Here is a 144179-nt window from a genome sequence, read left to right as displayed (position 1 = left end):
GTTATACATTTTATGCAGCACAACATGTCCCTATATCTCAGCTTTGGGATGTGGAAGGGCAAAAGTTACCGCACCACTCTCTTCGTCAGGACCTCCCTGACACACGGTGTGGGTTTGAAGAAGATCTGAGGAGGTCACATTTTTCACCCAAAAAAACACTGAGGGGTACCCCTTTGTGTTTTTTTCGACTAAATTTTTGACCGTCTCAGATTTCTTCCAAACTCACGATGTTGATTAAGCAGGTCCTGACTTACACAGGGGTGTGATTACTTTCAGCCTATCTCATCCCAAAGCTGATATATGAGGACTAACGTAACTGGGATTTTCTCGCAATAGGTTTATTGGTGTTGAATATTATGGAATTAAATTCATGAGCTTGTTATACATCCAATAAAGCAAAATACAGATGCAATGTAGGATATATTGGACTGACTAGGCTTTTCTGATTGCACCCTTCTACTCATGTGTTTACCTAGCTTTACTGGAAGTAGGAATCCCATCATGAAATTTACTGTTATACATTTTATGCAGCACAACATGTCCCTATATCTCAGCTTTGGGATGTGGAAGGGCAAAAGTTACCGCACCACTGTCTTCGTCAGGACCTCCCTGACACACGGTGTGGGTTTGAAGAAGATCTGAGGAGGTCACATTTTTCACCCAAAAAAACACTGAGGGGTACCCCTTTGTGTTCTTTTAGACAAAATTTTTGATCGTCTCAGATTTCTTCCAAACTCACTATGTTGATTAAGCAGGTCCTAACTTACACAGGGGTGTGATTACTTTCAGCCTATCTCATCCCAAAGCTGAGATATGAGGACTAACGTAACTGGGATTTTCTCTCAATAGGTTTATTGGTGTTGAATATTATGGAATTAAATTCATGAGCTTGTTATATGTTCAATAAAGCAAAATACAGATGCAATGTAGGATATATTGGACTGAATAGGCTTTTCTGATTGCACCCTTCTACTCATGTGTTTACCTAGCTTCACTGGAAGTAGGAATCCCATCATGAAATTTACAGTTATACATTTTATGCGTCACAACATGTCCGTATATCTCAGCTTTGGGATGTGGAAGGGCAAACATTACCACATCATTGTCTTCGTCAGGACCTCCCTGACACACGGTGTGGGTTTGAAGAAGATCTGAGGAGGTCACATTTTTCACCCAAAAAAACACTGAGGGGTACCCCTTTGTGTTTTTTTCGACTAAATTTTTGACCATCTCAGATTTCTTCCAAACTCACGATGTTGATTAAGCAGGTCCTGACTTACACAGGGGTGTGATTACTTTCAGCCTATCTCATCCCAAAGCTGATATATGAGGACTAACGTAACTGGGATTTTCTCGCAATAGGTTTATTGGTGTTGAATATTATGGAATTAAATTCATGAGCTTGTTATACATCCAATAAAGCAAAATACAGATGCAATGTAGGATATATTGGACTGACTAGGCTTTTCTGATTGCACCCTTCTACTCATGTGTTTACCTAGCTTTACTGGAAGTAGGAATCCCATCATGAAATTTACCGTTATACATTTTATGCAGCACAACATGTCCCTATATCTCAGCTTTGGGATGTGGAAGGGCAAAAGTTATCGCACCACTGTCTTCGTCAGGACCTCCCTGACACACGGTGTGGGTTTGAAGAAGATCTGAGGAGGTCACATTTTTCACCCAAAAAAACACTGAGGGGTACCCCTTTGTGTTTTTTTAGACAAAATTTTTGATCGTCTCAGATTTCTTCCAAACTCACGATGTTGATTAAGCAGGTCCTAACTTACACAGGGGTGTGATTACTTTCAGCCTATCTCATCCCAAAGCTGAGATATGAGGACTAACGTAACTGGGATTTTCTCTCAATAGGTTTATTGGTGTTGAATATTATGGAATTAAATTCATGAGCTTGTTATATGTCCAATAAAGCAAAATACAGATGCAATGTAGGATATATTGGACTGAATAGGCTTTTCTGATTGCACCCTTCTACTCATGTGTTTACCTAGCTTCACTGGAAGTAGGAATCCCATCATGAAATTTACAGTTATACATTTTATGCAGCACAACATGTCCCTATATCTCAGCTTTGGGATGTGGAAGGGCAAACATTACCACACCACTGTCTTCGTCAGGACCTCCCTGACACACGTTGTGGGTTTGAAGATCTGAGGAGGTCACATTTTTCACCCAAAAAAAACACTGAGGGGTACCCCTTTGTGTTTTTTTCGACTAAATTTTTGACCGTCTCAGATTTCTTCCAAACTCACGATGTTGATTAAGCAGGTCCTGACTTACACAGGGGTGTGATTATTTTCAGCCTATCTCATCCCAAAGCTGATATATGAGGACTAACGTAACTGGGATTTTCTCGCAATAGGTTTATTGGTGTTGAATATTATGGAATTAAACTCATGAGCTTGTTATACATCCAATAAAGCAAAATACAGATGCAATGTAGGATATATTGGACTGACTAGGCTTTTCTGATTGCACCCTTCTACTCATGTGTTTACCTAGCTTCACTGGAAGTAGGAATCCCATCATGAAATTTACCGTTATACATTTTATGCAGCACAACATGTCCCTATATCTCAGCTTTGGGATGTGGAAGGGCAAACATTACCACACCACTGTCTTCGTCAGGACCTCCCTGACACACGGTGTGGGTTTGAAGAAGATCTGAGGAGGTCACATTTTTCACCAAAAAAAACACTGAGGGGTACCCCTTTGTGTTTTTTTAGACTAAATTTTTGACCGTCTCAGATTTCTTCCAAACTCACGATGTTGATTAAGCAGGTCCTGACTTACACAGGGGTGTGATTATTTTCAGCCTATCTCATCCCAAAGCTGATATATGAGGACTAACGTAACTGGGATTTTCTCGCAATAGGTTTATTGGTGTTGAATATTATGGAATTAAATTGATGAGCTTGTTATACGTCCAATAAAGCAAAATACAGATGCAATGTAGGATATATTGGACTGACTAGGCTTTTCTGATTGCACCCTTCTACTCATGTGTTTACCTAGCTTCACTGGAAGTAGGAATCCCATCATGAAATTTACCGTTATACATTTTATGCAGCATAACATGTCCCTATATCTCAGCTTTGGGATGTGGAAGGGCAAAAGTTACCGCACCACTGTCTTCATCAGGACCTCCCTGACACACGGTGTGGGTTTTAAGAAGATCTGAGGAGGTCACATTTTTCACCCAAAAAAACACTGAGGGGTACCCCTTTGTGTTTTTTTAGACTAAATTTTTGACCGTCTCAGATTTCTTCCAAACTCACGATGTTGATTAAGCAGGTCCTGACTTACACAGGGGTGTGATTATTTTCAGCCTATCTCATCCCAAAGCTGATATATGAGGACTAACGTAACTGGGATTTTCTCGCAATAGGTTTATTGGTGTTGAATATTATGGAAATAAATTGATGAGCTTGTTATACGTCCAATAAAGCAAAATACAGATGCAATGTAGGATATATTGGACTGACTAGGCTTTTCTGATTGCACCCTTCTACTCATGTGTTTACCTAGCTTCACTGGAAGTAGGAATCCCATCATGAAATTTACCGTTATACATTTTATGCAGCACAACATGTCCCTATATCTCAGCTTTGGGATGTGGAAGGGCAAACATTACCACACCACTGTCTTCGTCAGGACCTCCCTGACACACGGTGTGGGTTTGAAGATCTGAGGAGGTCACATTTTTCACCCAAAAAAACACTGAGGGGTACCCCTTTGTGTTTTTTTAGACTAAATTTTTGACCGTCTCAGATTTCTTCCAAACTCACGATGTTGATTAAGCAGGTCCTGACTTACACAGGGGTGTGATTATTTCCAGCCTATCTCATCCCAAAGCTGAGATATGAGGACTAACGTAACTGGGATTTTCTCTCAATAGGTTTATTGGTGTTGAATATTATGGAATTAAATTCATGAGCTTGTTATATGTCCAATAAAGCAAAATACAGATGCAATGTAGGATATATTGGACTGAATAGGCTTTTCTGATTGCACCCTTCTACTCATGTGTTTACCTAGCTTCACTGGAAGTAGGAATCCCATCATGAATCTTACAGTTATACATTTTATGCAGCACAACATGTCCCTATATCTCAGCTTTGGGATGTGGAAGGGCAAACATTACCACACCACTTTCTTCGTCAGGACCTCCCTGACACACGTTGTGGGTTTGAAGATCTGAGGAGGTCACATTTTTCACCCAAAAAAAACACTGAGGGGTACCCCTTTGTGTTTTTTTAGACTAAATTTTTGACCGTCTCAGATTTCTTCCAAACTCACGATGTTGATTAAGCAGGTCCTGACTTACACAGGGGTGTGATTATTTTCAGCCTATCTCATCCCAAAGCTGATATATGAGGACTAACGTAACTGGGATTTTCTCGCAATAGGTTTATTGGTGTTGAATATTATGGAATTAAATTCATGAGCTTGTTATATGTTCAATAAAGCAAAATACAGATGCAATGTAGGATATATTGGACTGAATAGGCTTTTCTGATTGCACCCTTCTACTCATGTGTTTACCTAGCTTCACTGGAAGTAGGAATCCCATCATGAAATTTACAGTTATACATTTTATGCGGCACAACATGTCCGTATATCTCAGCTTTGGGATGTGGAAGGGCAAACATTACCACACCATTGTCTTCGTCAGGACCTCCCTGACACACGGTGTGGGTTTGAAGAAGATCTGAGGAGGTCACATTTTTCACCCAAAAAAACACTGAGGGGTACCCCTTTGTGTTTTTTTCGACTAAATTTTTGACCATCTCAGATTTCTTCCAAACTCACGATGTTGATTAAGCAGGTCCTGACTTACACAGGGGTGTGATTACTTTCAGCCTATCTCATCCCAAAGCTGATATATGAGGACTAACGTAACTGGGATTTTCTCGCAATAGGTTTATTGGTGTTGAATATTATGGAATTAAATTCATGAGCTTGTTATACATCCAATAAAGCAAAATACAGATGCAATGTAGGATATATTGGACTGACTAGGCTTTTCTGATTGCACCCTTCTACTCATGTGTTTACCTAGCTTTACTGGAAGTAGGAATCCCATCATGAAATTTACCGTTATACATTTTATGCAGCACAACATGTCCCTATATCTCAGCTTTGGGATGTGGAAGGGCAAAAGTTATCGCACCACTGTCTTCGTCAGGACCTCCCTGACACACGGTGTGGGTTTGAAGAAGATCTGAGGAGGTCACATTTCTCACCCAAAAAAACACTGAGGGGTACCCCTTTGTGTTTTTTTAGACAAAATTTTTGATCGTCTCAGATTTCTTCCAAACTCACTATGTTGATTAAGCAGGTCCTAACTTACACAGGGGTGTGATTACTTTCAGCCTATCTCATCCCAAAGCTGAGATATGAGGACTAACGTAACTGGGATTTTCTCTCAATAGGTTTATTGGTGTTGAATATTATGGAATTAAATTCATGAGCTTGTTATACATCCAATAAAGCAAAATACAGATGCAATGTAGGATATATTGGACTGAATAGGCTTTTCTGATTGCACCCTTCTACTCATGTGTTTACCTAGCTTCACTGGAAGTAGGAATCCCATCATGAAATTTACAGTTATACATTTTATGCAGCACAACATGTCCCTATATCTCAGCTTTGGGATGTGGAAGGGCAAGCATTACCACACCACTGTCTTCGTCAGGACCTCCCTGACACACGGTGTGGGTTTGAAGAAGATCTGAGGAGGTCACATTTTTCACCAAAAAAAACACTGAGGGGTACCCCTTTGTGTTTTTTTAGACTAAATTTTTGACTGTCTCAGATTTCTTCCAAACTCACGATGTTGATTAAGCAGGTCCTGACTTACACAGGGGTGTGATTATTTTCAGCCTATCTCATCCCAAAGCTGATATATGAGGACTAACGTAACTGGGATTTTCTCGCAATAGGTTTATTGGTGTTGAATATTATGGAATTAAATTCATGAGCTTGTTATATGTCCAATAAAGCAAAATACAGATGCAATGTAGGATATATTGGACTGACTAGGCTTTTCTGATTGCACCCTTCTACTCATGTGTTTACCTAGCTTCACTGGAAGTAGGAATCCCATCATGAAATTTACCGTTATACATTTTATGCAGCATAACATGTCCCTATATCTCAGCTTTGGGATGTGGAAGGGCAAAAGTTACCGCACCACTGTCTTCATCAGGACCTCCCTGACACACGGTGTGGGTTTGAAGAAGATCTGAGGAGGTCACATTTTTCACCCAAAAAAACACTGAGGGGTACCCCTTTGTGTTTTTTTAGACTAAATTTTTGACCGTCTCAGATTTCTTCCAAACTCACGATGTTGATTAAGCAGGTCCTGACTTACACAGGGGTGTGATTATTTTCAGCCTATCTCATCCCAAAGCTGATATATGAGGACTAACGTAACTGGGATTTTCTCGCAATAGGTTTATTGGTGTTGAATATTATGGAATTAAATTCATGAGCTTGTTATACGTCCAATAAAGCAAAATACAGATGCAATGTAGGATATATTGGACTGAACAGGCTTTTCTGATTGCACCCTTCTACTCATGTGTTTACCTAGCTTCACTGGAAGTAGGAATCCCATCATGAAATTTACAGTTATACATTTTATGCAGCACAACATGTCCCTATATCTCAGCTTTGGGATGAGGAAGGGCAAAAATTACCGCACCACTGTCTTCGTCAGGACCTCCCTGACACACGGTGTGGGTTTGAAGAAGATCTGAGGAGGTCACATTTTTCACCCAAAAAAAACACTAAGAAGGGGTACGCCTTTGTGTTTTTTTAGACTAAATTTTTGACAGTCTCAGATTTCTTCCAAACTCACAATGTTGATTAAGCAGGTCCTGACTTACACAGGGGTGTGATTATTTTCAGCCTATCTCATCCCAAAGCTGAGATATGAGGACTAACATAACTGGGATTTTCTCGCAATAGGTTTATTGGTGTTGAATATTATGGAATTAAATTCATGAGCTTGTTATATGTCCAATAAAGCAAAATACAGATGCAATGTAGGATATATTGGACTGACTAGGCTTTTCTGATTGCACCCTTCTACTCATGTGTTTACCTAGCTTCACTGGAAGTAGGAATCCCATCATGAAATTTACCGTTATACATTTTATGCAGCATAACATGTCCCTATATCTCAGCTTTGGGATGTGGAAGGGCAAAAGTTACCGCACCACTGTCTTCATCAGGACCTCCCTGACACACGGTGTGGGTTTGAAGAAGATCTGAGGAGGTCACATTTTTCACCCAAAAAAACACTGAGGGGTACCCCTTTGTGTTTTTTTAGACTAAATTTTTGACCGTCTCAGATTTCTTCCAAACTCACGATGTTGATTAAGCAGGTCCTGACTTACACAGGGGTGTGATTATTTTCAGCCTATCTCATCCCAAAGCTGATATATGAGGACTAACGTAACTGGGATTTTCTCGCAATAGGTTTATTGGTGTTGAATATTATGGAATTAAATTGATGAGCTTGTTTTACGTCCAATAAAGCAAAATACAGATGCAATGTAGGATATATTGGACTGACTAGGCTTTTCTGATTGCACCCTTCTACTCATGTGTTTACCTAGCTTCACTGGAAGTAGGAATCCCATCATGAAATTTACCGTTATACATTTTATGCAGCATAACATGTCCCTATATCTCAGCTTTGGGATGTGGAAGGGCAAAAGTTACCGCACCACTGTCTTCATCAGGACCTCCCTGACACACGGTGTGGGTTTGAAGAAGATCTGAGGAGGTCACATTTTTCACCCAAAAAAACACTGAGGGGTACCCCTTTGTGTTTTTTTAGACTAAATTTTTGACCGTCTCAGATTTCTTCCAAACTCACGATGTTGATTAAGCAGGTCCTGACTTACACAGGGGTGTGATTATTTTCAGCCTATCTCATCCCAAAGCTGATATATGAGGACTAACGTAACTGGGATTTTCTCGCAATAGGTTTATTGGTGTTGAATATTATGGAATTAAATTGATGAGCTTGTTATACGTCCAATAAAGCAAAATACAGATGCAATGTAGGATATATTGGACTGACTAGGCTTTTCTGATTGCACCCTTCTACTCATGTGTTTACCTAGCTTCACTGGAAGTAGGAATCCCATCATGAAATTTACCGTTATACATTTTATGCAGCATAACATGTCCCTATATCTCAGCTTTGGGATGTGGAAGGGCAAAAGTTACCGCACCACTGTCTTCATCAGGACCTCCCTGACACACGGTGTGGGTTTGAAGAAGATCTGAGGAGGTCACATTTTTCACCCAAAAAAACACTGAGGGGTTCCCCTTTGTGTTTTTTTAGACTAAATTTTTGACCGTCTCAGATTTCTTCCAAACTCACCATGTTGATTAAGCAGGTCCTGACTTACACAGTGGTGTGATTACTTTCAGCCTATCTCATCCCAAAGCTGAGATATGAGGACTAACGTAACTGGGATTTTCTCGCAATAGGTTTATTGGTGTTGAATATTATGAAATTAAATTCATGAGCTTGTTATACATCCAATAAAGCAAAATACAGATGCAATGTAGGATATATTGGACTGACTAGGCTTTTCTGATTGCACCCTTCTACTCATGTGTTTACCTAGCTTCACTGGAAGTAGGAATCCCATCATGAAATTTACAGTTATACATTTTATGCAGCACAACATGTCCCTATATCTCAGCTTTGGGATGTGGAAGGGCAAACATTACTACACCACTGTCTTCGTCACGACCTCCTTGACACACGGTGTGGGTTTGAAGAAGATCTGAGGAGGTCACATTTTTCACCCAAAAAAACACTAAGGGGTACCCCTTTGTGTTTTTTTAGACTAAATTTTTGACCGTCTCAGATTTCTTCCAAACTCACGATGTTGATTAAGCAGGTCCTGACTTACACATGGGTGTGATTATTTTCAGCCGATCTCATCCCAAAGCTGAGATATGAGGACTAAAGTAACTGGGATTTTCTCTCAATAGGTTTATTGGTGTTGAATATTATGGAATTAAATTCATGAGCTTGTTATACATCCAATAAAGCAAAATACAGATGCAATGTAGGATATATTGGACTGACTAGGCTTTTCTGATTGCACCCTTCTACTCATGTGTTTACCTAGCTTCACTGGAAGTAGGAATCCCATCATGAAATTTACAGTTATACATTTTATGCAGCACAACATGTCCCTATATCTCAGCTTTGGGATGTGGAAGGGCAAACATTACCACACCACTGTCTTCGTCAGGACCTCCCTGACACACGGTGTGGGTTTGAAGAAGATCTGAGGAGGTCACATTTTTCACCCAAAAAAACACTGAGGGGTACCCCTTTGTGTTTTTTTAGACTAAATTTTTGACCGTCTCAGATTTCTTCCAAACTCACGATGTTGATTAAGCAGGTCCTGACTTGCACATGGGTGTGATTATTTTCAGCCGATCTCATCCCAAAGCTGAGATATGAGGACTAAAGTAACTGGGATTTTCTCTCAATAGGTTTATTGGTGTTGAATATTATGGAATTAAATTCATGAGCTTGTTATACATCCAATAAAGCAAAATACAGATGCAATGTAGGATATATTGGACTGACTAGGCTTTTCTGATTGCACCCTTCTACTCATGTGTTTACCTAGCTTCACTGGAAGTAGGAATCCCATCATGAAATTTACAGTTATACATTTTGTGCAGCACAACATGTCCCTATATCTCAGCTTTGGGATGTGGAAGGGCAAACATTACCACACCACTGTCTTCGTCAGGACCTCCCTGACACACGGTGTGGGTTTGAAGAAGATCTGAGGAGGTCACATTTTTCACCCAAAAAAACACTGAGGGGTACCCCTTTGTGTTTTTTTAGACTAAATTTTTGACCGTCTCAGATTTCTTCCAAACTCACGATGTTGATTAATCAGGTCCTGACTTACACAGGGGTGTGATTATTTTCAGCCTATCTCATCCCAAAGCTGATATATGAGGACTAACGTAACTGGGATTTTCTCGCAAGAGATTTATTGGTGTTGAATATTATGGAATTAAATTTATGAGTTTGTTATACGTCCAATAAAGCAAAATACAGATGCAATGTAGGATATATTGGACTGAATAGGCTTTTCTGATTGCACCCTTCTACTCATGTGTTTACCTAGCTTCACTGGAAGTAGGAATCCCATCATGAAATTTACAGTTATACATTTTATGCAGCACAACATGTCCCTATATCTCAGCTTTGGGATGTGGAAGGGCAAACATTACTACATCACTGTCTTCGTCACGACCTCCTTGACACACGGTGTGGGTTTGAAGAAGATCTGAGGAGGTCACATTTTTCACCCAAAAAAACACGAAGGGGTACCCCTTTGTGTTTTTTTAGACTAAATTTTTGACCGTCTCAGATTTCTTCCAAACTTACGATGTTGATTAAGCAGGTCTTGACTTACACAGGGGTGTGATTATTTTCAGCCGATCTCATCCCAAAGCTGAGATATGAGGACTAATGTAACTGGGATTTTCTCTCAATAGGTTTATTGGTGTTGAATATTATGGAATTAAAATCATGAGTTTGTTATACGTCCAATAAAGCAAAATACAGATGCAATGTAGGATATATTGGACTGAATAGGCTTTTCTGATTGCACCCTTCTACTCATGTGTTTACCTAGCTTCACTGGAAGTAGGAATCCCATCATGAAATTTACAGTTATACATTTTATGCAGCACAACATGTCCCTATATCTCAGCTTTGGGATGTGGAAGGGCAAACATTACCACACCACTGTCTTCGTCAGGACCTCCCTGACACACGGTGTGGGTTTGAAGAAGATCTGAGGAGGTCACATTTTTCACCCAAAAAAACACTGAGGGGTACCCCTTTGTGTTTTTTTAGACTAAATTTTTGACCGTCTCAGATTTCTTCCAAACTCACGATGTTGATTAATCAGGTCCTGACTTACACAGGGGTGTGATTATTTTCAGCCTATCTCATCCCAAAGCTGATATATGAGGACTAACGTAACTGGGATTTTCTCGCAAGAGATTTATTGGTGTTGAATATTATGGAATTAAATTTATGAGTTTGTTATACGTCCAATAAAGCAAAATACAGATGCAATGTAGGATATATTGGACTGAATAGGCTTTTCTGATTGCACCCTTCTACTCATGTGTTTACCTAGCTTCACTGGAAGTAGGAATCCCATCATGAAATTTACAGTTATACATTTTATGCAGCACAACATGTCCCTATATCTCAGCTTTGGGATGTGGAAGGGCAAACATTACTACATCACTGTCTTCGTCACGACCTCCTTGACACACGGTGTGGGTTTGAAGAAGATCTGAGGAGGTCACATTTTTCACCCAAAAAAACACGAAGGGGTACCCCTTTGTGTTTTTTTAGACTAAATTTTTGACCGTCTCAGATTTCTTCCAAACTTACGATGTTGATTAAGCAGGTCTTGACTTACACAGGGGTGTGATTATTTTCAGCCGATCTCATCCCAAAGCTGAGATATGAGGACTAATGTAACTGGGATTTTCTCTCAATAGGTTTATTGGTGTTGAATATTATGGAATTAAAATCATGAGTTTGTTATACGTCCAATAAAGCAAAATACAGATGCAATGTAGGATATATTGGACTGAATAGGCTTTTCTGATTGCACCCTTCTACTCATGTGTTTACCTAGCTTCACTGGAAGTAGGAATCCCATCATGAAATTTACAGTTATACATTTTATGCAGCACAACATGTCCCTATATCTCAGCTTTGGGATGTGGAAGGGCAAACATTACCACACCACTGTCTTCGTCAGGACCTCCCTGACACACGGTGTGGGTTTGAAGAAGATCTGAGGAGGTCACATTTTTCACCCAAAAAAACACTGAGGGGTACCCCTTTGTGTTTTTTTAGACTAAATTTTTGACCGTCTCAGATTTCTTCCAAACTCACGATGTTGATTAATCAGGTCCTGACTTACACAGGGGTGTGATTATTTTCAGCCTATCTCATCCCAAAGCTGATATATGAGGACTAACGTAACTGGGATTTTCTCGCAAGAGATTTATTGGTGTTGAATATTATGGAATTAAATTTATGAGTTTGTTATACGTCCAATAAAGCAAAATACAGATGCAATGTAGGATATATTGGACTGAATAGGCTTTTCTGATTGCACCCTTCTACTCATGTGTTTACCTAGCTTCACTGGAAGTAGGAATCCCATCATGAAATTTACAGTTATACATTTTATGCAGCACAACATGTCCCTATATCTCAGCTTTGGGATGTGGAAGGGCAAACATTACTACACCAATGTCTTCGTCACGACCTCCTTGACACACGGTGTGGGTTTGAAGAAGATCTGAGGAGGTCACATTTTTCACCCAAAAAAACACGAAGGGGTACCCCTTTGTGTTTTTTTAGACTAAATTTTTGACCGTCTCAGATTTCTTCCAAACTTACGATGTTGATTAAGCAGGTCTTGACTTACACAGGGGTGTGATTATTTTCAGCCGATCTCATCCCAAAGCTGAGATATGAGGACTAATGTAACTGGGATTTTCTCTCAATAGGTTTATTGGTGTTGAATATTATGGAATTAAAATCATGAGTTTGTTATACGTCCAATAAAGCAAAATACAGATGCAATGTAGGATATATTGGACTGAATAGGCTTTTCTGATTGCACCCTTCTACTCATGTGTTTACCTAGCTTCACTGGAAGTAGGAATCCCATCATGAAATTTACCGTTATACATTTTATGCAGCACAACATGTCCCTATATCTCAGCTTTGGGATGTGGAAGGGCAAACATTACTACACCACTGTCTTCGTCACGACCTCCTTGACACACGGTGTGGGTTTGAAGAAGATCTGAGGAGGTCACATTTTTCACCCAAAAAAACACTAAGGGGTACCCCTTTGTGTTTTTTTAGACTAAATTTTTGACCGTCTCAGATTTCTTCCAAACTCACGATGTTGATTAAGCAGGTCCTGACTTACACATGGGTGTGATTATTTTCAGCCGATCTCATCCCAAAGCTGAGATATGAGGACTAACGTAACAGGGATTTTCTCTCAATAGGTTTATTGGTGTTGAATATTATGGAATTAAATTGATGAGCTTGTTATACGTCCAATAAAGCAAAATACAGATGCAATGTAGGATATATTGGACTGAATAGGCTTTTCTGATTGCACCCTTCTACTCATGTGTTTACCTAGCTTCACTGGAAGTAGGAATCCCATCATGAAATTTACAGTTATACATTTTATGCAGCACAACATGTCCCTATATCTCAGCTTTGGGATGTGGAAGGGCAAACATTACCACACCACTGTCTTCGTCAGGACCTCCCTGACACACGGTGTGGGTTTGAAGAAGATCTGAGGAGGTCACATTTTTCACCCAAAAAAACACGAAGGGGTACCCCTTTGTGTTTTTTTAGACAAAATTTTTGACCGTCTCAGATTTCTTCCAAACTCACGATGTTGATTAAGCAGGTCCTGACTTACACAGGGGTGTGATTATTTTCAACCTATCTCATCCTAAATCTGATATATGAGGACTAACGTAACTGGGATTTTCTCGCAATTGGTTTATTGGTGTTGAATATATTGGAATTAAATCTATGAGCTTGTTATTCGTCCAACAAAGCAAAATACAGGTGCAATGTAGGATATATTGGACTGAATAGGCTTTTCTGATTGCACCCTTCTACTCATGTGTTTACCTAGCTTCACTGGAAGTAGGAATCCCATCATGAAATTTACAGATATACATTTTATGCAGTACAACATGTCCCTATATCTCAGCTTTGGGATGTGGAAGGGCAAAAATTACCGCACCACTGTCTCGTCACGACCTCCTTGACACACGGTGTGGGTTTGAAGAAGATCTGAGGAGGTCACATTTTTCACGCAAAAAAACACAAAAGGTACCCCTTTGTGTTTTTTTAGACTAAATTTTTGACCGTCTCAGATTTCTTCCAAACTCACGATGTTGATTAATCAGGTCCTGACTTACACAGGGGTGTGATTATTTTCAGCCTATCTCATCCCAAAGCTGATATATGAGGACTAACGTAACTGGGATTTTCTCGCAAGAGATTTATTGGTGTTGAATATTATGGAATTAAATTTATGAGTTTGTTATACGTCCAATAAAGCAAAATACAGATGCAATGTAGGATATATTGGACTGAATAGGCTTTTCTGATTGCACCCTTCTACTCATGTGTTTACCTAGCTTCACTGGAAGTAGGAATCCCATCATGAAATTTACAGTTATACATTTTATGCAGCACAACATGTCCCTATATCTCAGCTTTGGGATGTGGAAGGGCAAACATTACTACACCACTGTCTTCGTCACGACCTCCTTGACACACGGTGTGGGTTTGAAGAAGATCTGAGGAGGTCACATTTTTCACCCAAAAAAACACGAAGGGGTACGTACCCCTTTGTGTTTTTTTAGACTAAATTTTTGACCGTCTCAGATTTCTTCCAAACTTACGATGTTGATTAAGCAGGTCTTGACTTACACAGGGGTGTGATTATTTTCAGCCGATCTCATCCCAAAGCTGAGATATGAGGACTAATGTAACTGGGATTTTCTCTCAATAGGTTTATTGGTGTTGAATATTATGGAATTAAAATCATGAGTTTGTTATACGTCCAATAAAGCAAAATACAGATGCAATGTAGGATATATTGGACTGAATAGGCTTTTCTGATTGCACCCTTCTACTCATGTGTTTACCTAGCTTCACTGGAAGTAGGAATCCCATCATGAAATTTACCGTTATACATTTTATGCAGCACAACATGTCCCTATATCTCAGCTTTGGGATGTGGAAGGGCAAACATTACTACACCACTGTCTTCGTCACGACCTCCTTGACACACGGTGTGGGTTTGAAGAAGATCTGAGGAGGTCACATTTTTCACCCAAAAAAACACTAAGGGGTACCCCTTTGTGTTTTTTTAGACTAAATTTTTGACCGTCTCAGATTTCTTCCAAACTCACGATGTTGATTAAGCAGGTCCTGACTTACACATGGGTGTGATTATTTTCAGCCGATCTCATCCCAAAGCTGAGATATGAGGACTAACGTAACAGGGATTTTCTCTCAATAGGTTTATTGGTGTTGAATATTATGGAATTAAATTGATGAGCTTGTTATACGTCCAATAAAGCAAAATACAGATGCAATGTAGGATATATTGGACTGAATAGGCTTTTCTGATTGCACCCTTCTACTCATGTGTTTACCTAGCTTCACTGGAAGTAGGAATCCCATCATGAAATTTACAGTTATACATTTTATGCAGCACAACATGTCCCTATATCTCAGCTTTGGGATGTGGAAGGGCAAACATTACCACACCACTGTCTTCGTCAGGACCTCCCTGACACACGGTGTGGGTTTGAAGAAGATCTGAGGAGGTCACATTTTTCACCCAAAAAAACACGAAGGGGTACCCCTTTGTGTTTTTTTAGACTAAATTTTTGACCGTCTCAGATTTCTTCCAAACTTACGATGTTGATTAAGCAGGTCCTGACTTACACAGGGGTGTGATTATTTTCAGCCGATCTCATCCCAAAGCTGAGATATGAGGACTAACGTAACTGGGTTTTCTCTCAATAGGTTTATTGGTGTTGAATATTATGGAATTAAATTCATGAGCTTGTTATACGTCCAATAAAGCAAAATACAGATGCAATGTAGGATATATTGGACTGAATAGGCTTTTCTGATTGCACCCTTCTACTCATGTGTTTACCTAGCTTCACTGGAAGTAGGAATCCCATCATGAAATTTACCGTTATACATTTTATGCAGCACAACATGTCCCTATATCTCAGCTTTGGGATGTGGAAGGGCAAACATTACCACACCACTGTCTTCGTCAGGACCTCCCTGACACACGGTGTGGGTTTGAAGAAGATCTGAGGAGGTCACATTTTTCACCCAAAAAAACACGAAGGGGTACCCCTTTGTGTTTTTTTAGACTAAATTTTTGACCGTCTCAGATTTCTTCCAAACTTACGATGTTGATTAAGCAGGTCCTGACTTACACAGGGGTGTGATTATTTTCAGCCGATCTCATCCCAAAGCTGAGATATGAGGACTAACGTAACTGGGTTTTCTCTCAATAGGTTTATTGGTGTTGAATATTATGGAATTAAATTCATGAGCTTGTTATACGTCCAATAAAGCAAAATACAGATGCAATGTAGGATATATTGGACTGAATAGGCTTTTCTGATTGCACCCTTCTACTCATGTGTTTACCTAGCTTCACTGGAAGTAGGAATCCCATCATGAAATTTACCGTTATACATTTTATGCAGCACAACATGTCCCTATATCTCAGCTTTGGGATGTGGAAGGGCAAGCAATACCACACTACTGTCCTGTCAGGACCTCCCTGACACACGGTGTGGGTTTGAAGAAGATCTGAGGAGGTCACATTTTTCACCAAAAAAATCACAGAGGGGTACCCCTTTGTGTTTTTTTAGACTAAATTTTTGACCATCTCAGATTTCTTCCAAACTCACGATGTTGATTAAGCAGGTCCTGACTTACACAGGGGTGTGATTACTTTCAGCCTATCTCATCCCAAAGCTGATATATGAGGACTAACGTAACTGGGATTTTCTCTCAATAGGTTTATTGGTGTTGAATATTATGGAATTAAATTCATGAGCTTGTTATACATCCAATAAAGCAAAATACAGATGCAATGTAGGATATATTGGTCTGAATAGGCTTTTCTGAATGTACCCTTCTACTCATGTGTTTACCTAGCTTCACTGGAAGTAGGAATCCCATCATGAAATTTTCCGTTATACATTTTATGCAGCACAACATGTCCCTATATCTCAGCTTTGGGATGTGGAAGGGCAAAAAGTACCGCACCACTGTCTTCGTCAGGACCTCTGTGACACACGGTGTGGGTTTAAAGAAGATTTGAGGAGGTCACATTTTTCACCCAAAAAAACACTAAGGGGTACCCCCTTTGTGTTTTTTTTTAGACAAAATTTTTGACCGTCTCAGATTTCTTCCAAACTCACGATGTTGATTAAGCAGGTCCTGACTTACACAGGGGTGTGATTATTTTCAACCTATCTCATCCTAAATCTTATATATGAGGACTAACGTAACTGGGATTTTCTCGCAATTGGTTTATTGGTGTTGAATATATTGGAATTAAATCTATGAGCTTGTTATTCGTCCAACAAAGCAAAATACAGGTGCAATGTAGGATATATTGGACTGAATAGGCTTTTCTGATTGCACCCTTCTACTCATGTGTTTACCTAGCTTCACTGGAAGTAGGAATCCCATCATGAAATTTACAGATATACATTTTATGCAGTACAACATGTCCCTATATCTCAGCTTTGGGATGTGGAAGGGCAAAAATTACCGCACCACTGTCTCGTCACGACCTCCTTGACACACGGTGTGGGTTTGAAGAAGATCTGAGGAGGTCACATTTTTCACGCAAAAAAACACAAAAGGTACCCCTTTGTGTTTTTTTAGACTAAATTTTTGACCGTCTCAGATTTCTTCCAAACTCACGATGTTGATTAAGCAGGTCCTGACTTACACAGGGGTGTGATTATTTTCAGCCTATCTCATCCCAAAGCTGATATATGAAGACTAACGTAACTGGGATTTTCTCGCAATAGGTTTATTGGTGTTGAATATTATGGAATTAAATTCATGAGCTTGTTATACGTCCAATAAAGCAAAATACAGATGCAATGTAGGATATATTGGACTGAATAGGCTTTTCTGATTGCAACCTTCTACTCATGTGTTTACCTAGCTTCACTGGAAGTAGGAATCCCATCATGAAATTTACAGTTATACATTTTATGCAGCACAACATGTCCCTATATCTCAGCTTTGGGATGTGGAAAGGCAAACATTACCACACCACTGTCTTCGTCAGGACCTCCCTGACACATGGTGTGGGTTTGAAGAAGATCTGAGGAGGTCACATTTTTCACCAAAAAAAACACTGAGGGGTACCCCTTTGTGTTTTTTTAGACTAAATTTTTGACCATCTCAGATTTCTTCCAAACTCACGATGTTGATTAAGCAGGTCCTGACTTACACAGGGGTGTGATTACTTTCAGCCTATCTCATCCCAAAGCTGATATATGAGGACTAACGTAACTGGGATTTTCTCTCAATAGGTTTATTGGTGTTGAATATTATGGAATTAAATTCATGAGCTTGTTATACATCCAATAAAGCAAAATACAGATGCAATGTAGGATATATTGGACTGACTAGGCTTTTCTGATTGCACCCTTCTACTCATGTGTTTACCTAGCTTCACTGGAAGTAGGAATCCCATCATGAAATTTACCGTTATACATTTTATGCAGCACAACATGTCCCTATATCTCAGCTTTGGGATGTGGAAGGGCAAACATTACCACACCACTGTCTTCGTCAGGACCTCCCTGACACACGGTGTGGGTTTGAAGAAGATCTGAGGAGGTCACAGTTTTCACCAAAAAAAACACTGAGGAGTACCCCTTTGTGTTTTTTTAGACTAAATTTTTGACCGTCTCAGATTTCTTCCAAACTCACGATGTTGATTAAGCAGGTCCTGACTTACACATGGGTGTGATTATTTTCAGCCGATCTCATCCCAAAGCTGAGATATGAGGACTAACGTAACAGGGATTTTCTCTCAATAGGTTTATTGGTGTTGAATATTATGGAATTAAATTGATGAGCTTGTTATACGTCCAATAAAGCAAAATACAGATGCAATGTAGGATATATTGGACTGAATAGGCTTTTCTGATTGCACCCTTCTACTCATGTGTTTACCTAGCTTCACTGGAAGTAGGAATCCCATCATGAAATTTACAGTTATACATTTTATGCAGCACAACATGTCCCTATATCTCAGCTTTGGGATGTGGAAGGGCAAACATTACCACACCACTGTCTTCGTCAGGACCTCCCTGACACACGGTGTGGGTTTGAAGAAGATCTGAGGAGGTCACATTTTTCACCCAAAAAAACACGAAGGGGTACCCCTTTGTGTTTTTTTAGACTAAATTTTTGACCGTCTCAGATTTCTTCCAAACTTACGATGTTGATTAAGCAGGTCCTGACTTACACAGGGGTGTGATTATTTTCAGCCGATCTCATCCCAAAGCTGAGATATGAGGACTAACGTAACTGGGTTTTCTCTCAATAGGTTTATTGGTGTTGAATATTATGGAATTAAATTCATGAGCTTGTTATACGTCCAATAAAGCAAAATACAGATGCAATGTAGGATATATTGGACTGAATAGGCTTTTCTGATTGCACCCTTCTACTCATGTGTTTACCTAGCTTCACTGGAAGTAGGAATCCCATCATGAAATTTACCGTTATACATTTTATGCAGCACAACATGTCCCTATATCTCAGCTTTGGGATGTGGAAGGGCAAGCAATACCACACTACTGTCCTGTCAGGACCTCCCTGACACACGGTGTGGGTTTGAAGAAGATCTGAGGAGGTCACATTTTTCACCAAAAAAATCACAGAGGGGTACCCCTTTGTGTTTTTTTAGACTAAATTTTTGACCATCTCAGATTTCTTCCAAACTCACGATGTTGATTAAGCAGGTCCTGACTTACACAGGGGTGTGATTACTTTCAGCCTATCTCATCCCAAAGCTGATATATGAGGACTAACGTAACTGGGATTTTCTCTCAATAGGTTTATTGGTGTTGAATATTATGGAATTAAATTCATGAGCTTGTTATACATCCAATAAAGCAAAATACAGATGCAATGTAGGATATATTGGTCTGAATAGGCTTTTCTGATTGTACCCTTCTACTCATGTGTTTACCTAGCTTCACTGGAAGTAGGAATCCCATCATGAAATTTTCCGTTATACATTTTATGCAGCACAACATGTCCCTATATCTCAGCTTTGGGATGTGGAAGGGCAAAAAGTACCGCACCACTGTCTTCGTCAGGACCTCTGTGACACAAGGTGTGGGTTTAAAGAAGATTTGAGGAGGTCACATTTTTCACCCAAAAAAACACTAAGGGGTACCCCCTTTGTGTTTTTTTTTAGACAAAATTTTTGACCGTCTCAGATTTCTTCCAAACTCACGATGTTGATTAAGCAGGTCCTGACTTACACAGGGGTGTGATTATTTTCAACCTATCTCATCCTAAATCTGATATATGAGGACTAACGTAACTGGGATTTTCTCGCAATTGGTTTATTGGTGTTGAATATATTGGAATTAAATCTATGAGCTTGTTATTCGTCCAACAAAGCAAAATACAGGTGCAATGTAGGATATATTGGACTGAATAGGCTTTTCTGATTGCACCCTTCTACTCATGTGTTTACCTAGCTTCACTGGAAGTAGGAATCCCATCATGAAATTTACAGATATACATTTTATGCAGTACAACATGTCCCTATATCTCAGCTTTGGGATGTGGAAGGGCAAACATTACCACACCACTGTCTTCGTCAGGACCTCCCTGACACACGGTATGGGTTTGAAGAAGATCTGAGGAGGTCACATTTTTCACCAAAAAAAACACTGAGGAGTACCCCTTTGTGTTTTTTTAGACTAAATTTTTGACCGTCTCAGATTTCTTCCAAACTCACGATGTTGATTAAGCAGGTCCTGACTTACACAGGGGTGTGATTATTTTCAGCCTATCTCATCCCAAAGCTGATATATGAGGACTAACGTAACTGGGATTTTCTCGCAATAGGTTTATTGGTGTTGAATATTATGGAATTAAATTCATGAGCTTGTTATACATCCAATAAAGCAAAATACAGATGCAATGTAGGATATATTGGACTGAATAGGCTTTTCTGATTGCAACCTTCTACTCATGTGTTTACCTAGCTTCACTGGAAGTAGGAATCCCATCATGAAATTTACAGTTATACATTTTATGCAGCACAACATGTCCCTATATCTCAGCTTTGGGATGTGGAAAGGCAAAAATTACCGCACCACTGTCTTCGTCAGGACCTCCCTGACACACGGTGTGGGTTTGAAGAAGATCTGAGGAGGTCACATTTTGCACCCAAAAAAAACACTGAGGGGTACCCCTTTGTGTTTTTTTAGACTACATTTTTGACCGTCTCAGATTTCTTCCAAACTCACGATGTTGATTAAGCAGGTCCTGACCTACACAGGGGTGTGATTATTTTCAGCCTATCCCATCCCAAAGCTGATATATGAGGACTAACGTAACTGGGATTTTCTCGCAATAGGTTTATTGGTGTTGAATATTATGGAATTAAATTCATGAGCTTGTTATACATCCAATGAAGCAAAATACAGATGCAATGTAGGATATATTGGACTGACTAGGCTTTTTTGATTGCAACCTTCTACTCATGTGTTTACCTAGCTTCACTGGAAGTAGGAATCCCATCATGAAATTTACCGTTATACATTTTATGCAGCACAACATGTCCCTATATCTCAGCTTTGGGATGTGGAAGGGCAAAAAGTACCGCACCACTGTCTTCGTCAGGACCTCCGTGACACACGGTGTGGGTTTAAAGAAGATTTGAGGAGGTCACATTTTTCACCCAAAAAAACACTAAGGGGTACCCCCTTTGTGTTTTTTTTTAGACAAAATTTTTGACCGTCTCAGATTTCTTCCAAACTCACGATGTTGATTAAGCAGGTCCTGACTTACACAGGGGTGTGATTATTTTCAACCTATCTCATCCTAAATCTGATATATGAGGACTAACGTAACTGGGATTTTCTCGCAATTGGTTTATTGGTGTTGAATATATTGGAATTAAATCTATGAGCTTGTTATTCGTCCAACAAAGCAAAATACAGGTGCAATGTAGGATATATTGGACTGAATAGGCTTTTCTGATTGCACCCTTCTACTCATGTGTTTACCTAGCTTCACTGGAAGTAGGAATCCCATCATGAAATTTACAGTTATACATTTTATGCAGCACAACATGTCCCTATATCTCAGCTTTGGGATGTGGAAGGGCAAACATTACCACACCACTGTCTTCGTCAGGACCTCCCTGACACACGGTGTGGGTTTGAAGAAGATCTGAGGAGGTCACAGTTTTCACCAAAAAAAACACTGAGGAGTACCCCTTTGTGCTTTTTTAGACTAAATTTTTGACCGTCTCAGATTTCTTCCAAACTCACGATGTTGATTAAGCAGGTCCTGACTTACACAGGGGTGTGATTATTTTCAACCTATCTCATCCTAAATCTGATATATGAGGACTAACGTAACTGGGATTTTCTCGCAATTGGTTTATTGGTGTTGAATATATTGGAATTAAATCTATGAGCTTGTTATTCGTCCAACAAAGCAAAATACAGGTGCAATGTAGGATATATTGGACTGAATAGGCTTTTCTGATTGCACCCTTCTACTCATGTGTTTACCTAGCTTCACTGGAAGTAGGAATCCCATCATGAAATTTACACATATACATTTTATGCAGTACAACATGTCCCTATATCTCAGCTTTGGGATGTGGAAGGGCAAAAATTACCGCACCACTGTCTCGTCACGACCTCCTTGACACACGGTGTGGGTTTGAAGAAGATCTGAGGAGGTCACAGTTTTCACCAAAAAAAACACTGAGGAGTACCCCTTTGTGCTTTTTTAGACTAAATTTTTGACCGTCTCAGATTTCTTCCAAACTCACGATGTTGATTAAGCAGGTCCTGACTTACACAGGGGTGTGATTATTTTCAGCCTATCTCATCCCAAAGCTGAGATATGAGGACTAACGTAACTGGGATTTTCTCGCAATAGGTTTATTGGTGTTGAATATTATGGAATTAAATTCATGAGCTTGTTATACATCCAATAAAGCAAAATACAGATGCAATGTAGGATATATTGGACTGACTAGGCTTTTCTGATTGCACCCTTCTACTCATGTGTTTACCTAGCTTCACTGGAAGTAGGAATCCCATCATGAAATTTACCGTTATACATTTTATGCAGCACAACATGTCCCTATATCTCAGCTTTGGGATGTGGAAGGGCAAACATTACCACACCACTGTCTTCGTCAGGACCTCCCTGACACACGGTGTGGGTTTGAAGAAGATCTGAGGAGGTCACATTTTTCACCAAAAAAAACACTGAGGAGTACCCCTTTGTGTTTTTTTAGACTAAATTTTTGACCGTCTCAGATTTCTTCCAAACTCACGATGTTGATTAAGCAGGTCCTGACTTACACAGGGGTGTGATTATTTTCAGCCTATCTCATCCCAAAGCTGATATATGAGGACTAACGTAACTGGGATTTTCTCGCAATAGGTTTATTGGTGTTGAATATTATGGAATTAAATTCATGAGCTTGTTATACATCCAATAAAGCAAAATACAGATGCAATGTAGGATATATTGGACTGAATAGGCTTTTCTGATTGCAACCTTCTACTCATGTGTTTACCTAGCTTCACTGGAAGTAGGAATCCCATCATGAAATTTACAGTTATACATTTTATGCAGCACAACATGTCCCTATATCTCAGCTTTGGGATGTGGAAAGGCAAAAATTACCGCACCACTGTCTTCGTCAGGACCTCCCTGACACACGGTGTGGGTTTGAAGAAGATCTGAGGAGGTCACATTTTGCACCCAAAAAAAACACTGAGGGGTACCCCTTTGTGTTTTTTTAGACTACATTTTTGACCGTCTCAGATTTCTTCCAAACTCACGATGTTGATTAAGCAGGTCCTGACCTACACAGGGGTGTGATTATTTTCAGCCTATCCCATCCCAAAGCTGATATATGAGGACTAACGTAACTGGGATTTTCTCGCAATAGGTTTATTGGTGTTGAATATTATGGAATTAAATTCATGAGCTTGTTATTCGTCCAACAAAGCAAAATACAGGTGCAATGTAGGATATATTGGACTGACTAGGCTTTTCTGATTGCACCCTTCTACTCATGTGTTTACCTAGCTTCACTGGAAGTAGGAATCCCATCATGAAATTTACCGTTATACATTTTATGCAGCACAACATGTCCCTATATCTCAGCTTTGGGATGTGGAAGGGCAAACATTACCACACCACTGTCTTCGTCAGGACCTCCCTGACACACGGTGTGGGTTTGAAGAAGATCTGAGGAGGTCACAGTTTTCACCAAAAAAAACACTGAGGAGTACCCCTTTGTGCTTTTTTAGACTAAATTTTTGACCGTCTCAGATTTCTTCCAAACTCACGATGTTGATTAAGCAGGTCCTGACTTACACAGGGGTGTGATTATTTTCAACCTATCTCATCCTAAATCTGATATATGAGGACTAACGTAACTGGGATTTTCTCGCAATTGGTTTATTGGTGTTGAATATATTGGAATTAAATCTATGAGCTTGTTATTCGTCCAACAAAGCAAAATACAGGTGCAATGTAGGATATATTGGACTGAATAGGCTTTTCTGATTGCACCCTTCTACTCATGTGTTTACCTAGCTTCACTGGAAGTAGGAATCCCATCATGAAATTTACACATATACATTTTATGCAGTACAACATGTCCCTATATCTCAGCTTTGGGATGTGGAAGGGCAAAAATTACCGCACCACTGTCTCGTCACGACCTCCTTGACACACGGTGTGGGTTTGAAGAAGATCTGAGGAGGTCACAGTTTTCACCAAAAAAAACACTGAGGAGTACCCCTTTGTGCTTTTTTAGACTAAATTTTTGACCGTCTCAGATTTCTTCCAAACTCACGATGTTGATTAAGCAGGTCCTGACTTACACAGGGGTGTGATTATTTTCAGCCTATCTCATCCCAAAGCTGAGATATGAGGACTAACGTAACTGGGATTTTCTCGCAATAGGTTTATTGGTGTTGAATATTATGGAATTAAATTCATGAGCTTGTTATACATCCAATAAAGCAAAATACAGATGCAATGTAGGATATATTGGACTGACTAGGCTTTTCTGATTGCACCCTTCTACTCATGTGTTTACCTAGCTTCACTGGAAGTAGGAATCCCATCATGAAATTTACCGTTATACATTTTATGCAGCACAACATGTCCCTATATCTCAGCTTTGGGATGTGGAAGGGCAAACATTACCACACCACTGTCTTCGTCAGGACCTCCCTGACACACGGTGTGGGTTTGAAGAAGATCTGAGGAGGTCACATTTTTCACCAAAAAAAACACTGAGGAGTACCCCTTTGTGTTTTTTTAGACTAAATTTTTGACCGTCTCAGATTTCTTCCAAACTCACGATGTTGATTAAGCAGGTCCTGACTTACACAGGGGTGTGATTATTTTCAGCCTATCTCATCCCAAAGCTGATATATGAGGACTAACGTAACTGGGATTTTCTCGCAATAGGTTTATTGGTGTTGAATATTATGGAATTAAATTCATGAGCTTGTTATACATCCAATAAAGCAAAATACAGATGCAATGTAGGATATATTGGACTGAATAGGCTTTTCTGATTGCAACCTTCTACTCATGTGTTTACCTAGCTTCACTGGAAGTAGGAATCCCATCATGAAATTTACAGTTATACATTTTATGCAGCACAACATGTCCCTATATCTCAGCTTTGGGATGTGGAAAGGCAAAAATTACCGCACCACTGTCTTCGTCAGGACCTCCCTGACACACGGTGTGGGTTTGAAGAAGATCTGAGGAGGTCACATTTTGCACCCAAAAAAAACACTGAGGGGTACCCCTTTGTGTTTTTTTAGACTACATTTTTGACCGTCTCAGATTTCTTCCAAACTCACGATGTTGATTAAGCAGGTCCTGACCTACACAGGGGTGTGATTATTTTCAGCCTATCCCATCCCAAAGCTGATATATGAGGACTAACGTAACTGGGATTTTCTCGCAATAGGTTTATTGGTGTTGAATATTATGGAATTAAATTCATGAGCTTGTTATACATCCAATGAAGCAAAATACAGATGCAATGTAGGATATATTGGACTGACTAGGCTTTTTTGATTGAAACCTTCTACTCATGTGTTTACCTAGCTTCACTGGAAGTAGGAATCCCATCATGAAATTTACCGTTATACATTTTATGCAGCACAACATGTCCCTATATCTCAGCTTTGGGATGTGGAAGGGCAAAAAGTACCGCACCACTGTCTTCGTCAGGACCTCTGTGACACACGGTGTGGGTTTAAAGAAGATTTGAGGAGGTCACATTTTTCACCCAAAAAAACACTAAGGGGTACCCCCTTTGTGTTTTTTTTTAGACAAAATTTTTGACCGTCTCAGATTTCTTCCAAACTCACGATGTTGATTAAGCAGGTCCTGACTTACACAGGGGTGTGATTATTTTCAACCTATCTCATCCTAAATCTGATATATGAGGACTAACGTAACTGGGATTTTCTCGCAATTGGTTTATTGGTGTTGAATATATTGGAATTAAATCTATGAGCTTGTTATTCGTCCAACAAAGCAAAATACAGGTGCAATGTAGGATATATTGGACTGAATAGGCTTTTCTGATTGCACCCTTCTACTCATGTGTTTGCCTAGCTTCACTGGAAGTAGGAATCCCATCATGAAATTTACAGTTATACATTTTATGCAGCACAACATGTCCCTATATCTCAGCTTTGGGATGTGGAAAGGCAAAAATTACCGCACCACTGTCTTCGTCAGGACCTCCCTGACACACGGTGTGGGTTTGAAGAAGATCTGAGGAGGTCACATTTTGCACCCAAAAAAAACACTGAGGGGTACCCCTTTGTGTTTTTTTAGACTAAATTTTTGACCGTCTCAGATTTCTTCCAAACTCACGATGTTGATTAAGCAGGTCCTGACTTACACAGGGGTGTGATTATTTTCAGCCTATCTCATCCCAAAGCTGAGATATGAGGACTAACGTAACTGGGATTTTCTCGCAATAGGTTTATTGGTGTTGAATATTATGGAATTAAATTCATGAGCTTGTTATACATCCAATAAAGCAAAATACAGATGCAATGTAGGATATATTGGACTGACTAGGCTTTTCTGATTGCACCCTTCTACTCATGTGTTTACCTAGCTTCACTGGAAGTAGGAATCCCATCATGAAATTTACCGTTATACATTTTATGCAGCACAACATGTCCCTATATCTCAGCTTTGGGATGTGGAAGGGCAAACATTACCACACCACTGTCTTCGTCAGGACCTCCCTGACACACGGTGTGGGTTTGAAGAAGATCTGAGGAGGTCACAGTTTTCACCAAAAAAAACACTGAGGAGTACCCCTTTGTGCTTTTTTAGACTAAATTTTTGACCGTCTCAGATTTCTTCCAAACTCACGATGTTGATTAAGCAGGTCCTGACTTACACAGGGGTGTGATTATTTTCAGCCTATCTCATCCCAAAGCTGAGATATGAGGACTAACGTAACTGGGATTTTCTCGCAATAGGTTTATTGGTGTTGAATATTATGGAATTAAATTCATGAGCTTGTTATACATCCAATAAAGCAAAATACAGATGCAATGTAGGATATATTGGACTGACTAGGCTTTTCTGATTGCACCCTTCTACTCATGTGTTTACCTAGCTTCACTGGAAGTAGGAATCCCATCATGAAATTTACCGTTATACATTTTATGCAGCACAACATGTCCCTATATCTCAGCTTTGGGATGTGGAAGGGCAAACATTACCACACCACTGTCTTCGTCAGGACCTCCCTGACACACGGTGTGGGTTTGAAGAAGATCTGAGGAGGTCACATTTTTCACCAAAAAAAACACTGAGGAGTACCCCTTTGTGCTTTTTTAGACTAAATTTTTGACCGTCTCAGATTTCTTCCAAACTCACGATGTTGATTAAGCAGGTCCTGACTTACACAGGGGTGTGATTATTTTCAGCCTATCTCATCCCAAAGCTGATATATGAAGACTAACGTAACTGGGATTTTCTCGCAATAGGTTTATTGGTGTTGAATATTATGGAATTAAATTCATGAGCTTGTTATACGTCCAATAAAGCAAAATACAGATGCAATGTAGGATATATTGGACTGAATAGGCTTTTCTGATTGCAACCTTCTACTCATGTGTTTACCTAGCTTCACTGGAAGTAGGAATCCCATCATGAAATTTACAGTTATACATTTTATGCAGCACAACATGTCCCTATATCTCAGCTTTGGGATGTGGAAAGGCAAAAATTACCGCACCACTGTCTTCGTCAGGACCTCCCTGACACACGGTGTGGGTTTGAAGAAGATCTGAGGAGGTCACATTTTGCACCCAAAAAAAACACTGAGGGGTACCCCTTTGTGTTTTTTTAGACTAAATTTTTGACCGTCTCAGATTTCTTCCAAACTCACGATGTTGATTAAGCAGGTCCTGACTTACACAGGGGTGTGATTATTTTCAGCCTATCTCATCCCAAAGCTGATATATGAGGACTAACGTAACTGGGATTTTCTCGCAATAGGTTTATTGGTGTTGAATATTATGGAATTAAATTCATGAGTTTGTTATACGTCCAATAAAGCAAAATACAGATGCAATGTAGGATATATTAGACTGACTAGGCTTTTCTGATTGCACCCTTCTACTCATGTGTTTACCTAGCTTCACTGGAAGTAGGAATCCCATCATGAAATTTACCGTTATACATTTTATGCAGCACAACATGTCCCTATATCTCAGCTTTGGGATGTGGAAGGGCAAAAATTACCGCAACACTGTCTTCGTCAGGACCTCCCTGACACACGGTGTGGGTTTGAAGAAGATCTGAGGAGGTCACATTTTTCACCCAAAAAAACACTGAGGGGTTCCCCTTTGTGTTTTTTTAGACTAAATTTTTGACCGTCTCAGATTTCTTCCAAACTCACGATGTTGATTAAGCAGGTCCTGACTTACACAGGGGTGTGATTATTTTCAGCCTATCTCATCCCAAAGCTGATATATGAGGACTAACGTAACTGGGATTTTCTCGCAATAGGTTTATTGGTGTTGAATATTATGGAATTAAATTCATGAGTTTGTTATACGTCCAATAAAGCAAAATACAGATGCAATGTAGGATATATTGGACTGAATAGGCTTTTCTGATTGCACCCTTCTACTCATGTGTTTACCTAGCTTCACTGGAAGTAGGAATCCCATCATGAAATTTACCGTTATACATTTTATGCAGCACAACATGTCCCTATATCTCAGCTTTGGGATGTGGAAGGGCAAAAATTACCGCAACACTGTCTTCGTCAGGACCTCCCTGACACACGGTGTGGGTTTGAAGAAGATCTGAGGAGGTCACATTTTTCACCCAAAAAAACACTGAGGGGTACCCCTTTGTGTTTTTTTAGACAAAATTTTTGATTGTCTCAGATTTCTTCCAAACTCACGATGTTGATTAAGCAGGTCCTGACTTACACAGGGGTGTGATTATTTTCAGCCTATCCCATCCCAAAGCTGATATATGAGGACTAACGTAACTGGGATTGTCTCGCAATAGGTTTATTGGTGTTGAATATTATGGAATTAAATTCATGAGCTTGTTATACATCCAATAAAGCAAAATACAGATGCAATGTAGGATATATTGGACTGACTAGGCTTTTTTGATTGCACCCTTCTACTCATTTGTTTATCTAGCTTCACTGGAAGTACGAATCCCATCATGAAATTTACAGTTATACATTTTATGCAGCACAACATGTCCCTATATCTCAGCTTTGGGGTGTGGTAGGGCAAAAATTTCCGCACCACTGTCTTCGTCAGGAATTCCCTGACACACGGTGTGGGTTTGAAGAAGATCTGAGTAGGTATGTAACAAGGGGGTTGGGTTGTAAACTTGGGTGGGGGTCCTATGCTAGCTTGTGCATAATCGTTTTTTGAAGGGAAAGAAAATGATTGTTTTTAAACCAGAAACAATTTTATCACTAAAACACTATTAATCATTTTGAATTCGGACTCATAATATATATACATATACACACACATATATATAAAATAATTTTATACTTTTATGTTTGTGTAGCAAGGGATGGTGGAGGGGTGTGTGTGTGTCACACCTCAGTGATAAGAACCCACTTCAAAAAACATTGAGTCCTATCCCGTTTTTGAAGGGAGAAGTGTTGTAGAAAACAATTTTATTACTTTGTGTTTGTTGACAAATATCCTTAAATGATGATTAGTTAAATTAGCATACTCATTGTGTGAAATCCTGTACCCTATATGCATTTATATGAATGACTAACCAGCATTTACATTATGAATTACTTACACATGTAGTTAAACATTTTTGCTTGATTCTGCACTACTAACTCATATGATAATTACTCCTAAAGACGTATTATAAGCTAACTTCACTATATGGCATGATAACTTGATATTTCCACACAGTTTTAATTCTTAACGTCTATCCTTGAACAGATGTGCACTCCAGAATTGTAACACACTGACATCATAGTGTTGGGCATGGAGGCGCTGATCTGTAGCTTCTGTTTGTGGCCTTGAAATGTATTTCTAACTCCCTAAATTTTAGTCTCTAGGGAAAAAGTGCTGAGAAGAGAGAAAGAATGTCTTCAGGGTCACAACAGGCACCTGACTATTGCACGTGAAGAGCTGAGTACTAACACGTGAAATTATGCATATTAATATACGCTAATCAGCCAGAAACGCCTCACCACAGGCTATACGTCATCATGGGTATAACTTTTTGAGTCAGATGATGGGAGGTCAGAATTTTCACTTGGGAGGGGTATCACACTTTTCTCAATGTGTTAGTTCTCCTGGATCCAGTATTATTGTAATAAATACTTTGATTTGCTTTGAACTTCACTCGACTGGTCTTTGTAAAACTTCCGGAACGAGCACGCCTCCCTCAGGAGAGAGGGTGTATTTTGGATCTTTTGGAGATCTTCTAAATTTTAATTACTTTGGGAACGGTCCAAAAAGAACATAAATTCTTCAGAAGATAATAAACTAATGAATGTTTTTAAAACAATTTTTGTTCACTAAAACATTATTTATCATTTGTGGTTGGACTCAGATAATTATATATAAATTAATGATTGTATTTGGGTAAATCATTTAATATTATTGTTTAGAACAGCTTGTGAGTCTTGAAATCTAACCTCCCCCTGAACACATTCACAGATCGTAAACCCTATACATTTTTACTACATATCAATGAAAAAAAAATTAATAGTAAATTAAAATATAAGATTTAAAACAAAATTATACAAGTCTTTTCCTTTTAACAGGTATGGTATCTATTCAACACAAATGCTTGTGTTTGTCTGTGCGTGTATAAGTAATTGTATGGACTGATGTCATTGTTATCATTATCTTCTGTGTTTCTGGGCGTGTGTCTGTTTATGTGACAAATGTTTGTTATCTATATATAAGTTTATATAAGTATGTGTGTATGCGTGCGAGTGATCAATGAATGCTTTTTATTGATTAAGGAGAAAGGGCGGGAATTCCAGTTAAAATACACGTTTATGTTTGGTTGAGGGGAGGGCGGGATTTCAGGGTAAAATTCACGCTTATGATTGGACAAAGGGAAGGTGGGACTTCCGGTCAAATAGACACTTCTGAGTGGCTGAGAGGGCGGGACCTATCCCTCTTGACTTGTTCCCTAGCCAATCTTGCCTCAATGATGGAGTCACTCAAAACTAGGGAATGAATAAGACAATCTACTATCTCAATTTTTTTCAACTCTGAATCCACCTCATAATAATAATATCTCATAATATTCAGCAAGCTGGAGGCGTCTTTAATTTTAACCAGTCCGATCTCTGCAGATTGGCTTGGATAAATCTTTCCTGATCACACTAAGACGGGAAAAAAGATGAGGACAGAGCTGAAATGAGGACAGACCAGAGACCTCTAACTCTAAGGCTACTCAAATTCAACACCAAGAGGTAACCTATATTCCCCTATTGGCTTAAAATCCCTAAGTACCACCAAAGTATGACTACAAAACTAAAAGTACTTGACAATTTTGGCCACCTTCAAGTCCTCTCATAGGACTTCTGAAAGAACACATACAACTCAGCCCCAAGTAGGCCACAATTTCCAACAGGTATTTTTGAGCCAAATCAACACCACCAAATCAGATTTCCTGAGAACTCAACCAAACATACCCAATTACCAAAGGTCTAGACTGTATACAATCAAGCAACTCTGCAATCCAATACCCACCTTAGCAATCAATCCCAGTATGAGCCCCCACTTGCTACGAACCACTAGCCAACCCCTTTTCACCATGAAATTGTCTAGAGGAAAGAAAGGTAACTAGTGTCCCTAGCCTAAAGGCTATGTTTTGCAAGTACCTCGATATGAAAATGAGGTGTTGAAAGCTATTGTGATGAAATGAGAACTGGGGGAGGGTTCACTCTTCTTACCTAAAGATACTCGAAGAACACAAGCGCTGACTCCATGGTCGACCAGCCCAAGCATGTAGAGATTATTCAAAAGGGTAGGTAGTAATCCGCAGGTGCAACAGTTCCCAGAGCGCTAGAGAAAAAAACGGTCCCAAAACTTCCACCATCTTATATATAGCCAAAACCAAGCTCAGGTATCCGGCCTCCAATACCAGAGGCCCTCCCCTTTAAAGGCTCCACTTCAGGATCTCAATAAAAGTGAGACCCCCCCCCCAGTGGCTGGAGTGTGTATTGTGGGAGTCAAGTGTCTATCTCAGTGCACCTAATTTATAAGCATCTAGGCTTCTCCTAACACAAGCCCATATGTTTTATTTCAATATATTCAACACTATTAACTTTATTGAGAGAAAATCCCTGTTACGTTAGCGCAGCTCAACGAAAAAACACAGAGAGAGCGCGCAACACGCACAAAACACTCAGAGAAAGCACGCAGCACACACAAAACACTCAGAGGGATCCCGCAGCACACACAAAACACTCAGAGGGATCCCGCAGCACGCACAAAACACTCGGAGAGAGCGCGCAGCACTCACAAAAACACTCAAAGAGAGCGTGCAGCACGCACAAACACTCAGAGAGCGGGCGCAGCTCGCCGAAAAAACTCAGAGAAAGCGCACGCAGCTCGCGGAAAAATCTCAGAGAGCGCAGCTCAACGAAAAAACACAGAGAAAGCGCACGCAACACGCACAAAACACTCAGAGAGAGCGCACAGCGCGCACAAAACACTCAGAGAGCGCGCAGCGCGCACAAAACACTCAGAGAGAGCGCACAGCGCGCACAAAACACTCAGAGAGAGCGCACAGCGCGCACAAAACACTCAGAGAGAGAGCACAGCACGCACAAAACACTCAGAGAGAGCGCGCAGCACGCACAAAACACTCAGAGGGTTCACGCAGCACACAAAACACTCAGAGAGAGCGCGCAGCACTCAGAAAACACTCAGAGAGAGCACGCTGCGCACACAAAACACTCAGAGAGAGCGCGCAGCACACAAAACACTCTGAGAGAGCGCGCAGCACTCAGAAAACACTCAGAGAGAGCACGCTGCGCGCACAAAACACTCAGAGGGATCACACAGCATGCACAAAACACTCTGAGAGAGCGCGCAGCACACAAAACACTCAGAGAGAGCGCGCAGCACACAAAACACTCTGAAAGAGCGCGCAGCACTCAGATAACACTCAGAGAGAGCGCGCAGCACACAAAACACTCAGAGGGAGCGCGCAGCGCGCACAAAACACTCAGAGAGATCGCGAAGCTCGCAAACAACAGTCAGAGATCGCGCAGCACGCACAAAACACTCAGAGAGAGCGCGCAGCACACACAACACACTCAGAAAGAGCGTGCAGAACGCACAAAACACTCAGAGGGAGCGCGCAGCACGCACAAAACTCTCAGAGAGAGCACGCAGCACACAAAACACTCAGAGAGAGCGTGCAGCACACAAAACACTCAGAGGGAACGTGCAGCACGCGCAAAACACTCAGAGAGAGCGCGCAGCGCGCACAAAACACTCAGAGAGAGCGCGCAGCATGCACAAAACACTCAGAGAGATTGCGCAGCACTCACAAAACATTCAGAGAGCGGGCGCAACTCGCCGAAAAAACTCAGGGAGCGTGAGCGGCTCGACGAAAAAACACAGAGAGAGCGCGCAGCTCGTAGAAAAAACTCAGGGAGCGTGAGCGGCTCGCGGAAAAAGCTCAGAGAGAGCGCAGCTCAATGAAAAAACACAAGAGAGAGCACGCAACACGCACAAAACACTCAGAGAGAGCGCGCAGCGCGCACAAAACACTCAAAGAGAGCGCGCAGCACTCAGAAAACACTCAGAGGGAGCACGCTGCGTGCACAAAACACTCAGAGAGAGAACGCAGCACACACAAAACACTCATAGAGAGAGCGCAGCACGCACAAAACACTCAGAGAGAGCGCGCAGCACGCACAAAACACTCAGAGGGATCACGCAGCACTCACAAAACACTCAGAGAGAGCGCGCAGCAGGCACAAAACACTCAGAGAGAGCCCGCAGCGAGCTAAAACAGCACATGGCCGGAAAAGACGAGGGCGTGACACCACTCTTGAAAAAGAGAGAGATGGCAGGACTTTGATTTGTGACGTACTGATAAAAGCCATGTTGATTTGGTTTAAATAGAAATCTGAAAGACAATACACATTGAGTCCAAGGAAAGGGAAGACACTTGAAAAGATGTGTCCAGTGATCGTCCGTGGACAGAATTTGGAATACACGCCTTGGGAAAATACAGATATGTCAGATATCATGGAAAAGTTGCCTATTTTGCAAGAGGGAGCACATCCTTGGATTTCAAAATTGGAAGAGCTTCTGGTGGGAACAGAGCCTGCAATAGGTGACATAAAGAGACTTTTAGCAAATCTCCTGGGAGTTCCAGCCATGGAAGAAATTCTACAGAAAGCGGGCCTAGATCGATATGTAAGGACTGCTGTCCAGAGCTGTTTTCTGCAATCAGAGGTCGAATGTGGAGAGCATAGAAAAATACATTTCCAACCAATGTTCATCCTGACAATATCCTGATTGAGCCTTTGGGAGAAGAAGAAAACCCGAGAGCCTATGTGTCAAGAGTCCATCAGGTATGGAGAAATGTCACAGGAAATGACCCTGACTTAAATCAGATGGAGCAGTCAATTTTGTGAGCCAAATTACAGAAGGGACTACCCTTACCAGTGAGGAGTAAACTGGCAGAAGTAGTGGGTCTCGGAAGCATGGCAAAGAGTGTCTATACAGATCATATAGCCCATTAAGTGGAGCTATATAGAAAGAAGGAACATGATCAGAAAATACAGGATGAAGAGACCCTCAGAAAGCTGAACCAAATACAACTGGTGGACAACAAGAAAAAAGAAAAGAAGCAAGCTGTAGTCATACAAAGTCAGCCTCCTAAATAGCCAGGACCACATCTGGATCAGACTCAACCTCAAGTGAGCCAGTCAACATCGGATATTCCAGTGACTCCCTGGCCACAGCCAGTGTTTGGTCAGGTGCAGACTTGGAGAGGAAGAGATCAAGGAAATGTAGGAAGAGGAAGACCAGGAAGATTCAGTCTGAACTTTCAGCAGCCCCCTGAAGTGTGTTACAATTGTGGACAGTTTGGTCATTTTGCTCATGAGTGCAACAGGCCAGTAGGAAACTTCAGGGGATACTTCAGAGGAGGATTCAGAGGAGGATTCAGGGGTCAACCAAGGTCAATCAAGGGACCTGTGAACCCTTATAGGGGCCCGGAACCAGGATTCTAGGGATGCCTGGAGAACTCGTGTGGGAGGTGTCAGCTGGTAGCAATAGGGCCGGAGAGAGATCCAACAATAGAGGTGAAAATAAATAATTGACCATTGACAATGATGGCCGATAGTGGAGCTGCTTTCACCTGTATTCGGCCTGAAGATGCTATACACCTCCCCAGGTCTGGTCAGATGATTCGGACAATCGGGTTTGAGGGAGTAAAACAGCTGATTCCTCTCACAGAACCAATTGAGCTCTGCTAAAAACATCTGAAGACTACAATACCCATACTGGTGTCATGTATTGCACTTTTGAACATTCATGTATTGCACTTTTGGGAAGAGATGCTTTGTGCAGACTGAACTGTACAATAAAATGCACACCAGACGGCTGCCTGGTGGAGGTGCAGAGTTAAATGATTGATGATGAAAACGGAGACTGAAGTTTCTTCAGTATTTTGGATTGGAATTCTTAGTGAAGAATTCTTGGAACCAGCCAAGATGTGGGAGAAGTTAATCGTAGCAAACATGCCTGATGCGAAGGCTCCAGAGTATCAATTTCATTGTACACTGAAATACTTTAAGGATGACGAACAATCAGATGCAGAACAATGGTTGAGTCATCAACCAAAGCAAGTTGAATTACGCTCATGTTGCATAATTTTGGGACCACAAGGAGCTGCTATGAAGATAGACAAAAATGATTACTTACATAAAGAATTTGATATGGGAAAAAGCATACCACATGTGACTTTGCTGGTGTCTGAGGATTGTGAGCAGAAACAAATAGGTGAAATGATTGCAGAAGCAAAAGAATTTGTCTTTAAACCGCTAAAAGAGAATCTTTCCAACTGGAGGAGTGAAGATCAGCAATTTATTAAGATTATGATTAGTGCTCAAGGACAAGGACAGCCACAAGTCGTCAGGATGACACATGAATCACTTTACAATGAGAAGATGGATTCAAACTCTTTGAAAGAGGAAATGCTGCGATATGTTCCAAAATGTTTATGGTCACAACATAGCACTGACATTGAATTTGTGAAGTCAGCTCAACCAGTGAAAGTTGAACTCCGACCAGGAACAAAACCTCCATGGAAGCCTCAGTATCCTTTGAATGAAGAAGCAATCAAAGGGATCGAACCACAAATTGAAGGTCTTGTGAAAGCAGATGTTCTGAAGATAACACAGAACCCGCAGGGTAATACACCTGTGTTGCCTGTGAAGAAGCCAGATAACTCTTATCGTTTAGTAAATGATTTGAGAGCAGTAAATTAGCCCAAATTCCTCCGGATGCAAAGTATTTCACAGTATTAGATTAGATATGTGGAGCATTTTTTAGTGTTCCACTAAGTATAGAAAGTCAGGGTTTACAAGGGGCAATTCTATGAATATATATACACATCTCAAACACTTTGTAACAATAACAGTGACGACTATCGCAATGCTTATCCCAGAAACTGGGATTCAAACCCATGTGTGCAGAGCACAGCAGACAAACTTGTCAAACTCTCAAACTCTTTGTAACAATAACAGCGATGGGGATCCAACATAAGAGGAGGGAGCTCTAAGTATAGTGGCTGTGCGCTATGCTTATCAAATAGATTTTTCCAAGTAAACATGTCTGGAACTTCGCCTTGAATTCCAATTCCTAAACAAAGACTTCCTAATGAAGGTGGGATTCGAACCCAGGCAGGGTTCTCAACAGAATTATCAAATCACTTCTGCTTATCTTGCCCTCTACCTACCAAAATCTTGATAAAAACCAATCTGTACGGAATCAAAACCAAAACTGCAGGTAACCGTACAACATATGACCAACACGTCAACCTCTTTAGCACTTTGTAACAGTAAAAAAAATCGATGGGTATCCAACATAACAGAACGGAGCTCACAGTATAATAGCTGTGAGCAATGGTTATGAAACAGATTTTTTCCAAGTAAACATGTCTAGTACATCTCCTTGAATGTTGACTACTAAACAAAGACTTGTCAAAGAAGGTGGGATTCGAACCCACGCGTGCAGAACACAATTGATTAGCAGTCCATGGCCTTAACCTCTCGGGCACCTTGTCAGGCGTACTTTTTTTTGCCACCAGCTCATTTATGAACACAGATGTATTATTGACAAAGCTGTTGACAGTGTTGCTGAAAAAGAATTCTCACATCACTTCGGTTATCTTGTCATCTACCTTCCAAAATCTTGATAAAAAACAATCTACATGGAATCAAAACAACAATTGCAGAGAACCGTAGAACATATGAGCAACATGTCAATCTCTTTGTAACAGTGATAGGGAACCAACATAAGAGGACGGAGCCCTCAGTATAGTAGCTGCGTGCTAATCTCAACAAAGAATATTTTTCCAAGTAATCAAGCACTTTAAAACCATCTCAAGGAGGGTGAGATTTGAACCCACGTGTGCAGAGCATGATTGATTAGCTGTCCATCTCCTTAACTTCTCGGCCATCTTGTCAGGCATACTTTTTTTTTTCCACAGCACACTTATGAAAACAGATGTATTATTGATATAGCTGTTCACAGTGTTGCTGAAACAGAATCCTCAGATCACTTCTGCTTATCTTGTCATCTACCTTCCAAAATCTTGATGCAAAACCAATCTATAGGCAATTAAAACAAGAATTGCAAAGAACATTTGACCAACACATCAATGTCTTTGTAACAGAGTGATGGGGATCCAATATAAGACAATGGAGCCCTCGGTATTGTAGCTGTGCGCTAATCTCATCAAACCAAGTAAGCAAACCCTTGAACGCCAAATCGATGAGGGTGGGATTCAAATGCAAGCGTGCAGAGCACAATGGATTAGCAGTCCATCGCCTTAACCTCTCGGCCACCTCGTCAGGCATGTTGTTCTTCCACCAGCTCATTCATAAAAACAGATGTATTACTGATATAACTGTTCACAATGTTGCTGAAACAGAATTCTCAAATCACTTCTGCTTATCTTGCCTTCTACCTTCCAAAATCTTGATAAAAAACAATCTATACGGAATCAAAACCAAAATTGCAGGTAACCGTACAACATGTGACCAACACGTCAACTTCTTAAGCATTTTGTAACAGTAAAAAATTGAAGGGTATCCAACATAACAGAAGTGAGCTCACAGTATAATAGCTGTGAGCAATGGTTATGAAACAGATTTTTTCAAATTAAACATGTCTAATACATTTCCTTGAATGTTGACTACTAAACAGAGACTTGTCAAAGAAGGTGGAGTTTGAACCCACACATGCAGAGCACAGTGGATTAGCAGTCCATGGCATTAACCTCTTGGGCACCTCGTCGGGCATGTTGTTTTTCCACCAGCTCATTTATGAAAACAGATGTATTATTGACATAGCTGTTGGCAGTGTTGCTGAAACAGAATTCTCAGATCACTTCTGCTTATCTTGTCATTTACCTTCCAAAATCTTGATACAAAACCAATCTATAAGCAATTAAAACAAGAATTGCAAAGAACATTTAACCAATGTCTTTGAAACAGAGTGATGGGGATCCAACATAAGAGGACGGAGCCCTCAGTAGCTGTGCGCTAATCTCATCAAACAGTATTTTGCCAAGTAAGCAAACCCTTGAACGCCAACTTGACGAGGGTGGGACTCGAACCCACATGTGCAGAGCACAATGGACTAGCAGTCCATCACCTTAATCAGTGGGAGGGGGGCTTAAGAGTGGGTTTACGGGCCCAACCAGAGAACAAGGTTTTCAATAGGCTCCAATAGGCAACCGTTAAGGTGGATCTACCCTGTTTAACCTTAAATTTCTGCGGGACTTACACCTTAGGCATGTAATGAGCCACCACAGTCCCCGGAAGTAAGCCCAGGAGGGTGGTACGCTGTCTGGGGGTGCGATGGTTGGTCAGAGCCCTAACCTCCAGAGCTCAGTCGGATCCCTTGGGTGGTTAAGGTGGATCTACCCAATTCCAACTTAAGTGGTTAGAGGTTAGTGGAAAACATCACCATTGGGCCCCCAGATCCACAAAGGTGATATATAGTTCAATACATAGTTTAACCTATAGAGGGAGTCATGGGGGTCGGCTGGACACTCGGACTGACCGCTGCCATTTTGGTTAGGGGTTAGGGGAAAAAATGACCTTTGAGACAGATCCCAGTGTTGCCATAGACCAGAACATAGCCCTTCAGAATCCAATAACATTGGATTCATGTGTGTGTCTGTGTGTTTATGGGATTAGGATGGGGATTGGGAACAACACGCCAGTACACCATGAGTAAACAACTCTTAATGTTATCGCCACCATTGTTGTGGTTTCCAAATGCCATTGTTTTGATTCCAGATAAATTTCTTGGGGTGAGGTTGTGGTAGTGAAAATCCAACCAGGGACCAAACAGTCCAGTAGTGTAGGTCCCATGAATTGCACAAGCACAATGTATGTGTTGCTCTGGTATGAGTGGATCAGACATGGCATGGCACCTACATGGTAAGAGCAACTAATATAACGGACAGCGAGTGTAAGTACAGTGTTCGTAATGGAGTTCTTTGTTAATATATATCATAGATGGACTGTCTCATGTCAATTATTCTGAGTGTATATTGTGTGTGTTCATATTGATTTTTGATTTTCTTTATCCTAGCTAAGCTTATCACAGTTCAAGGTATTATTTATTTATATTGTGTTTTATTCTCACAGTTTTTGGCTAACGTCATTGCTTCTACAGTATGTACAAATCTGTGCCTATCCCCAGTCTTTTTCAGTGGTTAATAAAATAACTAATTAGTTAACATAATGTTAAAGGTTAGTAAATTAATCAGCCTGGATTAGTTGTTTTTCTGCATTAATTATAGATTACACAGTTCTATCTCAAAATGAAATTGGTCCCCACAAAGAATGAGAACAGGTGATTTGTGTAATATTCGGTCCCCAAATATACTCCGAACCTGAAATGTCCCCACAAGTCACGACGAGATTAGGTCAGAATCAATTTTGGTGAGATATTTGTAATTTGAAGTGATATTAAGATTCATAAGTGCATTTTGACAAAGCATGATTTTTTTCATGTCAAGTGTGTGTGTGTGTGTGTGCATTGCGAATAATTTTTATATTCATCTCACAGGAGCAGTTAATGAAAGGATAAAACACGCAACAATGAAAACTGCCAATTCACTTTCCTCCAGCAGGCGGCGCAAATACTTCATTAAACCGTGTTTTGCGAGCCCTGCAGAAGCTGTTGTGAGAGGAGCTCACTGTGGATCAGTGTTGTCCCAAACTTTCCTGTTTCCACTCCTGTTGGTAATGACGTGTTATTGTCCTGTCCTCGTAAATGTCCAGACATTTATCTCTCTTCGTTTAGCCTTTCTTCTCTCTCTGTTATGTCTTTAATTCTCTGGTTCAACGTCTCTTACCAGTAAATAACCTTCTACAAAATTTAGGGACAGCTTTTCTGTCTCTGCCTTTTTAGGGGTTAGTTGTGATAATCAAACCGACACACTGTTGTAATCTAGTTTGGTTCTGCGCAGTGTGAACCCCACGCTGTTGTTCTCTAAGTCAGACCTGATTTCTCTTTTTTAACCCCAGATTTACTGAACGACGTCATGAGATCCAGTGGTAACAGAGACTCAAAGAGTGATCACTGACGCCCAAACTGTTAACTGAATACTCGAGTACCCATACACATCCCGTGTGTGTGTGTGTTAGGGACTGGGTGAGAGTGAGAAAATTAAATTATTCTTCTGTGGATTTATGGCTATAAATTTAAATAACTTAAAATAAATAAAAAGCAGTTGTTTTTAAGTTAAGACACTAAAAAAACAGTATTTTATGGGAAGATTGTAATACTGTTCATTCTTTTGTAGAATATGTAGAAATGAATAGGGTTTATATTTTTTCAGTTAATTCAGTTTACTATTGATTTTATTAATTTCAAGGAAATTATAATTTTGGGAAGTAATTCATTAAGGATCCAGTGTTTCTCAGGTTTATATCTGTCCACGAATGATGAATTATAACTAAATAGCTTCTAAATTTAAAGTCCACAGAAAAATCATTATCAACACTCTCCAAAATATTTCATTTTAAAGTTATTTTGGAGCATTTCTATTGGTCCATGTCTTGTTTTTACATTAACATCACTTTGAAAATATGAAAAGGCAAAAATGAAGATAGTAGACTGTGTTCTGACTGTAACTCTGTAGTAAAAGAACCCAACTACTAACTAAATTTATACATTTGGGGCAGTTACTCATCATCGTAGAATGAAAGTCCTCAGATCTTAGTTTTAATAGTGATACATGAGTTTAGCGGCTATTTTTACCCAATTATCTCGGTACGAATACAGTTCTGAGCTCATTGGGCATTCCTGTTGTTTCTGGGTGGGGATCTGGTTTGTGTTTATTTGGACAGATGTTTCTTGACTTTGTAACCACTGGCTCTGGTTCGGATGCAGTTAAACTCTTAGAAAAATCTGAGTTCTCTGTGTAACTGAGTTTGTGCAAAAGCAATATTTTCAAATGATCTTTTATTTTGAGCAGCTAAAGCTCCAAGGCCCTGGGGTTGTGGGTTCGAACCCTGTCTCAAGTCACTGTCTGTGAAGAGTGAGTTGTGTTCTTCCTGTGTCTGTGTGGGTTTCCTCTGGGTGACTGTCTGTGAGGAGTATGGTGTGTTCTCCCTGTGTCTGTGTGGGTTTCCTCCGGGTGACTGTCTGTGAGGAGTGTGGTGTGTTCACCCTGTGTCTGCGTGGGTTTCCTCCGGGTGACTGTCTGTGAGGAGTGTGGTGTGTTCTCACCTGTGTCTGCGTGGGTTTTCATCCGGGTGACTGTCTGTGAGGAGTGTGGTGTGTTCTCTCTGTGTCTGCGTGGGTTTTGTTACATTTGTGGCCCGTATTACCTACTCAATAACAGACTACGCCACTGCCTAATTTTAAAGGGTGGGAGAACCCTACTTATCGATACTTTTCCCAGCCCATGTTCCCTTAAATACACACGGATCACACAGCTGTTGATAAAAAAACAACTTATTAGAAACCGGTCACCAAAGGGCAGATCACTTGTACAATACCCTATGTGTACCCTTTTAAAATACCATTTGAGACAATAAAGGAATATTAAAAGATATTATCCCTGTGGGAAGCCTATGAATGGGTACAGATAAGTCACACTGCCCAATATACTGTCACAGCACTTAGTGAATTTGTGAGTATTATTATACAAACTCAAAATCTTTTTGACCCTTTTTTGACTCCATATTCTTTCACCCGTCGATAATGCACCAGTTCAAATACAAAGCTGCTCCAATCATCAGCTTCACTGGCCTCTGATTTACCGTCAGAGTCTGGTTTACAAAGTTAGTTTTTACCAGCTCTGGGCTTGAGGTCAGTAACGAGAGCACAACAGATAACAATGACGGTTAAATACATACTTGTATATAACTGTTAGGGAAACAGAGGAGGATCTGAGAGTTAGTGAACGTTAATATTAGCTGTGTTCAGGTTGTGAGAAAGCACTCTAAAAACACAGCAATTTATAGCAGTCTTTCTGCAGTGTACTATGTAAAATTCAATAGTGTGTTGTTTGGGACATAGCCTTACTCTCTAACATCAATGTTAATCAAATGCTGTTTCACATCATTATAAATGCAATATTTTACTGCCTTATCTTCATAGGAATCAGCTTATAGCTATCTAATATTTTGACTCAGCATATATGTTCCCCCACCAATATCAAACTCACGCCTACAGTACATGAGGAGGTACATGAGTTATTGGAAATGAATATTTAGTTAAAAGTCTAGGTAATTATTAGGTTTAATTAGTAGGTTTCAGTGCATTTCATAAAGTCATTGTGAGTGAAACTCTTCTTGTTTGTGGGTTTTATTAGTGTGGGTATACATTTAAACTGAAAAAGGCTGCCTAATAAACAAAGCTTCAGAAGAGCGTCACATTGTGTTTTTGCAACCAGATCTCAATCAGTTTTCTTATATGTACCAACTTTACAAAGCATATAATTTTTCTTCATATTCCTCTCTGACAAAATAGGAGTTTTATAACTCCTTTTTTAATAACTCCAAAATTTAATAGGAGTGGATGTGGTTCTACAGCTGTCTGAAAGCAGAAGTGAATGTGAAGAGTGGCAAATTTTTGTCGTTGTGTCAATCACTGTGATACAAGCTCATTAACAGAGTTGTCATATGTGTGACAGTGATACACTGCAGAGTCTCCCACCTCCACTTTATCAATAATCAAAGTGTAATCAGACTGAGATGAGTGTGTTGATGTGACTTTAGGAGACGAGAAGCCAGATCTCTATGAGGGTGCACTATCGCTGTGCATAAAATACAAAACATTCTGTGGAACTCCTCCTGGAACCTGTTTATACCAACGTACTCCACTGTTAGTAACAGACCCCAGATTACAGTGCAGAGTGATCTTCTCTCCTTTAGTGGCTGTGAGAACAGGGGGCTTCTGGGTCACCACAGTCACACCACTGACACCTGCAATAAAAGCAGCATCCATGTTACATTAGTTGATGCTCACATTAGATGGAGGTAAATGCTGAGGAGCTCCAGTGTTGTGAAATCTTACATGAGAGAACAGTGAAGAGAGTGCAGAGTGCTGGCAGCATCTTGTCAGTGTGTGATGACTCTCTGTGCTGAGGGAAGAGATGAGCAGCTGGAGGAGCAGATAGAGGAGAGAGAGCAGGGGTGTGCTATATGAGAGTCAGGAAGAGAGAGGGAGGGGTCACTCATATACAAACACCATAAAGACCACTCTTATGTACTTCATAATTTTACTTAATTTTATTTTCAACTATTAAGTTAATTTCTTTTACCAATAATAAAAAAAAACACAATAACACATCATTGCATTTGTTACCAGCATGGGTTTCTACGCTTGAAAGTAGAAATGGAAACTTGTCTTGATTTGCATAGATTAAAAATAACAGCACAGAATTGAGCAGGTGTATCCTGTGTCTTAATGTGTGGCGTGTCTCAATTCTGCAGACAGATGGCGGTCTTCACTAATAGTCTATAGGTCACGGTCAACGGTTCACAACGCGGTCACTGAGCACATCCCCTTTTCGACATTTTGTTTATTCCAAATTACATAAAAAGGACTTACACGGTTTTTTAACGGTTTAATTTCTATATTTGTTGTTTAAGCAGCAGTAAAACTTAAATATAAAGATATGAACTTAAGTCTTTTAGCTATTTTTGAGTGGATCTGAATCTCTCACTGGAGCCTGACATTTGAATTCACTCTGTACTGCACTTGTCTGGACAGTGATCACTGACTCTGATCTGCTTTAGATCATTATTTTTCATTTCCAGTGACATTATCAGTGACCACAGGTTTCACAACATCTCAGTGTAGCTGAATGTCCATATCTCTCTTCACTCTAAATTCAGTTTATTATCTTATCATTTTATAATCCTGTAGAAACACGTTTCACTCCTTTAGTCATTCTCACTCTTATTCTCTACATGTGTTTCATTGAGCTGCTGAGGTCTCTGATTAATATCTAGAACATTATACTGGACTCTCCATCACCATGAAAAATGAACAACAGTTTCTTTAGTAATGCATTTTATTAAACTTCAGCAAACAAACATGTTATAAAACAGAAAAGATAAATGACTACGTCAGCAGGAGATGATACAGTGTTTGTTAATGACGTCAGCGTTCTGTCACTACACGTTAAACTACTGTTTCTATGAAGCTCTGTTACTGTGAAGAATAAAAGAATGAAGATGTATCAGATGTGATCAGGTTCAGACGATACATTCAGACTTCTTCAACTTTTTACTGGCGGTTTTTGAGGCAGAAGACACTTGACACGTTATGTCTTTATCTTTCTCCCACTCTGACCTCTCAATGGTCAAAAAGCTGCTCAGTCTGAATTTCTTATTGGTTTGCTGCTCTGCAGAGCCAGTGCTCACTCCACTGCTGACCGCTTTACTGTCCACCAGCCAGCTCACATCAGCAAACCCAGTGGGCATATCACTGACCACACACACTAGAGTGGCTTTGTTAGACTTCAGCTCTTCACTGGACGGAGGGAAGAGGGTCAGAACAGGAGCCGGGGCAGAAGCGTCTGATCAGAGAAACAGATAAAGACATGATTTAATACACTACAAACAATGAGAATTAAAGACTGTTTGATTGACTGTTGGCTGTTATGGACCTATGTATAGGTAAACACCTATACATTTAATAAAACTATCTATGATGTTACAGTGAGGAGGATTACAGGGAGACACCATGAAAAAGCATTTTTGTTTTCTGACTTTAAGCATGTTTTGCTTCATTTTGTAACAGTTTTTCTCAGAAGTTTAAAATGCTCAGCTGATGTTATTTTTCATTCTCTAAGTAAAAATAAGCAGGAATATTTTATAAGACACACACTCAATTATGGCCCAGTCTTCAGTATGAAAGGCACAACATTAAATTATTTTACATTTATTTTGTAGACAATAAGATACTGCCCAAATTCTACTCAGACCTCATTTATGTCCTTTTCCTTGTAATATGTGTTAAATCCAGCAGATAATTAGTGACTTTAAAATCTGAGATGTGTGTTCTCTGTAGAGAACTGGAACTTATTTTCAGTTAGAAAATCAACAGAACGTAGCACCCAAACATTTGCAGCAGACGTTATAGAGAACAATGTAACTCCAGCAACACCTGATTTAAAGCATAGTTTTGAAATAAGAAAACTGTTTACATATTTATCAGCAACCAAAACACAACAGAGCAAAACAGGTTTAGATTCTGAAATTATAGACTGTTTATCATCCTTTATTTCATGTCTGTCTCCAAGTTTAAATCTCTATCAATCATTTTTATCAAACAATAAACAACAAGACAAATAAAATCCTTATTCTGTGTTATAAAGTGCTCTCAGAAAAACGGTCACATATTCAGTACGTCATTTAGGGACCATAACTGTACCATATTCTCTATTAACTGTAGATTTTTAAGCTGTGTTCATTTCATCTGCACACATTCTTTTCACAATTCTGTAATAAAAGTTCACAAATATTCACCTCTCCTTCTGGAGAAGAGAATGTAATGTAACTTTAAGGAACACAACTAGAATTAAAAGCACTGTTGTAACGTTAAATGTTTTACACTCTGTGTTCCATTAGTCACAATGATGTATAGTACATTGTTTCTGACGCTGCAGCAGTTTGTATTAAAGCTGAGTCTGAAACATTAAAGTAGTGAAGTGTTGATAAAAGAAGAGTTTCTTACCAGTGACGAACAGCTTTGTTCCTTGTCCGAATACCACAGTGCTTCATTTCATATCGTCACCCGTACAATAACCTCCTCAGTTTCAGAAGTGAAAGTAGCGCAACTGAAACCTCCTCTAGACTTCAGCTCTCTCTTCTACTGTCTGTGATCAGCACTGAGTCCTTCCACATCCCATTTCAGTTTCTGGGAAATCCATAGCTCTGTTCTCCTGGGATTTCTTCCCACTTCCTGCTCAGTAGACCACTTTTCCACTCCATCTTTCTGCTGAATCTGAGAGATGTGCTCACTCAGATGGAGATGTCAGTGTGAACAGTGAGGAGGTAACACACCAAACTACTCACAGACAGTTACCTGGAACGGGACTCAAACCCACAACCTCCAGGTTCCTGGAGCTGTGTGACACAGACACTACCTGCTGCTCCACTGTGCTGCCCAGTGGCAGATCAGTGTATGTGGATCATGTTACGCTGATGTAAGACGTTGTATTTTTAGGAGTCCTGCCCTATGACTGTTATTGGTGTAGACTGTTGTTCTTCCCCAAGAAAGGAATCAAACCCTACTCTTCTGGGTAGAAAGAAGTGGAGTTTTCCACACTGGACTTGAATTATTGCAAAAACAATACATGAGGTAAGAATTGTTTAAGCTTATCTTCAGCCTGACAGAGCAGCCAAAGAGCAGCCCTTTATGCTCATTGTTAGTCGTATTGATATATGATATCCGATGACTTTCATTTAGTGATAAAATTTTGATTTGTTTAAAGAGCATTATAGACGCATTATAGAAGCATTTTCATTTTAATTTAACAAATAAGAAGTCGTGTATTTTATCAACATTTTTTTTTCAAAATGTTACTTTTATTGCCTGAACTTTAATGCGGAAATATTTATTTCAATTAATTTAGACAAATTTCAAATGTTAAACATTCTTCCGCCATTTCAGTAGAGTAGGGTCATATCAATGATACTCTACTTTTACAGCTGTGTGAAAGCAGAAGTGAATGTGAACAGTGAGGAGGTTTTTGTCATGGTGTGAATCACTGTCATACGTACTCACTGACAGAGCTGTGATATGTCTGACAGTAATACACTGCAGCGTCTCCTACCTCCACTTTACTGATTATTAGCTGGTAGTCGATGCTTGTGGAGGCTTTAGATGTGAAGCGTGTGGATGAAAAATCATCTCCATAATTTTCAGGAGCGCTGTGAGAATAATAAAATCTCAACACAAACTGAGGAGCTGCTTGTGGAATCTGTTTATACCAGTGGATATAGTAGCCTTCATACTTTGCGATGTTACAGTCCAGACTGACAGTGCTGCCCTGCTCTGTTTGCACTGAAGGGGGTTGTGTCAGAACTTTTTGTGAACTGACCCCTGAAACATAAAGCAACATTGAAGTGTATGAGCAACAATCACATTTCACACACACTCCTAGTCACACACACACCTCATCAGTGTAGAGAGAAAAGCAGGAGGAGAGATCTTACATGCCAGAGCAGGGAGTAGAACACAGAGAGTTGGCAGCATGTTGTCTGTGTGATCAGCAGAGGGATGAACAGAGTGGAGGATGAAGAGAGGAGAGAGTGGAGGGAGCTTTCATAGAGAACTGAGGGAGGGACCTGAATCTCTAATCAGCTGAGACTTTCTTCACTGACACGACTATAGTGCACTGTGTCTGCAGTGGGGAATGGTCTCAAACGTAGTTTAAATGTTTCATGTTCATGTGCATTATTTAAATACAATTTGTTCCTTGTCTCGTGTGTGTGTGTGTGTGTGTGTGCACAGGAAAATGGAGAAAGAGAGTGGGGACAATGAATGAAATTATGCATGTAATTGTCACTTCATGCAGTTATTTTGCTCTAAACTTGAGCATATCCGTTTTAGGTTAAAACACTGGTGTCTGGGTGAGCTGGAGATGAAGATATGGATGAGTGTTTTTTTCTAGTCCCAGCACAAGACAGTGGATTTGAAATTCTGTAATATCATTCAATTAAAAGTGCAGTAATGAGAGTAAACAGCACTTGAAGGTAACACTGGTAATCAGGGATATACTGTAGTCTGGTGACACTTTGCTGATTGTTTGTTCAAGAGAACTTTTAGGAAATGGAATGTGTTTTCTCAGGTTATTTTCATTGTGGGAGATCATTCATTCATTCATTGTCTGAAACCACTTATCCAGTTCAGGGTCGCAGTGGGTCCGGAGCCTATCCTGAATCACTGGGCACAAGGCGGGAACACACCCTGGAGGGGGCACCAGTCCTTCGCAGGGTGACACACACTTCACGTACCAACAAGTGTTTTTGGACCGTGGGAGGAACCTGGAGCACCCAGAGGAAACCCATGCAGACAGGGGGGGAACACACCAAACTACTCACAGACAGTTACCTGGAACGGGACTCAAACCCACAACCTCCAGGTTCCTGGAGTTGTGTGACACAGACACTACCTGCTGCACCAATGTGCTGCCCAGTGGCAGATCAGTGTATGTTGATCATGTTACGCTGATGTAAGGTGTTGTATTTTTAGGAGTCCTGCCCTATGACTCTTATTGGTGTAGACTGCTGTTCTTCCCCAAGAAAGGAAACAAACCCTACTCTTCTGTGTAGAAAGAAGTGGAATTTTCCACACTGGACTTTATTCTTGAATTATTGCAAAAACAAATACATGAAGTAAGAATGGTTTAAGCTTATCTTCAGCCTGACAGAGCAGCCAGAGAGCAGCCAGAGAGCAGCCCTTTATGCTCATTGTTAGTCGTATTGATAGATGATATCCGATGATGTTTTTTTATTGCCTGCATCTTAATGCGGAAATATTATTTCAATTAATTTAGACAAATTTCAAATGTTAAACATTCTTCTGCCATTTCAGTAGAGTAGGGTCATATCGAGGATACTCTACTTTTACAGCTGTGTGAAAGCAGAAGTGAATGTGAGCAATGAGGAGGTTTTTGTCATGGTGTGAATCACTGTGATACCCATTCACTGATGGAGCTGTCATATGTTTTACAATAATACACTGCAGAGTCTCCTATCTCAACTTTACTGATTATTAGCTGGTAGTCGATGCTTGTGGAGGCTTTAGATGTGAAGCGTGCAGATGAAAAATTATCTCCATATTTATCAGGAGAGCTGTGAGAATGATAAAATCTCAACACAAACTGAGGAGCTGCTTGTGGAATCTGTTTATACCAGGAGACATAGTTGCCTTCATCCTTTGCGATGTTACAGTCCAGACTGACAGTGCGGCCCGGCTCTGTTTGCACTGAAGGGGGTTGTGTCAGAACTTTTTGTGAACTGACCCCTGAAACATAAAGCAACATTGAAGTGTATGAGCAACAATCACATTTCACACACACTCCTAGTCACACACACCTCATCAGTGTAGAGAGAAAAGCAGGAGGAGAGATCTTACATGCCAGAGCAGGGAGTAGAACACAGAGGGTTGGCAGCATGTTGTCTGTGTGATCAGCAGAGGGATGAACAGAGTGGAGGATGAAGAGAGGAGAGAGTGGAGGGAGCTTTCATAGAGAACTGAGGGAGGGACCTGAATCTCTAATCAGCCAATCAGCTGAGACTTTCTTCACTGACACCACTATAGTGCACTGTGTCTGCAGTGGGGAATGGTCTCAAACGTAATTCAAATGTTTCATGTTCATTATTGAAATACAATGTGTTCTTTGTCTGAAAATGGAGAAAGAGAGAGAGGACAATGAATGAAATTATGCATTGTTCCCATAGTGCATTAGGTGCTCTCTTCTTTATAAAGTGGATTTTGTGTATTTACAGTTGTTGTTTGTGGTTAATATGTAATATGGTATATTTATGTGTTGTTGATTTATGTTTAATGCTCCCTCTTATGCTGGGTTACATCACTGCTGTGATTTGTGTGTACCCTCTGGTCTCCCCCTCAGTGAGGAGCTGAGTGTTATCTGTGAAGTCAGTGTCCACACAGTGACTGAGAGTGTTGTGTAATGTTGTATCAGTACAGAACCAGTGCACTGGAAGACCTGCTGTCTGAGTTACTGTCTTAGTCCCAGCACAAGACAGTGGATTTGAAATTTTGTAATATCATTAAATTAAAAGTGCAGTAATGAGAGTAAACAGCACTTAAAGGTAACACTGGTAATCAGGGATATACTGTAGTCTGGTGACACTTTGCTGATTGTTTGTTCAAGAGAACTTTTAGGAAATGGAATGTGTTTTCTCAGGTTATTTTCATTGTGGGAGATCATTCATTCATTCATTGTCTGAAACCACTTATCCAGTTCAGGGTTGCAGTGGGTCCGGAGCCTATCCTGAATCACTGGGCACAAGGCGGGAACACACCCTGGAGGGGGCACCAGTCCTTCGCAGGGTGACACACACTTCACGTACCAACAAGTGTTTTTGGACCGTGGGAGGAACCTGGAGCACCCAGAGGAAACCCATGCAGACAGGGGGGGAACACACCAAACTACTCACAGACAGTTACCTGGAACGGGACTCAAACCCACAACCTCCAGGTTCCTGGAGTTGTGTGACACAGACACTACCTGCTGCACCACTGTGCTGCCCAGTGGCAGATCAGTGTATGTTGATCATGTTACGCTGATGTAAGGCGTTGTACTTTTAGGAGTCCTGCCCTATGACTCTTTTTGGTGTAGACTGCTGTTCTTCCCCAAGAAAGGAATCAAACCCTACTCTTCTGTGTAGAAAGAAGTGGAGTTTTCCACACTGGACTTTATTCTTGAATTATTGCAAAAACAATACATGAAGTAAGAATTGTTTGAGCTTATCTTCAGCCTGACAGAGCAGTCAGACAGCAGCCCTTTATGCTCATTGTTAGTCGTGTTGATAGATGATATCCGATGATTTTCATTTAGTGATAACATTTTGATTTGTTTAAAGAGCATTATAGACGCATTATAGAAGCATTTTCATTTTTAATTTAACAACTAAGAAGTCGTGTATTTTATCAACATTTTTTTTTCAAAATGTTACTTTTATTGCCTGAACTTTAAGGCGGAAATATTTATTTCAATTAATTTAGACAAATTTCAAATGTTAAACATTCTTCTGTCATTTCAGTAGAGTAGGGTCATATCAATGATACTCTACTTTTACAGCTGTGTGAAAGCAGAAGTGAATGTGAGCAGTGAGGAGGTTTTTGTCATGGTGTGAATCACTGTGATACGTGCTCTCTGACGGAGCTGTCATATGTCTGACAGTAATACACTGCAGCGTCTCCTACCTCCACTTTACTGATTATTAGCTGGTAGTCGATGCTTGTGGAGGCTTTAGATGTGAAGCGTGCAGATGAAAAATCATCTCCATATTTATCAGGAGCGCTGTAAGAATGATAAAATCTCAACACAAACTGAGGAGCTGCTTGTGGAATCTGTTTATACCAGGAGACAGTGTAGGCTTCATCCTTTGCGATGTTACAGTCCAGACTGACAGTGCTGCCCTGCTCTGTTTGCACTGAAGGGGGTTGTGTCAGAACTTTTTGTGAACTGACCCCTGAAACATAAAGCAACATTGAAGTGTATGAGCAACAATCACATTTCACACACACTCCTAGTCACACACACCTCATCAGTGTAGAGAGAAAAGCAGGAGGAGAGATCTTACATGCCAGAGCAGGGAGTAGAACACAGAGGGTTGGCAGCATGTTGTCTGTGTGATCAGCAGAGGGATGAACAGAGTGGAGGATGAAGAGAGGAGAGAGTGGAGGGAGCTTTCATAGAGAACTGAGGGAGGGACCTGAATCTCTAATCAGCCAATCAGCTGAGACTTTCTTCACTGACACGACTATAGTGCACTGTGTCTGCAGTGGGGAATGGTCTCAAACGTAGTTCAAATGTTTCATGTTCATGTGCATTATTGAAATACAATGTGTTCCTTGTCTCACGTGTGTGTGTGTGTGTGTGTGTGTGTGTGTGTGTGTGTGCAGAAAAATGGAGAAAGAGAGAGGGGACAATGAATGAAATTATGTATTGTTCCCATAGTGCATTAGGTGCTCTCTTCTTTATAAAGTGGATTTTGTGTATTTACAGTTGTTGTTTGTGGTTAATATGTAATCTGGTATATTTATGTGTTTTTTAATTATGTTTAAGGCTCCCTCTTATGCTGGGTTACATCACTGCTGTGATTTGTGTGTACCCTCTGGTCTGCCCCTCAGTGAGGAGCTGAGTGTCATCTGTGAAGTCAGTGTCCACACAGTGACTGAGAGTGTTGTGTAATGTTGCATCAGTACAGAACCAGTGCACTGGAAGACCTGCTGTCTGAGTTATTGTCTTAGTCCCAGCACAGGACAGTGGATTTGAAATTCTGTAATATCATTCAATTAAAAGTGCAGTAATGAGAGTAAACAGGACTTAAAGGTAACACTGGTAATCAGGGATATACTGTAGTCTGGTGACACTTTGCTGATTGTTTGTTCAAGAGGACTTTTAGGAAATGGAATGTGTTTTCTCAGGTTATTTTCATTGTGGGAGATCATTCATTCATTCATTGTCTGAAACCACTTATCCAGTTCAGGGTCGCAGTGGGTCCGGAGCCTATCCTGAATCACTGGGCACAAGGCGGGAACACACCCTGGAGGGGGCACCAGTCCTTCGCAGGGTGACACACACTTCACGTACCAACAAGTGTTTTTGGACCGTGGGAGGAAACTGGATCACCCAGAGGAAATACCAAACTACTCACAGACTGTTACCTGGAATGGGACTCAAACCAACGACCTCCAGGTTCCTGGAGCTGTGTGACACAGACACTACCTGCTGCACCACTGTGCTGCCCAGTGGCAGATCAGTGCATGTTGATCATGTTACGCTGATGTAAGGCGTTGTATTTTTAGGAGTCCTGCCCTATGACTGTTATTGGTGTAGACTGCTGTTCTTCCCCAAGAAAGGAATCAAACCCTACACTTCTGTGTAGAAAGAAGTGGAATTTTCCACACTGGGCTTTATTCTTGAATTATTGCAAAAACAATACATGAAGTAAGAATTGTTTAAGCTTATCTTCAGCCTGACAGAGCAGCCAGAGAGCAGCCAGAGAGCAGCCCTTTATGCTCATTGTTAGTCGTATTGATAGATGATATCCGATGATGTTTTTTTTATTGCCTGCATTTTAATGCGGAAATATTATTTCAATTAATTTAGACAAATTTCAAATGTTAAACATTCTTCCGCCATTTCAGTAGAGTAGGGTCATATCGCTGATACTCTACTTTTACAGCTGTGTGAAAGCAGAAGTGAATGTGAGCAATGAGGAGGTTTTTGTCATGGTGTGAATCACTGTGATACCCATTCACTGATGGAGCTGTCATATGTTTTACAATAATACACTGCAGAGTCTCCTATCTCAACTTTACTGATTATTAGCTGGTAGTCGATGCTTGTGGAGGCTTTAGATGTGAAGCGTGCAGATGAATAATTATCTCCATATTTATCAGGAGAGCTGTGAGAATGATAAAATCTCAACACAAACTGAGGAGCTGCTTGTGGAATCTGTTTATACCAATAGACATAGTAGCCTTCTTTCTTTGCGATGTTACAGTCCTGACTGACAGTGCTGCCCGGCTCTGTTTGCACTGAAGGGGGTTGTGTCAGAACTTTTTGTGAACTGACCCCTGAAACATAAAGCAACATTGAAGTGTATGAGCAACAATCACATTTCACACACACTCCTAGTCACACACACCTCATCAGTGTAGAGAGAAAAGCAGGAGGAGAGATCTTACATGCCAGAGCAGGGAGTAGAACACAGAGAGTTGGCAGCATGTTGTCTGTGTGATCAGCAGAGGGATGAACAGAGTGGAGGATGAAGAGAGGAGAGAGTGGAGGGAGCTTTCATAGGGAACTGAGGGAGGGACCTGAATCTCTAATCAGCCAATCAGCTGAGACTTTCTTCACTGACACGACTATAGTGCACTGTGTCTGCAGTGGGGAATGGTCTCAAACGTAGTTCAAATGTTTCATGTTCATGTGCATTATTTAAATACATTGTTTTCCTTGTCTCACGTGTGTGTGTGTGTCTGTGTGCGCGCACAGGAAAATGGAGAAAGAGAGAGAGGACAATGAATGAAATTATGTATTGTTCCCATAGTGCATTAGGTGCTCTCTTCTTTATAAAGTGGATTTTGTGTATTTACAGTTGTTGTTTGTAGTTAATATGTAATATGGTATATTTATGTGTTGTTGATTTATGTTAAATGCTCCCTCTTATGCTGGGTTACATCACTGCTGTGATTTGTGTGTACCCTCTGGTCTCCCCCTCAGTGAGGAGCTCAGTGTTATCTGTGAAGTCAGTGTCGACACAGTGACTGAGAGTGTTGTGTAATGTTGTATCAGTACAGAACCAGTGCACTGGAAGACCTGCTGTCTGAGTTACTGTCTTAGTCCCAGCACAAGACAGTGGATTTGAAATTCTGTAATATCATTCAATTAAAAGTGCAGTAATGAGAGTAAACAGGACTTAAAGGTAACACTGGTAATCAGGGATATACTGTAGTCTGGTGACACTTTGCTGATTGTTTGTTCAAGAGGACTTTTAGGAAATGGAATGTGTTTTCTCAGGTTATTTTCATTGTGGGAGATCATTCATTCATTCATTGTCTGAAACCACTTATCCAGTTCAGGGTCGCAGTGGGTCCGGAGCCTATCCTGAATCACTGGGCACAAGTCGGGAACACACCCTGGAGGGGGCACCAGTCCTTTGCAGGGTGACACACACTCCACGTACCAACAAGTGTTTTTGGACCGTGGGAGGAAACTGGAGCACCCAGAGGAAACCCATGCAGACAGGGGGGGAACACATCAAACTACTCACAGACAGTTACCTGGAACAGGACTCAAATCCACAACCTCCAGGTTCCTGGAGTTGTGTGACACAGACACTACCTGCTGCACCAATGTGCTGCCCAGTGGCAGATCAGTGTATGTTGATCATGTTACGCTGATGTAAGGCGTTGTACTTTTAGGAGTCTTGCCCTATGACTCTTGTTGGTGTAGACTGCTGTTCTTCCCCAAGAAAGGAATCAAACCCTACTCTTCTGTGTAGAAAGAATTGGAGTTTTCCACACTGGACTTTATTCTTGAATTATTGCAAAAACAATACATGAAGTAAGAATTGTTTAAGCTTATCTTCAGCCTGACAGAGCAGTCAGAGAGCAGCCGTTTATGCTCATTGTTAGTCGTATTGATAGATGATTTTCATTTAGTGATAACATTTTGATTTGTTTAAAGAGCATTATAGACGCATTATAGAAGCATTTTCATTTTAATTTAATAAATGAGAAGTCGTGTATTCTATCAAAAAAAAATTCAAAATGTTTTTTTTTATTGCCTGCATTTTAATGCGGAAATATTTATTTCAATTAATTTAGACAAATTTCAAATGTTAAACATTCTTCCGCCATTTCAGTAGAGTAGGGTCATATCGATGATACTCTACTTTACAGCTGTGTGAAAGCAGAAGTGAATGTGAGCAGTGAGGAGGTTTTTGTCATGGTGTGAATCACTGTGATACATATTCACTGACGGAGCTGTCATATGTCTGACAGTAATACACTGCAGAGCCCCTACCTCCACTGTATCAATAATCAAAGTGTAATCAGACTGAGCCGAGTGTGTTGATGTGAATTTAGGAGACGAGAAGCCAGATCCATATTCAGGAGAGCTCCAGCTGTGATAATTTCTTAACACATACTGCGTAACTCCTCCTGGAACCTGTTTATACCAACGAGCAGATGCATCAGTAACAGTGCAGATTACAGTGCAGAGTGATCTTCTCTCCTTTAGTGGCTGTGAGAACAGGGGGCTTCTGGGTCACCACAGTCACACCACTGACACCTGCAATAAAAGCAGCATCCATGTTACATTAGTTGATGCTCACATTAGATGGAGGTAAATGCTGAGGAGCTCCAGTGTTGTGAAATCTTACATGAGAGAGCAGTGAAGAGAGTGCAGAGTGCTGGCAGCATCTTGTCAGTGTGTGATGACTGAGTGCTGAGTGAAGAGGTGAGCAGCTGGAGGAGCAGATAAAGGAGAGAGAGCAGGAGTGTGCTATAAGAGTCAGGGGAAGAGGGAGGGCTCTTTAAACTACAAATACTATATATACAATTTTCATGTGCTAAATACCCCTAATAGAAACATGCTGCTAAAATTGTCTTCCTATAATTGCTAAGCTGACCATGATCAAACACCATAAACATGTTGAACTTTACTTGTACTCTTTATTTTATCTGTGCATAATCCTTCTCTTAATTCCTTTCTTCCCTTAAACTCAGGACCGTTTTAGTTGCTTCACTCGTATTACTAATAATAAAACAGATTTATTACATTAACATAAGGTTTTGATTCTACCAATGACAGAAGAAATGGAAACTCCTCTTCAATTGTATAGAGCTAAAACTACAGACCAGTGTTGATCAGGTTGGACAGCAATCGCCTAGATGTTAATGCATTAATGAGTGGCTGTAGTAATAAAGGGATTAGGTTTGTGCATGAGGAGGGAATTGTTCGAGTGCATGCACAAGCTATAAATATTGGTAGATGGGAGATTGCTGATGGACGTAGGCAAAAAAACTGCACAGAGTGCTTTGTATTAACTACACTGAGGCTAGACATGGTGCTCTACTCTGAAAGTAGACGGATAGTTTATTTCATAAAGTTAACTGGTCTATTTGAGGATGCAGTAGATGAAGCATTCAAAAGGAAGAAGCTGAAGTACACAGACTTGGTGGCTGAGGTGAGGGAACGTGGGTGGCAGGCACATGTAAGACTGGTGGATTAGGGGATTTGTAGCCAAGTCTGCCCCATCGCTGCTTGTGCAGTTCAGCATCAGAACCTGGAAAATAAGGGCAGCTGTGAAGTTATCAGAAACAGCTGAAAGGTCTAGTCAGTGGTTGTGGATAAGAAAAGTACAAATTATTTGGGGAAATGCAGTGTAGAGGTGCTATTGTGGTTGTTGGTGATGTAGCATGTAAAGTTCACATGGAACTGGTGGCACTGAGCATGCATTAACGGTGTCAGTGGGGCTAGGTACAGCCTTAGTCACCAGGGAGGCCAGTGTGATTTTATGGTTGTTGATGGTAAAAGGTGAGTTAGGACTTTAAAGCTTGCTTAGAGTGGGGTGGGTCTGGGACACCAGACTTCACTGTTGAGTCTTCTGGAGGTGTTGTGGACTTAATTTACTGACACACAGATGAGGGGAGGTGCCTACCTGGTGACCCCTGTGAAGGATCATGAACGGCCACGTCAACCTTAGTTTTGAGGTGTAGGATTCAAACAACAGACATTTTGTGGCTGCAGGTAGGAAGAGAGTGTGGAAGCTCTATGTGAAGCTCTAATGGATTGGCATAGGATATTTTACATCTAATCCTGTGTATGATTAGAATTAAATCCTGTGTGTTTCTCATAATGTGTGATGTAAAAGTTTCAGTGTTGAGGTATCAAAGCTTCAGTGACTCTCCTGCAGTGAGTTTTCAGAGTTTTCAGGAATTTAGACATGGGGTGGTAGAAGGGTGGATTACAGTTTTTTAAACATGATTTTATTATGAAGTACAAGCTGCAAAAAAAATCAAATTCTGTCAGGCTCTGAGAAGACATAAGTGTTTGTGTACAGCATGTACAGTGACATAACAGTAATCACGTTATAGTGATTTGTAAATTGTAATGATGATACAGTAGAACTCAATATGATTACATGACATTAATTTATTCCATTGATTTCTTTAGGTACAATTGTGTTATACCTTACAAGTGATTAGAGTAAGACATTTTCTGCATTGCAGAAAATCTTAACACAAATTATTAATAGAAGGACCTGCTAGCCTGTTAGCTGAAGGTATAATTGACCAACTCAATTTTAGTTTGTTTATTGTTTTGTACCGCCATTTATGCTAAATAACTCAATGTCCCATCTATTAAAACACTCTTTAATTATAATAAAACACTAAATACCCAAGTCAATATCATATGTTTCTCTTAAGGACATTATACTTCCACAGCTGTCTGAAAGCAGAAGTGAATGTGAGCAGTGAGGAGGTTTTTGTCATGGTGTGAATCACTGTGATACATGTTCTCGAGCAGAGCCATCCCATGTCTGACAGTAATACACTGCAGAGTCTCCTACCTCCACTGTATCAATAATCAAAGTGAAATCAGACTGAGATGAGTGTGTTGATGTGAATTTAGGAGACGAGAAGCCAGATCCATATTCAGGAGAGCTCCAGCTGGGGTGATTTTTTAACACATACTGTGGAACTTCTCCTGGAACCTGTTTATACCAACATGCTACAACATTAGTAACAGTCCCCAGGTTACAGTGCAGAGTTATCTTCTCTCCTTTATTGGCTGTAAGAACAGGGGGCTTCTGGGTCACCACAGTCACACCACTGACACCTGCAATAAAAGCAGCATCCATGTTACATTAGTTGATGCTCACATTAGATGGAGGTAAATGCTGAGGAGCTCCAGTGTTGTGAAATCTTACATGAGAGAGCAGTGAAGAGAGTGCAGAGTGCTGGCAGCATCTTGTCAGTGTGTGATGACTCTCTGTGCTGAGTGAAGAGGTGAGCAGCTGGAGGAGCAGATAAAGGAGAGAGAGCAGGGGTGTGCTATAAGAGTCAGGAGGAGACAGGGAGGGGTCTCTTTAACTTTGTATATGAAACCTGACTAATCAACTGAAGTTAGACCACGTAAATCATTTATTTCTATGACTACATTTCTACATTGGATTGTGTTTGGATGGTGTTTGTTCTCTTCATAAACACTGTCATGATGTACAGTCAGATCAAACTTCAGTCTGGCTACTTGTAGCTTCAATTTATAGTGGCAGAGTATGTGTTTATTTATTGGTGCTGCTGTGTTAGTGGTATTTTACAAAGACTGTAAGAAACTATTTCTTCTGTCGCGGACGGTTGGATTTCTCCGCTGCAAATTAAAACAGAGTCAGTGCATGTTCATCTGTGACTGTAGTTACAATAAAGAAAGATGATTTACAATGATGCACATGAATAGCACAAATATCTAAGCATTAAATGATTACGTGAGAATTAATGAGCCCTTACACACTTACTATTTCCACGTTGATTACTGACTGAGTTCTGTCTTGTGGAAATCTCCAGGTCAGTGCACTTCACTCTGATCCTTCACGGCCACCTACCCCCCCCTCCTCTCACATTTACATTAACATTAATTCACCCCACAGTCTGTCTATGAGAGAAAGGGGCAGGGAAAGAATGATAATTTATAAAACAAACTGCATCAAAGCAATACACTCTCAAGTTTGTGATATAAATATGAAACAATGTAAATAAACTAAACTATTCAAAAATAAGAGACAGAAAGTTGCTGGTTCGATCTCCCGCAAAGGAGCCGGAGGAGTAAAGAAACAGCACTGTCTCCTCCCTCAACATCCATGGCTGATGTAGCCTTGAGCAAGGCACCTAACCCCCAACCGCTCCCTAGGCACTGGGATGGGTGGCTTTCCCTGTGTGTGTGTGTGTGTGTGTGTACTCACTGCTCTATTGCACTAGTGTGTGTGTGTGTGTTCACTGCCACTGAGAGGTTAAATGAAGCACAGTTTGGTTAAACTGCTGCACAATGACAAGGAAAGCATATGTTTTTTTTTATTCAGTCCAGAGGTGTGGAAAATAACCACTGATTTTTTTTTGATAAACAAGAAATAGTCAGGGATTGAGGGAGAATCTTCTTAACCACCTCCAATTTTTTTTAGCAGTCATGGAGATCACATCCAAGACCTTCCAGTCCAAAGCCAACTTCTCTATTAGGCCCCAGCTGCCCCTCTGACTTTTGCAGACTGATTGTTTCAAGAAAATCACATGATGTAAGAACTTGTTTGGACTTATCTTAAAGCTGAGGGAGCATCCAGAGTGTAGCCCTTCATGCTGATCGAGGATGAACAAGATGTAAGACACTGCTTAAGTAGCCGTACTGAGAGATGATACACAGTGGTTTTCACTGAGGAATTAGGTTTGGATTTCCTTTAAAGACCATCATTTATACCATTTTTTAGAACAAATAAATAGTCATGTATTAGATCAGTTGGATTTAAATGTACATTTTATAACAGTGCTATAATCAAGAGGATGGAAAGTGTCTGCATCTGCAGATTTTATGCGAGTTTAATATTCTGCTCCACTTCTGACATTTAATTTCATGTAGCACTTTTATAACTTTGAGACTTAACTGTTTTTTTTGTTTTTTTTTTTGTCCTTTTCTCTTATCTTTTTATCCCTGTTTCTTTCCATAATTTCTGCCTGCCTTTTAATGCTGAAATAATTTGTCAAGTAAATTTTGATATATATTAAATGTTAAACTTTCCTCCTCCACTTGAGTAGGTCCCTGTTGATGATGTTGTGCTTCTAATGACGTCTGAAAGCAGAAGTGAATGTGAGCAGTGAGGAGGTTTTTGTCATGGTGTGAATCACTGTGATACCCTCTCCATAACAGATGTATCCCATATGTTACAGTAATACACTGCAGAGTCTCCTACCTCCGCTGTATCAATAATCAAAGTGTAATCAGACTGAGATGAGTGTGTTGATGTGAATTTAGGAGACGAGAAGCCAGATCCATATGAAGGAGAACTATAGCTGTGATAATTTTTTAACACAAACTGTGGAACTTCTCCTGGAACCTGTTTATACCAAAATGCTGCATCATTAGTAACAGACCCCAGATTACAGTGCAGAGTGATCTTCTCTCCTTTAGTGGCTGTGAGAACAGGGGGCTTCTGGGTCACCACAGTCACACCACTGACACCTGCAATAAAAGCAGCATCCATGTTACATTAGTTGATGCTCACATTAGATGGAGGTAAATGCTGAGGAGCTCCAGTGTTGTGAAATCTTACATGAGAGAGCAGTGAAGAGAGTGCAGAGTGCTGGCAGCATCTTGTCAGTGTGTGATGACTGTCTGTGCTGAGTGAAGAAGTGAGCAGCTGGAGGAGCAGATAAAGGAGAGAGGGGTGTGCTATAAGAGTCAGGAGGAGGGGCAAGAGGGAGCTCTCCACTACACTTCCTTTGAATCACATAAATCACTCTTACATTCTTAGTGCTCCAATTAAATTTGTGCTGGAAAATAATTATACAATATTCCAAAACACTAGGCATTCCATCCTCAAACACATGCTGTGAAAATCATTTAAAATCTTACTTGTAGTATTTATGTATATTTCAGAATAAACCTTCTCTTAATAAATTCTCTTCCTTTACCAATTTAAATGCTTTTGTGTGCATCATTTATTAAGGTTGTGTTTCTACAATTGAGAGAAGAAATGGAAACTAATCTTCATTTGCATAGAGCTAAACATAACTGAGTGTGGTTGAGCAGGTGTATCCTGGCTGTGTCTTGTAATGTGTGATGTGTCAGTTTCAGTGTTGAATTATCAAGGCGTTATAAGAGAGTCAGCAGGGGCCAGAGCACGAGGTCACACCCTGAGGATTCTATACATCAGTCTCGTATGCTATTACACCACTAACAAACAACTGTGTGTGTGTGTGTGTGTGTGCAGCAGGGAGGTCCTGAGTGAGAGAGGAGCTCCAGACTGATTATGTCAGTGCCGCTCTATCTGACCCTTCCCTTCACCTCCAGCAACTCCTCTCACATTCACCTTAAAGGGGGACACACTTTTCCCAGAAGTGTACAAGGTTCCCTGGGGTCTTAATAGAACACTTGTAAAATGCTTTACTTAAAATAACACAAGATTTAAAAAACACCACCTTTCAAGTATCATTTATTGTTTAAATATTCCGACATCAACACTGGCCTAACTCTTTGATTGGAGAGAATCAGATGAGGAGGAGAGAATATTCTGAAGTGCCTGCTGTAAAACTCCAAATTCAGAACAACTTGTTTAACCTCATGTTCTCAGATTATTTCACAGTTTGTGAGTTGGTAGGAACCCCAGATCCCTACATTGATGTGTTTATGCAGAGAAAATGTGCTTAAAGGGATAAATCACATTCTCTACTCGAGTTCTACCTCCCTGTAACACATATGACCAGTGTGATTGGCTCTGCCTTTCCCTGCTGTCACATGAGACTCTGGAGTTTGGTTGTTAGTAGTGCCAAAACTGGAAGGAAAACTTTCCAGTTGTAAGCGAGTATTACTGTGCAAGACTCATTGATGTGAAACACATGGGAGTCAAAAGCGAGGGAGGAGGACAGCAAAAAGAAGGGTGGGTCAGACGGTTCATAGGTCCCGACCAATGTCAAGAGCAAATCTACGCCATTGCTTTTCATAATATGCTCCCACTTGTTCAAATCATTTGTCTGTTTAGAGGGTGGAAGCAGCAGGAACAAGTATTCCAGACCAACATCTAGTCACAGTTCATCTGATCACTCATTTGAGCACTGGATTTATTTGTATTTATACCAGAAACTAAGTTCAAGTGTAAGGATCTAATAAACTAGAGAGAGGTTATCATTAAAGTGAACATCTGTCGTTGTGGACTATCTGTCACAATTCACAGGGCGGACTGACGGAGACGGACGCACACGCAAAAACACAGTACTTTTAATTAAACAAAAGATATAACAAAACAAAGACAGGCAACTACAGAAACAACAAAACATAGGAAATGAAATGAGGAAAACGACAGAGACAGACAGACCGAACTAAGGAACAAGACACTGGAGGTGAAACAACAAGACTTACAGGAAAGAAACAACATGACTTGGAATTGAAAGGAAACAATATGACATGACTAGGAATAAGAATGAAACAAAATGACATGACTAGGAAACAAAACGACATGACTAGGAGTGGGAAAGAAACAACACGAATGGCCGATACATGGAAGTGACACAAGGGAGCGTCAATTCGTCTTGGGAATGACATACACAAGTCCTGCACAGTGGTCGGAGGGATTTTAAGCCATTCTTCTTGCAGGATAGTGGCCAGGTCTCTACATGATGCTGATGGAGGAAAACGTTTCCTGACTCACTCCTCCAAAACACCCCAAAGTGGCTCAATAATATATAGATCTGGTGACTGTGCAGGCCATGGGAGATGTTCAACTTCACTTTCATGTTCATCAAACCAATCTTTCACCAGTCTTGCTGTGTGTATTGGTGCATTGTCGTCCTGATACACGGCACCACCTTCAGGACACAATGTTTGAACCATTGGATGCACATGGTCTTACTGTTGCATTGGGAATTAATGAAGATTGGCCACCAGGCTGCTCCAATTTAGCCATGAAACCTCCCACACTACAATGACAGGTGTTTCAGTTTCATTGTCTAACCCCTGTAAGTGTCTTGTAAGGTGCAACAGCGTGTTTGAGGGGATAAAATCAACTGTTGTTTGTATGTGGATGAAGTTGAACATGTCTGTAAGTTTTAATTCACCATTTAAATTACCACAGAATCCCATTTGTAACTCGAGTTGTTTACTTCTGTAGCACTTTCAATAATGCAGCCATCTCCCGAATGGTAACATTTCCACCTTAAGTGATTTGAGACTGTTAAATTAAGTCTATATTACTCACCTATGGAGCATCAGACTGGTTTCCCGCACGCAAACAGAATGGAGAGGAAGCACATGGTGAGGAAACATATTCTGAATGTTATAAAATGTGCTGTTTTGATTACAATCATGAACTCTAAAGCATGAAAAATATGCATGGACCTGACTTCTCACATGTTCAATGGCCGTTTCATAAATGTTACTCACAGCCAAACTCCTGCTGTTTACCTTTAGAGTTCAGATTTTATCCTGCTGTTCCTCTTGCATGCTTTCTTTCATGTATGTACATTCTTTATTTTCTCCATCTTATAGGCACCTTCTCATGTAGTTTGCATAGAGATCAAACAGCCCCCCAGTGGTGAAGAAAACTGGAAATTCATTTTGACAAGTCCAGGTCAGTGCAGAAAATAGACGATTCTGTTCAGTGGATCTGCTACAGTTGTGTTGTTAAATGCTGAATCTAAAGATCATCAGCACTACATCCACAACACAATGGCTTGTAAAACGTGCTGCCTAATATATTCCAACCCCCTTGAGAAGTACTGCTGTAACATGTTAATAAATATTGTTTATATAATCAGTACTTGTCCGTAATTGTGGCACATTTATAGTCAGTGAACACTAGGCGGCGCTGTTCTGTCAGGTTTATTAATGACAGGCTGGTTCATATCCGTCTGAGACCATTTAATTCAACACTGGTCAGTTTCAGATTAAAGCTCGGTCACAGAACTTTCGGACTGTATTTGTGTTTGAACCAAAGTTTCAGGTCCAGATCTTATTACCAAGACAACACACTAACATGAAGCACTAAATGTGGAAAAAAAGCTAAATGTGAAAGGTTAAAATGGAAGTGAATAAATCCACCCTCTTTATTTCTTCCATCTTTTTCTTAACATTTAACAATAATAATAAGAGTTAAAACAGTAATAATTAACTTGGATATGTTTGACATCTAACACATCCATCTTCAGTGTCAATAACATTGATGCTACAACATCACAATATCACTATAAACTCACTGGAGATTCATCTGTTTATCACTGTGTAGAAGTCATTTGTCCATCTCCCCCCTGTCTGAAAATATCTATATGAACCATTTCCTCAGAAACATCTCCACATCTCTCTGTTCACCTTCATTTTTCATAAGTTACTGTGTGTATCTGTTGTGTGAGTGACAGTAAAAGTAATTTCAATATATTAAACTTAGTGTAAACTTAGTCTATTAGCTCTTGTTAAGTGCAGTTTAAGCCTCAGGATCTGAATCTCTCACTGGAGCCTGACATTTGAATTCACTCTGTACTGCACTTGTCTGGACAGTGATCACTGACTCTGATCTGCTTTAGATCATTATTTTTCATTTCCAGTGACATTATCAGTGACCACAGGTTTCACAACATCTCAGTGTAGCTGAATGTCCATATCTCTCTTCTCTCTACAGTCAGTTTATAATCTTATCATTTTATAATCCTGTAGAAACATGTTTCACTCCTTATTCTCTACATGTTTCATTAAGCTGCTGAGGTCTCTGATTAATATCTAGAACATTATACTGGACTCTCCATCACCATGAAAAATGAACAACAGTTTCTTTAGTAATGCATTTTATTAAACTTCAGCAAACAAACATGTTATAAAACAGAAAAGATAAATGACTACGTCAGCAGGAGATGATACAGTGTTTGTTAATGACGTCAGCGTTCTGTCACTACACGTTAAACTACTGTTTCTATGAAGCTCTGTTACTGTGAAGAATAAAAGAATGAAGATGTATCAGATGTGATCAGGTTCAGACGATACATTCAGACTTCTTCAACTTTTTACTGGCGGTTTTTGAGGCAAAAGACACTTGACACGTTACGTCTTTATCTTTCACCCACTCTGACCTCTCAATGGTCAAAAAGCTGCTCAGTCTGAATTTCTTATTGGTTTGCTGCTCTGCAGAGCCAGTGCTCACTCCACTGCTGACCGCTTTACTGTCCACCAGCCAGCTCACATCAGCAAACCCAGTGGGCATATCACTGACCACACACACTAGAGTGGCTTTGTTAGACTTCAGCTCTTCACTGGACGGAGGGAAGAGGGTCAGAACAGGAGCCGGGGCAGAAGCGTCTGATCAGAGAAACAGATAAAGACATGATTTAATACACTACAAACAATGAGAATTAAAGACTGTTTGATTGACTGTTGGCTGTTATTGAAAGTATAATGACGTCCTGATAGTAAACACCTATACATTTAACAAAACTCTATATGGTGTTACAGTGAGGAGGATTACAGGGAGACACCATGAAAAAGCATTTTTGTTTTCTGACTTTAAGAATGTTTTGCTTAATTTTGTAACAGTTTTTCTCAGAAGTTTAAAATGCTCAGCTGATTTTATTTTTCATTCTCTAAGTAAAAATAAGCAGGAATATTTTATAAGACACACACTCAATTATGGCCCAGTCTTCACTATGAAAGGCACAACATTAAATTATTTTAAATTTATTTTGTAAACAATAAGATACTGCCCAAATTCTACTCAGACCTCATTTATGTCCTTTTCCTTGTAATATGTGTTAAATCCAGCAGATAATTAGTGACTTTAAAATCTGAGATGTGTGTTCTCTGTAGAGAACTGGAACTTATTTTCAGTTAGAAAATCAACAGAACGTAGCACCCAAACATTTGCAGCAGACGTTATAGAGAACAATGTAACTCCAGCAACAGCTGATTTAAAGCATAGTTTTGAAATAAGAAAACTGTTTACATATTTATCAGCAACCAAAACACAACAGAGCAAAACAGGTTTAGATTCTGAAATTATAGACTGTTTATCATCCTTTATTTCATGTCCGCCTCTAAATCTCTATCAATCATTTTTATCAAACAATAAACAACAAGACAAATAAAATCCTTATTCTGTGTTATAAAGTGCTCTCAGAAAAACGGTCACATATTCAGTATGTTATTTAGGGACCATAATTGTACCATATTCTCTATTAACTGTAGATTTTTAAGCTGTGTTCATTTCATCTGCACACATTCTTTTCACAATTCTGTAATAAAAGTTCACAGATATTCACCTCTCCTTCTGGAGAAGACAATGTAATGTAACTTTAAGGAACACAACTAGAATTAAAAGCACTGTTGTAACGTTAAATGTTTTACACTCTGTGTTCCATTAGTCACAATGATGTATAGTACATTGTTTCTGACGCTGCAGCAGTTTGTATTAAATCTGAGTCTGAAACATTAAATGAGCGAAGTGTAGATAAAGAGAAGAGTTTCTTACCGGTGACGAACAGCTTTGTTCCTTGTCCGAATACCACAGTGCTTCATTTCATATCGTCACCCGTACAATAACCTCCTCAGTTTCAGAAGTGAAAGTAGCGCAACTGAAACCTCCTCTAGACTTCAGCTCTCTCTTCTACTGTCTGTGATCAGCACTGAGTCCTTCCGCATCCCGTTTCAGTTTCTGGGAATTCCACAGCTCTGTTCTCCTGGGATTTATTCCCACTTCCTGCTCAAGAGACCACTTTTCCACTCCACCTTTCTGCTGAATCTGAGAGATGTGCTCAGTCACATGGAGATGTCAGTGTGAACAGTGAGGAGGTTTTTGTCCTGCTCTCTATCACTGTGATACAGCTGCACTACCAGAGAGGTCCCATGTTTCACAGTAATACACTGCAGAGTCTCCTACCTCCACTTTACTGATTATTAGCTGGTAGTCCACACTGGACTTTATTCTTGAATTATTGCAAAAACAAATACATGAAGTAAGCATGGTTTAAGCTTATCTTCAGCCTGACAGAGCAGTCAGAGAGCAGCCAGAGAGCAGCCAGAGAGCAGCCCTTTATGCTCATTGGTAGTCGTATTGATAAATGATATCCGATGATTTTCATTTAGTGATAACATTTTGATTTGTTTAAAGAGCATTATAGACACATTATAGAAGCATTTTAATTTTAATTTAACAAATAAGAACTCGTGTATTTTATCAGCATTTTTTTCAAATTTCTTTTTTTTCTATTGCCTGCATTTTAAGGCGGAAATATTTATTTCAATTAATTTAGACAAATTTCAAATGTTAAACATTCTTCCGCCATTTCAGTAGAGTAGGGTCATATCGATGATACTCTACTTTTACAGCTGTGAGAAAGCAGAAGTGAATGTGAGCAATGAGGAGGTTTTTGTTGTGGTGTGAATCACTGTGATACCCATTCACTGACGGAGCTGTCATATGTTTTACAGTAATACACTGCAGAGTCTCCTACCTCCACTGTATCAATAATCAAAGTGTAATCAGACTGAGATGAGTGTGTTGATGTGAATTTAGGAGACGAGAAGCCAGATCCATATGCTCCAGGTGTGATAATTTCTTAACACATACTGCGTAACATGCTACAACATTAGTAACAGTCCCCAGATTACAGTGCAGAGTGATCTTCTCTCCTTTAGTGGCTGTGAGAACAGGGGGCTTCTGTGTCATCACAGTCACACCACTGACACCTGCAATAAAAGCAGCATCCATGTTACATTAGTTGTTGCTCACATTAGATGGAGGTAAATGCTGAGGAGCTCCAGTGTTGTGAAATCTTACATGAGAGAGCAGTGAAGAGAGTGCAGAGTGCTGGCAGCATCTTGTCAGTGTGTGATGACTCTCTGTGCTGAGTGAAGAGATGAGCAGCTGGAGGAGCAGATAAAGGAGAGAGAGCAGGGGTGTGCTATAAGAGTCAGGAGGAGAGAGGGAGGGGTCTCTTTAACTTTGTATATGAAACCTGACTAATCAACTGAAGTTAGACCCCATAAAACATTCATTTCTATGACTACATTGGATTGTGGATGGAGTTTGTTCTCTTCATAAACATCATCATGATGTACAGTCAGATCAAACTTCAGTCTGGCTACTTGTAGCTTCTATTTATAGTGGCAGAGTATGTGTTTATTTATTGGTGCTGCTGTGTTAGTGATATTTTACAAAGTCTGTCGAACCCAGAAACTATTTCTCTCGGATTTCCATGAGTTTCCTGAACACTGTCGCAGACGGTTGGATTTCTCCGCTGCAAATTAAAACAGAGTCAGTGTATGTTCATCTGTGACTGTAGTTACAATAAAGAAAGATAATTTACAATGATGCACATGAATAGCACATATATCTAAGCATTAAATTATGTGAGAATTACTGAGCCCTTATACACTTACTATTTCCACGTTGATTACTGACTGAGTTCTCGCTTGTGGAAATCTCCAGGTCAGTGCACTTCACTCTGATCCTTCACTGCCACCTACCCCCTCTCCTCTCACATTCACATTAACATTAATTCACCCCACAGTCTGTCTATGAGAGAAAGAGGCAGAGGAAGAATGATCACTTATAAAACAAACTGCATCAAAGCAATAAGCTCTCAGTTTTGTGATATAAATATGAAACAATGTAAATAAACTAAAACTATTCAAAAATAAGAGACAGAAAGTTGCTGGTTCGATCTCCTGCAAAGGGGCCGGGGGAGTAAAGAAACAGCACTGTCTCCTCCCTCAACATCCATGGCTGATGTATCCTTGAGCAAGGCACCTAACTCCCAACCGCTCCCTAGTGTAGTGGAGTATAGACCGGATAGCGAGATGAAAAGTCAAATGAGGAAATGAAAAGTTTTGAATTAAAACTTTTCATTCTGACCAGGACCTTTGTCTGGTCCCGAATCCAACATTCCACAGGATTGTGTGTGTGTCTGCGACCGAATTAACATTCCACAAACCGCGGGGGGACAAAGACCCTGCAGCCCCCCCCCCCCCCCCACACACGCACACACATAAGATACATCAAAGACGGAGCGGGACACTTTCCAGCGACACCTGGCCCCGACACCCCTTCCTCCCTTCGGAAATTTAAAGATAACAAACTTCATGATGCTCTTAAGGAACAGGACATCAAACAAGAGTGGGGAGTCATAAGACGTTTATGACTCCTAATGGTCTCAGTCCTTATCTCGAGCCCACTAAACAGACAGCCCAGATGGTCAAACTGATTGAACTCGACGTGACCTCTCGTTAACCATCCGCACCGGACGAACATCATGGATCAACGGCATGAACCAACAGCGACCCCAAATGGACACTGGCGAAACTACACCTCGCTCGGGGTCGCCTAAACAATAACGAAAATAAAATCAAATTCTGATTAATATGCATAAACAATATGTATGAATGTCACTTTCTGTGTCCTCAGATGAACGTCCACCTTCTAATGAAATGATGTGTATTACTGTTGTCAATCATGAAGGAAGTTCCTGTCTCTGATTAGAAAAACGAATTAATACTAGAATTAATACTTCTAAAAACGATATTGTGAATGGAACGTAAACACAATGTACCCAAGATGAAATCTAATGTAAATGTTTGATATTAATAATCCAGGACGCTCATTGTTGTATATTACTAACATGTATAAGAAATTTCGATACGGGGAATCTTATTACTTATTGCTTAAATCTCTGATTCAGCCTTCCCCCTTTCCTGTCTCATGAAGTCGATCACGTGAGCCTCAAACTCACACCCAATCAAAGAAAAGACACCTCCCATTAGGGCGTGACCGCGCTGGCTTTGAAAAGAAGTTCAGCTCGGCACATCAGACAGTGAGTTGGAAAAAGAAGATCAGAAGATCGGAAGCTCAACTCAGCTCAACCACAGCTCAGAAGATCAGAAGCTCAACTCTTAACTTCGTTTCCGCTCTGAACGCCTGCACGCGGTCTCTTTGTTTCATCTCTTCAAGCTCCAAACCTCTCCACGTGAGACGCTTTCTACTCTTCACGCTGACGAACGAAACAAAAAAGAACTTTAAAAGACTTCACTAAAGCTCACAAGAGACGTCTTGAATTAGCTAGAATATGAAGCCTTACTAACACGCCGGGTGATTTGAATATCTTCTCTTCTTTTAATCGTGTTTATGTTTTATCGCCCAATCTAAGTTTAATCTCACGACTGATCAAAGCAGGTGAACTTATTCGTGGCCAGAGTAAGAAACACCGCCGAGATAAAGAAAGTCGTAGAATAAGTAAGTTTATTGAATCGATTTTCAGTTCTGGATCTGCAGTAACTAGCGAAACTTTTCGTCCAAAACGTCCATATGGTTGGACACTCCTGCTCAAGACAGTAAGCCAAAGAGAGGATCCTGCCGCCTGCGTCATCACGCTCCGAGTACGCCCGAGGCGACTCAACCGATGAAGAAAGACCTCCACGCTGACTCAGCCTGGAAACATCCGCGGGAGAACCGCGTAGCCAGGTGAGACGCCTTCACTCCCAGGACCTCAGAGAGCCTCTGTATTCAACGAGTGGTGAGAATCGACGAAAAAGTAAGCTAAACTTACACATCTCCAGAGCTGAATATTGAATCAAGTCTCTTGATAAATTTTATATTAATTAAACCTCAGTTAGCAACACTTTAGTCACAAGCCAGATTGCCTAGCCTATCTTTAAAGTCGAATCGGCTTCCCCTGCGTTGATGCCGTGAGATCTCAAGATCACGCTATGTTAATTAAATATCCTTTTCTTTGTTAATAAAACTTTCATTATTTGAAATTACAGTGTGTACAGTTTGTTCATTAAAATTCCTGAAAATCAATAGCTTGACTATTATCCATTCTCAAACTAATTATTAACTTTTTAATTGCTTAAATTAATTATAAACTTTAATTAATATCATTAAGTCAAACAATCAGTAATTATAAGAGTTTGAATAAGGTCAACGCTATAAACACAAATATAAATATATATATATTAAATATATATTCACAGAGGTATTACGGTGTATGACCAACATACACTACATATTGCTTTTTTATTTATTTTTGGCGCCCACGCGAGGCCAGGAAAAAGTCTTTTTAATGTACAAACTGTAAAACACTGAAACAATCTCAGCTTGGGTTTATGAAATGCTTTCCGCTATTTGTGTTGCTGAATAACGATTGAGATTCAAAGCTTGATGTGGGCAATTTCGTGTTGTGTTTGTTACTGTTGAAAAACTGTTCTGTGGTATATACCGTTGAGAAAAATAAGCTTGGTTGTTCTGAAGAGCGCAGCTCTGCGCCATTTTGCATGCATTAAATTGAGGCCTGGGCACGTCTACTGCGCGAAACTCTGCTTTAAGACATTGCCATCGGATTCGACCTCCCGCCGCGAATTCCGGCAAAGAGAGACCACCGAACCGAACCCCTCCGTTCGTTTTAAACTGGGTCGCTACCAGCGTTAATAACGAGATCGCGCACTAGGCGATTGGGAGGTTAATAAAAAAAGCAGCCGAAGATACGGCTTGTGTTATGAGAGGTCTGCTCTCATCAGCTCTTCCTGTTAAACTGAACGTGAATTCAGGAAAGGAACGACCCCTCTGAAGGGGCGGAGCTGAAACGAAGGAGGGAAATTCAAAACGCCCCCAAAACAGAGGAAGACTAATTCCCTCTTGTGGTATAAGTGCGTAATTGCAGGGAAAACTACTTCATAACTAGCGTCTATTGAAGTGTGTCCTCCCGTGCTCCTCCTTGTGGTCAAGTGTGGTGCTACCCTTGACATTTGATTTCCGTACACCCTCTAGTGGTTGGGAGGTTGTCCGCCGAGGCAACCTAAGTGTTTAGCAGCCCTCTGGTGTTTAAAAGTTGTCATTACAGGTGAAATTCTTTTAAATTACCTTAGAGTAAAATCTCTGTTCCCCTTTTAAATTTTAATTTTATTTTTGATAAAGTATCTGAGCATTTAAAATCTTTATTCCATTTTAAATTTTAATTTGATAATGCCCTCTAGTGTTAAAACTTCCCGCTACAGTGGAAATTCCCATTTGTGTTATATTGTGTCTGCTCGTGCCGTGTTTATTAGGATTTCCACCAGCGCCGACTGGTGTCCATTGCTGCTATTACATTATAACTTGCTTGTCGCCCTCTGGTGCCCCAGTCTGGTATTACAATTTATGTTCAACTTAAATACTGAAGCTTACTGTTGCCATTCAGACCTACCTTCAGTACCCTCTAGTGGAGAAACTTGCTATCGCAATTGAAATTGTCGACCAGTTCGCACTGATAAGACCTGGTATTACAGCTCTAGTGGCTGTCTCTAAACTCTGCACATCTGAATAATTACAAGTAAAGGCTTGGAAGCATAGTCAGCTGATACAGCCACAGCAGACAGTGTGCAGTAATTAGAGATTGACACTTTAACTTGGTACCAGATCACAAACGCAGTTAAAAGAGAGAGTCTTTTAATTTAGCTATTCTTAATAATTCTTTACTTCGGAAAATCCTTTTTTCTTTCATAATTCCTTAATTGGAAATTATATCTAGTAATAAATCTTACTTAATTTTAAAATTCTTTAATCCAAAATTTTCGACAATTCTTTAATTCCAAAATTTTTAAATAATTTTAATTATTGAGAAAAAAAAATTTCTTTTGCTCACTTGCGTATAGCAACTTTCACTCCACCCTCTGCTACTAACAGACTTCCCTTAGAGATTCACAAGTGAACTCTAACACCATACATACTAGCAGTTACTCTTAGAGCACTCGATACAGGTGAATTTAGTTCAGGTTTAGTTAGAAAAGGGATTAACAGAATTAATCCTAACTAAATAGAAGTAAGTTACACCTCGCAGTTAAAACACAGCTAACATGGCAGAAGGGACTTTTCCCTCGGAAGTATATGTAGAAGGTTTGTGGGATGAGGCATTCTCTGTTCTGACCAGCATCACCAGTGATGTGATGCCGGGACTCGCAGAAACTGTGCAGAAAGCCTCACAGGCCCATCGTGACCACATGGTGGCTAAGTGGGTAGAGAACCACTTAACCGACATCCTCAAGGGCAAGCCCCTAACTGAGGCATTAGGTCAAATAGCCCTCCTCGCTGTAGTACAGCTCAGGGCCAGTGAACGTGAACTCGACGTATCACGGCGACAGCAGGCAAAGGTAGAGGCAGAGTTAAGTCGACTTCAAAGCGAAATAGCTGAAGGGAACACACTGCCCCAGGTCACTCCTGACGTGCCACCTAGTGCCGCTATAGGAAGACAGGACCAGCAGGAACATAGTGAGGATCAGGAACCAGACTCAGGGACCGTAACCTTTAGAGCTGCTGCAGCACCTCCTCTGGTATCAACGGGTATTTCACCTTCCCCTGTGTCTCCTGTCAGCCGTCCCTTACAACGCCCTGCTAGACCCAGAGCACTGCAACCCAGTGTCTGGTCCCCTCAACCTTTACCCTCTCACGGTCCCTCATACAAGGACCTAGATAAAATCGCGCGTAATATAACCCGCTTTGATCCCAAACCTGACGGGTCTAACGATATCTTTTCTTACCTAAAAGATATTGACTTCTACCTCCAAAGGTTCCCCGGGATCACCATAGATGACAAACTATATGTGATTAAACTGACCTCCAACCGAGACGTCAGCAACTTCATTGAACATCAGCCAGACTATATAAAAGCGCGATACGATGTGCTGTGCCAAGCATTGGAGGAAGAATTCTTCAATCACCTGTCACAGACCGGACTGGCCGCTGCTTTGAACATAAAACAGCAACGCCAGGAATCCCCTCAGCAATATTATAACCGACTCAGACAGGCGTACTTCGGACCTAGAAATGACTCCGGAATGGAGGAAGAGTTAAATTTCAAATCACTATTTATCCAAAACCTCCATCCCCACACCAGTCATCAGCTGGGAGTCTCAGCTTGCCCTCGCACCCTGTCTAGCAGACAGCTGCGTGATTTAGCACTCAGGGGTTTCCTAAAATCCCAACAAATTCCCAACAGATGGTCCGAAACACCCCAAGTCTTCAATGTCGACTCCAGCTCCCCACATTTAGAGTTGGAAGGCGCCACTCAGGCCGATCCACGGCGGCGTGAGAATCGCGAGATACAGCTCCAAAACTGTTCTCTTAAAATTCAGCCGTATTCACATGCAGGCCTCACTATCCAATCTATGGCACTAATACACTTAGCCATTGGACCAATGACTTTAGTGCATCCAGTTCATGTGTCTCCTCTCGAAAAAATTCCCTTCCTCATTGGCAAAGATCTCCTTAATCGCTTCGAACCACTGATTGACTTCAAAAGGTCAAAGATCTGGGCACAAGTGTGTGAGCCTCTGCCCATCTGCACCCCACACCACCGGGAAGCTCAGTGGGCCAGAGACTGCAGTCTCTTCCTGGCCCCCTAGTGCCATGTTAGAACAACGGAACACATTCCTATGCACTTTCACTAAACCGTCCGCAACAGAAGCTCCCGGCCTTCCCATCGTGAATGGTCTCACAATGCAGGACTATCATGTGGACAATGCAGTTCTGGCTCTGTGGACTGACAAGTCCGCCATAAGCCAAACCCTCTTTAACCCTCTGCGCCTCACTCAACCAAATATTCCTTTGGTGAGCAGTCCTTGTCGCTTTCCTCTCAACCCGACATCAAAAGTAATGTCACCCACTGATGGAATTTGCGCTTTAACTATCCAGTGGAACAAAAGGGTACTCACCCACTATTTCTTGGTCGTCCCTAACTTGCCGCATGACGCTTACATTGGAAGTGACTTCTTGGTGCGCCTCGATGTCCACGTAGACACCCTCAATAGTGTGCTGTGGTCTTTGACTGATGTTTCAACGGAAACCTGGTCCTCCAATCTCAGCAACCTAGGCTCGGGACAAACTATTCCCGAGGTATGTCAGGTCACCAACCAAGGTTCACTTGTGGTACCTGCGAACATTGCAAATGTACCCATCCGCTTAGTCATGCGACCTGGCCAACACTTAAGCCACGCGCATGCACTTTTCCAACCGTCACCTCAGTTCTTCGAACTAGGCCTCACCCTCGAAGCCACACCTTTGGTGGAAACACGAGCAAGATCCACCTATCTGTTCGTATGGAACGAAACCACTCAACCCTTGACGATCCCTCACTCATCTCCTCTGGGTTGGTTAGTCAGTACGAAATTCCATGACTTCGAGTTGCGAATCCCGATCATAGGACCAATGCCTGAATCACTGCTTCTTGATCATCCAGAATCAAAGGTGTTCTATACTCATCCGACACAAGCTGTTGCTCTCTTCTCAGCTCTGGACATGAGTAAAGATGCCATTTGCAGGATAGATCTCGCTGACGACAATCAAATGACGGTCGTGGTTCTTTCCTTAGATTCATCCACGGAATCCTCCCGGGAACCATCTCTTCTTCCCGAAGCGAGAGCAAACACTTCAAATTCACGTACTTCAAAAGAACTATCTGACTCCGAATTCCGTATCCAAGTCGAACAAGTTCTAAAGGAGGCCGATGCCCTCCAAAGCAAAGAAGAACGTGAGAAACTCTGTGAAGTGCTTCTTAAATATCAGAAATCTTTTGCCAAAGATTCAACGGACTGTGGTCTCACTGACATTCATTCAGTGCGCATTCCCACTCGTCCAGGAGCACCACCCACGTTTGTCCGCCAATACAAAATTCCGTTGGCATCCTATGAACCGGTACAAGAAATCATTGATGACTTGCTGGAAAAGGGCATAATTGTAACAGCACATACTCGGCCCCACTATGGCCCGTCATAAAACCAAATGGTAAATGGCGCCTAACCATAGACTATCGGAAACTAAATCAACAGGTTCCCTTATCTCGGTGGCCGATGACACAATTGGAGCAAGAACTCCCCTCGGTCCAAAACGCTACATACTTTTCCACCATTGATGTAGCCTCTGGCTTCTGGACCATCCCGGTGCAAGCAGAAGACCAACACAAGCTCACTTTCACCTTTGCAAACCGACAGTACACATTCACTCGGTGCCCCTTTGGATATGCCAACTCACCCGCGGAGTTCAACATTTTCTTAAACAAAGCATGCCCTGATGCCCGCGAGCGAGGCACCCTCATATATGTGAACGACATACTCATGCGTAACCACTCCCTACAGGCACACATTGACGAGATTGATCATGTTCTTGACCAGCTTACAACAGCAGGTGCGAAAATATCACTCTCCAAATGTCAGTGGTGCAGAACAAAAGTGAATTACGTCAGTCTGCTCGTAAGCACTGATGGTGTTGAACCACAAGTGAGTCGAGTGCAAGGGGTAACAAACCTCGCAGCACCCACCAATCTTAAGGAACTCCGCAGTTTCTTAGGAATATGCAACTACTCACGACAATTCATAGAAAACTATGCGGACCCAGCTCGTCCACTTTACGACCTCCTGAAAAAGGATACTCCGTTCACCTGGGGCGAAGCCCAGGGACACGCCATTCAGGCACTGAAATCTAAACTGTGCACGGCTCCATGCCTTGCCTATCCTGACAGTAGCAAAGAATTCTACCTAGAAGTAGGGTTCTCGGACCACTGTCTCAGCTCCAGTCTGTATCAATTACACGACAGAGACAAACGTGTCATAGCCTATGCTAGTAAAACTATGCTGGCTGCCGAAAACAAATACAGTGACTGCGAAAAAGCACCAGCTAGCAACAGTGTGGGCAGTCAAACATTTCTCCAACTACCTAGGTGGTCAGAAGGTGATTGTTGAAACTCATCATCAGCCAGTCACTTTCCTAAACAGCCAACGAATTCGAGAGGGTGTAGTAACTAACGCTCGAGTAGCATCCTGGCTAATGGCTCTCAAAACTAAGGACAAAAAAACGTTACGCACAAAACTACAAGAGCCCCCTAGGCACAGGTCTTGCTTCCTGCAGGCGATGCGAAGGAAACATTCCTTCCCAAGTGCCACAAACTCCAGAAACCCTCTTACCTACCGTGGCTAACCCCCACTATTTCGATCCTAACACATGCAAAGACCTTGTCACTACGTATGTAGATGGTTGTTCGTTCTGCCGAGAACACACCCTGATGGCAGGGGTGGGTATTATTGGAATAAACGTATGGCCTCGCGAACCCCTAAGTTTCAAATTGGGTGCTCAGTCCTCTCAATATGCTGAAATAGCAGGAATTCTCATCACAATCCAGTCTGCTGTCCAGAAAAGCATAAAAACGTTGATGATCTGCACAGACTCCAACTACGCACGCCTAAGCTTCACATGCCACTTGAGACTGTGGAAAACCAACAACTACACCACGTCAAACAAAAAGCCAGTTAAACACAAAGAGCTTTTCGCGGCATGCGAACACTTGGTAGACACACATGACCTGCAGATCTACTGGAAGAAAGTGAAGGGTCACGCCCGAGTCCCGGGAGATGACAAAGAATTCAATGACCAAGCAGATAGCTTAGCCAAACAAGGGGCCCGCGAAGGCACATCGTGGACATTCGATCCCTCCCTTTATCCAAATCCACCCGACATCGAAGTCCTAGCTGTCACACGGTCTCGAACTGTAACGAAGGCATCGTCTGACAATGCTAAACCTACCATTGTCTCTATCAACCCTGCTTTTTCGGACGCTGACTTAGTTACTCTCCAAGCCTGAGACCCATCCATTTCTAAAATGCTTAGCCATGTCTCTGACCCATCTACATATCCCATCACAGCCCAAGATCTTGACACCATACCAGGCCTTAAAGACCTATACGGCGCCAGAGCGTCCCTCCAAGTCGTCAAAGGCTTGCTAGTTCATGCCACTGACTCGCACACTTCACCTACGTTCGTGGTTCCTCAGTGCCACAGGGGGGTGATGCTGATGCACGCCCATGACTCCCCATCTGCGGGACACAAAGGGGTCAAAGCAACACACCATGCACTCCGGTAGGTGGCATATTGGCCCCACATGGTAAAAGATGTGGCTGACTACATTAAAGGCTGTCTGGTATGTTGCCAATTTCAACCCTCGAATACTCTTCATAGAGCCCCCTTGCAAAAGAAAGGATTATCCTTCCCTTGGTCAAACCTCCAGATAGACTGGGTTGGACCACTCACTCGAACAGTAAGAGGTAACAAGTACTTCCTCACAGTCACGTGTGCATTCACTAAATGGGTAGAATGCCTCCCCGCACCGAATGACACAGCGCTAACCACTGCATACTTACTGATGAACCATGTCTTCTCACGGTTTGGCCTGCCCAACCGTGTCGACTCCGACAGAGGGACACATTTCACAGCTGAGGTCATGCAGCAGCTCTGGCAACTCTTAGGAGTAAAAGCCAGCCTTCACATTAGCTACCATCCTTAAAGCTCAGGTCAGGTAGAGCAAGCCAACAGAACTGTTGTTAGCATACTGAAAAAGTACGTAGCAGCAAACCAACGAAACTGGGATGTCAAGCTACCCCTTGTACTGATGGCCATACGGGCAACCCCACACGATGCGGTTGGGGTCTTACCCTTTGAGTTGATGACAGGGAGACAGATGACTCTGCCTCTACATCTGTTATATCAGCCAGGTGAAGCTAGCATAGCCGTAGCCTACACCACTCATCAGTACATGGAGGACCTGCAGAAACACCTCAAGGCCACTTTCGCCTTTGCCCAGCAGAAACTGGAAAAAAGTGCAGAAGGTCGCAAAGCGTACTATGACCACAAAGCATCCCACGACGAACTCCAAATAGGGGACAAGGTATGGTACTACATCTTTGTCCAACCTGTTGGAAGGTCACGAAAAACAGGGGGGAATTTGGCCCGCAAATTCCTACCTCGATGGTCCGGTCCCTATAAGATAACAGACAAACTGTCCCCCGTTGTTTACAGGATCAAAATAAACAAAGCTCGGGGCAGTACTGAACTCAAATGGGTCCACCGCAACCAAATCCGACCACACACAACCCCTATGGGACTTGTAGGGGATACTAACGCTTGTGTTAGATCATAAACGATAGAACCAAAGGCAGGAAGGGTGTTGGTTAACAAACAACTACAACCTTCTACTCACACCTTAGTTCTCCTATCCCTTTCCCTTTTTCTCTCACTCTTTAGCAGGCAACGAGCTTCTAACCAGACTGAGGACACTCAGGGTGCAAGACCCTAGTCCCTCATCGTCAATTATTGTAGAGTGTTTACCCTAGGAAACTTTTATCAAAAGGGGGGTATCGTGAAAATTTTTATAATTTGTCTAAACGACTCGCCATAAATACCCTAAGTCTAACCATGAGCATCTCTTCCGGTAGGATGGCCCCGCTGCTCATTCTCCTGATCGTTGGCTCCCTAGGAACCGCCGTGCTACCTGAAGTGATTGAACCGGGTCCTGACTCAGGAATAATACTGAAAGACCAGCCGGGACTGCTAATCACTAATTGCCGCCTCCATACCCAGAGAGTATTCGTACGGCTGAATCTCGCCAAAGCGTGTAGCAAAAACCTACCGATAACCACTCTGCAGACTGGCCGGAATGGAGTTAGATGGACTGAGGAAGCTATCAGCCATGCAGAAGCTGACGTAACTCACATGCTCCGCCAGCTACAAAAGTTTACCGTGACGCAATCAGAACTAAATGGTTTTAACAAACGACCTAAACGCTTCATAGGCGGATTGCTAATGGCAGCTGCAACTGTGGGATCACTACTGAGTCTTGGCACGTCCGCCGTCAATGCCATCAATGTAGCCACTGTCAAACGTCAAGTAGGGGAATTACAAGCTGAAATTCCAAACATTAAAACCCAATTAGACAAACAGCAGCAGCACCTGCAAACAATTGGGCAAACCCTACTTGGCACCGTCGTAGTGCTCAACGCTCACAGTGTCGCTTTGAACAAAACGCTCCAGACGGTTAACTCTATGCTTTCAGTAGTGCAACTTGACCTTGCCCACATCCAGCTTGTGAATATGTTATTGTCTGATATGCTACAAGAAATCAGCTCCTCTGTGGATAGCCTAGCCATGGGGAGAATTCCTCCCTACCTGGTGCCCCTATCCTTAGTGCAGGAGATTTTGTCTACAGCAACTCGAGAAGTAGTTACTGATCTTCAGGCCCACCTAGCCTATACCTTAGGTAGCGCCATCCCAATTTATGTTAATCCTCAAGACTGAGAATTAGCATTCATCATTAACCTTCCCATAATGGCGCCTGAAAACATCTACCGTTTGAAAGATGTTGTCAACGTTGGCTTCTGGCAAGATTCTGCCTACGTTCGTGTAAAGACAACATCTCTTGTAGCATACCAAGACGATAATCCTGACCTATATCTGGTACCCAATTTGCTTATGTGCACACTCACTAAAGACATTCACTACTTGTGCCCTAGCAAACCTTTCATTCGTGACAGCGCAAATGGGATCTGTGGCCTCAAGCCCATGATGAGTAATACTCAATGCCCGGTAGTCGTCACACCCCGATGTTTGGTAACTAGTACTCAAGCTGAGATTGTGGGAAATCGTTGGTTGGTTAACACCCCCTTTAGAGAGGCCCTACTAACCTATGATCAACATGACACCTCAGAAAGGGTACTCCTTCCTAGCCAAACGTTCTGGGTAGACGTCCCTGTAAACGCAATCCTACATGTAGGAGACCTGGCCCTGTATCACCTAAACCCTGACCAATATGAGAGCGACATAGAAATCTCAGAGTTCTTCTCCAAACACACCATCGAGCTAGATACTAAAACACTAACTCGCCTAGAATATGAGGGAACCCAAGTCATTGATCTAACCCCCATAGAGAACTGTCATCTCAACCCTTATGGCCAGTTCAGCCTGTCACCTATGCATGGTCCACTCCGGACACCTTAGTAGTTACCCTGGTAGGATTAGGATATCTTTTGAACTTTGGTATAGCTTGGTTCTATTTCAAACACACTCGAGCCCTCCAGAGCAGGTTAGAAACTTGGTCTAATAAAATGGTCAAATTCATTAGACATAAAAGAGCCCAGAGAGGTGAACCCCCAAGTTTTAGATATGAAGCCGAAGGCCATGTCGAAGAATCAGCTCTCGAGGATGCGTTTGAACAAGACCTACCCCTAAATAATTAGAATCCTTTCAGCATGCAAACATACACATTCCATATGCACCCATACACTAATAGGAGTACATCAGCTCTGGAAATGTGTTTGAATATGCTTGCTGATCTCACCTTCCTCCACAGCAAAAGTTCTTTTCAGCTCCATGCTCCCTGCCGAACCATAAAACTGAAAAGAAAGGGGGGAATGTAGTGGAGTATAGACCGGATAGCGAGATGAAAAGTCAAATGAGGAAATGAAAAGTTTTGAATTAAAACTTTTCATTCTGACCAGGACCTTCGTCTGGTCCCGAATCCAACATTCCACAGGATTGTGTGTGTGTCTGCGACCGAATTAACATTCCACAAACCGCGGGGGGACAAAGACCCTGCAGCCCCCCACACACACACATAAGATACATCAAAGACGGAGCGGGAGACTTTCCAGCGACACCTGGCCCCGACACCCCTTCCTCCCTTCGGAAATTTAAAGATAACAAACTTCATGATGCTCTTAAGGAACAGGACATCAAACAAGAGTGGGGAGTCATAAGACGTTTATGACTCCTAAGTGTCTCAGTCCTTATCTCGAGCCCACTAAACAGACAGCCCAGATGGTCAAACTGATTGAACTCGACGTGACCTCTCGTTAACCATCCGCACCGGACGAACAGCATGGATCAACGGCATGGACCAACAGCGACCCCAAATGGACACTGGCGAAACTACGCCTCGCTTGGGGTCGCCTAAACAATAACAAAAATAAAATCAAATTCTGATTAATATGCATAAACAATATGTATGAATGTCACTTTCTGTGTCCTCAGATGAACGTCCACCTTCTAATGAAATGTGTATTACTGTTGTCAATCATGAAGGAAGTTTCTGTCTCTGATTAGAAAAACGAATTAATACTAGAATTAATACTTCTAAAAACGATATTGTGAATGGAACGTAAACACAACGTACCCAAGATGAAATCTTATGTAAATGTTTGATATTAATAATCCAGGACGCTCATTGTTGTATATTACTAACATGTATAAGAAATTTCGATATGGGGAATCTTATTACTTATTGCTTAAATCTCTGATTCAGCCTTCCCCCTTTCCTGTCTCATGAAGTCGATCACGTGAGCCTCGAACTCACACCCAATCAAAGAAAAGTCAATATTTTATTCGTAATAGAACATAGATGACAGATCAAAAGTTATTCTGAGTAAATGTAACATTTTAAAGGAAAAAAACGTTGATTCAAAGAAAAAGTTAGGACAAGTAGCAATAAGTGGCTGGAAAAAGGAAATTGAGCATAAAATGAACAGCTGGGAGACCAATTAACACTAGCTTCTCAGAGTGTCAGTGTCTCTCTGAAGCCAAGATGGTAAGAGGATCACCAATTCCACCATTGTTGTGCAGAAAGATAGTGCAGCGATACCAGAATGGTGTTACCCAACATAAAATAGCAAAGACTTTTAAGTTACCATCATCAACCATGCATAATATCAAAAGATTCAGAGAATCTGGACCAATTGCTGTGTGTAAGGGTCAAGGCCGTAAAACTCTACTGGATGCTCGTGATCTCTGGGCCCTTAAATGTCACTGCATCTCAAACAGGAATGCCACTGTCAAGGAAATAACAGAATGGGCTCAGGAATACTTCCAGAAAGCATTGTCAGTGAACACAATCCACCGTGCCATCCGACATTGCCAGCTGAAACTCTACAGTCCAAAGAGAAAGCCATTTCTAAGCAAGCTCCACAAGCTCAGACGTTTGCACTGGGTCCGGGGTGTTTTAAAATGGAGTGTGGCAAAATGGAAGACTGTTCTGTGGTGAGATGAGTCACGATTTGAAGTTCTTTATGGAACACTGGGACACCATGTCATCCGGACCAGAGAGGACAAGGATAACCCAAGTTGTTATCAACGCTTATTTATTTTTTTCAGTATCAGAACATTAAAGAAATCACACAGAACATGATACAATAGTGATACATTGACAGAGCATGTGGACTGTGTGAAGTAAATCTGAAGCCTGTGTTCAGAATGTGTCACTTCATGCAGTTATTTTGCTCTAAACTTGAGCGTATCAGTTTTAGGTTAAAACACTGGTGTCTGGGTGAGCTGGAGATGAACATATGGATGAGTGTTGTGGTCTAGTCCCAGCACAAGACAGTGGATTTGAAATTCTGTAATATCATTCAATTAAAAGTGCAGTAATGAGAGTAAACAGCACTTAAAGGTAACACTGGTAATCAGGCAGAGGCGATTGCTCTAAGACTGCAAGGGAAGCTCAGCTTCCCCTAAAATGTCAAAAAATAAGTGATCAAATATATACTGTTGTGTGTACATGTCACTGAATAAATATGCACTACAACGCGCTCAACTTTTGTTCAGAATCAGCGTCTTATCACTGGTAAAGACGCAGCTTTCCCGCAGGTTCACAGTGATTTAAACAGTGAGGACGCTGAGCGTCCACAGAGTTCAATAGCGAAGCAGTGAAGGGCAGCGAAATGAGACGAGTCATTGGATAAATGCTGGGCTTTGTCCCGCCCATCGGACGCTCAGCATCTCTGGGGGTCTATGGGGCAGTGGACTGGCCTCGGCTGGCCCGGACGCTCAGCTTCTGCATGATGATTGGATGATCTGTCCGAGGCTGAATCCCTTTTTGATTGACAGCGTAATGAGCGAATCAGCGATGCTTTGGTGTAGAGATCCGTGGGAGCATTACATTTTCATTCTGTTCTGAGTTGAACCAGACTTTCTCAATCCTCTTAGCGGCATTTTCTTTGTTAAAAACAACTAGCGACAAATCAAGCTTCTATTTCTGGTGAGTTTTTTGTAGCTGATTGTGTTGATTTCTAAGAATGATTTCTATCACTCTTTCTGACTTCTATTGCAGTTCCTAGCGGGTGCTGCTGAGCCCCTCCACTGTCACAAAGCACTCACAGGTGGACACACTTCACATGGGCCAAGGCCGTTTAAGCAGCCTAGCTCTGCTGGCCATTGAGAGGACACTAGTCAACTCCCTGGAAAAGACGCCTTGTTGGTACGACGGGTCACAGATCATTTTCTTGAAAAGGAATGGAGGGTAGAATTTACGTATACATAAACTGACACATTTTATGATGTAGGCTGAAATTGAGATTCCCCTCCTTGAAAGACCAGCATCCGCCACTGTAATCAGGGATATACTGTAGTCTGGTGACCCTTTGCTGATTGTTTGTTCAAGAGGACTTTTAGGAAATTGAATGTGTTTTCTCAGGTTATTTTCATTGTGGGAGATCATTCATTGTCTGAAACCACTTATCCAGTTCATGGTCGCAGTGGGTCTGGAGCCTATCCTGAATCACTGGGCACAAGGTGGGAACACACCCTGGAGGGGGCACCAGTCCTTCGCAGGGTGACATACACTCCACCTACCAACAAGTGTTTTTGGACTGTGGGAGGAAACTGGAGCACCCAGAGGAAACCCATGCAGATGGTGGGGAGGGGGGGTAACACACCAAACTACTCACAGACAGTTACCTGGAACGGGACTCAAACCCACATCCTCCAGGTTCCTGGAGTTGTGTGACATAGACACTACCTGCTGCTCCACTGTGCTGCCCAGTAGCAGATCAGTGTATGTTGATCATGTTACGCTGATTTAAGGAATTTTATTTTTTGGAGTCCTGCCCTATTACTCTTATTGGTGTAGACTGCTGTTCTTCCCCAAGAAAGGAATCAAACCCTACTCTACTGTGTAGAAAGAAGTGGAATCTTCCACAATGCTACACTAGCCACAACATCAGTGTCAGTTGAGCAATAAACCTGAGAGAATTTGCTTCACAGTGCTATGTCACTGGTGAAATGTGTGCTTCCACACAACATGAAGCTTTGTACACAGCCTAAAGGGTCTAACTGCTTTAATGTACTAGAAACCATTCAATATGGCAAATATAAAATGAGCAATTCATATTCTATAGTTAATGATATAATATTTCTGCCCGTGTATAAAAGACGATCTTAGCCAAGAGAACTATGAACCTATAAGAAACAAGAACTTTAGTCATTTATTAGCATAGTCACTTCATGGACTTTCTTCATGTTTATCATATAATCATGAAGATATACCACATTACAGTCCTCACCAAATCATGATTATGCCAAATCTTGGTAAAGGTGGGTCTGGAGCCCACAAGGAATCACTGGTTGCAAGGCAAGAACACACATTGGACATGGTGCTATCCCAACACAGGGCATCACACACACATTCTGAAAGCCAATCCACCAGTGCAGACTGCAGGCAGGTCAGTTTAGTATTCAGACACTTTACAACAGTGCCAGGCTGTTGTAATTCATCCGAATTGTTGAATGAACAAAGGCCTTCCCTGAAACAGACAATGGCACCATATGTTGCTCCAAATCCTGTATAATACTGTTCAGCATTAATGATGCCTTCAAAGATTTGCAAGTCACCCATGCAATGTGCACTTATGCAGCCCCTTACAATCGCACATGTTGTCTTTTTAACTCTGTGCTAATAATACACCAGGTGTTCCCTCATTTACAGTGCCTTGCGAAAGTATTCGGCCCCCTTGAACTTTTCAAACTTTTTCCACATTTCAGGCTTCAAACTAAGATATCCATCCATTATCTGTAACCGCTTATCCAATTTTTAGGGTCGCGGGGGGTCCAGAGCCTACCTGGAATCATCTGGCGCAAGGCGGGAACACACCCTGGAGGGGACGCAGGGCAACACAGACACACACACATTCACTCACACCTATGGACACTTTCGAGTCGCCAATCCACCTGCAACGTGTGTTTTTGGACTGTGGGAGGAAACCGGAGCACCCGGAGGAAACCCACGCGGACACGGGGAGAACACACCAACTCCTCACAGACAGTCACCCGGAGCGGGAATCGAACCCACAACCTCCAGGCCCCTGGAGCTGTGTGACTGCGACACTACCTGCTGCGCCACCGTGCAGCCCAAACAAAGATATAAAATTTTAATTTTTTGTGAAGAATCAACAACAAGTGGCACACAATCGTGAAGTGGAATGAAATTTATTGGATGTGTCAAACTTTTTTAACAAATAAAAAACTGAAAAGTGGGGTGTGCAATTTTATTCGGCCCCTTTACTTTCAGTGCAGCAAACTCACTCCAGAAGTTCAGTGAGGATCTCTGAATGATCCAATGTTGTCCCAAATGACTGCTGATGATAAATAGAATCCACCTGTGTGTAATCAAGTCTCCGTATAAATGCACCTGCTCTACCTACCTACTCCCAACCAGGACAGCGAGCCACAACACTCTGAGGGCGCCTGAAACGGCTTGCCCCCCCCGTGAGTGACGACTCCTTAGCGAGCCCAGCCTCAGCAGCTCCCACGGGAAGAACCAGGCTTGGACTCTCTGCTGCCACCACAATGGAACCGCTGTTCCCATCGGTTGGTCGACCTGCATCTCTTGATAAATTTACATATTAATCATTAGTTAAACTTCATTTAGCAACACATATTAGTCACAAGTCATATGGCCTTGCCAATTATTAAAATCCTAATAAGGGCTTCATTTGTGTTGATCCCATTGTTGAGATTTTGACAATTATGCTATGTTTATCAACTGATTATTATTCTTTTCAATAAAGTATTCTTTGATTTGAAATACTGTGCAGAGTTTGTCCATAAAGTCTGAAGATCCTGACAAAAAACCCTCATCCTAGCGTGAATAGTATCTTTTAGTTATTTATTAGTGTTATCTAAAATGAATAATAATTTTTAATTAATAACCACAATTAAGCAGAAATAATTCAAATGCTGTTACCACACTACATATATAAATTTGACGCTCAACGCGAGGCAGGAAAAAGACTTTTATGAAAAGACTCTATGCACTGAAATTCGGATTTGGATCACTACCAAGGCTAAACGAATCACGCGCTAGGCGATTGGATGTTACTAATAAACGCAGCCATGGAAAGACCGTAAGCTGAAAGGCGTGATACTAGGGTTTATGTTTGTTGAAATTGTGAATCAGGATGATCTGCCCTCTTCAGTCTCTCTCTCAAAGCTGACCTCAGATTTAGGAAACGGCCGACCCCTTTCAGGGGGCGGAGCTAAACCGAGGGGGGGGAATTCAAAACGCCCCCAAAACAGAGGAAGCCTAGCACCCTCGCGTGGTTAAAGTGCTCGATTACAGGGAAACTACTTCCCTGTGAAGAGTGTATTTTCCCATGCTCCTCCTTGTGGGCAAGTGTGGTGTTACATTTGACGTTTTGATTTTTTAAAATTTGTAATTACAACTGAAATCCATTTAGTGTATAGTAGTGTTTGAAATCTGCGTTCACATTTTAATTTTTTTTTTTCCTATTAGCACCCTCCAGTGTTAAAGCTTGCCGTTATATGGTGTTTGCTCATGCTGTGGTTATTTGAATCCCCAGCAGCGCCAACTGGTGTTCATTGTTTGCCAGTGCATTATAAATTTGCTTTTCGCCCTCTGGTGTCCCGGTCTGGTATTGCAATTTAATATCGACTTCAATGCTGAAGCTTGCTGTTGCCATTTAAATTCCTCTGGTGGAGAAACTTGCTATAGCAATTGAAGTTGCTTGGATATTTTTCATTCACAAATCTGGTATTACGGTTTGATTTGCTGTCTAAGCCTGCCTATCTGAATAACAGCTATAACATACAGTGTGCAGTAATTAGAAATTGTCATTTTAACTTGATAATAGTTCATAAATACATTTTTACTACCAAGTGGGTAGATGACCACTTAACAGACATACTGAAGGGCAAGCCCCTAACTGAGGCATCAGGTCAAATAGCCATCCTAGCTGTAGTACAGCTCAGGGCCAGTGAACGTGAACTTGATGTGTCACGGCGACGGCGAGCAAAGGTGGAGGCAGAATTAAGTCAGCTTCAGCAAGAAATGGCTGAAGGGAACACCCTGCCACATGTCACTCCAAATGTGCTATCTAGTGCCACTAGTGAAAGACAGGACTAGCAGGAACAGGATCAGGAACCTGACTCAGGGACCATAACCTTTAGAGCTGCTACAGCACCTCCTCTGGTATCAACAGGTATTGCTCCTGCCCCTGTGTCTCCTGTAAGCTGTCCATTCCAACACCCTGCTAGACCCAGAGCACTGCAAAACAGTGCCTGGCCCCCTCACCCTCTACACTCTGCCAGTCCCTCATACAAGGATCTGGACAAAATTGCACGCAACATAACACGCTTTGATCCCAAACCAGATGGCTCTAATGATATCTTTACTTATCTGAAAGACATTGATTTCTATCTGTGATTTCTATTCCCTGGAATCACAGTAGATGACAAACTTTGTGATTAAACTGACCTCTAGCCAAGACATCAGTAACTTCATTAAACGCCAGCCAGACTATGTGAAAGCGCGATATGAAGTGCTTTGCCAAGCATTGGAGGAAGAATTTTCCAATTACCTGTCACAGACAGGACTGGTCGCTTTCTGGAACCCTCTAGATTTCTGGAACCCTAGGGACAGGTCTGGGTATGGTCGTGACTATTACCCTGCAGAAAACCGTGGTGCAGACAGTGGAAAACCAGCATATCCCCATAAGGGATATGAGCGAACAGCTCAGAACCAGCCTTCTGATTCTACTAAAGAAAAGAAGGAGAATTATTGGTATCAAAATAAAGAAAATCATCATCATCAAGTCTAAAGGCAAGTAACAACTCTGAGGAGTTAGACAAAATCCGCCAAATGCTTGCAATGATTTGTAAAGACAAAAAAGAAAAAAACTGACGTTCTCTCTATCACCTAACTTAGAGCCATCCTCTAACACCCCAGAAATGGTAGAGAATTATGTAGGAGAGGTGACAAGCGAAACTCCGTCTTCCAGTATACAGTGCAAGCTCCTTGTGACCCAGACAAGCGCTGAGAACAAAATGGCGCAGGGGGTGACTCACAAACACCCTCCAGTGCTGTTTTGGTTGGTCAGTTAGATGGCAGAGAAGGTTTAACGCCAGATGACTCTTCAGTCATTGAAGAAGGCGACACACCTGTCCAACAGTTCATGGGACACTTAACTGAAAAAGGGGTTGCACATAAGTTTTACTTGTCCATCATTGTGGAAGGAAGGTTAATGCATGAGGCCCTGCTGGACACTGCATCAGATGTCATTCTAATGTCTTCCACCAGGTTCGAGCCATGGCTAGGCGTGAAAATTGTGAGCTACAGCTCCAAGAATGTTCTCTTAAAATTCAGCCGTACTCATATGCAGGCCTCACAATTCATTTCAATTTATGGCACTAATACACTTAGTCATCGGACCGATGATTTGGTGCATCCAGTTCAAGTGTCTCCTCTTGAAACAATTTCCTTCCTCATTGGCAAAGACCTCCTTAACCGATTCGAATCACTGATTGACTTCAAAAGGTCAAAGACAAAGGTCAAGAACAAGTGCGTGAGCCTTTGCCCATCTGCACCCCACACCACTGGGAAGCTCAGTATTGCCGCCTCAAAATCCAACCTGAACTGATAGAAGGTCCACCAAATCCAACCTCTCACATTGAGGAGGAGGAAATTGAGCCCATGGTGGCCATGCCAGAGATGGCAATCTCTTCTTGGCCCCTAATGGCATGTTAGAACAGCGGAGCACGTTTCTGTGCACTTTCACTATGCCTTCCACAGCAGATACTCGTGTCCTTCCTATCGTGAACGGCCTCACAATACAAGATCATCACGTTGACAATGTCGTTATGGCTCAGTGGACTGACAAGTCCGCCATAAGCAGAACACTCTTTGAGATCCTGTGCCTCACTCAACCAAATATTCCTTTGGTAAGCGGTCCTTGTCGCTTTCCTCTCGACCCAGCGTCAAAAGTAATGTCCCCCACTGATGGAATTTGTGCTCTAACAATCCAGTGTAACTAGGTCGTCCCTAGCTTGCCACATGACACTTACATTGGAAGTGATTAATTGGTGCGTCTTGATGTCCACATAGACACCCTCAATAATGTGCTGTGGTCCTTGACTGAAATTTCAACAGGTTGGGTCAGGACAAACTATTCCTGAGGTATGTCAGGTTGCCAACCAAGGTTCCCTTGTGGTACCCGCTGAGAGAAACTGTCTTTCATCATACACCTCCCCTCACACCTCTTCTTCTAGCTTATTTCCTTGACTATCACCCTTATCACACCTACCCCTCCTCTCACCCCTATTCTTCCTCCTATCCCTCCCCTGATTTCCATTTTCTCTTACCTTTTCCCCCTTCCTCTGTCTTACACGTTCTTCATCACCCTCATTCTACATACCCCTCCTCTTCTTCCTCCAATTCCCTTCCCCCACTACTCCAATGTATATAAGGCCCTCCTAAAATATTTGGTGTTAGACTGGATCGGGATCAGACTGGATCAGGAACAGAATGAATTGGCTATAGACTGAACTGGTGACAAACTGAGGTCCAAGCTGTGCCCATGCCTTTTTCTGCTTGCATGTGAGGAAACCTCTGAACCTCCAGTTTCTAAACTTCAGATCATCCTGAGATATACTGAGATCATCCAACTGTACTCATACATGGTCCTGTGTATGTGTAAATAAACTCCAGTCAACGCCAAACTCCAGTCTCCTGACTCTTCAATGCCGAATTTCTATCAGTTGGTGCCGTGACCCGGATGGCATACTGAATCCTTCTTGGTGAGTAACGCCATCATGAACTAAAGACAAATTCTGGCAGAACCTTCTCCTATGCAGTCTAGGATATAAGGAATAAGAGTCAGTAAAAGTATCCTGAAATTGTAACTGTGTTGTTACTGTTAATCCCTTTATATGAGGGAAGACTGGTATATTATAAGTATTTAGATTTTCTGATCAAAAGAGGCCTGTTTGTGTTGCGCCCTCTATAGAATAAAAGAGCTGTCACCACATACAATAACCACGACTACGCCACCCCAATTGTCTAAAGGGTATGGGGATCCCTGTCAGGTTTCTCAAATAAATGAGTAATAAGACTGTTTAACAAAGGGTACTTTATTCAGTCACAGCATAAAATCAAGACACATTAACACGAGTCTTGAATTCAATAGTGACCAACGGGACCACACTCATTCAGCCAAACACTCCTGGCAAAGTCTAAAAGGTTGTAAGCAAGATCCCAACAGAGTAATAATGGGTCCAATTAATTACCTCAAAGAAATAAAAAGAGAAAACAACACCTCTAAAAATGAATCACTCTATACACAAGAAGAAACACCAATAATAATCAAACCTAAGCCTTGGGGCAGAACACTAATAATTACCCTAGGGCCATCATGATTAAGACTTATTCAAATGCGTTGAACAATAAATGGGCATAAAAGGCAATCCCTAGTAACACTAAGTAAAAGTAATGGTCCTATGATCCACTAAGAGAAGGAGATTAAAAGACACTAACAGTACAGGTGGCTCAGTAAAGCAGTACAGTACTACTACAATTTGGCAATAGAAGCAAGCAAGTAATATAAGGGAGAGGAAAAAAAAGAAAATAAACAAAAGAAAACAATGGCCTACAGACAACCAGGCCTGGCGCCACTAGCTGCTGCAAAGTGCGATCAACCAGCACAGGAACAGTGACATTCAGGCAACTGCAGTCAAGTATAAGCCTTAACGGCGAAGTCAGTTATCCCGTGGCCTTGAACCACCATCTACCCTATAGCTCGCTGGGTAGTCAAGCAAGGCTAGAAACCTGCTGAAAACTCGTGGGACACTTGGCTTCCAATTCAGCCAGAGAAATACGACTCAGCTTCCACCGCCACGACGACGCTGCACGCCCAAACACACCACCTTGGTTGATCAAAGCGGAAGTGGAAATTATTGGTGACCCTGGGGCTTTTATCATCCTATCCAGCCCACCAGGTGGCGACAATAATACCCTCTTTAGCATTCCTTGTCAACCATACCGCACAGACTAAGATCTCTCATCAAATGATGTTCTTCAAGGCATTATGCACACATCTTGGCCATTTCATGGTTACAGAGCTGAGGGGCTGTAGAGGCATGCGCTACAAAAAATGGACTGAAGGGAAACAGTGTTGAAGCATTTGACCATTTCATACTTGTAATGATGATACAGTTTTGTGATTCTCCATTATAGAGAATCAAAGGGCGGATTGAGAGAAACTGTCTTTCATCATACACCTCCCCTCACACCTCTTCTTCTAGCTTATTTCCTTGACCATCACCCTTATCACACCTACCCCTCCTCTCACCCTTATTCTTCCTCCTATCCCTCCCCTGATTTCCATTTTCTCTTAACTTTCCCCCCCTTCCTCTGTCTTACACGTTCTTCATCAACCTCATTCTACATACCCCTCCTCACTCCTCTTCTTCCTCCAATTCCCTTCCCTCACTACTCCAATGTATATAAGGCCCTCCTAAAATATTTGGTGTTAGACTGGATCGGGATCAGACTGGATCAGGAACAAAATGAACTGGCTATAGACTGAACTGGTGACAAACTGATGACCAAGCTGTGCCCGTGCTTTTCTGCTTGCACGTGAGGAAACCTCTGAACCTCCAGTTTCTAAACTTCAGATCATCCTGAGATAGACTGAGATCATCCAGCTGTACTCATACATGGTCCTGTGTATGTGTAAATAAACTCCAACTCTTCAATGCCGAATTTCTATCACCACGAAAACTGCAAACGTACCCATCTGCTTGGTCATGCGGCCTGGCCAACACAAGTCACGCTCATGCACTTTTCCAACCATCACCTCAGTTCTTTGAACTAGGTCTCACCTTAGAAGCCACCCCTTTGGAAACACGAGCAAAATCCACCTATCTGTTCGTACAAAATGAAACCGCTCAACCCTTAACGATTCCTCAATCATCTTCTTTGGGTTGGTTGGTCAGTACGAAATTCCATGATTTTGAGTTGCGAATCCCTATTATAGGACCAATGCCTGAGTCCCTGCTCCTTGAGCATCCAGAACCAAAGGTGTTCAATACTCAATGCCTTTGAGTCATGGTCCTTTCTTTGGACTCATCCCTGGAATCTTCCTGGGAACCATTCCTTCTCCCAGAAATGGGAGAAGACACTTGGAGTCCCCACAATCCAAAAGAACTGACTCTGAATTTATGATTCAAGTCGAACAAGTTCTAAAGGAAGCCGATGCACTCCAAAGCGAAAATGAAAATGATAAACTCTGTGGTGTGCTTCGTAAATATCAAAAATCTTTTGCAAAAGATTCAACAGACTGTGGTCTCACTGATATTCACTCAGTGCACATTCCCACTCGTCCAGGAGCACCACCCATGTTTGTCCACCAACACAAAATCTCCCAGCCAGACTATGTGAAAGCGCGATATGAAGTGCTTTGCCAAGCATTGGAGGAAGAATTTTCCAATTACCTGTCACAGACAGGACTGGTCGCTTTCTGGAACCCTCTAGATTTCTGGAACCCTAGGGACAGGTCTGGGTATGGTCGTGACTATTACCCTGCAGAAAACCGTGGTGCAGACAGTGGAAAACCAGCATATCCCCATAAGGGATATGAGCGAACAGCTCAGAACCAGCCTTCTGATTCTACTAAAGAAAAGAAGGAGAATTATTGGTATCAAAATAAAGAAAATCATCATCATCAAGTCTAAAGGCAAGTAACAACTCTGAGGAGTTAGACAAAATCCGCCAAATGCTTGCAATGATTTGTAAAGACAAAAAAGAAAAAAACTGACGTTCTCTCTATCACCTAACTTAGAGCCATCCTCTAACACCCCAGAAATGGTAGAGAATTATGTAGGAGAGGTGACAAGCGAAACTCCGTCTTCCAGTATACAGTGCAAGCTCCTTGTGACCCAGACAAGCGCTGAGAACAAAATGGCGCAGGGGGTGACTCACAAACACCCTCCAGTGCTGTTTTGGTTGGTCAGTTAGATGGCAGAGAAGGTTTAACGCCAGATGACTCTTCAGTCATTGAAGAAGGCGACACACCTGTCCAACAGTTCATGGGACACTTAACTGAAAAAGGGGTTGCACATAAGTTTTACTTGTCCATCATTGTGGAAGGAAGGTTAATGCATGAGGCCCTGCTGGACACTGCATCAGATGTCATTCTAATGTCTTCCACCAGGTTCGAGCCATGGCTAGGCGTGAAAATTGTGAGCTACAGCTCCAAGAATGTTCTCTTAAAATTCAGCCGTACTCATATGCAGGCCTCACAATTCATTTCAATTTATGGCACTAATACACTTAGTCATCGGACCGATGATTTGGTGCATCCAGTTCAAGTGTCTCCTCTTGAAACAATTTCCTTCCTCATTGGCAAAGACCTCCTTAACCGATTCGAATCACTGATTGACTTCAAAAGGTCAAAGACAAAGGTCAAGAACAAGTGCGTGAGCCTTTGCCCATCTGCACCCCACACCACTGGGAAGCTCAGTATTGCCGCCTCAAAATCCAACCTGAACTGATAGAAGGTCCACCAAATCCAACCTCTCACATTGAGGAGGAGGAAATTGAGCCCATGGTGGCCATGCCAGAGATGGCAATCTCTTCTTGGCCCCTAATGGCATGTTAGAACAGCGGAGCACGTTTCTGTGCACTTTCACTATGCCTTCCACAGCAGATACTCGTGTCCTTCCTATCGTGAACGGCCTCACAATACAAGATCATCACGTTGACAATGTCGTTATGGCTCAGTGGACTGACAAGTCCGCCATAAGCAGAACACTCTTTGAGATCCTGTGCCTCACTCAACCAAATATTCCTTTGGTAAGCGGTCCTTGTCGCTTTCCTCTCGACCCAGCGTCAAAAGTAATGTCCCCCACTGATGGAATTTGTGCTCTAACAATCCAGTGTAACTAGGTCGTCCCTAGCTTGCCACATGACACTTACATTGGAAGTGATTAATTGGTGCGTCTTGATGTCCACATAGACACCCTCAATAATGTGCTGTGGTCCTTGACTGAAATTTCAACAGGTTGGGTCAGGACAAACTATTCCTGAGGTATGTCAGGTTGCCAACCAAGGTTCCCTTGTGGTACCCGCTGAGAGAAACTGTCTTTCATCATACACCTCCCCTCACACCTCTTCTTCTAGCTTATTTCCTTGACTATCACCCTTATCACACCTACCCCTCCTCTCACCCCTATTCTTCCTCCTATCCCTCCCCTGATTTCCATTTTCTCTTACCTTTTCCCCCTTCCTCTGTCTTACACGTTCTTCATCACCCTCATTCTACATACCCCTCCTCTTCTTCCTCCAATTCCCTTCCCCCACTACTCCAATGTATATAAGGCCCTCCTAAAATATTTGGTGTTAGACTGGATCGGGATCAGACTGGATCAGGAACAGAATGAATTGGCTATAGACTGAACTGGTGACAAACTGAGGTCCAAGCTGTGCCCATGCCTTTTTCTGCTTGCATGTGAGGAAACCTCTGAACCTCCAGTTTCTAAACTTCAGATCATCCTGAGATATACTGAGATCATCCAACTGTACTCATACATGGTCCTGTGTATGTGTAAATAAACTCCAGTCAACGCCAAACTCCAGTCTCCTGACTCTTCAATGCCGAATTTCTATCAGTTGGTGCCGTGACCCGGATGGCATACTGAATCCTTCTTGGTGAGTAACGCCATCATGAACTAAAGACAAATTCTGGCAGAACCTTCTCCTATGCAGTCTAGGATATAAGGAATAAGAGTCAGTAAAAGTATCCTGAAATTGTAACTGTGTTGTTACTGTTAATCCCTTTATATGAGGGAAGACTGGTATATTATAAGTATTTAGATTTTCTGATCAAAAGAGGCCTGTTTGTGTTGCGCCCTCTATAGAATAAAAGAGCTGTCACCACATACAATAACCACGACTACGCCACCCCAATTGTCTAAAGGGTATGGGGATCCCTGTCAGGTTTCTCAAATAAATGAGTAATAAGACTGTTTAACAAAGGGTACTTTATTCAGTCACAGCATAAAATCAAGACACATTAACACGAGTCTTGAATTCAATAGTGACCAACGGGACCACACTCATTCAGCCAAACACTCCTGGCAAAGTCTAAAAGGTTGTAAGCAAGATCCCAACAGAGTAATAATGGGTCCAATTAATTACCTCAAAGAAATAAAAAGAGAAAACAACACCTCTAAAAATGAATCACTCTATACACAAGAAGAAACACCAATAATAATCAAACCTAAGCCTTGGGGCAGAACACTAATAATTACCCTAGGGCCATCATGATTAAGACTTATTCAAATGCGTTGAACAATAAATGGGCATAAAAGGCAATCCCTAGTAACACTAAGTAAAAGTAATGGTCCTATGATCCACTAAGAGAAGGAGATTAAAAGACACTAACAGTACAGGTGGCTCAGTAAAGCAGTACAGTACTACTACAATTTGGCAATAGAAGCAAGCAAGTAATATAAGGGAGAGGAAAAAAAAGAAAATAAACAAAAGAAAACAATGGCCTACAGACAACCAGGCCTGGCGCCACTAGCTGCTGCAAAGTGCGATCAACCAGCACAGGAACAGTGACATTCAGGCAACTGCAGTCAAGTATAAGCCTTAACGGCGAAGTCAGTTATCCCGTGGCCTTGAACCACCATCTACCCTATAGCTCGCTGGGTAGTCAAGCAAGGCTAGAAACCTGCTGAAAACTCGTGGGACACTTGGCTTCCAATTCAGCCAGAGAAATACGACTCAGCTTCCACCGCCACGACGACGCTGCACGCCCAAACACACCACCTTGGTTGATCAAAGCGGAAGTGGAAATTATTGGTGACCCTGGGGCTTTTATCATCCTATCCAGCCCACCAGGTGGCGACAATAATACCCTCTTTAGCATTCCTTGTCAACCATACCGCACAGACTAAGATCTCTCATCAAATGATGTTCTTCAAGGCATTATGCACACATCTTGGCCATTTCATGGTTACAGAGCTGAGGGGCTGTAGAGGCATGCGCTACAAAAAATGGACTGAAGGGAAACAGTGTTGAAGCATTTGACCATTTCATACTTGTAATGATGATACAGTTTTGTGATTCTCCATTATAGAGAATCAAAGGGCGGATTGAGAGAAACTGTCTTTCATCATACACCTCCCCTCACACCTCTTCTTCTAGCTTATTTCCTTGACCATCACCCTTATCACACCTACCCCTCCTCTCACCCTTATTCTTCCTCCTATCCCTCCCCTGATTTCCATTTTCTCTTAACTTTCCCCCCCTTCCTCTGTCTTACACGTTCTTCATCAACCTCATTCTACATACCCCTCCTCACTCCTCTTCTTCCTCCAATTCCCTTCCCTCACTACTCCAATGTATATAAGGCCCTCCTAAAATATTTGGTGTTAGACTGGATCGGGATCAGACTGGATCAGGAACAAAATGAACTGGCTATAGACTGAACTGGTGACAAACTGATGACCAAGCTGTGCCCGTGCTTTTCTGCTTGCACGTGAGGAAACCTCTGAACCTCCAGTTTCTAAACTTCAGATCATCCTGAGATAGACTGAGATCATCCAGCTGTACTCATACATGGTCCTGTGTATGTGTAAATAAACTCCAACTCTTCAATGCCGAATTTCTATCACCACGAAAACTGCAAACGTACCCATCTGCTTGGTCATGCGGCCTGGCCAACACAAGTCACGCTCATGCACTTTTCCAACCATCACCTCAGTTCTTTGAACTAGGTCTCACCTTAGAAGCCACCCCTTTGGAAACACGAGCAAAATCCACCTATCTGTTCGTACAAAATGAAACCGCTCAACCCTTAACGATTCCTCAATCATCTTCTTTGGGTTGGTTGGTCAGTACGAAATTCCATGATTTTGAGTTGCGAATCCCTATTATAGGACCAATGCCTGAGTCCCTGCTCCTTGAGCATCCAGAACCAAAGGTGTTCAATACTCAATGCCTTTGAGTCATGGTCCTTTCTTTGGACTCATCCCTGGAATCTTCCTGGGAACCATTCCTTCTCCCAGAAATGGGAGAAGACACTTGGAGTCCCCACAATCCAAAAGAACTGACTCTGAATTTATGATTCAAGTCGAACAAGTTCTAAAGGAAGCCGATGCACTCCAAAGCGAAAATGAAAATGATAAACTCTGTGGTGTGCTTCGTAAATATCAAAAATCTTTTGCAAAAGATTCAACAGACTGTGGTCTCACTGATATTCACTCAGTGCACATTCCCACTCGTCCAGGAGCACCACCCATGTTTGTCCACCAACACAAAATCTCCCAGCCAGACTATGTGAAAGCGCGATATGAAGTGCTTTGCCAAGCATTGGAGGAAGAATTTTCCAATTACCTGTCACAGACAGGACTGGTCGCTTTCTGGAACCCTCTAGATTTCTGGAACCCTAGGGACAGGTCTGGGTATGGTCGTGACTATTACCCTGCAGAAAACCGTGGTGCAGACAGTGGAAAACCAGCATATCCCCATAAGGGATATGAGCGAACAGCTCAGAACCAGCCTTCTGATTCTACTAAAGAAAAGAAGGAGAATTATTGGTATCAAAATAAAGAAAATCATCATCATCAAGTCTAAAGGCAAGTAACAACTCTGAGGAGTTAGACAAAATCCGCCAAATGCTTGCAATGATTTGTAAAGACAAAAAAGAAAAAAACTGACGTTCTCTCTATCACCTAACTTAGAGCCATCCTCTAACACCCCAGAAATGGTAGAGAATTATGTAGGAGAGGTGACAAGCGAAACTCCGTCTTCCAGTATACAGTGCAAGCTCCTTGTGACCCAGACAAGCGCTGAGAACAAAATGGCGCAGGGGGTGACTCACAAACACCCTCCAGTGCTGTTTTGGTTGGTCAGTTAGATGGCAGAGAAGGTTTAACGCCAGATGACTCTTCAGTCATTGAAGAAGGCGACACACCTGTCCAACAGTTCATGGGACACTTAACTGAAAAAGGGGTTGCACATAAGTTTTACTTGTCCATCATTGTGGAAGGAAGGTTAATGCATGAGGCCCTGCTGGACACTGCATCAGATGTCATTCTAATGTCTTCCACCAGGTTCGAGCCATGGCTAGGCGTGAAAATTGTGAGCTACAGCTCCAAGAATGTTCTCTTAAAATTCAGCCGTACTCATATGCAGGCCTCACAATTCATTTCAATTTATGGCACTAATACACTTAGTCATCGGACCGATGATTTGGTGCATCCAGTTCAAGTGTCTCCTCTTGAAACAATTTCCTTCCTCATTGGCAAAGACCTCCTTAACCGATTCGAATCACTGATTGACTTCAAAAGGTCAAAGACAAAGGTCAAGAACAAGTGCGTGAGCCTTTGCCCATCTGCACCCCACACCACTGGGAAGCTCAGTATTGCCGCCTCAAAATCCAACCTGAACTGATAGAAGGTCCACCAAATCCAACCTCTCACATTGAGGAGGAGGAAATTGAGCCCATGGTGGCCATGCCAGAGATGGCAATCTCTTCTTGGCCCCTAATGGCATGTTAGAACAGCGGAGCACGTTTCTGTGCACTTTCACTATGCCTTCCACAGCAGATACTCGTGTCCTTCCTATCGTGAACGGCCTCACAATACAAGATCATCACGTTGACAATGTCGTTATGGCTCAGTGGACTGACAAGTCCGCCATAAGCAGAACACTCTTTGAGATCCTGTGCCTCACTCAACCAAATATTCCTTTGGTAAGCGGTCCTTGTCGCTTTCCTCTCGACCCAGCATCAAAAGTAATGTCCCCCACTGATGGAATTTGTGCTCTAACAATCCAGTGTAACTAGGTCGTCCCTAGCTTGCCACATGACACTTACATTGGAAGTGATTAATTGGTGCGTCTTGATGTCCACATAGACACCCTCAATAATGTGCTGTGGTCCTTGACTGAAATTTCAACAGGTTGGGTCAGGACAAACTATTCCTGAGGTATGTCAGGTTGCCAACCAAGGTTCCCTTGTGGTACCCGCTGAGAGAAACTGTCTTTCATCATACACCTCCCCTCACACCTCTTCTTCTAGCTTATTTCCTTGACTATCACCCTTATCACACCTACCCCTCCTCTCACCCCTATTCTTCCTCCTATCCCTCCCCTGATTTCCATTTTCTCTTACCTTTTCCCCCTTCCTCTGTCTTACACGTTCTTCATCACCCTCATTCTACATACCCCTCCTCTTCTTCCTCCAATTCCCTTCCCCCACTACTCCAATGTATATAAGGCCCTCCTAAAATATTTGGTGTTAGACTGGATCGGGATCAGACTGGATCAGGAACAGAATGAATTGGCTATAGACTGAACTGGTGACAAACTGAGGTCCAAGCTGTGCCCATGCCTTTTTCTGCTTGCATGTGAGGAAACCTCTGAACCTCCAGTTTCTAAACTTCAGATCATCCTGAGATATACTGAGATCATCCAACTGTACTCATACATGGTCCTGTGTATGTGTAAATAAACTCCAGTCAACGCCAAACTCCAGTCTCCTGACTCTTCAATGCCGAATTTCTATCAGTTGGTGCCGTGACCCGGATGGCATACTGAATCCTTCTTGGTGAGTAACGCCATCATGAACTAAAGACAAATTCTGGCAGAACCTTCTCCTATGCAGTCTAGGATATAAGGAATAAGAGTCAGTAAAAGTATCCTGAAATTGTAACTGTGTTGTTACTGTTAATCCCTTTATATGAGGGAAGACTGGTATATTATAAGTATTTAGATTTTCTGATCAAAAGAGGCCTGTTTGTGTTGCGCCCTCTATAGAATAAAAGAGCTGTCACCACATACAATAACCACGACTACGCCACCCCAATTGTCTAAAGGGTATGGGGATCCCTGTCAGGTTTCTCAAATAAATGAGTAATAAGACTGTTTAACAAAGGGTACTTTATTCAGTCACAGCATAAAATCAAGACACATTAACACGAGTCTTGAATTCAATAGTGACCAACGGGACCACACTCATTCAGCCAAACACTCCTGGCAAAGTCTAAAAGGTTGTAAGCAAGATCCCAACAGAGTAATAATGGGTCCAATTAATTACCTCAAAGAAATAAAAAGAGAAAACAACACCTCTAAAAATGAATCACTCTATACACAAGAAGAAACACCAATAATAATCAAACCTAAGCCTTGGGGCAGAACACTAATAATTACCCTAGGGCCATCATGATTAAGACTTATTCAAATGCGTTGAACAATAAATGGGCATAAAAGGCAATCCCTAGTAACACTAAGTAAAAGTAATGGTCCTATGATCCACTAAGAGAAGGAGATTAAAAGACACTAACAGTACAGGTGGCTCAGTAAAGCAGTACAGTACTACTACAATTTGGCAATAGAAGCAAGCAAGTAATATAAGGGAGAGGAAAAAAAAGAAAATAAACAAAAGAAAACAATGGCCTACAGACAACCAGGCCTGGCGCCACTAGCTGCTGCAAAGTGCGATCAACCAGCACAGGAACAGTGACATTCAGGCAACTGCAGTCAAGTATAAGCCTTAACGGCGAAGTCAGTTATCCCGTGGCCTTGAACCACCATCTACCCTATAGCTCGCTGGGTAGTCAAGCAAGGCTAGAAACCTGCTGAAAACTCGTGGGACACTTGGCTTCCAATTCAGCCAGAGAAATACGACTCAGCTTCCACCGCCACGACGACGCTGCACGCCCAAACACACCACCTTGGTTGATCAAAGCGGAAGTGGAAATTATTGGTGACCCTGGGGCTTTTATCATCCTATCCAGCCCACCAGGTGGCGACAATAATACCCTCTTTAGCATTCCTTGTCAACCATACCGCACAGACTAAGATCTCTCATCAAATGATGTTCTTCAAGGCATTATGCACACATCTTGGCCATTTCATGGTTACAGAGCTGAGGGGCTGTAGAGGCATGCGCTACAAAAAATGGACTGAAGGGAAACAGTGTTGAAGCATTTGACCATTTCATACTTGTAATGATGATACAGTTTTGTGATTCTCCATTATAGAGAATCAAAGGGCGGATTGAGAGAAACTGTCTTTCATCATACACCTCCCCTCACACCTCTTCTTCTAGCTTATTTCCTTGACCATCACCCTTATCACACCTACCCCTCCTCTCACCCTTATTCTTCCTCCTATCCCTCCCCTGATTTCCATTTTCTCTTAACTTTCCCCCCCTTCCTCTGTCTTACACGTTCTTCATCAACCTCATTCTACATACCCCTCCTCACTCCTCTTCTTCCTCCAATTCCCTTCCCTCACTACTCCAATGTATATAAGGCCCTCCTAAAATATTTGGTGTTAGACTGGATCGGGATCAGACTGGATCAGGAACAAAATGAACTGGCTATAGACTGAACTGGTGACAAACTGATGACCAAGCTGTGCCCGTGCTTTTCTGCTTGCACGTGAGGAAACCTCTGAACCTCCAGTTTCTAAACTTCAGATCATCCTGAGATAGACTGAGATCATCCAGCTGTACTCATACATGGTCCTGTGTATGTGTAAATAAACTCCAACTCTTCAATGCCGAATTTCTATCACCACGAAAACTGCAAACGTACCCATCTGCTTGGTCATGCGGCCTGGCCAACACAAGTCACGCTCATGCACTTTTCCAACCATCACCTCAGTTCTTTGAACTAGGTCTCACCTTAGAAGCCACCCCTTTGGAAACACGAGCAAAATCCACCTATCTGTTCGTACAAAATGAAACCGCTCAACCCTTAACGATTCCTCAATCATCTTCTTTGGGTTGGTTGGTCAGTACGAAATTCCATGATTTTGAGTTGCGAATCCCTATTATAGGACCAATGCCTGAGTCCCTGCTCCTTGAGCATCCAGAACCAAAGGTGTTCAATACTCAATGCCTTTGAGTCATGGTCCTTTCTTTGGACTCATCCCTGGAATCTTCCTGGGAACCATTCCTTCTCCCAGAAATGGGAGAAGACACTTGGAGTCCCCACAATCCAAAAGAACTGACTCTGAATTTATGATTCAAGTCGAACAAGTTCTAAAGGAAGCCGATGCACTCCAAAGCGAAAATGAAAATGATAAACTCTGTGGTGTGCTTCGTAAATATCAAAAATCTTTTGCAAAAGATTCAACAGACTGTGGTCTCACTGATATTCACTCAGTGCACATTCCCACTCGTCCAGGAGCACCACCCATGTTTGTCCACCAACACAAAATCTCATTGGCGTCATATGGACCAGTACAGGAAATCATCGATGACTTGCTGGAAAAGGGCATCATTCGACCCTGCAACATTGGCCCCACATGGTAAAAGATGTGGCTGATTACATTAAAGGCTGTCTGGTATGTTGCCAATTTCAACCCTCAAATCCTCTTCATAGAGCCCCCTTGCAAAAGAAAGGGTTATCGTTCCCTTGGTCCAACCTCCAGATAGACTGGGTTGGACCACTTACCCGAATAGTGAGAGGTAACAAGTACTTCCTCACAATCACGTGTGCATTGACTAAACAGGTAGAATGCCTTCCTGCACTGAATGACCCAGCACTAACCACTGCCTACGTACTGATGAAGCATGTCTTCACAGTTTGGCCTACCCAGCCGTGTCGACTCTGACAGAGGGACACATTTCACAGCAGAAGTCATGCAGCAGCTATTGGGAGTAAAAGCCAGTCTTCACATTAGCTACCATCCTCAGAGCTCAGGGCAGGTAGAGCAAGTCAACAGAGCTGTGGTTAGCATGCTTAAGTATGTAGCAGCAAACCAGCGAGACTGGGATGTCAAGCTACAGATGAGGGGTAGATGACTCTGCCTCTATATCTGTTATAGCAGCCAGGTGAAGCTAGCATAGCAGTAGCCTACACCACTAATCAGTATATGGAGGATTTGCAGAAATACCTCAAAGCCACTTTTGCCCAGCAGAAACTGGAAAAAAGTGCAGAAGGTCGCAAAGTGTACTATGATCACAAGGCATCCCATGATGAACTAATAGGGAAATAGGCGTGGTACTACATCTTTGTCCTACCTTTTGGAAGGTTGAGAAAAAAGGGGGGATTTGGTCCACAAATTCCTACCCCAATGGTAAATTCCTTATGAGATTACTGACAAACTGTCCCCCGTTGTGTACCAGATCAAAATCAACAAATGTCAGGGCAGTGCCAATCTCAAATGGGTCGACCACAACCAAATCAGGCCACACAAAACCCCCATGGGACCTGTAGGGGACACTAACGTTTGTGTTAGGTCATAAACAATAGAACCAAATGCAAGAAGTGTGTTGGTTAACAACCAGCTACAGCCTTCTACTCCCAACCTTAGTTCTTCTATATCTCTTCCCCTCTTCCTCTCACTCTTGAGCAGGCAACAAGCTTCTAGCCAGACTGAGGACACTCAGGCTGCAAGACCCTAGTCCCTCATCATTAATGATTTTGAAAAGTTATTCGTCCCGGTAGGATGGCCCCGCTGCTCATTCTCCTGATCATCAGCTCCCTAGGAACCATCATACTTCCTGAATTGATTGAACCGGGTCCTGACTCCAGAATAATACTGAAAGACCAGCCAGGATCGCTAATCACTAACTGTCGCCTACATACCCAGAGGGTATTTGTATGGTTGAATCCCACCAAAGCATGTAAAAAAAACAAACAAAAAAAAACTTACCTATAACTGCTTTGCAAACTGGCCGGAATGGAGCTAGATGGACTGAGGAAGCTATCAGTCATGCAGAAGCTGACGTAACTCATATGCTCCACCAGCTACAAATGTTTACAGTAATCTGAATTAAGTGGTTTAGATAAACGACCTAAATGTTTCATAGGGGGATTGCTAATGGCAGCTGCAACTGTGGGATCACTATTGAGCCTTGGAACGTCTGCCGTCAACGGCTGTCAACTTAGCCACTGTCAAACATCAAGTAGGGGAATTGCAGGTTGAAATTCCAAAAATTAAAGCCCAGTTAAACAAGCAGCAACAACACCTGCAAACAATTGATTCTGTCTACAGCCACTCGAGAAGTAGTCACTGATCTTCAGGCCCACCTAGCTTACACCTTAGGTAGCGCCATCCCAATTTATGTCAATCCCCAAGACAGAGAATTAGCATTCATTATTAACCCTACCATAATGGCGCCTGAAAACATCTACTGTTTGAAAGATGTTGTTAACGTTGGGTTCTGGCAGGATTCAGGTTTAAAACAGTTTGTTCGAGTAAAGGCAACACCTCTTGTAGCATACCCAAATGATAACCCTAATTTTATCATTTGGGTATGCTAATTTGCTTATGTGCACACTCACCAAAGACATCCACTACTTGTGCCCTAGCAAACCTTTTATTTGTGACAGCGTGAATGGGATCTGTGGCCTTAAGCCTATGATGAGTAATACTCAGTGCCTGGTGGTCGTCAAACCCCGAAGTTTGGTAACCAGTACCCAAGCTGAGATTGTTGGAAACCATTGGTTAGTTGACACCCCCTTTAGAAAGGCCCTACTAACCTATGATCAACATGACACCTCAGAAAGGGTACCCCTGCCTAGCCAGACTTTCTGGCTAGACATCCCTGCAAACGCAATCCTACATGTGGGAGACCTGGCCCTGTATCATCTGAACCCTGACCAATATGAGAGTGACATAGAAATCTCTGATGTCTTCTCCAAACACACCATCAAGCTAGATGCCCAATCACTGACTCACCTAGAATATGAGGGAACCCAAGACATTGACCTAACCCCTATTGATAACACCCTTAAAGAACTATCGTCTCAACCCCTCTGGTCAGTACAGCCTGTCATCTATGCCTGGTCCACTCCAGACACCTTCCTAGTTGCACTGGTAGGATTAGGATATCTTTTGACCTTTGCTATAGATGGGTTCTATTTCAAATGCACGTGAGCCCTACAGAGCAGGTTAGAAAATTGGTCTGATAAAATGTTTAAGTTTGTTAGACATAAGAGAGCCCAGAGAGGTGGGCCCCCAAGTTTTAGATATGAAGCAGAGGGCAATGTCAAAGAACCAGCCCTCGAGTTTGCGTTTGAACAAGATATACCCATAAGTAATTAGAATTCCTTCATTACACAAACCACAGCACTTAATATGCACCCACACACTGATAGGAAGACATTAGCTTTGAAAATGTATTTGAATGTGCTTGCTGATCTCACCTCCATCTACAGCAATTCTTTTTTCAGCTCCATGTTCCCTACTGGACCACAAAACTGAAAAATGGGGGGAATTAAGTGGAGGAAGGCCCAGGTATGCAGAGCCTTTTTCAGACTCTGGATCTAAATCAAGAAATGGAGAAATCTTAAGTTTCAGCCTTCAACTGTCTTTCTTCAAAACCTTACATTCCATAGCAGTGAGATGTGGGGACCCCCGCACACACCCACATAGTATGTTTGATAGCCAGAAGGCCAAGCAGAACCCTTTCCAGTGACCCTGAGACTAACACAGAAGGGTCCATAATAACACAGTGGTTTTCTTCAAATTTTATGACGACAAGAAACGCCATTAGACCCAAAAAATAACTCACCAGAGCCTGGGAACTGAATCATAAACTTACCACGTGGGGAGACCCAAGACCCCCTGGAGCATTTATCACTCTTATTCTCAGACTTAATCTTACAGGCCGATCAGCAGATGGCCCCTGAGTTCAACCCAGTTGAACAGCATGGACCAACAGTGCCTCCAAGTGGACATTTGGGAAATCATATGTCACCGAGAGCAACCTGTTCTCTATCCCGCTCCCTCTTTTATCGCTGTCCAAAAATAAATAAATAAATAAATAAAAAACAAAACAAGTATATACACCGTATTAATTCAAGGATGTTTTATTTGCCCAAGCAGCATTAAGCATATTGTGTTTCTCTGGGAAAATTGAGACGGTCACGTGTACTTTCCCAGGCCCAGTAGCCAATCAGAGAATGGCTACCTCCCAAGTGGGCGTAACGGCGCCACATAGAAAAAAGAGGTACGGCCGAAATGGAGTGTGCCAGGGTCAGAGTCACAGAAAAATCGAGAAGCTGAGCTGCCAGAAACACAAAATGGAAAAGAACAAAAAGAATCGCTAGAGAGACTCTGAGATCTTAAAACTGAACCAGGGGATGCTTTGGTCAGTTTTCACATCACGTAATTTAGTGAGTGATTCAGATATTTAAACTTTTAGAAATAACTCCGTCAGCACCAGCCTCAATTTATTTTGTTTGTTAGTTGTTTTCTTTATTGCCCAGTCAAAGCCTCATTTTTACGGCTGATGAAAGCAGGTGAAACTTATTTTTTGGCCAGAATAAGATACCACCTCTGAGATTAGTGAAATTTTGTATGAATTTTATAAACTGACTTTAAGACAAAAACTTCTAATAACTTCTGAAAATTCGAGACGAGAGCCTCTTTCGATGCCCCCTTTCGGGGACTCCCAACCAGAGGAAATTCTTCAACTGATGTCACAATGCTCTGAGGGCGCCTGAAGCGGCTTGACCTCCATGTGTCACAACTCCTTAGCGAGCCCAGCCTCAGCAGCTCCCACGGAGAGAACCTGGCTTGGAGTCTCTGCTGCCACTGCAACGGTGTACCCAGCGGTTGATCGACCTGCGCAAAGAGTAAGCTCATAAAAATATAATTTTCACAAGCTGATGTCTAATTAGGTCTCTTGATAAATTTACATATTAATCATTAGTTAAACTTCATTTAGCAACACATTAGTCACAAGTCATATGGCCTAGCCAATTATTAAAATCATAATAAGGGCTGCATTGAGCCTGTTTGAGATTTTGATAATAATCAGTTGATAAACATAGCATAATTATTCTTTTTAATAAAGTATTCTTTTATTTGAAATAATACTATGCAGAGTTTGTCCATAAAGTCTGAAAATCCTGACAAAAAAACTACATTCTAGCATGAATAGTATCCAAATTTATGCCAAATTAGTGTTATCTAAAATAATAACAATAATTTATAATTAATAACCACAATTAACCCTCCTGTTATGTTCGTTTTTCAGGAACAGCAATGATGTTCGCGTGTCAATTTGACCCGGTGCATGTTTAATTATCCAAAAGATGTGTGAAACCAAAAAAATCCTAACCAGCAGTGTGAATGTCATTACTAACTCCATTACTAATTATTCGATCAATATTTAGTGCAGTGGTGTTCCTTACCTCTAACAGGTAATGGTTCAGTTAGGATAATTCACTCATTTTACATAAAATATACAACTTTTTTTTTAATTTTTCACCATTTTATCACTTTTGAAAGACTGGCTGTTGATTCATCCTTTGACTTATTAGACCCCAGCCAGGATGAGGAGCCCCAAATATGCATCTAAATGTGTTTTATTTAACATTACACTTATATAGTGCTTTTCTAGAAACCCAAGGACGCTTTACAATCAACACTCAACATTCAATCCACACACACACACTGGAGAGAAGCAGCAGCCAAACGCACAGCGTACTCCTGGAGGACTGCATCGGGCACTAGGGTTTCACCCAGGACAGATCGCCGATCCATATCTGGGCACATAATATACTCACACAAACAGACATTCTTTCACATACACACTCATTCACTCACACAACAGGACAGTTATTAGAGAAGTCAGTTCACCTAAATTCCATATTTTTGGACTGTGGGAGGAAACCAGAAACCCCAGAGGATTTGTCATTCATTCATTGTCTGTAACCCTTATCCAATTCAGGGTCACGGTGGGTCCAGAGCTTACTCGGAATCCCTGGGCACAAGGTGGGAACACACCCTGGAGGGAGCGCCAGTCCTTCACAGGGCGACACACTCACATTCACACCTTCGGACACTTGAGTCACCAATCCACCTAACAACGTGTGTTTTTGGACTGTGGGCGGAAACCCACGCAGGCAGAAGACGGCCACACGCACCCTCAGAATGACGTTATAAGATGAGGCCCAGGTGATACCTGCATGGATGTGTCTCTCACAAGGTGGCCGATAAGCGATGGAGAATTCCAGAACGCCACCAGCTCCGAAGGAGGGCTCGCCGTGTCTCAGCGAGGGAGAAAAGGAATGGTAGCGACTGCAGCGCTACTAGGCCCGCATCTGCAGTGCTCCAGGAAGCCGCGCCGGAAAGCACCACGCGTCAGCGACCTCCAGTCCATCTCCAGGGATACGTAAAGTCACATGGTTTCATTTCTTTCATAACTCAGGAGTGGTGCTGAACGCTTTGCTGGGAAAAACAATAACCTTTCTAGAATTTAGGGTAATTATCATAGAGAAAGTCCCTTATATTAATCTCCCTGTTCCCTCATATTGCTGTAATCCATTTCAATATATGAATGTATAATCAAAATTCAGTATTTGATATTAATAAAGTAGTTGTGTGATAAAACCAATCATTGGTTATTTGTTTGTGTGTGCACTTTTCTTGTACGGAATTATTACTTTTAGTTCAGATTCAATTTCGGAGACAAGAACCTACAGCGGGTCAATGAGCATAATTCATCAACAACAACAACATTCTAGCTAATTCTGCTATTATATGTAAAGTCCTCCAACATGACCAAGCAAAAATTGGACAGGTAAAGACACTGCATATTAATTAATGGCTCCTAAACATGGAGCTTAACAAAATGAATTAAATAATTCATTATTAATCAAATAATAATTAATTATATCATTGACCCCGCTATGTAGCGTTTATGCCGCTGCAACGTATGCATAACAATTTCCACTACAGTACTATTGCTACTTTCTACTGTTGGTACTTTCTCCTATTACTAAGCCAATGGGCCCCAACTGATGCTCCAGTGAAGGCCAAATGTTGCAGAATTGTTCCTACATGTCAAATCAGTCTACGCAGGTGGATCTGTAAACTATGTGATAAAACCCAAGCAAATTAAAAGGGCATTTAGATCAGAATATTTATATAAAACTACTCTATAGAAGCCTGTTCGAATTTAAGAGTACTGCTCACACATTACTAATATAACACACAGACCCTCTGACAGTACACACATCACAAACAATCTGACACTGCACAGACCTACTCCCCCATAAAATAAATTACACAGACTAAAAAAATAAGGTATAGAAAAATGAAACTTGGTCAACTATTGGTACTTTGTACTGTTGGTACTTTCTACTGTTACTAAGCCCAGTGGGCTTCAAGTAATGCTCCAGTGAAGGCCAATGTTGCTGAATTTTTCCTGCAATATGTCAAATAGTGGGCGCATCTGTATAAACTATTTGCGCTCTGATATATATAAAATATACACACATACATACTAGTCTGAAGGAGCCTGTCAGATTTTAAGACCACTTCTCACACATCACACAAAGACCCTCTGACATCACACGTACACACACACACACACACACACAAACAGAAACTGACACACCTCAGACACCATCACAAACACCTAAACCTCACACAGAAAGTCAGACACATCACACACAAACAGAATCTGATCGGCTCAGTGTCTAACAGTTTTGCCAAAGCAACTACTGTCAATACATCTTTCCCAAACAACAAATACTACAGGTGTTGTCAGATTTGACTTTGTTGCCATAGTAAGACAGTTGGCGCATGAACCCTCAGACAGCCGCTAGCAGCTTGTAATTGTTTTCTGTTCCCCCAATATTTTGACTCCACCCTTTTTTTTTATACTCTCTCAGTATTGGGACACCACACAATTTTGTTTCCCACCCATTTTGGTACACCACATGTTTTGTACTTGCTTTCATTTCCCAACCATTTCCAGACTCAGCCTATTGTTTTTTCCCCCCATCCATTTTGTAATTCTACCCATTTTGGGACACCACCAGTTTGGTGGTCATTTTTACACTCTACATTGTTTTGGACAAGACCGGTTTCAACAAGACCGGCAATAACAATGCCTGTTATTAAACTGGTTCGTCATCTTTTCGATCATGACTTGTTTTAGACTCATTTTCCACCTGTTTTTTTAGACACGTCCCACCTCTTGAGAAGATCCCACCCCATTTCCATATTGTCCCCAGTTTTGGACTCCACCTCTACAACTCTGTACTTGTTTTTGTTTCTCACATATTTTTGGACTCAACCTGTTGTTACCCCACCCAATTTGGGGTGCTACACATTGTTACACCACCTGTTCTGGTGCCCGTTTTTAAACTCCACCCATTAGAATTCCCATTTTGTGATGCCACCCATTGTTACAGCACCCATCTTGGTAGTTTCATCAATATTATGACAATATCTCCCACCCAGTTTAGTATAACATCTGTTTTGGGACACTGCTAATTGTTTCCCACCTATTTTGGTACACCACCCATTTTTCTAAGTTTCCTACCCACTTTGATATACTACATATCAGAATGCAAAACATTCCAGTCCAAATCCTGCTCTCCTAACTGTTAGGCCACAGATGCCCCTTAGGTTTTTGCAGACTGATTGTTTCAAGAAAATCACATGATGCAAGAACTTTTTGAACAAGATGTAAGACACTGCTTAAGTATCTGTACTGAGAGATGATACAATGGTTTTCATTTAGTGAATATTTTGACTTGCTTTAAAGACAAAGTAGTAGTCATTGTATATTTCATTATAACAAATAAATATCATGTATTAGATCAGTTGGATTAAAACATACATTTCATTACAGTACTATAATCAATTGGGAGCAGACAGAAAATGTCTGCAGATTTCATGCGAGTTTAATGTTCCGCTCCACTTCTGATATTTAATGTAGCACTTTTATAACTTTGAGATTTGTTTTGCTGTCCTTTTTTCTTCCTTTTCTCTTTTGTTAATTTCCCCTTTTTCTTCCATAAATGTTGTCTGCATTTCAATGCTGAAATAATTTGTCAAGTAAATTTTAAAATGTTAAACATTCCTCCTCCTTGAGTAGAGTCCTGTCAATGATACTGTGATCCTGCTGATGAAGCAGAAATGAATGTGAGCAGTGAGGAGGTTTTTGTCATGGTGTGAATCACTGTGACACCCACTCTTTAGCAGAGGTGTCCCATGTTGTACAATAATACACTGCAGAGTCTCCTACCTCCACTGTATCTATGATCAAACTACAGTCTAAATCAGTTGAACATGTTGATGTGAATTTAGGCAACGAAAACCCAGGTCCATGGGAAGGGGTACTCCAGGTTTTACGAAACTTTATAACAAGCCGTAGAACTTCTCCTGGAGCATGTTTATACCAATTAGTAGAGTACTGATTAACAGATCCCACATTACAGTCCATAGTGATCTTCTCTCCTTTAGTGGCTGTGAGAACAGGGGGCTTCTGGGTCAATACCATCACACCACTAACACCTGCAATAAAAGCAGCATCCATGTTACATTAGTTGATGCTCACATTAGATGGAGGTAAATGTTGAGGAGCTCCAGTGTTGTGAAATCTTACATGAGAGAGCAGTGAAGAGAGTGCAGAGTGCTGGCAGCATCTTGTCAGTGTGTGATGACTCTCTGTGCTGAGTGAAGAGATGAGCAGCTGGAGGAGCAGATAAAGGAGAGAGAGAGAGAGAGAGAGAGAGCGCGCAGGGGTGTGCTATAAGAGAGGGAGGAGTCTCAACTACTCATATGTATCTTACACATGTGCTAATTTGTATCTCTTTAGTGATGCAGAACATTAAAGATTTATTATTTAATGTATGAACATCATGTCATCCACATACTACAATTGTGTAATGCAATTATTTTTTGTCATATTAAAATACATGCGTTTTCCCTCATAACTCATCTGTGGCAGTGAACACATACTGTACACACTAATGCACTAGGAGCTGTGAACACATACCAGGAGCAGTTATGGGATAAATGCCTTGCTCAAGGGCACCTCAGTTTAGGATTGAGGGAGGAGGAGAGCACTGTATCTTCCCTCCCGCTGACCCTAACTTTCATGCCAGTCATAGGAATTGAACAAACGTCCAGTCCTAAGCCCTCTTCTCTAACCATTAAGCAATGGCTATCTTTTTATTATATTACTATGTTTTTTAATAATTTACCTGTAACGTGGCAGCTCACCCAGGGGTGGATGGGAACCCCAAACCTCCAGTTTGGGAGACTAGAGCAAACAGGACGAGCCACCAACAGAACACTAGAGAAATAGGCCGAGTGCCTAAGTGCAGAGACAGACAAACAACCCCTCTTGACATTAAGAGTGCCAGAAAGAATGAAACACAAGACAAGAAAACTTAAGATATCATGGGAAAACTGATTAGCTAAATATATATATATATATATATATATATATATATATGTATTATTTACACCAAAACGGTAAAGAAAAGAAAATATTGAATCCCAAGGGAAACCAGAGAAACTCAGAGGGAACACCCTGGTGGAGAACCAGAAGATAGAAAGGGAGACCCAGGAGAAAACTCCAGGGGCTTTACCAAATTACTGGCCAGGCTTGTGCAGCACTCTGAAAAGAGAAACCCAAGACTGAGCACTGAGGTGTGTGTTGGCTTCCCTTAAGTAGGAGTAGCCCAGGTGGAATTAATTGCCTCAAATTAAGAGTGTCTCTGTCTCCCTCTAGTGACTGGGAGTGGCTTAGCAGGCAGCGTCACCCCAGCCCCAGGCAGACCTCTTACATTACTGTAGTATTTTCATTATGTTTTTATTCTTTGTATAATTTAGTTACATATTAATGAGAACTTAAATAAGTTTTCTTTTGATGTATCATTATTAATTTATATATTATGATTTTGACCCTGTCATTAATTTGAAGCCAGTAACAATATATTAGCTGCTATCCCGTTAGCTATTAGTCAGTTTAATGAGTATAGCAAACGTTTGAAAGAAAACAAGTTTACACAATATTTTCCCCCAAAATTGTAGTGTGATAAAGTCTCTAACAGAGTGGTGTTGAGCAGGTGTTTTATGAGTGTGTCTCATAATATGTGAGATCTGTCAAGGTGGAGAGTGCCCTGTAATTTAACAGATAGATCATGAACTTTGTGGAGAAAAAGTGATACTAATCAAATCTTCTCCTGAATGCTTCTGATTCTGACAGAGGAGTGGTCAGGATTTTAGACAGAGAGTATCACAAGGAAGTAAGAGCATACTAAGGAGCGGCACCTCAGTGGCTAATTAGTGTATTTTAATAATGTTACGCTGATGTAAAGTGTTGTATTGTTAGGAGTCCTGCACGATGACCCTTACTGGTGTAGCCTGGTGTTCTTCTCCAAGCAAGGAGTTTAATCCAATTATTCTGTGTAGTAGGCAACTGTGTAGTCCACTATGTTACACCAGCCACAACATCAGTGACAATACAGCAATAAACCTGAGAGAATTTGCTTCATGCAGATACATCACAAGTAAAATGTGTGTTTCAGCACAGCAAAAAGATACAACACCATTACCACTAGATTATAGTAGGGTCCTGTTGATGATACTGTACTTCTACAGCTGAGTGAAAGTAGAAGTGAATGTTAGCAGTGAGGAGGTTTTTGTCATGGTGTGAATCACTGTGATACATACTCTTTTACAGAGCCGTCCCATGTCTGACAGTAATACACTGCAGAGTCTCCTACCTCCACTGTATCAATAATCAAAGTGTAATCAGACTGAGACGAGTGTGTTGATGTGAATTTAGGAGACGAGAAGCCAGATCCATATGAAGGAGAGCTAAAATCATGACGATTCATTAACATATACTGTGGAACATAATCTGGAATCTGTTTATACCATCGAGCAGATTGATCTCTAATACAACCCAGATTACAGTGCAGAGTGATCTTCTCTCCTTTAGTGGCTGTGAGAACGGGGGGCTTCTGGGTCACCACAGTCACACCACTGACACCTGCAATAAAAGCAGCATCCATGTTACATTAGTTGATGCTCACATTAGATGGAGGTAAATGCTGAGGAGCTCCAGTGTTGTGAAATCTTACATGAGAGAGCAGTGAAGAGAGTGCAGAGTGCTGGCAGCATCTTGTCAGTGTGTGATGACTCTCTGTGCTGAGTGAAGAGATGAGCAGCTGGAGGAGCAGATAAAGGAGAGAGAGCAGGGGTGTGCTATAAGAGTCAGGAGGAGAGAGAGAGGGGTCTCTTTAACTTTGTATATGAAACCTGACTAATCAACTGAAGTTAGACCACGTAAATCATTTATTTCTATGACTACATTTCTACATTGGATTGTGTTTGGATGGTGTTTGTTCTTTTCATAAACATCATCATGATGTACAGTCAGATCAAACTTCAGTCTGGCTACTTGTAGCTTCTATTTACAGTGGCAGAGTATGTGTTTATTTATTGGCACTGCTGTGTTATTGATATTTTACAAAGACTGTCTAGCCCAGAAACTATTTCTCTCAGATTTCCATGAGTTTTCTGAACACTGTCGCGGACGGTTGGATCTCTCCGCTGCAAATTAAAACAGAGTCATTGTATGTTCATCTGTGACTGTAGTTACAATAAAGAAAGATGATTTACAATGATGCACATGAATAGCACATATATCTAAGCATTAAATGATTATGTGAGAATTACTGAGCCCTTATACACTTACTATTTCCATGTTGATTACTGACTGAGTTCTCTCTTGTGGAAATCTCCAGGTCAGTGCACTTCACTCTGATCCTTCACTGCCACCTACCCCCTCTCCTCTCACATTCACATTAACATTAATTCACCCCACAGTCTGTCTATGAGAGAAAGGGGCAGGGGAAGAATAATAATTTATAAAACAAACTGTATCAAAGCAATAAGCTGTAAATGTTGTGATATAAATATGAAACAATGTACAAACCAGATTCCAAAAAAGTTGGGACACTAAACAAATTGTGAATAAAAACTGAATGCAATGATGTGGAGGTGGCAAATGTCAATATTTTATTTGTAATAGAACATAGATGACAGATCAAAAGTTTAATCTGAGTAAATGTAACATTTTAAAGGAAAAATGTGTTGATTCAAAATTTCAGTGTCAACAAATTCCAAAAAAGTTGGGACAAGTAGCAATAAGTTGCTGGAAAAAGGAAATTGAGCATATAACGAACAGCTGGAAGACCAATTAACACTAATTAGGTCAATTGACAACATGATTGGGTATAAAAAGAGCTTCTCAGAATGTCAGTGTCTCTCTGAAGCCAAGATGGTAAGAGGATCACCAATTCCACCATTGTTGCGCAAAAAGATAGTGCAGCAATACAAGAATGGTGTTACCCAGCGAAAAATAGCAAAGACTTTTAAGTTATCATCATCAACCGTGCATAACATCATCAAAAGATTCAGAGAATCTGGAACAATTGCTGTGCGTAAGGGTCAAGGCCGTAAAACTCCACTGGATGTTCGTGATCTCCGGGCCCTTAAACGTCACTGCACCTCAAACAGGAATGCCACTGTCAAGGAAATAACAGAATGGGCTCAGGAATACTTCCAGAAAGCATTGTCAGTGAACACAATCCACCGTGCCATCCGCCGTCGCCAGCTGAAGCTCTACAGTGCAAAGAAGAAGCCATTTCTAAGCAAGCTCCACAAGCTCAGACGTTTGCACTGGGCCAGGGGTCTTTTAAAATGGAGTGTGGCAAAATGGAAGACTGTTCTGTGGTCAGATGAGTCATGATTTGAAATTCTTTATGGAACACTGGGACGCCATGTCATCCGGACCAGAGAGGACAAGGATAACCCAAGTTGTTATCAATGCTCCGTTCAGAAGCCTGCATCACTGATGGTATGGGGTTGCATGAGTGCTTGTGACATGGGCAGCTTGCATGTCTGGAAAGGCACCATTAATGCAGAGAACTATGTTCAGGTTCTAGAAAAACACATGATCCCATCTAGACGTCATCTCTTTCAGGGAAGACCCTGCATTTTTCAACAAGATAATGCCAGACCACATTCTGCAGCAATCAGGTTTTTTTTTTTTTTTTTTTAATTCAGTTCAGAGGTGTGGAAAATAACTACTGAATTTTTTTGATAAACAAGAAAAAGTCAGGGATTGAGGGAGAATCTTCTTTCACTCAACCACCTCCAATACTTTTTACCAGTCGTGAAGATCACATCCAAGACCTTCCAGTCCAAAGCCCTCTTCTCTATTAGGCCACAGCTGCCCCTCTGACTTTTGCAGACTGATTGTTTCAAGAAAACCACATGATGTAAGCACTTGTTTGGACTTATCTTAAAGCTGAGTGAGCATCCATAGTGTAGCCCTTCATGCTGATCAAGGATGAACAAGATGTAAGACACTGCTTAAGTAGCCGTACTGAGAGATTGTCACACTCACGTCCCGTTTAGTCTGTTTTCCTTCCTCCGCACATGGCTTTGTTTTGTTTATGTTCATGCCCCGCCTTTGTTCCGCCTCCTCGTCTTTTCCCTTGTTATCCGTTTCAGCTGTTTCTCGTTTGTTATTGTATTTAAGCCCTCTCGTCTCACTTCCTCTTGTCGTTCATTGTACCTTGTTCCATGTTTCGTCTCACGCCCGTTTCATGCTCGTTTCCTGTTCTAGTTCGTTTGTGTTTGTTATTGTCAATAAAGTCTGTGTTCTTAGCGTTTGCGTCCGCCCTCCGTCTGTCCGCACCCCTCATCCCTCAGCAACCCTAACAGAGATGATACACAGTGGTTTTCACTGAGTAATTAGGTTTGGATTTCCTTTAAAGACCATCATTTATACCATTTTTTTATAGTAAATAAATAGTCATGTATTAGATCAGTTGGATTTAAATGTACGTTTTATGACAGTACTATAATCAAGAGGATGGAAAGTGTCTGCATCTGCAGATTTTATGCGAGTTTAATATTCTGCTCCACTTCTGACATTTAATTTCATGTAGCACTTTTATAACTTTGAGACTTAACTGTGTTTTGTTTTTTGCCCTTTTCTCTTATCTTTTTATTTCTGTTTCTTTCCATAATTTCTGCCTGCCTTTTAATGTTGAAATAATTTGTCAAGTAAATTTTGATATATTTTAAATGTTAAACTCTCTTTAGCAGAGCTGTCATATGTCTGACAGTAATACACTGCAGAGTCTCCTACCTCCACTGTATCAATAATCAAAGTGTAATCAGACCGAGACGAGTGTGTTGATGTGAATTTAGGAGACTAGAAGCCAGATCCATACTTAGAAGAACTCCAGCTGTGATAATTTCTTAACACAAACTGTGGAACTTCTCCTGGAACCTGTTTATAACAAAATGCTTCATAATTAGTAACAGAGCCCAGATTACAGTGCAGAGTGATCTTCTCTCCTTTAGTGGCTGTGAGAACAGGGGGCTTCTGGGTCACCACAGTCACACCACTGACACCTGCAATAAAAGCAGCATCCATGTTACATTAGTTGATGCTCACATTAGATGGAGGTAAATGCTGAGGAGCTCCAGTGTTGTGAAATCTTACATGAGAGAGCAGTGAAGAGAGTGCAGAGTGCTGGCAGCATCTTGTCAGTGTGTGATGACTCTCTGTGCTGAGTGAAGAGATGAGCAGCTGGAGGAGCAGATAAAGGAGAGAGGGGTGTGCGCAGGAGGGAGCTCTCCACTACACTTCCTTTGAATCACATAAATCTCTCTTACATTCTTAGTGCTCCAATTAAATTTGTGCTGGAAAATAATTATACAATATTCCAAAACACTAGGCTTTCCGTCCTCAAACACATGCTGTGAAAATCATTTAAAATCTTACTTATAGTATTTATGTATATTTCAGAATAAACTTTCTCTTAATAAATTCTCTTCCTTTAACAATTTAAATGCTTTTGTGTGCATCATTTATTAAGGTTGTGTTTCTACAATTGACAGAAGAAATGGAAACTAATCTTCATTTGCATAGAGCTAAACATAACTGAGTGTGGTTGAGCAGGTGTATCCTGGCTGTGTCTTCTAATGTGTGATGTGTCAGTTTCAGTGTTGAATTATCAAGGCGTTATAAGAGAGTCAGAAGGGGCCAGAGCACGAGGTCACACCCTGAGGATTCTATACATCAGTCTCATATGTTATTACACTAATAACAAACAACTGTGTGTGTGTGTGTGTGTGTGTGTGTGTGTGTGCAGCAAGGAGGTCCTGAGTGAGAGAGGAGCTCCAGACTGATTAAGTCAGTGCCGCTCTATCTGACCCTTCCCTTCACCTCCAGCAACTCCTCTCACATTCACTTTAAAGGGGGACACAACACTTTTCCCTGGGGTCTTAATAGAACACTTGTAAAATGCTTTACTTAAAATAACACAAGATTAAAAAAACACCACCTTTCAAGAATCATTTATTGTTTAAATATTCCGACATAAACACTGGCCTAACTCTGTGATTGGAGAGAATCAGGTGAGGAGGAGAGAATGTTCTGAAGTGCCTGCTGTAAAACTCAGAACAAAACAAAATTCAGAACAACTTGTTTAACCTCATGTTCTCAGACTTATTTCACAGTTTGTGAGTTGGTAGGAACCCTTAAACTGATGTGTTTATGCAGAGAAAATGTGCTTAAAGAGACAAATCACATTCTCTACCCCAGTTCTACCTCCCTGTAACACATATGACCAGTGTGATTGGCTCTGCCTTTCTCTGCTGTCACATGAGACTCTGGAGTTTGGTTGTTAGTAGTGACTTTCCAGTCGTAAGCGAGTATTACTGTGCAAGACTCATTGATGTCAAACACATGGGAGTCAAAAGCGAGGGAGGAGGGCATCAAAAAGAAGAAAGGGGGGTCGGACGGTTCATAGGTTCTGACCAATGTCAAGAGCAAATCTACGCCATTGCTTTTCATAATATGCTCCCACTTGTTCAAATCATTTGTCTGTTTAGAGGGTGGAAGCAGCAGGGACAAGTATTCCAGACCAACATCTAGTCACCGTTCATCTGATCACTCATTTGAGCGCTGGATTTATTTGTATTTATCCCAGAAACTAAGCTCAAGTGTAAGAATCTAATAAACTAGAGAGAGGTTATCATTAAAGTGAACATCTACTATCTGTCACGATTTATAGGGCGGACTGACGGAGACGGACGCACACGCTAAAACACAGTACTTTTAATTAAACAAAAGATATAACAAAACAAAGACAGGCAACTACGGAAACGACAAGACATAGGAAATGAAACGAGGAAAATGACAGAGACAGACAGACCGAACTAAGGAACAAGACAGGGAAACACTGGAGGTGAAACAACAAGACTTTCAGGAAATAAACGACATGACTTGGAATTGAAAGGAAACAAAACGACATGACTAGGAATGAGAATGAAACAAAATGACATGACTAGGAATGAGAATGAAACAAAATGACATGACTAAGAATGAGAATGAAACAAAATGACATGACTAGGAAACAACGACATGACTGGGAGTGGGAAAGAAACAACACGAATGACCGATACACAGAAGTGACACAAGGGAGCTTAAATACATGAACAGACGAGACACATCTGAAACAGATAACAAGGACGGCGGACAAGGAGGCGGAACAAAGTTGGGACATGGGCGGAGACATGGACAACCACAGACAGAGCCATGTGCAGAGAGAGCACATGGCGGGGAAAACAGGCATAACAGGACGAGTGCATGACAGATGCCCCCTCCTGAACGCGCAACTCCCGGGGCGCGTACACCTAGACCCCCCATGAGCTGGCGCAAGAGAGAGCACGGAAAATAAGACAGACTAAGACAAGACAAGGAACCATCAGGAGACAGGACTCAGGACAAGACAGGAACAAACACAGGAACTGGGGACATGACAGGACCGGATATAGGAGACTGACAAAGGGTAGCGACAGGAGACTAAACAAGAGACTGGACAGGTAACTTACAAAATGGAACAGGCGACGGGACTAGGGACCGGAACAGACTAGACAGGACGGGCGTGGAAACACAAGACTTGACATGAGATTGAGGGGGCACACTGGACAGGAATTGAGACAATACTGGGGACTGAACAGGTTTAGAGACAGAAGACTGGACATGGGCAGGTGACAGGACAGGGGACTGGAGTGGAGACAGGACTGAGGCTTGAGACAGGACGGGTGACTGAACTTGAGACAGGACAGGTGATTGGACTGAGGCTGGGTGCTGGGACTGGACAGGAGACGGAACAGGTGATGGAATGGAGAACTGGGAATGGACAGGTGACTGGACTTGATTATATACTGGGGATTTGAATGGAGACAGGACAGGTGATGGGACTGGGTACTGGGACTGGACATAGGACTGGACAGAGGGTTGAAATGGGGACTGGAAAGGACTTGGCAGGGGAACAGGGACCAGGACGTTCACGGGGACAGACACGAACACAGTGACAGGGATAGGAACAGAGACAAAGGCAGACACGGGGACAGACACGAACACAGTGACAGGGATAGGAAGAGAGACAAAGGCAGACACGGGGACAGACACGAACACAGTGACAGGGATAGGAACAGAGATAAAGGCAGACACAGGTACAGGGATGAGGACAGAGACAGGAACAGATAGAGGAACAAAAACAACTGAGGGATGCCCAGGACTGGCAAAAGTCTGTGGGGAAGTCTGAGGATCAACCCCGAAGTCCTTGGGGCCGACCTACTGATGACGACCTGATGCGGCCAGAGCCACAATCATGGGTGCAGAAGTGGCCGGAGCCACAGTCACGGGTGCAGAAGCGGCCAGAGCCACAGTCACGGGTGCAGAGGCGGCCGGGGCCACAGTCACTGGTGCAGAAGTGGCCGGAGCCACAGTCACTGGTGCAGAAGCGGTGGGGGACGCCACCTTTGCGGGAACAGACACGGCGGGGGACGCCGCCTTCGTGGGAACAGACGAGGCGGGGGACACCGCATTTGCGGGAACAGACGCGGCTGAGGAAGCCGCCTTTGCGGGAACAGACGCGGCTGAGGAAGCCGCCTTCTCAGGAACATGAGCGGCCTGGGTGGCCTCCTTCACTGGAACAGAAGCGGCGGGCCGCCTTCAAGGAGACAGGAGCGGCGGGTGCCGCCTTCACAGAGACCGGAGAGGGTGTTGCCACCTTCGCTGGGACAGGAGCGGCTGAGGAAGCCGCCATCACTGGGACAGTAGCGGAGACGTCCACAGAGGCAGGGGTTTGTGCTGCTCCCCGGGCACATGCTGGAATTTTTTCGGGTTTAGGGGGACTGATGGGTGCACTCTTGAGGGACTTCTTCAACCATGGTTCCCCCAGAGATGCGCCCTGTTAGCCTCACCTCATGTGACCCCCCTACCCTCAACCTCCCCCAAAAATTTCCCCGGACCTGCGGGGGTAATCCTCGGGAGCAGAACGGGAAAATCTCTCGGTTAGGAGTTGAAAAAATGTCTCTACGTTAATATCATGGGTTCTCTCCTTAATTAAGGTTTCAGCCCACTGTAACGCCTCTCCTCTAAGGAGAGATTTCATAAACATGACTTGGATAAAGTCAGGAGGAGGAGGACAGGTTAAATATTCAAAATAATTTTTGCATTGGAATATAAAACCTTTGCAATTGGTACCTCCTTCAAATTCCGCCGGTACTCCCAGATATGATGGCAAAATAGCAGATTGATCACCCACCCTTATGGCCAGTATATCCTCTGCTATTTTCATGGTTTTATCCGGTGATATGTCCATGTTAGCTGCATCCTTTTTGGGATTGGTCATTCTGTCACGATTCACAGGGCAGACTGACGGAGACGGACGCACCCGCTAATACACAGTACTTTAAATTAAACAAAAGATATAACAAAACAAAGACAGGCAACTACGGAAACGACAAGACATAGGAAATGAAACAAGGAAAATGACAGAGACAGACAGACCGAACTAAAGAACAAGACAGGGAAACACTGGAGGTGAAACAACAAGACTTACAGGAAAGAAACGACATGACTTGGAATTGAAAGGAAACAAAACGACATGACTAGGAATGAGATTGAAACAAAACGACATGACTAGGAATGAGAATGAAACAAAACGACATGACTAGGAAACAAAACAACATGACTAGGAAACAAAACGACATGACTAGGAGTGGGAAAGAAACAACACGAATGACCGATACACGGAAGTGTCACAAGGGAGCTTAAACACATGAACAGATGAGACACACCTGAAACAGATAACGAGGACGGCGGACAAGGAGGCGGAACAAAGGCGGGACATGGGCGGAGACATGGACAATAACAGACAGAGCCATGTGCAGAGAGAGCACATGGCGGGGAAAACAGGCATGACAGGACGAGTGTGTAACACTATCGCAGTTCTCTCGGGTTGTTTACATTCTGAAACTACAGGGGTTGGACAATGAAACTGAAACACCTGTCATTTTAGACCACAATAATTTATTAGTATGGTGTAGGGCCTCCTCTTGCAGCCAATACAGCATCAATTCGTCTTGGGAATGACATATAAAAGTCCTGCACAGTGGTCAGAGGGATTTTAAGCCATTCTTCTTGCAGGATAGTGGCCAGGTCACTACGTGATGCTGGTGGAGGAAAGCGTTTCCTGACTCGCTCCTCCAAAACACCCCAAAGTGGCTCAATAATATTTAGATCTGGTGACTGTGCAGGCCATGGGAGATGTTCAACTTCACTTTCTTGTTCATCAAACCAATCTTTCACCAGTCTTGCTGTGTGTATTGGTGCATTGTCGTCCTGATACACGGTGTAGTGGAGTACGGACCAAATATGAATATTGGACAATGAAGGAATAATGAAATGAAAGGTTTTGAATTAAACCTTTCTCACTCTGACCAGGACTTTCGTCTGATCCCGAAATCAACATTCCACAGGACTGTTTGAACAACGGGATGCAAAGCCCCCACACACGCACACTCATAAGCTAAGAGCATCAAAGAACCCTTTAACGTAACATATGGCATCTGGATCCCCTAACCTCTTCAGGAACTCGAGATAACTTTTATGATGCTTTTAGAGAGACAGGAACTTCAAACAAAGAAGAGAGCTTTTACGGCCGCCTATGATAAAGTGGCGCCTCAATATCCCTTATCTTTCACGGGGATCAACAGATGTTCAAACCAAAGTGACCTCGAGTGAACTCCCGTGAATCACCAACCGAAACACGGATTAACAACGACACCAAATGGACACTGGCGGAACTACACCTCGCTCGGAGTCGCCGCAAGACAATAGCGAAAATAGTCGATCTCTGAGTTATTTGTGTATAAACGAACGTATGAATGTCACTTTCTGTACCCTCAGATGAATGCCTACCTTCTAATGAAATGATGTATAATGCCGATTGTTTCTATTACAAAGATCAGTTTTGTCTCTGAATGAGAGAAAATGGATTAATGTTTTATTTTTCAGCGTATCATCACGAATTGGACGTGAACAATGTACTCAAGATGGGACCTTATATAAATGTCTGATATTAATAGTCCAATGTACTCATTGTTATAGGTTGATAACAGGTATAAGAATTTTGATACGAGAAACTCATATTCCTTATGTATGAATCACAGAGTCAAACCCCCTCCTCCTACTCTCTCTCTCTCTCTCTCCCTCACGAGAGTCACGTGAGTCTGGACTCGCGTCCAATCAGAAAAAGAACGCCTCCCATTAGGGCGTGACCGCGCCAGCCTTGAAAAGGCCAAACAGCAAGACAGACAATGAGTTCGAAGTTTGAAGAGTCGCGAGGACTCTACAAAGTAACGGACTACTGAAAAAGAGAGGACCACGAGGAGATCCGAGAAACCTTAAACAACAAAAAAACGCTGTCTCTTCCACGCCGACAACGAAACAAAGGAACCCTCTCAGAGACTTCAGAAAAGCTTACGAGAGACGTCTCGAAATTAGCTAAGAGTATGAAGTTTAACTAATAAGTCGAATAATTTGAATATCTTTCTTTTCTTTTAATCTTGTTTATGTTTATTACCTACCTAAGTTTAATCTCACGACTAATCGAAGCAGGGGAACTTATTCGTGGCCAGAATAAGGAAACACTGCCGAGGTACCATAGAGTCTTAGAATAAGTGAGTTTATTGAAGCGGTTTTTCAGTTCTGGAGCTGCAGCAACCAGCGAACTTTCGTCTAAACGTCCATATTTTGGACTCTCCCACTCCGGACCGAAGGCCGAAGAGAGGATCCTGCCGCCTGCGTCATCACCCTCCGGGTACGCCCGAGACAACTCAATCAACAAGAAAGACCTCCACGCTAAACCAGCCTGGACGCTTCTGCGGTAAGAACCGCGAGACTAAGTGAGACGCCTCCATTCCCAGGATTCCAAAGAGCCTCTGCATCCAAACGAGTGGTAAAAACCCTACGAAAAGTAAGCTAAACTTATGCACTTCCAGAGCTGAACACCGAATTAAGTTCTTGATAAATTCTGTATTAATTAAACCTTAGTTAGTAACCTTAGTCACAAGTTAGAAGTGCCTAGCTCACCTTAAGGTCAAAATCAGTTCCCCCTGCCGGACACCGTGAGATTACAAGGTTGTGCTATGTTAACTAAATATCTTCTTTTTATTAATAAAACTCTCATTATTTGAAGTCACAGTGTTTGCAATTTATTCATTAGAATTTCTGAAAATCCTGAAGAACTCATTTAGCATGATTATTATTCATTCTCAAACTAATTATTAATGTTTTAATTGCTTAAACCAATTATAAATCTTAATTAATATCATTAAGTCAAATATCAGAGGTTGGAGGAGTTTGAATAAGGTCAAGGCTATAAAACAAATTATAAAATTATATATATATGTATCGGGGTGTATGACCAACATCCACTACATATAAAATATATATATTTTATTGGCGCCCACGCGAGGCAGGAAAAAGGCTTTTTAATGAGCAAACTGCAAAACACTGAATATCAGCTTGGGTTTATGAAATACTTTCCACTGTGTGTGTTGATGAATAACGATTGAGATTCAAAGCTTGATGTGGGTAATTTCGTGTTGTGTTTGTTACTGCTGAAAAACTGTTCTGTGATATATACCGGTTAGAAAATAAGCTTGGTTGTTTTTGAAAGAGCGCGGCTCTGCGCCATTTTGCATGCATTAAATTGAGGCCTTAGGCACGTCTAAATAGCGCGAAACTCCGCTTTTAAGACTTTGCCTTCGGTTCGACCCCTTGGCCGCGAATCCCGGCGAGAGACCACCGAACCGAATACCCCCGTTCGTTTTAAACTGGGTCGCTACCAGCGTTAATAACGAGATCGCGCGCTAGGCGATTGGGAGGTTATTAGACAGCCGAAAATACGGCTTGTGTGAAGAGCTATCTGCTCTTGTCAGCTGTTCCAGTTAAACTGAACGCGTATTCAGAAAGGAACGAACCCCTTTTAAGGGGCGGAGCTGAAACTAAGGAGGGAAATTCAAAACGCCCCCAAAACAGAGGAAGACAAATTCCCTCTTGTGGTATAAGTGCGTAATTGCAGGGAAAAATACTTCAAAACTAGCGTCTATTGAAGCGTGTCCTCCCTTGCTCCTCCTTGTGGTCAAGTGGTGCTACCCTTGACGTTTGATTCCCGTACACCCTCTAGTGGTTGGGAGGTTGTCCGCCGAGACAACATAAGTGTTTAGCAGCCCTCTGGTGTTTAAAAGTTGTCATTACAGATGAAAATCTTTTAAAATACCTTAGTGTAAAATCTCTGTTCCCCTTTTAAAATTTTAATTTTTATTTTTTTGATAGAGTATCTGAGCGTTTAAAATCCTTATTCCATTTTAGATTTTAATCTGATAACACCCTCTAGTGTTGAAACTTCCCGCTACAGTGGAAATTCCCATTTGTGTTAGTGTATCTGCTGGTACCGTGTCTATTGGGACTCTCACCAGCGCCGACTGGTGTCCATTGCTGCTATTGCATTGTAACTTGCTTGTCGCCCTCTGGTGTCCTAGTCTGGTATTACAATTTAAGTTCAACTTAAATACTGAAGCTCGCTGTTGCCATTCAGACTTACCTTCAGTACCCTCTGGTGGAGAAAACTTGCTATCGCAATTGAAATTGTCGACCAGTTCACACTGATAAGACCTGGTATCACAGCTCTAGTGGCTGTCTCTAAACTCTGCACATCTGAATAATTACAAGTAAAGGCTTGGAAGCATAATAAGTTGATACAACTACAGCAGACAGTGTGCAGTAATTAGAGATTGACACTTTAACTCGATACCAGATCACAAACGCAGTTAAAAGAGAGAGTCTTTTAATCTCGCTATTCTTAATAATTCTTTAATTCGGGAAATTCTTTTACTTTCATAATTCCTTAATTGGAAATTATATCTAATAATAAAACTCACTTAATATTAAAATTCCTTCATCCAAATTTTTCGACAATTCTTTAATTCAAAATTTTTAATAATTTTAATTATTGAAAAAAAAAAATTTTTTTTTTTCTCTTTCTCTCTTCTTTTATTCACTCGCGCATAGCAACTTTCACTCCACCCTCTCCTACTAACAGACTTCCCTTAGAGATTCACAAGTGAACTCTAACACCATACATACTAGCAGTTACTCTTAGAGCACTCGATACAGGTGAATTTAGTTCAGATTTAGTTAAGAAAAGGGATTAGCGGAATTAATCCTAACTAAATAGAAGTAAGTTACACCTCGCGGTTAAAACACAGCTAACATGGCAGAAGGGACTTTTTCCTCGGAAGTATATATAGAAGGTTTGTGGGATGAGGCATTCTCTGTTCTGACCAGCATCACCAGTGATGTGATGCCGGGACTCGCAGAAACTGTGCAGAAAACCTCACAGGCGCATCGTGACCACATGGTGGCTAAGTGGGTAGAGAACCACTTAACCGACATCCTCAAGGGCAAGCCCCTAACTGAGGCATTAGGTCAGATAGCCCTCCTCGCTGTAGTACAGCTCAGAGCCAGCGAACGTGAGCTTGAGGTATCAAGGCGACAGCAGGCAAAGGTAGAGGCAGAGCTAAGTCGACTTCAAAGCGAAATAGCTGAAGGGGACACGCTGCCCCAGGTCACACCCGATGTGCCACCTAGTGCCGCTACAGAAAGACAAGGCCAGCAGGAAGATAGTGAGGATCAGGAACCAGACTCAGGGACCGTAACCTTTAGAGCTGCTGCAGCACCTCCTCTGGTATCAACGGGTATTTCCCCCTCCCCTGTGTCTCCTGTCAGTCGTCCCTTACAACGCCCTGCTAGACCCAGAGCACTGCAACCCAGTGTCTGGTCCCCTCAACCTCTACCCTCTCATGGTCCCTCATACAAGGACCTAGATAAAATCGCGCGTAATATAACCCGCTTTGATCCCAAACCTGACGGTTCTAATGATATCTTTTCCTACCTAAAAGATATTGACTTCTACCTCCAAAGGTTCCCCGGGATCACCATAGATGACAGACTATATGTGATTAAACTGACCTCCAACCGAGACGTCAGTAACTTCATTGAACGTCAGCCAGACTATGTAAAAGCGCGATATGATGTGCTGTGCCAAGCATTGGAGGAAGAATTCTCCAATCACCTGTCACAGACCGGACTGGCCGCTGCTTTGAACATAAAACAGCAACGCCAGGAATCCCCTCAGCAATATTATAATCGACTCAGACAGGCGTACTTCGGACCTAGAAATGACTCCGGAATGGAGGAAGAGTTAAATTTCAAATCACTATTTATCCAAAACCTCCATCCCCACACCAGTCACCAGTTGGGAGTCTCAGCTTGCCCTCGCACCCTGTCTAGCAGGCAGCTGCGTGATTTAGCACTCAGAGGTTTCCTCAAAACCCAACAAATTCCCAACAGGCGGTCCGAAACACCCCAAGTCTTCAATGTCGACTCCAGTTCCCCACATTTAGAGTTAGAAGGTGCCACCCAGGCCGATCCACAAAGATCCGCCCTGGACCCTTCCTCCACTCCGTGGACCAGTGAGGGCCCGAAACCTCATCCGCCCTCACACCAATACAAGAGCTACCCTCCTCGCAGGCCAGACAGAAATCACGACAAAGATTTCTGGAACCCTCGGGACAGGGCTGGGTATGGTCGTGACTATTACCCTGTAGAAAACCGCGGTGCGGGCCGTGGAAAACCATCACATCCCCATAAGGGATATGAGCGAACAGCTCCGAACCAGCTTTCTGATTCCTATAGAGAAAAGAAAGAGAAATACTGGTATCAAAATAAAGAAAATCACACTAAAGACAAGCTTAAAGGCACGGAACTCAGCTCTAAGGAGTTAGAGGACATCCGCCGAATGCTTGCAATGATTTGCAAAGAGAAAAAGAAAAAACCTGACGTTCTTTCTATCACCTCTTCGCGGTCTAACCCAAAGCCATCCTCTAACACCCCAGAAATGTTAGAAAGTTATGTAGGAGAAGTGACAAGCGAAGCTCCGTCTTCTAGCGCACCGTGCAATCTCCTCGTGACCCAAACAAACACTGAAAACCCGATGATACAGGGGGGTGACTCGCAACCACCCTCCAGTGCTGTTTTAGTTGTTCAGTTAGACGGTAAAGAAGGTTTAACGCCAAATGACCCTTCAGTCATTGAAGGCGACACACCCGTCCGACAATTCATGGGACACCTAACGGAAAAAGGGGTTGCACGCAAATTCTACTTGTCCACCATTGTGGAGAGAAGGCTAGTACATGAGGCCCTGTTGGACACTGCATCAGATGTCACGCTCATGTCTTCCGCCTTGTTCCACCAGGTTCGAGCCATTGCGCGGCGTGAAAATCGCGAGATACAGCTCCAAAACTGTTCTCTTAAAATTCAGCCGTATTCACATGCAGGCCTCACTATCCAATCTATGGCACTAATACACTTAGCCATTGGACCAATGACTTTAGTGCATCCAATCCATGTGTCTCCTCTCGAAACAATTCCCTTCCTCATCGGCAAAGATCTCCTTAATCGCTTCGAACTACTGATTGACTTCAAAAGGTCAAAGATCTGGGCACAAGTGCGTGAGCCTTTACCCATCTGCACCCCACACCACCGGGAAGCTCAGTGTTGCCGTCTCGAAATCCGGCCTGAATCAATAGGAGATCCACCAAGTCAGATCCCTCACTTCGAGGAAGAGGAAACTGAGCCCATGGCGGCCACACCAGAGACAGCAGTCTCTCCCTGGCCCCCTAGTGCCATGTTAGAACAACGGAACACATTCCTGTGCACTTTCACACAGCCGTCCACAACAGACGCTCCAGGCCTTCCCATCGTGAATGGTCTCACAATGCAGGACTATCATGTAGACAATGCAGTTCTGGCTCTATGGACCGACCAGTCCGCCATAAGCCAAACCCTCTTTAACACTCTGCGCCTCACTCAACCAAATATTCCTTTGGTGAGCAGTCCTTATCGCTTTCCTCTTAACCTGACATCAAAAGCAATGTCACCCACTGATGGAATTTGCGCTTTAACCGTCCAGTGGAACAAAAGGGTAATCACCCATTATTTCTTAGTCGTCCCTAACTTGCCGCACGACGTTTACATTGGAAGTGACTTCTTGGTGCGCCTCGACGTCCACGTAGACACCCTCAATAGTGTACTGTGGTCTTTGACTGATGTTTCAACGGAAACCTGGTCCTCCGATCTCAGCAACCTAGGATCAGGACAAACTATTCCCGAGGTATGTCAGGTCACTAACCAAGGTTCACTTGTGGTACCTGCGAACGCAGCAAATGTACCCATCCGCTTAGTCATGCGACCTGGCCAACACTTAAGCCACGCGCATGCACTTTTCCAACCGTCACCTCAGTTCTTCGAACTAGGCCTCACCCTCGAAGCCACACCTTTGGTGGAGACGCGAGCAAGATCCACCTATCTATTCGTACGGAACGAAACCACTCAACCCTTGACGATCCCTCACTCATCTCCTCTGGGTTGGTTAGTCAGTACGAAATTCCATGACTTCGAGTTGCGAATTCCGATCATAGGACCAATGCCTGAATCCCTGCTTCTTGATCATGCAGAATCAAAGGTGTTCTACACTCATCCGACACGAGCTGTTGCTCTCTTCTCAGCTCTGGACATGAGTAATGATGCCATTTGCAGGATAGATCTCGCTGACGACAATCAAATGACGATCACGGTCCTTTCCATAGATTCATCCCCGGAATCCTCCCGGGAACCATCTCTTCTTCCCGAAGCGGGAGAAAACACTTCAAATCCGCGTACTTCGAAAGAACTATCTGACTCCGAATTTCGTATCCAAGTCGAACAAGTTCTAAAGGAGGCCGACGCCCTCCAAAGCAAAGAAGAACGTGAGAAACTCTGTGAAGTGCTCCTTAAATATCAAAAATCTTTTTCCAAAGATTCAACGGACTGTGGTCTCACTGACATTCATTCAGTACGTATTCCCACTCGTCCGGGAGCACCACCCACGTTTGTCCGCCAATACAAAATTCCGTTGGCATCCTATGAACCGGTACAAGAAATCATTGATGACTTGCTGGAAAAGGGCATAATTCGACCCTGTAACAGCACGTACTCGGCACCATTATGGCCCGTCATAAAACCAAATGGTAAATGGCGCTTAACCATCGACTATCGGAAACTAAATCAACAGGTTCCCTTGTCTCGATGGCCGATGACACAATTGGAGCAAGAGCTTCCCTCGGTCCGAAACGCTAAATACTTTTCCACCATCGATGTAGCCTCTGGCTTCTGGACCATCCCGGTGCAAGCAGAAGACCAACACAAGCTCGCTTTCACTTTCGCAAACCGACAGTACACATTCACTAGGTGCCCTTTTGGATATGCCAACTCACCCGCGGAGTTTAATATTTTCTTAAACAAAGCATGCCCTGATGCCCGCGAGCGAGGCACCCTCATATATGTGGACGACATACTCATGCGTAACCACTCCCTACAGGCACACATTGACGAGATTGATCATGTTCTTGACCAGCTTACAACAGCAGGTGCGAAAATATCACTCTCCAAATGTCAGTGGTGCAGAACAAAAGTGAATTACGTCGGTCTGCTCGTAAGCACTGATGGTGTTGAACCACAAGTGAGTCGAGTGCAAGGGGTAACAAACCTCGCAGCACCCACCAACCTTAAGGAACTCCGCAGTTTCTTAGGAGTATGCAACTACTCACGACAATTCATAGAGAACTATGCGGACCTAGCTCGTCCACTTTATGACCTCCTGAAAAAGGACACTCCGTTCACCTGGGGCGAAGCCCAGGAACACGCCATGCAGGCACTAAAATCGAAACTGTGCACGGCCCCATGCCTTGCCTATCCTGACAGTAGCAAAGAATTCTACCTAGAAGTAGGGTTCTCGAACCACTGTCTCAGCTCCGGTCTGTATCAATTACACGATAGAGACAAACGTGTCATAGCCTATGCTAGTAAAACTATGCTGGCTGCCGAAAACAAATACAGTGACTGCGAAAAAGCACTACTAGCAACAGTGTGGGCAGTCAAACATTTCTCCAACTACCTAGGTGGTCAGAAGGTGATTGTTGAAACTCATCATCAACCAGTCACTTTCCTAAACAGCCAACGAATTCGAGAGGGTGTAGTAACTAACGCTCGAGTAGCGTCATGGCTAATGGCTCTCCAAAGCTTTGACTTAGAGGTGCGTTACGCGCAAAACTACAAGAGCCCCCTAGGCACAGGCCTTGCTTCCTGCAGGCGATGCGAAGGAAACATTCCTTCCCAAGTGCCACAAACTCCAGAAACCCTCTTACCCACCGTGGCTAACCACCACTATTTCGATCCTAACACATGCAAAGACCTTGTCACTGCGTATGTAGATGGTTGTTCGTTCCGCCGAGAACACACCCTGATGGCAGGGGTGGGTATTATCGGAATAAACGGATGGCCTCACGAACCCCTAAGTTTCAAATTGGGTGCTCAGTCCTCCCAATATGCTGAAATAGCAGGAATTCTTATCACAATCCAGTCTGCAGTCCAGAAAAGCATAAAAACGTTGGTGATCTGCACAGACTCCAACTACGCGCGCCTAAGCTTCACATGCCACTTGAGACTGTGGAAAACCAACAACTACACCACGTCAAACAAAAAGCCAGTTAAACACAAAGAGCTTTTCGCGGCATGCGAACACTTGGTAGACACACATGACCTGCAGATCTACTGGAAGAAAGTGAAGGGTCACTCCCGAGTCCCGGGAGATGACAAAGAATTCAATGATCAAGCAGATAGCTTAGCCAAGCAAGGGGCCCGCGAAGGCACATCGTGGACATTCGATCCCTCCCTTTTTCCAAACCCACCCGACATCGAAGTCCTAGCTGTCACACGGTCTCGAACTGTAACAAAGGCGTCGCCTGACAATGCCAAAACTACCATTGTCTCTATTAACCCTGCTTTTTCGGACGCTGACTTAGTTACTCTCCAAGCTCGAGACCCATCCATTTCTAAAATGCTTAGCCATGTCTCTGACCCTTCTACTAATCCCATCGCAGCACAAGATCTTGACACCATACCAGGCCTTAAAGACCTATACGGCGCCAAAGCGTCCCTCCAAGTCGTCAAAGGCTTGCTAGTTCATGCCACTGACTCGCACACTTCACCTACGTTCGTGGTTCCTCAGTGCCACAGGGGGGTGATGCTGATGCACGCCCATGACTCCCCATCTGCGGGACACAAAGGGGTCAAAGCAACACACCATGCGCTCAAGCAGGTGGCATATTGGCCCCACATGGTAAAAGATGTGGCTGACTACATTAAAGGCTGTCTGGTATGTTGCCAATTTCAACCCTCGAATCCTCTTCATAGAGCCCCCTTGCAAAAGAAAGGAGTATCCTTCCCTTGGTCAAACCTCCAGATAGACTGGGTTGGACCACTCACTCGAACAGTAAGAGGTAACAAGTACTTCCTCACAGTCACGTGTGCATTCACTAAATGGGTAGAATGCCTCCCCGCACCGAATGACACAGCACTAACCACTGCATACTTACTGATGAACCATGTCTTCTCACGGTTTGGCCTACCCAGCCGTGTCGACTCTGACAGAGGGACACATTTCACAGCTGAGGTCATGCAGCAGCTCTGGCAACTCTTAGGAGTAAAAGCCAGCCTTCACATTAGCTACCATCCTCAAAGCTCAGGTCAGGTAGAGCGAGCCAACCGAACTGTTGTTAGCATACTGAAAAAGTACGTAGCAGCAAACCAACGAGACTGGGATGTCAAACTCCCCCTCGTACTGATGGCCATACGGGCGACCCCACACGACGCGGTCGGGGTCTCACCCTTTGAGTTGATGACAGGGAGACAAATGACTCTGCCTCTACATCTGTTATATCAGCCAGGTGAAGCTAGCATAGCCGTAGCCTACACCACTCATCAGTATATGGAGGACCTGCAGAAACACCTCAAAGCTACTTTCGCCTTTGCCCAGCAGAAACTGGAAAGAAGTGCAGAAGGTCGCAAAGCGTACTACGATCACAAAGCATCCCACGATGAACTCCAAATAGGGGACAAGGTATGGTACTACATCTTTGTCCAACCTGTTGGAAGGTCGCGAAAAACAGGGGGGAATTTGGCCCGCAAATTCCTACCCCGATGGTCCGGTCCCTACAAGATAACAGACAAACTGTCCCCCGTTGTTTACAGGATCAAAATAAACAAAGCTCGGGGCAGTACTGAATTCAAATGGGTCCACCGCAACCAAATCCGACCACACACAACCCCCATGGGACTTGTAGGGGATACTAACGCTTGTGTTAGATCATAAACGGCAGAACCAAAGGCAGGAAGGGTGTTAGTTAACAAACAACTATAACCTTCTACTCACACCTTAGTTCTCCTATCCCTTTTCCCTTTTTCTCTCACTCTTTAACAGGCAACGAGCTTCTAACCAGACTGAGGACACTCAGGGTGCAAGACCCTAGTCCCTCATCGTCAATTATTATAGAGTGCTTACCCTAGGAAAATTTTATCAAAAGGGGGGTACCGTGAAAAATTTTATAATTTGTCTAAACGACTCGCCATAAATACCCTAAATCTAACCATGAGCATCTCTTCCGGTAGGATGGCCCCGCTGCTCATTCTCCTGATCGTCGGCTCCCTAGGAACCGCCGTGCTCCCTGAAGTGATTGAACCAGGTCCTGACTCAGGAATAATACTGAAAGACCAGCCGGGACTGCTAATCACTAATTGCCGCCTCCATACCCAGAGAGTATTTATACGGTTGAATCCCGCCGAAGCGTGTAGCAAAAACCTACCGATAACCACGCTGCAGACTGGCCGGAATGGAGTTAGATGGACTGAGGAAGCTATCAGCCATGCTGAAGCCGACGTAACTCACATGCTCCGCCAGTTACAAAAGTTTACCGTAACGCAATCAGAACTAAATGGTTTTAATAAACGACCTAAACGCTTCATAGGCGGATTGTTAATGGCAGCTGCAACTGTGGGCTCACTACTGAGTCTCGGAACGTCCGCCGTCAATGCCGTCAATGTAGCCACTGTTAAACGTCAAGTAGGGGAATTGCAAGCGGAAATTCCGAACATTAAAACCCAATTAGACAAACAGCAGCAGCACCTGCAAACCATTGGGCAAACCCTACGTGGCACCGTCGTAGTGCTCAACGCTCACAGTGTCGCTTTGAACAAAACGCTCCAGACGGTTAACTCCATGCTTTCAGTAGTACAACTTGACCTTGCCCACATCCAGCTTGTGAATATGTTATTGTCTGATATGCTACAAGAAATCAGCTCCTCTGTAGATAGCCTAGCCATGGGGAGAATCCCTCCCTACTTGGTGCCCCTATCCTTAGTACAGGAGATTTTATCCACAGCAACTCGAGAAGTAGTTACTGATCTCCAGGCCCACCTAGCCTATACCTTAGGTAGCGCCATCCCAATTTATGTTAATCCTCAAGACCGAGAATTAGCATTCATTATTAACCTTCCCATAATGGCGCCTGAGAACATATACCGTTTGAAAGATGTTGTCAACGTTGGTTTCTGGCAAGATTCTGCCTACGTTCGTGTGAAAACAACATCTCTTGTAGCATACCAAGACGATAACCCTGACCTATATCTGGTACCCAATTTGCTTATGTGCACACTCACTAAAGACATTCACTACTTGTGCCCTAGCAAACCTTTCATTCGTGACAGTGCAAATGGGATCTGTGGCCTTAAGCCTATGATGAGTAATACTCAATGCCCGGTAGTCGTCACGCCCCGACGTTTGGTAACCAGTACTCAAGCTGAAATTGTTGGAAATCGTTGGTTGGTTAACACCCCCTTTAGAGAGGCCCTACTAACCTATGATCAACATGACACCTCAGAAAGGGTACTCCTTCCTAGCCAAACCTTCTGGGTAGACGTCCCCGTAAACGCAATCTTACATGTAGGAGACCTGGCCCTGTATCACCTAAACCCTGACCAATATGAGAGCGACGTAGAAATCTCAGAGTTCTTCTCCAAACACACCATCGAGCTAGATACTAAAACACTAACTCGCCTAGAATATGAGGGAACCCAAGTCATTGACCTAACCCCCATAGATAACACTCTTAGAGAACTATCGTCTCAACCCCTATGGCCAGTTCAGCCTGTCACCTATGCATGGTCCACCCCGGACACCTTACTAGTTACCCTGGTAGGATTAGGATATCTTTTGACCTTTGGTATAGCTTGGTTCTATTTCAAACGCACTCGAGCCCTCCAGAGCAGGTTAGAAACTTGGTCTAATAAAATGGTCAAATTCGTTAGACATAAGAGAGCCCAGAGAGGTGAACCCCCAAGTTTTAGATATGAAGCCGAAGGCCATGTCGAAGAATCAGCTCTCGAGGTTGCGTTTGAACAAGACCTGCCCCTAAATAATTAGGATCCCTTCAGCCTGCAAACATACACATTCCATATGCACCCATACACTAATAGGAATACATCAGCTCTGGAAATGTGTTTGAATATGCTTGCTGATCTCACCTTCCTCCACAGCAAAGTTTCTTCTCAGCTCCATGCTCCCTGCAGAACCATAAAGCTGAAAAGAAAGGGGGGAATGTAGTGGAGTACGGACCAAATATGAATATTGGACAATGAAGGAATAATGAAATGAAAGGTTTTGAATTAAACCTTTCTCACTCTGACCAGGACTTTCGTCTGGTCCCGAAATCAACATTCCACAGGACTGTTTGAACAACGGGATGCAAAGCCCCCACACACGCACACTCATAAGCTAAGAGCATCAAAGAACCCTTTAACGTAACATATGGCATCTGGATCCCCTAACCTCTTCAGGAACTCGAGATAACTTTTATGATGCTTTTAGAGAGACAGGAACTTCAAACAAAGAAGAGAGCTTTTACGGCCGCCTATGATAAAGTGGCGCCTCAATATCCCTTATCTTTCACGGGGATCAACAGATGTTCAAACCAAAGTGACCTCGAGTGAACTCCCGTGAATCACCAACCGAAACACGGATTAACAACGACACCAAATGGACACTGGCGGAACTACACCTCGCTCGGAGTCGCCGCAAGACAATAGCGAAAATAGTCGATCTCTGAGTTATTTGTGTATAAACGAACGTATGAATGTCACTTTCTGTACCCTCAGATGAATGCCTACCTTCTAATGAAATGATGTATAATGCCGATTGTTTCTATTACAAAGATCAGTTTTGTCTCTGAATGAGAGAAAATGGATTAATGTTTTATTTTTCAGCGTATCATCACGAATTGGACGTGAACAATGTACTCAAGATGGGACCTTATATAAATGTCTGATATTAATAGTCCAATGTACTCATTGTTATAGGTTGATAACAGGTATAAGAATTTTGATACGAGAAACTCATATTCCTTATGTATGAATCACAGAGTCAAACCCCCTCCTCCTACTCTCTCTCTCTCTCTCTCTCCCTCACGAGAGTCACGTGAGTCTGGACTCGCGTCCAATCAGAAAAAGAACGCCTCCCATTAGGGCGTGACCGCGCCAGCCTTGAAAAGGCCAAACAGCAAGACAGACAATGAGTTCGAAGTTTGAAGAGTCGCGAGGACTCTACAAAGTAACGGACTACTGAAAAAGAGAGGACCACGAGGAGATCCGAGAAACCTTAAACAACAAAAAAACGCTGTCTCTTCCACGCCGACAACGAAACAAAGGAACCCTCTCAGAGACTTCAGAAAAGCTTACGAGAGACGTCTCGAAATTAGCTAAGAGTATGAAGTTTAACTAATAAGTCGAATAATTTGAATATCTTTCTTTTCTTTTAATCTTGTTTATGTTTATTACCTACCTAAGTTTAATCTCACGACTAATCGAAGCAGGGGAACTTATTCGTGGCCAGAATAAGGAAACACTGCCGAGGTACCATAGAGTCTTAGAATAAGTGAGTTTATTGAAGCGGTTTTTCAGTTCTGGAGCTGCAGCAACCAGCGAACTTTCGTCTAAACGTCCATATTTTGGACTCTCCCACTCCGGACCGAAGGCCGAAGAGAGGATCCTGCCGCCTGCGTCATCACCCTCCGGGTACGCCCGAGACAACTCAATCAACAAGAAAGACCTCCACGCTAAACCAGCCTGGACGCTTCTGCAGTAAGAACCGCGAGACTAAGTGAGACGCCTCCATTCCCAGGATTCCAAAGAGCCTCTGCATCCAAACGAGTGGTAAAAACCCTACGAAAAGTAAGCTAAACTTATGCACTTCCAGAGCTGAACACCGAATTAAGTTCTTGATAAATTCTGTATTAATTAAACCTTAGTTAGTAACCTTAGTCACAAGTTAGAAGTGCCTAGCTCACCTTAAGGTCAAAATCAGTTCCCCCTGCCGGACACCGTGAGATTACAAGGTTGTGCTATGTTAACTAAATATCTTCTTTTTATTAATAAAACTCTCATTATTTGAAGTCACAGTGTTTGCAATTTATTCATTAGAATTTCTGAAAATCCTGAAGAACTCATTTAGCATGATTATTATTCATTCTCAAACTAATTATTAATGTTTTAATTGCTTAAACCAATTATAAATCTTAATTAATATCATTAAGTCAAATATCAGAGGTTGGAGGAGTTTGAATAAGGTCAAGGCTATAAAACAAATTATAAAATTATATATATATGTATCGGGGTGTATGACCAACATCCACTACAACGGCACCGGCTTCAGGACACAATGTTTGAACCATTGGATGCACATGGTCTTACTGTTGCATTGTGGAATTAATGAAGATTGGCCAAACTCATGCTGTTTACCTTTAGAGTTCAGATTTTATCCTGCTGTTCCTCTTGCATGCTTTCTTTCATGTATTTACATTCTTTATATTCTCCATCTTATAGGCACCCTCTCATTTAGTTTGCATAGAGATCAACCAGCCCCACAGTGGTGAAGAAAACTGGAAATTCATTTTGACTTGATTCACCAAAAGTCCAGGTCAGTGCAGACAATAGACGATTCTGTTCAGTGGATCTGCTACAGTTGTGTTGTTAAATGCTGAATCTAAAGAAACTGTTCTAACAGAAGCTTTAGAGTGAAACTTAGAGTGAGACTTCATCAGCACTACATCCACAACACAATGCAGTTAAAGAAAATGATATTAATCAAACCAAGTCACCTCAGTGGTCCAGATCTGATGCTCACATGCAGTGTAAGTGCTCTATTTGGTAGACAGAGGTCAGTATGGTCCCTCTGAACAGTCTGCATCTATGCCACAACAAAACACAGAAAGCTGCAATACCCTGTCGCTTCTAAACTTCTAGACTTATGTGTTCATTACCCAGTCACTGATAATGCTGATTGTCCTACTTTGAACCACTTTTGTTAGGTACTAACCACTATATCACGAACGTCACATGTGCCGTGTTGGAGATGCTCTGACCCATTTATCAAGCAATCAACCTATTGTCAAGAACCCCTTAAATCCCATTCTTCCTGTTTCCAATAACTTCAAGAACGGCTTGTAAACGTGCTGCCTAATATATTCCAACCGCCCTTAGAAGTACTGCTGTAACAGGTTAATAAATATTGTTTATGTAATCAGTACTTTTCTGTAATTCGACAGTGGGGCATTTATAGTCAGTGAACAATAGGCGGCGCTGTTTTGTCAGGCTTATTAATGATAGGCTGGTTCATATCCGTCTGAGACAATTTAGTTCACCACTGGTCAGTTTCAGATTAAAACTCGGTCACAAAACCTTTGGACTGTATTTGTGTTTGAACCAAAGTTTCAGGTCCAGATGCTGTTACCAAGACAACACACTAACATGAAGCATTAAATGTTGAAAAAAAGCTAAATGTGAAAGGTTAAAATGGAAGTGAATAAATCCACCCTCCTTATTTCTTCCATCATTTTCTTAACATTTAACAATAATAATAAGAGTTAAAACAGTAATCATTAACTTGGATATGTTTGACATCTAACACATCCATCTTCAGTGTCAATAACACTGATGCTACAACATCACAATATCACTATAAACTCACTGGAGTTTCATCTGTTTATCACTGTGTAGAAGTCATTTACCTCCCTCTGTCTGAAAATATCTATATGAACCATTTCCTCAGAAACATCTCCACATCTCTCTGTTCACCTTCATTTTTCATAAGTTACTGTGTGTGTCTGTTGTGTGAGTGACAGTACAAGTAATTTCAATATATTAAACATAGTCTATTAGCTCTTTTTGAGTGCAGTTTAAGCCTCAGGATCTGAATCTCTCACTGGAGCCTGACATTTGAATTCACTCTGTACTGTACTTGTCTGGACAGTGACCACTGGCTCTGATCTGATTTAGATCATTATTTTTCATTTCCAGTGACATTATCAGTGACCACAGGTTTCACAACATCTCAGTGTAGCTGAATGTCCATAGCTCTCTTCACTCTACAGTCAGTTTATAATCTTATCATTTTATAATGCTGTAGAAACATGTGTCACTCCTTTAGTCATTCTCACTCTTATTCTCTACATGTGTTTCATTAAGCTGCTGAGGTCTCTGATTAATATCTAGAACATTATACTGGATTCTTATTGGTTTGCTGCTCTGCAGAGCCAGTGGTCACTCCACTGCTGACTGCTTTACTGTCCACCAGCCAGCTCACATCAGCAAATCCAGTGGGCATATCATTGACCACACACACTAGAGTGGCTTTGTTAGACTTCAGTTCTTCACTGGACGGAGGGAAGACGGTCAGAACAGGAGCCGGGGCAGAAGCGTCTGATCAGAGAAACATATAAGGATATGATTTAATACACTACAAACAATGAGAATTAAAGACTGTTTGATTGACTGTTGGCTGTTATTGAAAGTATAATGATAGTAAACACCTATACATTTAATAAAACTGTAGAAAATTCCCTAAATGTGAAGGAGTTCAGGTTAGAAACCAGTAGGGGGCGGACGTTGACAGGGATAGAGCCGAGCGTATGAGTTCTTGTTTCATTGCGCAGTTGCAGTCTGTAACCAGAGCTTTGTTCTAGGCCTAAGAGTCAGTTCATGCGTTCGTGAAGACGTCTGTTTTTACCATTTATTCCTCTTTAAGTTAAGTATATGTTACCTCAGAGTATGTCTGAGGCTGTTTTGATTATGTAAAGACTAATATAGCGAGTTGTGCATACGTTTTTTACTTGTTTTCTTTAGTGAGAATGTTTTGTACACTGTAGGTGTATATTAGGCTGTTGTACCAGCAGGCTACTTTATGAGAATATGTTTCTCTATATTTACTCTGTGTATCTGTACTTCCAGATTACCATGTTTCTGCACTCTGTACCCTCCTCTTGAGCACCCTCTACCCTCCTTGTTATTCACTATAAAGAGTCCTCTCTGACCGAGGAGTCCCAGCTTATACTTCATGTATTACAAATCCTATATTCAAGAGAACCTTCGAACAAGAGCTCTTTCAATTGGTCCTTTGAGCCGTATTTCTTCACCTACTTCGGTGTCATGGCAGAGCAGAGAGCAGCAGTAGCTCAATATAATATCTCCCCAGGATGTAAAAGGAATAGACACTTTGCAGCGTCTCTGCAAGAATACCAAGTGATATTACCTCCCTCTTTGGTGCCAGCAGTGGATCCTCATGATAATCATGGGGCTCAGAGTGGAGTATAGAGGGCTAGTACACCTAGACTGCAGTCACCCTGTGTTCAAGCTGAGCCTGTTTCAATAGGAGGCCAGTCTAGCACAGTGTTCTTACCCGCCTCTGGGTTATCTCAGCCGAGGACCAATCATGAGGTACACCAGTGGTATTCACAAGCAGAAAGCCATAATTTTTCTACACAGCTGAATGAGGTTATGATGCTCAGCGACCATTCACTGGATGAACAGAGTCACCATTTCTGCAATGGGGACACAGACGATGAGAGTGACAGGCACAGCATCTCAGTTGTAAGTGGACTTGCTCCTCACTCCTCTCATCACACTCAATTTAGAGAGCCCCCTATTGCACCCCTACAACACAGAGGCCACACCCCAATATCAGGTGTTCGGGCAGAAACACTACTCAGCTACACACTCACCCAAGCACTCCCTCCTACTGTGTCATCCACATTACCTCTCAGGACAAGCTCCAGTCAGCCTGTCAGCATAGGTGAAGTTCAGCTACCATCACGTTCCCAGTATACCCCAAGCTACCAAGCTTATCAAGTACCAATGCCCACCCAACAGGTGCCTCAACTTCTGACTGCCCCGCGGGCTTATTCTGACTACCTGAAAGCCATGGTCTCAGTAGCTTCAACAGTGTACCAGGCACCACCTGCCATGGTGCCCTCAATAAACCCTTCGGAGATAATGCCCCCAGAGTATCAACTGCAGTCAGTGGCCTTAGGCAATCCAACCTGTTACTACTTAGCTGCCTCTACTCCACAGATTGTATACCCTCCAGACAGAATTCAGATTGCCCAGCCACCACATTTCCTTTGCTCAGGCTCATCAGTCCAACAGAGGTATCAATATCTGGTGCTTGCTAACCAGCCCCTGCATCCACCACCAGTCCTTTCACCTACTACAGTAAACCATCAGTTAGCACCCCCTATATATACAGTGCAGTCTCTACCGCCAGGAATGTCCCCACAACCTATTGCACCATCAACGCTGACACCAGTTCAGCCCTGGTCACAACCTGTGCCGGTGCCGACACTTCCTAAACTTGAGCATGATAGTGAAAAGGAATTCACGGATCTGAAGATGGCCTTTGATTATCTCCTTAATCCACATCCTGAGCTCACAGAATATTATAAGTATAGAGTACTCGTGGAGCACCTAGTGCTGGAGGAAGCATGCCTGATAGCCTAGTCATGTAGGCACTACCCTCAGTCTTACATGGCAGCAATGCAGGCACTACAACGACAAT

General features: G+C 42.2%; 3 protein-coding genes across 3 annotated transcripts; all 3 read right to left on the bottom strand.

Annotated features, from left to right (window-relative positions):
- Window positions 1-45396: 45396 nt before the first annotated feature.
- On the bottom strand, window positions 45397-50449 carry LOC136665061 (immunoglobulin lambda-1 light chain-like). Its single transcript, XM_066642615.1, has 4 exons — window positions 50410-50449; window positions 49977-50298; window positions 47002-47039; window positions 45397-45841 (listed from the first exon to the last, which is right to left on the bottom strand). The coding sequence occupies exons 1-4, from the start codon at window positions 50447-50449 to the stop codon at window positions 45519-45521; spliced, it is 723 nt and encodes a 240-aa protein (XP_066498712.1). The 3' UTR covers window positions 45397-45518.
- Window positions 50450-66143: 15694 nt separating this feature from the next.
- On the bottom strand, window positions 66144-119546 carry LOC136665012 (immunoglobulin lambda-1 light chain-like). Its single transcript, XM_066642556.1, has 5 exons — window positions 119441-119546; window positions 119166-119349; window positions 115573-115731; window positions 67752-67792; window positions 66144-66586 (listed from the first exon to the last, which is right to left on the bottom strand). The coding sequence occupies exons 1-5, from the start codon at window positions 119478-119480 to the stop codon at window positions 66264-66266; spliced, it is 747 nt and encodes a 248-aa protein (XP_066498653.1). The 5' UTR covers window positions 119481-119546; the 3' UTR covers window positions 66144-66263.
- On the bottom strand, window positions 108064-114534 carry LOC136665163 (uncharacterized). The gene is made up of 6 exons (XM_066642751.1): window positions 114498-114534; window positions 114108-114220; window positions 113507-113593; window positions 113147-113415; window positions 108476-108723; window positions 108064-108163 (listed from the first exon to the last, which is right to left on the bottom strand). The coding sequence occupies exons 3-6, from the start codon at window positions 113544-113546 to the stop codon at window positions 108064-108066; spliced, it is 657 nt and encodes a 218-aa protein (XP_066498848.1). The 5' UTR covers window positions 113547-113593; window positions 114108-114220; window positions 114498-114534.
- Window positions 119547-144179: the final 24633 nt, after the last annotated feature.

The sequence above is a fragment of the Hoplias malabaricus genome, chromosome 13, assembly GCF_029633855.1.
Source record: "Hoplias malabaricus isolate fHopMal1 chromosome 13, fHopMal1.hap1, whole genome shotgun sequence".
NCBI lineage: Eukaryota > Metazoa > Chordata > Actinopteri > Characiformes > Erythrinidae > Hoplias > Hoplias malabaricus.
The sequence above is the reverse complement of the archived record's forward strand: the minus strand, read 5'-3'. Positions and strand labels throughout refer to the sequence as shown.

What these genes read in the sequence shown, in the direction of transcription:
- LOC136665061 (XM_066642615.1), bottom strand. Translation starts at nt 50,449, where the DNA reads ATGCTGCCAACCCTCTGTGTTCTACTCCCTGCTCTGGCAT. An exon ending in TCTACTCCCTGCTCTGGCAT is followed by an intron (nt 50,299 to 50,409) that starts GTAAGATCTCTC and finishes TTTATGTTTCAG; the next exon opens with GGGTCAGTTCACAAAAAGTT. An exon ending in TATGACAGCTCCATCAGTGA is followed by an intron (nt 47,040 to 49,976) that starts ATGGGTATCACA and finishes GAAATGAAGCAC; the next exon opens with TGTGGTATTCGGACAAGGAA.
- LOC136665163 (XM_066642751.1), bottom strand. Translation starts at nt 113,546, where the DNA reads ATGCTGCCAGCACTCTGCACTCTCTTCACTGCTCTCTCAT. An exon ending in TCTCTTCACTGCTCTCTCAT is followed by an intron (nt 113,416 to 113,506) that starts GTAAGATTTCAC and finishes CTTTTATTGCAG; the next exon opens with GTGTTAGTGGTGTGATGGTA. An exon ending in TTAGAAGTTTTTGTCTTAAA is followed by an intron (nt 108,164 to 108,475) that starts GTCAGTTTATAA and finishes TGTTTCTGGCAG; the next exon opens with CTCAGCTTCTCGATTTTTCT.
- LOC136665012 (XM_066642556.1), bottom strand. Translation starts at nt 119,480, where the DNA reads ATGCTGCCAGCACTCTGCACTCTCTTCACTGCTCTCTCAT. An exon ending in TCTCTTCACTGCTCTCTCAT is followed by an intron (nt 119,350 to 119,440) that starts GTAAGATTTCAC and finishes CTTTTATTGCAG; the next exon opens with GTGTCAGTGGTGTGACTGTG. An exon ending in CACAGCTGGAGTTCTTCTAA is followed by an intron (nt 115,732 to 119,165) that starts GTATGGATCTGG and finishes TCATGATTTTAG; the next exon opens with CTCTCCTTCATATGGATCTG.